Source organism: Globicephala melas, chromosome 19 (assembly GCF_963455315.2).
Source record: "Globicephala melas chromosome 19, mGloMel1.2, whole genome shotgun sequence".
NCBI lineage: Eukaryota > Metazoa > Chordata > Mammalia > Artiodactyla > Delphinidae > Globicephala > Globicephala melas.
The window spans coordinates 16,425,430-16,547,325 of record NC_083332.1 but is presented as its reverse complement, the minus strand read 5'-3'; the positions used below and the strand labels follow the sequence as shown (position 1 = coordinate 16,547,325).

At 44.8% G+C, this 121,896-nt stretch overlaps 4 protein-coding genes, 3 long non-coding RNA genes and 2 pseudogenes across 8 annotated transcripts in view; 6 read left to right on the top strand and 3 right to left on the bottom strand.

The window, feature by feature from the left end:
* Positions 1 to 248: 248 nt before the first annotated feature.
* Positions 249 to 591, bottom strand: LOC115862578 (large ribosomal subunit protein eL30 pseudogene; annotated as a pseudogene).
* A 2,204-nt stretch (positions 592 to 2,795) lies between these two features.
* On the top strand, positions 2,796 to 25,162 carry WTIP (WT1 interacting protein). Its single transcript, XM_030874414.3, has 8 exons — positions 2,796 to 3,471; positions 8,187 to 8,288; positions 19,785 to 19,852; positions 20,012 to 20,074; positions 20,241 to 20,371; positions 21,207 to 21,258; positions 21,960 to 22,028; positions 24,887 to 25,162. The coding sequence occupies exons 1-8, from the start codon at positions 2,796 to 2,798 to the stop codon at positions 25,025 to 25,027; spliced, it is 1,302 nt and encodes a 433-aa protein (XP_030730274.1). The 3' UTR covers positions 25,028 to 25,162.
* Positions 25,163 to 31,738: 6,576 nt separating this feature from the next.
* Positions 31,739 to 32,826, top strand: LOC115862499 (beclin-1 pseudogene; annotated as a pseudogene).
* Positions 32,827 to 40,441: 7,615 nt separating this feature from the next.
* Positions 40,442 to 53,015, top strand: LOC115862694 (androgen-binding protein homolog). Its single transcript, XM_030874841.2, is given in 3 exon segments — positions 40,442 to 49,385; positions 49,899 to 49,948; positions 49,950 to 53,015. Coding segments are annotated over 3 exon segments (273 nt in total). The 5' UTR covers positions 40,442 to 49,324; the 3' UTR covers positions 50,112 to 53,015.
* A 3,265-nt stretch (positions 53,016 to 56,280) lies between these two features.
* LOC115862497 (uncharacterized) lies at positions 56,281 to 93,490 on the top strand. The gene is made up of 3 exons (XR_009559873.1): positions 56,281 to 56,616; positions 58,257 to 58,296; positions 93,111 to 93,490. It is a non-coding gene; the product is annotated as an uncharacterized lncRNA (long non-coding RNA).
* LOC138842436 (zinc finger protein 773-like) lies at positions 62,538 to 64,590 on the top strand. Its single transcript, XM_070044330.1, is given in 3 exon segments — positions 62,538 to 62,708; positions 62,756 to 63,030; positions 63,032 to 64,590. Coding segments are annotated over 3 exon segments (684 nt in total). The 3' UTR covers positions 63,270 to 64,590.
* LOC115862498 (uncharacterized) lies at positions 74,926 to 96,342 on the bottom strand. Its single transcript, XR_009559872.1, has 4 exons — positions 96,231 to 96,342; positions 95,633 to 95,742; positions 94,012 to 94,107; positions 74,926 to 80,706 (listed from the first exon to the last, which is right to left on the bottom strand). It is a non-coding gene; the product is annotated as an uncharacterized lncRNA (long non-coding RNA).
* LOC138842457 (uncharacterized) lies at positions 83,442 to 94,004 on the bottom strand. Its single transcript, XR_011377015.1, has 3 exons — positions 91,962 to 94,004; positions 90,663 to 90,762; positions 83,442 to 89,826 (listed from the first exon to the last, which is right to left on the bottom strand). It is a non-coding gene; the product is annotated as an uncharacterized lncRNA (long non-coding RNA).
* A 17,408-nt stretch (positions 96,343 to 113,750) lies between the features above and the next one.
* ZNF181 (zinc finger protein 181) overlaps positions 113,751 to 121,896 on the top strand; it is an 11,313-nt gene continuing 3,167 nt past the window's right edge. The window contains exons 1-5 of one of the 2 annotated variants that reach the window (XM_030874412.3): positions 113,751 to 114,010; positions 114,622 to 114,697; positions 118,930 to 119,050; positions 119,294 to 119,392; positions 120,680 to 121,896. The exon at positions 120,680 to 121,896 is cut by the window's right edge and continues 3,167 nt beyond it. In XM_030874412.3, the coding sequence (XP_030730272.1) occupies positions 114,689 to 114,697; positions 118,930 to 119,050; positions 119,294 to 119,392; positions 120,680 to 121,896 (1,446 nt within the window). In that variant the 5' untranslated portion in view covers positions 113,751 to 114,010; positions 114,622 to 114,688. The remainder of the gene's footprint in view (positions 114,011 to 114,621; positions 114,698 to 118,929; positions 119,051 to 119,293; positions 119,393 to 120,679) is intronic. The other variant, XM_060288277.2, reaches the window with a different exon arrangement.

Genomic DNA, 121,896 nt, shown 5'->3' with positions numbered 1-121,896 from the left:
GTGTGGGCTTCTCATTGCGGTGGCTTCTCTTGTGGAGCACAGGCTCTAGGCACGCGGACTTCAGTAGTTGTGGCTCGTGGGCTTTAGAGCACAGGCTCAGTAGTTGTGGTGCATGGGCTTAGTTGCTCCGCGGCATGTGGGATCTTCCCGGACCAGGGCTCGAACCTGTGTCCCCTGCATTGGCAGGCGGATTCTTAACCACTGCACCACCAGGGAAGTCCCGAACAGCGAATATTTTATTTATTTGTTTATTTAAACGAGTTCTGGCCAATTTTATTAAAGAATAATTTTGCATGCTTTTCACCAGTCTGTTTTGGCATGCTTCTAACTATATCAGAATCACCTAGATCAATGATAGCCAGTGTGCGAACTCTCTAGTATTTTCTATCCGTTTTGCCCAATTCAATATTATTGCCACTGTGGTGATGGACACCAGTTTTCCATTTCAGTGGAGGATGACTGGTTTTGCCCTGCCTTGTCTGATCATTTTCGGAGTTGGCTTGTACCTCAGCCGTACTTTCCACTTTTCATGGTGATTAGGAGCCTAGAGTTGATGGACTCTGGCAACTTTTTCATCTTTGCTGCCACCATCTTCCTGTCTTAGGTGTGGGACGACCCCCAGCTGCCAAGATTGCCAGAGAGAAAGCAAACATATTTTAGGCTGTTTCTCTTCCTGTTTGTGGGTGGTTGTTATCCTATCTATCTATCTATCTATCTATCTGTCTGTCTATCTATCTACTGTTAGAGTAAGTAATGTCCTTTAGCTGACCCTGGACTCCAGTATATTATTTAAGTCTTGAAAGCTCAAGTGGTCAGGAAAGGATGGAACAGTTATTTAAGAAGTACCTTTGAGGGCAGAGAGCTCCCTCTGAGCTCCTTGTCAGAAGGCTGGAGATCCTAGGTAGGACTGTTTAGATTACATAAGTAAGGTGATAAACACTTTTGTGGGTACACTGTTGTCTGCCTTGGGATTACTTGCCTAGAATAGATACTTGGAACATGACTGCTTTCAAGAGTGTTTTTGTTTGTTTGTGAGGATGTTAATAACACCAAACTGCGCTTTCTGACAGGATGTACCATCTTACACTCATAACCAGTAAAATATACACAAAGATACACCACAGTCTTGCCAATATCTCCATTTACAAATGGTAGATAATGTGATCAGAGAAACACAATACCTTGCTGTTGATTTCATGTATTTTCCTTTCTCAGAGTGGAAGATCATTTTTCACCAGATGGCTCCTCCGGATATTTGCGCCCTCCAAACCACTTGCCCCTACCTGTGCCTCCCCACCCCCCAGCCTGGGTTGTAGGGGTTGGAATTCTTCCAGCTCTGAGAGGTGGAAGCGGGGAGGAGTAGTTGGGTCGGACACTACTCCCCTGACAGCTGAGAATGTGCCACAGTGAGCTCCTCAGCAATGTTGAGGCCAGAGCCCTGGTCAGTCTTCACCGGGACCATTCCCCATCCAGGCTTCCTGTTCCCTGAGACACTGTGGGTGCCTTCCTGCCATTCTCTGAGGAGGGAGGTGCCTGGAAATGAGAACTCTTCCACTCAAGGTTGTTTTCCTGGATCCACAGGCCCTGACAGATAATGGTTTGCTTTTCTTTCCTACAAGCTGTTTGAAATGTATGACAAGGGCTTTGTAGCTTGTATTTTGGGGACAAAGCCCTACTCACCTCTCGTTCCCCTCCCCCACCATGTGGCCACAAGGCCCTATTCCGTCCCAGGACTGGCGCCTCACCCAAGCCCCTGTGGGCAGGTGCTGGAAAAAGGAGGAGTCCTCACATCTCTTGGTGACTGCCCGTGGGTCACAACTGAGGCTTCCCCGCCCCCTGGCTTAGCCCGAGGCCTATTTCCGGCCTCGCCTGGCCTTGGGCGCTTGTGAACGGCGACCAGCCTTGGGGACCAGTCTCCGTCCAGCCCCAGCTCCTAGTACAAGGCGCCTTCCCCACCAGGCAGGTGGGGGCACCCGAAACCAGTGCGCAGCCACATGGCCCTGGGACACGCTAGGATGTCGGGGTCACGCTAGATCCTGGGGTCGCATCTGCTGGAGACGCGCAGTGGTCTCCAGAGTCCTGGGGCGGATGGGTGCAGCGCTTCTGCCCAAGGCCGAACTTGTCCGGCCCAGCGCCTGAAACCGTGGCGACGCTGGGAAGTAAGATGGGGGAGGATGTGGGAAACGTTTGTCAACTGCTCATATTTCTCTGGCCGGGACTGGGGAGCCGCCTCCAGCTCAGCCCGCGGGGATACGGGATCCTTCCAGAGGCCCGACGGTCGGGGCGCACAACGAAGCCCGGGCCCACGGGCCCCCCCACCCCGCCCCGCGGCGCCACAGCTGGCCGCTCCGCCACTCGAGCGCCAGCTCCAAGCCGCACGCCCCGGCGGCCCAGCGCAGGCTCCGCGCCCCTCCGAGCTCGCGGCGAAGCGCGGACACCGCGGCTCCGCCGCCGCCACTCCCCCCACATTCCAGAGGCCGCAGCGCCGTCTCCTTCCTCGCATTCCTGCCCCCACAAAGGAGTCCCTCCACCCCCCGCACAGCCGCAGGGAGGAGGGGACGCGGCCCGGCGCCTCCGAGCGCACATTCCTCCGCCGCGCGCGCCACCGAGCGGGGCGCCGCGGCCCCCGGACCGCGCGTGGCCCGCAGAGCGACCCCGGCCCGGCGCCGGCCCCGCCCCGCGCCCAGGGGTCCCGGGGCGGGCTCCGGGCTTCGGGCGGACGATGCGGCGGCGCGGCCGGAGCGGCGGCGGGAAGCGGAGGCGGAGGTGACGCGCCGGGGCCGGCGGGCCGGGCCATGCAGCGCTCCCGGGCGGCCGCGGACGAGGCGGCTCTGCTCCTGGCCGGGCTGGCCCTGCGGGAGCTGGAGCCGGGCGGCGACTCTCCGGGCCGGGGCCGGCGGGCGCCGCGGCCCGGGCCGGGAGACGAGGCGGCGCAGGCGTTGGGCCGCAGAGGGCAGGGCAGCGGCGGCGGCGGCCCCGAGGCCGGGGTGGACGGACTGAGCCACGGGGAGCGAGGCCCGCGGCGCGCGGCGGCCCCCGAGCTCAGCGCGCAGCCGGCGGGCAGCCCGCGGGCTAGCCTGGCGGGCTCCGACGGAGGCGGCGGCGGCAGCGGCAGCGCCCGCTCCAGCGGAATCAGCCTGGGCTACGACCAGCGCCACGGCAGCCCGCGCTCGGGCCGCTCGGACCCGCGCCCGGGCCCCGGGCCGCCGTCGGTGGGCAGCGCGCGCTCCAGCGTGTCCAGCCTCGGCTCCCGCGGCTCGGCCAGCGCCTACCCCGACCTGCTCCTGCCCGGCGCCTGCTCCGCGCCGGCTCGCTCCCCGGAGCCCGCCGGGCCTGCCCCTTTCGCTCTGCCTTCGCTCCAGCTGCCCCCGGGCCGGGAGGGCGCCCCGAGCTCGGCGGAGCGGCGGCTGGAGGCGCTGACCCGAGAGCTGGAGCGGGCGCTGGAGGCGCGCACTGCGCGGGACTACTTCGGTGAGCGAGCTCGGCCGCGCGGCCCGCGCGCCTCGGCCCCGGGCCTCCGCTGTCCTCGTCGGGGGTCGGGGACGACCTCCGGCTAGGCGGCCGGCTCGGCCGAGGAGAGCGCTGGTTGGGCCCAGGGCTGGGCTTCGGACGAGGGACCGGGCTGCAAAAAGCGTGTGTCCCTCCCGTGGGGCTGGGGAGCTGGCGACGTTTGTTCCCGCAGACGGAGTGTGTGTGTGAACCTCCAGGTCTGGGGCTTGTTTCGACAGTGGCTTAGCCTCTGGGTCTCTGGGCCGGGAGTTCTGGCAAAGTCAGTGGATGCGTTGCCCCTAATTTAGAGGAAAAGTCACGTTAATAGGCAGAAAAAGCTATTTTTGAATAATTTCTTCTTAACCCTTGGCACTTGCCTCAGCTCATCGTACTCCATGCTTTGTGATCAGCCGGTCAGCCGAAGCTGTGTGTTTCCCTTCTCCCAGCAGTAAGGGCTGTGAACAGGGGCAGGGAGGTGGCGTGGCCTGGATACCACCGGAGCCCGCCTGACCTGAGGCTTTGATAATGGTAGTGGCTGGAAGTAGAGTCTTTGAGGGAGGAGAAGCCCACGCTGGGGGTGGGGGGAGACTAAGCTGGTCATACTGGGCTGTCCTCGTTCTCGGTTGTGCTGTGTATATGGGATGTTTCCGAAGGGAATCCTGCTTCACATCATTTGCAAAGACCACCAGTCTCTGACAGCCTCCCTTTCTCAGTCTGACCTTGGCCCTTTGATCCCAAGTCCTTTGGACAACTTGAGGCTTGAGGTTCTGAGAGGCCTGGGGAGGGGCTTCGCTCCCTCCTTTACTGATAAGCAGGCACCTGGCTTTGGAGGGGGTGGTGGTTATCATGTCTGAGGCTGAGGCTGTCCTGGAGTTTGTATTTCATGGTTCATTCCAGCTAGCAGCTCAGGACTGCCCTGAACTGGATCTTGAGAGGGAAGGAGGTTGTATGGGACGGGCAATGGGGGCACTGCAGGCCGAGGGAAGAATGTGGGCAAAAGGAGACAAGTAAGGATATGTACGCTTCCGTTATACTCCCTGGGGTTGCAGCCCAGGAGGGGTCAGGTGGTCAAGGGAGTGTGTAGGCCAAAGGGTTGTCCTGCCTTTGGGAGGGGACCTGCTCATCTAGGAGCATCACGGTGAGAATTTGTGGTCTGGTAGGTCCTGTGGCTGCTGTCAGACCGCCTGGGAGCAGGGAGGGAGTAGGAAGCCATTGCCTCTCATGCCGGGCAGGTACCAGGAGCCAAAGCTGGGCTACCTTCTGAAGAGAAAGAGATTCCAGCGCTCTCTCCCGGGGAGACCGTCCCTTTTCCTGTCCCCACTCGCTGCAGGGCCTGGGCAGGGGTGTGTTCTCTGGGCCTCCGTAGCTACTCCTGAATCTTTGTGTGCAGACCGGGGCTGGTAGTGGGAGAAGTGAAGGGGCTGGTGGGTCATCCTTTCTAATGGGACCTGCTGCTCCCATTGAAGCCACGTGGGAGTGGGAGGTGAGTGATGATAGATCTTTGGGGTTTTTTTTTTAAGAGAAGCCCGATCTAGGTAACATTTTCCTGATTTTTTGAAAACATGAGCAGCTGTTTGCTTGAACTGCTGTTATCTTCCTGCCGATGTTCCACATTTTGGAGCTGTGAAAGTGGCAGTTTCATAGAGATCAACCTGGATAATACAACATTTTACAAAAGGAAGTCTGCAGGGAGCATGAGCTCGAGCGATCTCTGGTAAACCTCACCCTTGGAGTGTTTTTTCCTCTCTGTCCATCCCTTCTTGGCTCTGGCACCCGCTCACCTCCTGGCTGCGCTCTGTCTCTCATGGGCATCTCTCCTGACCAAGTTCTGCTGCCAGGAGCCAGCCAACAGCCTCAGGCCTCCAGAACCTCATTGACTTTGGTGACCTCTCTGCCTTCTCTTCAGCCGCCCACCCCCAAGGCCACACCCTGGACTTGCCTCGTGTCAGCTGTCTTCAGTCCTGGTTGCAGCTTGCGTCTCACCGCTACCTCTGATTGCTCTCATTGCTGTTTGCCCTGCAGAACCCTGGCTCCAAGTCAGTGCTGCGGCCCCCTTTTCTGTTGCTATATCAGGCCGCAGAGTGATGGTCTTTAACCTTGGTGCTCTTCTGGGCACCACCCATCACTCTTAGCCTTGGTCAGTTCCCTCTTTCAGTCCCTCAACAGCCTGCCTCTCTCTTTGGCCCTGCCCGTGCTTTCTACTTTGCTGAGAATAATAGGGTCAGCAGTTGCAGTCTTGGCTTCCTGTCCCTTCCCTGAAGGCTCTTAAGTCCATGTCCAGGTCTGAGGATGAAGGTCCTTCCATCTCCAACCTCTACCTCCTCCATCTTCAGCTTTCCTCTTTCCACTGGCCCTTTTCTTTTGTTTATAAATATGTATAAGGGTCTTTCATTAAGCAACAACAACAAAAATAAGAAAAAACAACAAACCCAAACCTATATGGCCCCAAGGTCTTATCTGCCCTTTCATCCCTCATCCTAGTGTCTGGGTGACATCGTCTTTGCTTATCCGCTTTCGATCTCCCCTCAGCCGTCTCTGTCTCCTCCCACTGGACTGACCCAGCCCTCGCTCAGCACCCTGGCGATGCCCCAGCCTCAGCCCCAAACACCAGAGGGCATTTGCCAGGTCTTGTTGGTCTGGATCTTACTGCATTCCAAAGGTGGAGTCAACTCTCCTCTGAAGCAGTCTACTCCTTGGATTTTGGAGGTACCTCATGGTCCTGGTTGTCTTTTTTTTTTTTTTGCGGTACACGGGCCTCTCACTGTTGTGGCCTCTCCCGTTGCGGAGCACAGGCTCCGGACGCGCAGGCTCAGCGGCCATGGCTCACGGGCCCAGCCGCTCCGCAGCATGTGGGATCTTCCCGGACCGGGGCACGAACCCGTGTCCCCTGCTTCGGCAGGCGGACTCTCAACCACTGCGCCACCAGGGAAGCCCCTGGTTGTCCTTCTTCAGCGTATTTTCATGAAAGTGGTGCAAGCTCAAACAACCGAAAAACAAATAATACAAGGTCATAACTTCCCCTCTGGCCCGTCCTTCTGTTCTGCTTCCAATAGGCAGCCGACTTTTGCTCCTTGCATCGTGTTTTCTGGTAACGTAGTCAAATGACAAGGTCAGGTGTTCAGAGTTGATGGACAAGAGTGAAGGTGTGAGGGTGGGTCATTCTCACTTCAGGAAGATAAGTCTGGCTGCAGTTTGGGGGATGGATTATCGGGGGCCAGGGTAGGATGCTGTGAGGAAGCTGTTGAAACAGCAAGTGGGATGAGAATTGATGACGTTGAATCGGGCCAGTGGGCGTGAGGGGAGGGAATGAAGTCCAGAGTAGGGAACAGAGGAACCTGATTGAGAGCTGGAGGTGAGAGAGATAGGGTAGACCTGGATGCTTCCTGGAACCTGGCTGTGCGAAAGTGCCGTTTTTTTGAGCAGGAGCCCAGAGCTCTCTTCTGGACCTGAGGTGGTCTGGGGCCACCTGGCAGGTGGATTAGTGGCTCAGGAGAGGGATCCAGGCTGGGCAGGGTGCCAGGAGCCTCGGCAGGGGTGAGCATGGGAGCCGATGGCGCTGGGGTAAAGCCACGTGTGGAGACCTGTAAACGCTCGGCCATGGTAAATGTTAAGGAGAAAGATCTGGTGGAAGGCAGGAAGGAGAGGGTTGAGGGCAGCGTGTCCTGAAGCGGCCAGAAGACTTAGGGTCCAGGGGGCAGGTAGGGCCCGTCTCCATGCCCTTTGTGCCATGGGAGACCTTTGGTGAGTCTGTGAGAGGACCTCTGATGTCTGGGCTGGACACCTGCAGTCTCCACGGTCTCCAGGAGGGCTGGCTAGAGAGTTCCCTAAGGCTAGTGCTGGCCTTTGCCCTGGTATTGCTGGTTACCCCTCTCCTTACCACCCCTCCCCTACCTGCCAAGCACCCCACCCTGGGGTGGTCCCCAAGTCCACTCAGTTATTCCCTGCAGAGCAACTTCGCCGTCTTATTTCCTTTAGACCTTTGCTCAGATATTACCTTGTCACTGGGGCCTTCTCTGACCATCTTCTTTAAAAATCACACACTCAGACGTATTCTTAATCAGCCTTCTTTTCCTCCATAGCACTTGTTTCTACCTGAGATGTGATTTACCTGTTGTCCACCTCTCTCCACTGGAATACATGCTCCTTGAGGGCGGGGGGGGGGTTTGTTTGGTGCGTTGCAGAATCTCTGGCACCTAAACTATGCGGGGTGTCAGTGTCCACGTGTTGACTAAACAAGAGAATAACTTGACCTTATTGTACAGGTGAAGGAGGTGTGGCTGGGAGGGTCAGGGACTCTGCCCTGGTTGTGTCTATGTGGTCTTCATTCTTTTTGGTTCATAGACAGCAGAAAGGATTTTCCCTCTGTCCACGAGCAGATCAAGGTGAAGGGGCTTAGACCAACTTTCCAGGTATAAACATGTCATTGTAATTTTGATGGTGTGGACAGTGTCCGTTAGCTCTGACTTGCCACGTGCTCTGCTAAACTCTTTGAGTCCTCAGACAACAGCAGCAAACCCTAAGTAGTGGTACCCTTCCTGTCCCCATGTCAGCCATTAGTAATGGAGCGAAGGAGGCCTATGGAATTTCCTTGCGCAAGATCACGTGGCTGGGCGGTGTTAGGACTAGGAGTCAGATGCGTGTCCATTCAAGTCCACAGACCTGGTGCTAATCGCTGCTCTTTCCTGCCTCTTCCATAGGGATTTGCATCAAGTGTGGGCTTGGCATCTATGGAGCGAGGCAGGCGTGCCAGGCCATGGGGAGCCTGTATCACACCGATTGCTTCACCTGCAACTCCTGTGGTAGGTAACCTCTCCCCTGTCCCTCTTGCACTGTGGATCCCCTTGCATCTAAGTCCCAGGCGGATGGACCACCCAGCTCTGGCCCAGGCTGGAGTGTGGAGGAGGCTGAGTTGTGGCTCCTTGTCATCTGGCCTAGTCTGCTTGAGAGGCCCAGGCTCCTGGGGAGATCTGCTGAGCCCTGGGGAGGGAGGCGTGAGACCAGGGAGGAGGCTTTTGCTGGCCACAGGGAAAGGCTGCCCTTCTAGCCCTTGGCTTTGGAACCTCTGTCCTGGGCAGGGTACTGATGTCTCTCGGTTGTCTGGGTGGGGCTTGTGGAGCCAGAGATGTGCCTTCTGCCTGCCTGGATATGAGGCTAATATTTTTTTCCCTGCAATATATTTTTTGTCCTAATTTTACACACTGTGTAAAATATAAATGTTATAATTTAACCTAGACAAAGTTATAAAAAGAAAAAAGTAACTATAATCCAACCAACCTAATAAGTCTGCGCTCTTTTTTTTTTTTAAGTCTGCACTCTTGATCTTCTTACTGTTCTTTCATGCTTTGCCCTGAGAAGACATCTTTTATTTATATACACAAAACATTTTAATATAAAACACTTTATTTTATAAAAGTGTAATATGACTTTGTTATAAAGCAGAAACTAACACACCAGTGTAAAGTAATTATACTCCAATAAAGATGTTAAAAGAAAAAAACGTCTAATACGTACACAGTGTTAAGTCAGAGAGTCCTGAGAAGCTATTTTTGCAATCGCAAAAAACCGCTTATCTTTCTACCCCGGTCTTCTTGCCCAGGGGCAGCCACGTAGCAACTTCATCTAGTAGGCACCTCCATGTTCTAACAGCATACACTGCTGTTTCTTGATTATCAGTTTTGGAAATGATTTACTTTTGTTTGCCGTGGTAGGTGAGGAATAGGTTCTTACGCTGACTGTTCTGCCCTCTCCCCTTCCGTCTTCTCAGTGTAGTCATCATAAGTTGTGATTAAGTCAATAAACCAGGTTTATATTACTATAATATGACTATGTAAATATTATTCACTGCAAAACCAAGAATTATACTGGGGTTATGTCTCCTTTTTTCTATAGTCATTTACTTTCCCTGGAGTTTTCTTTTTTAACCTTTTTTTCTCCTTGCATTGTCTTGACTTATCATATCCTTCAGTTTCCTCTCCCCACTCCAGTTGCCCCATTTTAGTAGGCATTCTTTGAGTTCCCCCTTGGAGCCCCTGGCCTCTCCTTAGTCTGAGCCAGTTGCTCTCTGGACCCCTGTGGAGTGTTCATTCTGTGCCTACCCATGTATATTGGTTGGATTGAATCCACTGTCTCCTAGAAGCTTTCAGCTGCAGATGACAGAAAAGCTGCTGAGGAGGCTTAAACTCTAAGATCTTAATTTCTTGACTCGTTGAACTGGGAGCCCAGAGATAGGGCTGGCTTCAGGCTGGGATTGATCTAGTGGCTTAGGCCCTATGAATATCTTGGCTGTGTTTCCCTTGGGTTTGGTTTTATCCTTAGGGTGACTTCTCTTATGGTAGTGAAATGTCTGAGGCAGCTTGAGACTTCCATTGGGACACCACTGGTCTGGAGGAAGAGGGGCCATTTCCTCTGGTCATGTTTTTGGGGTGGGGAGACTTCTTTTCCAGAAAACATCTAGCAAACATCTTCCTATATATCATTGGCCAGATCATCTCACACATCCATTCCTGAACCAAGCCCCGTGTGGCTGGGGGGAGTGCTGTGATTTGATTGGCTTACTTGCCTGAGTCTCTGAACCATTATAAGGGAAGAAGAATTAGCTTTATACTAATCAAGCCCATCCACGGATAGGGGAGTGGATTCAGGTTTCCCTTAAACACACCAGGCTGTCAGAGGTAAGGTTGGTTACTGAACACAACTTGGAGAAGTAGGGAGGAATCGAAGCTGTGAAACAACCTAAACTGTCCAGCGTTTTGCTGTAGTTGTCTAAGCAGGGCAATGTGGGAGGTAAGTTTTCTGAATTCTGTTGTGTCTAAAATACCTTTATTCAACTCTCACAATTTGTAGTTTGACTGGGAATAGATTTTCAAATTGGAACTAATTTTCACTAAGCATTTTGAAGTCATAGATTTATCTTCCAGAAGCCATGGTTACTGCTCAATTCTGATGCCATTCTGATTCTCATTTTTGTGTGTGTGATCTGTTTTTTTCCTTTTGGGAGATCTCAGGAAGAGGGCTATCATTGAGCAAATCCTGTAATAGCCTCTGGAAAGGGCTGTGAACTGCACAGTTGCAGGGGTTGCCACTTACGTAGATGCAAGAGGAATGGTGCTCCTGAAATTGTGCATTGCAGCTACTTGGCTTCGCATACTTTATGTTTGGTGTAGGCTTTGTGCGTACACACAGAGCCCCATTAGACTGGAGACTTGCCCTTCGGTTCTGGGAATTTTTCTTGTATTCTTATTTATTCCCTTTTTCTTTCCACTGGTACTGAGTTCAGCAGTGTATGAATCAGGATAATATATTATGACCAAGTTGAGCTTACCTGAAGAGTACCAGTGGAGTCACGATAGAAAATTCGTTACTGTAACTCACCTCATTAACAAACTAAAGAAGAAAAACTATATAATCATCTCAATAGGAGTAGAACAAGCAGTCAGTAAAATCTGACATTCAGATTTTAGCAAACTGGAAATAAAAAGGAACTTTCTCAACCTGATAAAAGTTGGTTACTAAAAATCTATGCAAACATCATACTCAGTGGTGAAATATAAGAAAAATGGACCTTTAAAAGAGGAAAGGACAATGACGCCTGCAATCATGTGTTCTATTCAGCATTGTACTGGAGGTCCTAGTCATTGCAGTAAGACAAGAAAAATAAATATAGCATAATCATGTAAATATTCATATACTGTTGAACATGGGTATATAAAATAGTGTTGAGAGGTCAGTATTTTCCAAATTGATCTATAATGCATTGTAATTCCAGTTAAGCAGGTTTTTGTGAATTTGACAAGCTAATTCTAAAATTTAAATGGAAGAGCAAAAGGCTAAGAATAATCAAGATGATCTTGAAGAAGAGTAGGTCGGGCAAACTTCCACTACCAGGTGTCAATATATATTGTACATTTACATTAATTAATTTCATGTGTGGTACTGGGGCAAGGATAGACAAATAGACCAATGGACCAGAGTGGAGTTTAGAAACAGACCCATTGTCTGTGTGAAAACTTGATGGGTGATAGAGACAGCGTTGCAGATGGTTCTGGGAAAAGTGGTTATCCATATAAAATAATGAAATTAAATCCAGGTGTATCAAAGACCTAAATGGGTAAAGAAAAACTTGACAATTTTAGAAATAAGTATAGAAACATATCTTTACCAATCTTCTGGTTAAGAAAAAAATTTTTTTCACACAAAAACTGCCAAACTTAAAAGAGGGGATTGACAAATTTGGCTACATTTGAATTAAAAACCTCTATTTGTTAAAAGACACTGTGAAGCATATGGGAAAACAAACCTTATACTGTCACAAACATAACTGCCAACGATCATTTTTGTTTGTTTACAGCATTCCTTTTTTTTATTTTATTTTTTTAATTTTTATTTTTATTGGGCTATAGGGGATGGGTTGGGAAATATCTCTGCAAGTTATGCCCTACTAGGGAAATGTCCATTCTCATTTTCCTGGGATAGCTTTCGGAGCTTTTTCTTTTCTTTCTTTCTTTTTTTTTTTTTTTTTGCAGTACGCGGGCCTCTCACTGTTGTGGAGCACAGGCTCCGGATGCGCAGGCTCAGCGGCCATGGCTCATGGGCCCAGCCGCTCCGCGGCATGTGGGATCTTCCCGGACCGGGGCACGAACCCTGTCCCCTGCATTGGCAGGCGGACTCTCAACCACTGTGCCACCAGGGAAGCCCACCCTAGGGGATGTTTGAAAAGTTTATTTTATTTATTTATTTGGCCGCTCTGTGTGGCATGTGGGATCTTAGTTACCCAGCCATGGATCGCACCTGTGCCCCCTGCAGTGGAAGTACGGAGTCTTAACCACTGGATCACCAGGGAAGTCCCTGAAAATTAAGGAAAAAGTCGAACAGGGGCAAATACATTTTTTCTTTTATGAGTATTCTTATTACTTATGGACTTGTATTCATGTAATGTATTGCAATACCATCATTATTCTTTTTGATGCTCAGATTGCCGGAGGAAGTCCCTTCCAGTTGACTCCTGTGACCTTTTGACATGTCCCCATTGTTCTTTGAGTACTTCTTTACTCTGGCACAAGATATATTCGGTTTACCTTTGTTTTTGTTTTTAATTTAGTACAATTTACATATAGTGCAGCAAACAGATCTTAAGTATATAGTTCAAAGATTTTGGATAAATGTGTTCATTTATATTACTCGCACCCCTAACAAGGTTATAGAAAATTTTAAACACCCGAGAAACTTCCATCTTCCCTTTTTTTCAGTTAATCCCCATATGTTCTCCCATCACATCCACTCGACCAGTGTTCTGATTTCTACCATCATAGATTAGTTTTGTCTGTTCTAGAACTTAATATAAATGCAGCCATAATAGTATGTACTATTTTCTTTCTCTTTTTAAAAAATAAATCAATTATTTATTTATTTATTTATTTTGGCTGTATTGGGTTTTCGTTGCTGCGCGTGGGCTTTCTCTAGTTGCAGCAAACGGGCTACTCTTCGCTGCGATGCGAGCTTCTCATTGCGGTGGCTTCTCTTGGTGCGGAGCAGGGGCTCTAGGCACGCAGGCTTCAGTAGTTGTGGCGCACGGGCTTAGTTGCTCTGCGGCATGTGGGATCTTCCCGGACCAGCGCTCGAACCCGTGTCCCGTGCATTTGCGGCGGATTCTCAACCACTGCGCCACAGGGGAAGCCCCGCCTTTTTTTTTTTTTTTTGATCTATGTTGTTACATGTATCAGTAGCTCACTCCTTTTTATTGCTGAATAGCATTTTTATTGTATGAATATACCACAATTTGTTTATCCATTTATCTGTTGATAGATACTAGGTTGTGCTATGAACATTCTTGTACAGGTCATTTGTGGACAAATGTTTTCATTTCTCTTGGGTAAATTCCAAGGAATGGAATTTCTGGGTCATAGGCTAAGTGTACGTTTAACTTCATAAGAGACTGCCAAACTATTTTCCAAAGGGGCTGTATCATTTTATACTCCTGCTAGAAATGTAAGAGAGTTGGTTTATTCTATATATTTGCCAACAGCTGGTGTTTTAGTCTTTTTAATTTTAGCCATTCTAATGGGTTTGAAGTAGTATCTCACTGTGGTTTTAATTTGCATTTCCCTGACAACTAATGAGGTTTGAGCGTCTTTTCTTCTCTTTCTTGGCCATTTATATCTTCTTTTGTGAAGTCTGTTCAAGTCTTCTGCCCATTTTTTTAAAAATAATTTTTACTTTAATTCTTACTCCCTTTTTTAAAAATTTTTATTTAAAAAAGTTTTTGGCCTTGCCATGCAGCACGTGGGATCTTAGTTCCCCGACCAGGGATTGAACCTGCAGACCCTGCGCTGGAAGTGCGGAGTCTCAACCGCTGGACTGCCTGGGAAGTCCCTCTTTTGCCCAGTTTTTAAATTGGGAGTTGTCTTTTATTATTTAGTTATAGGAATATATATGGTAAAAGTTCTTTTCAGATGTTTTGTGAATATTTTCTTCCGTTTTTTTTTGTTTTGTTTTACGGTTATTATTTTTGTGACTTAAAATGTTTTGTCCCCTGTTAGGTCGTGAAGATAGTCTCCTTTGTTTTTTTCTAGAAGCTTTAGGTTTCTCATGTTTAGGTTGATAACCATCTCATGTTAATTTTTATGTATGGTAAGAGGTAAGGAATTGAGTCTTATTCTTTTTTCCATATGAATATTTAGTTGTTCCAGCACCATGTGCTGAGAAGACTTTGCTTTCCCACTTGTACGTTTGTTGAAATATTTATGGGTCTATTTTTGCCCTCCATTCTGTTCCACTGATCTTTTTTTTTTTTTTTTTTTAAATAAATTTATTTATTTATTTATTTTTGGCTGTGTTGGGTCTTCGTTTCTGTGCGAGGGCTTTCTCTAGTTGCGGCAAGCGGGGGCCAGTCTTCATCGCGGTGCGCGGGCCTCTGACTATCGCGGCCTCTGTTGTTGAGGAGCACAGGCTCCAGACGCGCAGGCTCAGCAGTTGTGGCTCACGGGCCTAGTTGCTCCGTGGCATGTGGGATCTTCCCAGACCAAGGCTCGAACCCATGTCCCCAGCATTAGCAGGCAGATTCTCAACCACTGCGCCACCAGGGAAGCCCCTCCACTGATCTTTTTGTCTCTCCTGCCCACAATATTACATTGTCTTGATTTCTGTAAGTCTTAAAATAGGGAGTGTAAGTTTTCTAGTTTTGTTGATCTTTTCCAAGATTATTTTGGCTATTCTAGGTTCTTTGTATTTCTATATAAATTTAAAAATTGGCACATCAGTTTCCACACACAAAAAAATAGAGTGCTGAGAACTCGATTGGGCGGCATTGAATGTGTAGATCAATCTGGGGACAATTGATACAAGAACATCTGAAGCCATGAAGATGGTTGTCGGAACTGTGCAGGGTCCAAGATTTTTCCCTGCATGCAAGCTGACTAGTTAGCCTGCCTGTGTTTCACGGGTGCTGGCTGAAGACATGACCTTCCTGGGACAGATACAGCACTGCAGGCAGCGTGAGCTTCATGTTCACATCGGTTCTGTGTGCCCTCCTTGGTCCCACAGTGGTGACGTGGATACCAGCTGTGTGCTGCACACGCGGTGGGTCTCTATGTCATGGCTGAGGAACCCTGAGCTTAGGGAACCCCAGGATTTTATAATGGGCTGCCAGCAAAGCTGTGTGACTCTTATCCCAGAGAAGCACATTTATCTCTGTTTATACTGAACAGCAAACCAACCTGCTTTCTGCTTCAGAGGGAGATGCTATCTCTGTCTTCTGAGCAGTTTGCTCCACAGACGTCCTTGGAAAGATAATTAAGAATGAAAGCTGCAAGCCATTTGAAAGATGTGCAGAGATGGAAGGGATCCAATGGAGAACTGTCTTCCAGCAGTGGTATATCTCTCTATTTATGTAGCTCTTTTAAAATTTCTCTCAGCAAAGTTTGGTTTTGCTGAGTAAAGTCAGACACATCTTTCATTAAATTTATCCCTTAGTATTTTATGGGTTTTTGGGGATGCTGTTATAAATGCATTTTAAAAATTGTAAGTTTAGGAGACTTCCCTGGTGGCGCGGTGGTTAAGACTCCGCGCTCCCAATGCAGGGTGCCCGGTTTGATCCCTGCCCAGGGAACTAGATCCCACGTGTATGCTGCAACTAAGAGTTCACATGCCACAACTAAGGAGCCCGCATGCTGCAAGTAAGGAGCTGGTGAGCCACAACTAAGCAGCCTGCGAGCTGCAACTAAAGGAGCCCGCCTCCTGCAACTAAGACCTGGCACAACCAAATAAATAAATAGATATTAAAAAAAAAAAAAAAAGGAATACTGAAGGTGCTAGTAAAATGTATTCAAAATAATAAAAATAAAAATTGTAAGTTTATTTTCCAGTCGCTTGTTGCTAGAATATAAAAATATTTTTGGTTTTCATATATTGACCACCTACTCTACAGCTTTGCTAAACCTACTTATTAGTTCTAGCAGGTTTTTCATAGATTTCTTGTGATTTTCTGTATAACACAATCACGTCATTTGTGTTTATCGGTTTTCCTTTCTCACCTGTCTTCTTGCACTGCGTAGCACATCTAGTATACAGTTGAATCCTAAGGGGAAAAGCATCTACTATTTCACTGTTATGTCTGATGTGAGCTGTGGGGCTTTCATAGGTGCCCTTCATCAGGTGCGGGAGGTTCCCTCTTGCCCCTGGTTAGGTGTTGTCATCTCCTGACTCTAATGGGAATGCCTCTCATAGGTCTGCTGGGGCTGTGGTTTTGACAAGGATGCCTTTTTCTTTGAAAGTTTTTGTTCAATTTGTTTAAACTAAAAAAACCCCACATCACTCATTTCTCCCATCCCCAACCCCCTGTGTCTTGCAACCACCAAATTCTTCTATCTATGAGCTTTTTTTTTTTTTTAAAGATTCCACATATAAGAGAGATCATACGGCATTTGTGTTTCTTTGTCTGACTTATTTCACTTAGCATAATGCCTTCAAGGTCCATTAATGTTGTTGCAAATGCCAAGATTTAATTTTCATTCTTTTTGTGGCTGAATCATATTCATGTGTGTGTGTGTGTGTAATTTTTTATCCATTCATCCATCAATGGACGCTTAGATTGTTTCCATCTCTTCGTTATTGTAAATAATGATGCAATGAACATGGAGGTGCAGATATCTTTGTGAATTAGTATTTTTGTTTTCTTTAGATAAATACCCAGAAAGGGAATTGCTGGGTCATATGTTAGTTCTCTTTTTAATTTTTTGAGGAACCTCCATACTGTTTTCCACAGAGGTTGCACCAATTTACATTCCCACCAACAGTGAACGAGGGTTCCCTTTTCTCTAAATCCTAACCAACACTTGTTATGTCTTGTCTTACTGATCATAGCCATTCTAACAGATGTGAGGTCCTTTGTTGTTAATTAATCGACCATCTATGTGTGGGTTTATTTCTGGGCTTGCTGTTCTGATCCATTGATGAATGTGTCTATTTTTATGCCAACAGCATACTTTTTAATTACTGTAGCTTTGTAATACAGTTTGAAATCATGAAGCATGATGCCTCCAGTTCTGTTCTTCTTTCTCAAGATTGCTTTGGCTTTTTAGGGTCTTTTGTGGTTCCATGTAAGTTTTAGGATTATTTGTTCTAAAAATACCATTGGAATTTTTTTTAACATCTTTATTGGAGTATAATTGCTTTACAATGTTGTGTTAGTTACTGCTGTATAACAAAATGAATCAACTATATGCATATGTATATCCCCATATCCCCTCCCTCTTGTGTCTCCCTCCCACCCTCCTTATCCCACCCCTCTAGGTGGTCACAAAGCACTGAGCTGATCTCCCTGTGCTATGAGGCTGCTTCCCACTAGCTGTTTTACATTGGGTAGTGTATATATGACAGTGCTCCTCTCTCACTTCATCCCAGCTTACTCTTCCTCCTCCCTGTGTCCTCAAGTCCATTCTCTACGTCTGTGTCTTTATTCCTGTCCTGCCCCTAGGTTCATGAGAACTTTTTTTTTTTTTTTAGATTCCATATATAGTTGTTAGCATATGGTATTTGTTTTTCTCTTTCTGACTTACTTCACTCTGTATGACAGACTCTAGGTCCATCCACCTCACTGCAAATAACTCAATTTCGTTTCTTTTTGTGGCTGAGTAATATTCCATTGTATATATGTGCCACATCTTCTTTAGCCATTCATCCGATGGTGGACACTTAGCTTGCTTCAATGTCCTGGCTATTGTAAATAGTGCTGCAATGAACCTTGTGGTACATGACTTATTTTGAGTTACGGTTTTCTCAGGGTATATGCCCGGTAGTGGGATTGATGGGTCATATGGTAGTTCTGTTTTTAGTTTAGTTTTCCTTTTTTAAAAAAAATACATTTATTTATTTTTGGCCACGTCGGGTCTTGTTGCTGCCTGCAGGCTCTCTCTAGTTGCAGTGGGTGGGGACTACTCTTCGTTGTGGTGTGAGGACTTCTCATTGCTGTGGCTTTTCTTGTTGTGGAGCACGGGCTTTAGGCGCCCGGGGTTCAGTAGTTGTGGCTCACAGGCTCTAGGTGCATGGGCTTCAGTAGTTGTGGCACATGGACTTAGGTGCTCTGCGGCATGTGGGATCTTCCCAGACCAGGGCTCGAACCCATGTCCCCTGCACTGGCAGGCGGATTCTTAACCACTGCGCCACCAGGGAAGTCCCCTGTTTTTAGTTTGTTAAGGAACCTCCATACTGTTCTCCATAGTGGCTGTATCAATTTACATTCCCACCAACAGTAAAACGATTGGAATTTTGATAGGGACTGTGTTGAATCTGTAGATTGCTTTGGGTAGTGTGGACATTCTAACAATACTGATTCTTGCAGTCCGTAAGCATAGAATATCTTTGCACTTATTTGTGTCTTCAGTTTCTTTCGTTAATGTTTTGTAGTTTTCAATATACAAGTCTTTCACCTCCTTGGTTAAATTTATTCCTAGGTATTTTATTCTTTTTGATGCAATTGTAAATAGACTTTTCTTATTTTCTCTTTCTGATAGTTCATTTTTAGTTAAAGAAACAGCAGATTTTTGTGTATTGATTTTGTATTCTGCAACTTTACTGAATTCATTTGTTCTAACAGTTTTTGATAGTCTTTAGGGTTTTCTCTCTCTCTCTCTATATATATATATATTTTTTTCTTCTCTATATATTATGTCGTCTGCAAATAGTGACAGTTTTACTTCTTCCTTTCTAATTTGGATGCCTTTTATTTCCTTTTCTTGCCTAATTGCTCTGGCTAGGACTTCCAATACTATGTTGAATGAAAGTGGTGAGAGTGGACATCCTTGTCTTTTTCCTGATCCAAGAGGAAAAGCTTTTAGCTTTTCCATTGTTTATGATATCAGCTGTGGGCTTGTCATATATGGTCTTTATTATGTTGAGGTACGTTCTCTCTATACCCGCTTTGTTGAGAGTTTTTATTATGAAAGTATGTTGAATTTCATTAAATGCTTTTTCTTTCTGTGTCTATTGAGATGATCATAGGATTTGTATCCTTCATTTTGTTAATGTGTTGTATCACACTGACTGATTTGCCAACGTTGAACTATCCTGGCATCCTTGGAATAAAGGATACCTTTTTTTATATTGGGCTCCTTCACCTGGTGAGAGTTGTACTTTAACGTTTCTAGATTAAGAAATTCATTCTTGGGCTTCCCTGGTGGCGCCGTGGTTAAGAACCTGCCTGCTAATGCAGGGGACACGGGTTCGAGCCCTGGTCTGGGAAGATCCCACATGCCACGGAGCAGCTAAGCCCGTGAGCCATGACTACTGAGGCCCATGCTCCTAGAGCCTGTGCTCCGCAACAAGAGAAGCCACTGCAATGAGAGAGGCCCGTGCACCACAACGAAGAGTAGCGCCCGCTCTCCACCACTAGAGAAAGCCTGTGCGCAGCAACGAAGACCCAACGCAGCCAAAAATAAAATAAAGAAAAAGTAAAAAAAAAAAAGAAAAAGAAATTCATTCTGTGGAGTCTGCTCTGAATTCCACTGAACTTAAAGCAAATGTTTTTTTTTAATTATCAGAACTTCAGTTTACATTTGAGAAACCGGTCTTCATATGTTTGCTCTGACAACCTCTTACCACAGTTTTGTCAGCAACATATTCTATTTAATTTTTTAAAAATATTAATTAGCGTAATGATAATAACATTGCATTAGAGGGAAATTTAAAATTTGTCTGTGATCCGCTTCTCATCTGTTGGAGGAGGGTGCTGAGAAATGGCAGCAGGAGCGTCGTCCCTGGTTCCAGCAGTCCAGGGACCCCCTTCTCAACCCTCATCCTTGCAGGGAGACGACTTCGCGGGAAGGCGTTCTACAATGTGGGTGAGAAAGTGTACTGCCAGGAGGACTTCCTGGTGAGTCAAAGCTGTGCCCTGGCTGGTGCCATGGGTGGGTGCAGGGGCGGGGACCCTCCTTCTGATTCATGTGGTGACCTGAGGCCAGGAAGCAGATGCTGGCTGGGCAGCGAGTACCCCTGTGTCACATAACATCCTGGATCCTGTGTCCCCTCCCAGTACTCCGGGTTCCAGCAAACGGCTGACAAGTGTAGCGTGTGTGGACACCTCATCATGGAGATGGTGAGAACCTCCCCCAGGCTCCTGGAGCCCCTCTGACATGCGCAGAGTCAAGGACCCCACCCTTTCACCTGTTGGAGACCTGCCAGGGGCTCAGAGCCAGAGTGTCTTCTGGGGGCTGTGCTGAGCCTTCCACCTACACTGACCCTTCAGTGCCTCCCGCCCCCAGATCCTGCAGGCCCTTGGGAAGTCCTACCACCCGGGCTGCTTCCGGTGCTCGGTGTGCAACGAGTGCCTGGACGGGGTGCCCTTCACTGTGGACGTGGAGAACAACATCTACTGTGTCCGAGATTATCACACGTGAGTAGCCGGCGCTATGCAACAGTGTGACTCCCATGGTTCCCCTGCCTCTCCCCAGGAGTATTTTTCTGGCCTGCCTGTCTGTGCCCTCCATTCTTGGCCTGCTCACTTCTGGCCTCCGCTGTGTGCTCAGTGGTTGGGGCGAGGCGCAGATCTCTGCTGGAGCCTTCTGTCTCAGTCCTCTCCTCCCCCTGCCTTTGCCTGCACCCCCTCGTCCTAGTGGTGGGGACTCTGGGCTGCCCCATCTAGCTTCTGTCCCGCTGCTCTAGTGGCCAGGCAAAGACTCTGCGGAGACCCCAAGCCCCCATTCCAGGCAGAAGAGTCTTCTGCCTGGAATGGGGGCTTGGGGTCTCCGCAGAGTCTCTTTCTGCCTGGCCGTACCCATGTGACCAGGTGATCCGTTCTCCCTTGCTGTGGCTCCAGGCTCAGCCCTCGGACCTCTGGTCCTGTGCTGCTGCCTTGCATGGGGTCGGTGCTGGGCGTTGGTTCCTGGTACTCAGTGGGGAGCCAGGCTTTGCAGGGGTCTCAGCTAGAGGACGCCCAAGCCTGGACACGAGGGGGCAATGACGGGCAGGGAGCATGAGGGAGAGGCCAGGGCAGAACCTGAAGAAGCCATCCTGGAGGAGGTGATGGGGTGGAGGTGAACTGGGGCACCACACGAAAGGCCAGTGCCAAGAAGGCATGGCATAGGATGCTCCTACCCCGACATATCCGCACAAGGAGAGGGGGCCTGATGCTCGGGCCGCGTCATGGGGCTACTACGGGTGGACCTGTCCTCGTGCCCTTGGCCTCTGGTCACTCAGCTGGTCACTTCTGGTTTCCTTTATTCCTCCAGGGTTTTTGCACCAAAATGTGCCTCCTGTGCCCGTCCTATCCTCCCTGCACAGGTAGGAACCACTCACCTGGAGATGGTCAGGCGCCTGGCCCCGCCCGGCCCTGCTGGTCCTGCCTGGGTTGGCCCCAGGTCTCGGGCCCCAGTGGGAGGGATGAGCAGGCGCTCCTGCCCCCTGTCCCTCTGGGCTGAGGGACGTGTGTTGTGCCCAGTGCACGTACGGTGCAGGTGTCCCCGCATGAGTTAGAGGGAATTGGTGGCCCCTGCCGCTTGGCTGCCCCACTGGCCCCTCAGCTCCGTTGCCCGTCGATGTCAGGACTGGCCCCGGGCTCTGTGAGCTCGCAGCTGAGACGGTGGGGGAGCAGACGAGAGAAGGATGCGGTTTGTGCAGGAGACATCGTCGGGTGGTGCCCCTCTCTCCGGCACTGGGTCTTCCACACATGCTGGCCCTGGGGAAGCAGGCCTGGCAGTGGTCTTTCCTGACTGCAGAGAACTGAAAAGAACACGTACGCACACACTGACACCCACGTGATGGCTCTCATGAGCAAGTGTGCGTGCTCTCGGCTCCAGCGTGGGAGGAGGCCTACGGCACACGCACATCCATTTGTGTGCACCCACTGATGCCTGTTCTGGCCCCGTGGGAGCACCCACGTCAGAGCTCACACGGGTGTGAATGCACAGCCCCCATGACAGGAGCGCGTTGTGTAGTTATGTGCCCACCACACAGTTTGCCTCAAGCCCTGTCTCTTCCTCCAGGGCTGTGAGACAACCATCCGTGTGGTGTCTATGGACAGAGACTACCACGTGGAATGCTATCACTGTGAGGTGAGCCTGGGTCCTCCCAGAAGGCTGGCGGCCAGGGTAGTCCCCCTCTCACACAGGCCTCCTTCTCCCTAGGTGCTCTGTGGGCTCACCTCCTCTTTTATGGTTCTATCCCATTCTGCCTGTCCTCCCCCAGTGAGCTCTCTCCCTCCCCTCCAGGATGTTTCTCTCAGCCCGTTTCTCATTCAGTCAAATATTTGCCGAGGATGTACAGTGTTGGGGTGTTGTTGATGTACAGAGAATAAACACAGTCTCTATCCTCCAGAGAGACAAGTACTCAGGCAGTATTTATACAGGGTCATCATTGCTATCAAGGGGAGTTTTCAGAGCACATAGCAGGCCTTGGAAAATCAAGGAAGGCTTTCTGGGGGAGGTGACACCCAAGCTAAGATTTGAAAGATGAATAAGAGTTAGCTAAGGAGCAGGGAAAAGGGCATTTTCAGGCAATGGAAGCAGAATGTGCTAAGATGTGAAGGTGAGTGTGTTGTTTCGTTTCACTGGAGAAGTTGGCAGGAGCTGCGGACGAAAGGCCACTTGAGCTGAGGAGCGTGGACTTATCCTGAGGGCAATGGAGAAGGATCGAAAAAGGATGACGCGATGTCACTGAGATTTTAGAAAGGGCATTCATGCAGAGAATGAATGGAGGGAGAGGGAGTAGGGGCTGAGGTTCCCAGAGGAGGCGGGTACAGTCAAGGTTGTGGCCCTGGGTTTCAGCAAGTAGACTGAGTTCAGTGTTGGTTAGATGGTACAAGGGACTGGATTTGGTCAGTGATTGGACATGGGAGTTGAGGGGTTGGAAGGTGTCCATTACGACCCCAGGAGAGAGTGAGGGTGAGAGGAAGAAGGCATTAGATGATCTCACTTTTGGTAGCTGGAGACACCTGAACGGAACTATCTAGGCAGCAGCCGGATGTGCTGGAGTATAAAGACTCTGGCACAGGTGTAGGAGTTTGGGAGTCATTGGCATACATAGCTCTTTCCTCTCTGATACTCTGCCCTGTGGTTTCTAGTTGCCTTTGCCTCCCCAAATTCTCAATTCAGGGAGACCAATGGGCAGCCTGGAAAAATCTCTCCAGGTAGTAACCTGGGCAATTGTAGGGCTCTCCTTATTAGTTTCCCTTCTCTCAGAGGTCACTGGCCTGCCTTGCCTGTTGTTCAGAGTCTGAGAATCATCGTTTCATATATTTTGCCCAGTTTGCCATCGTTAAAGGTAGAGCGGGAAATCCAGTCCTTGTTACTGTCATGGCCGGAAGCGGGAGTCCCATCATGGGCATGTACATGGCCACTGAAGCCAGGGGAGTAAATGAGGTCTTCCAGGAAGAGCTGTAGAGGAAGGAGCGGGGGCTCAGGATAGCCCAGGGGCTCCAACATTCCGGGGATGCGTTCAGGCAGAGCCGCCACACAGGAGGCCTAGAATGAATGACCGACCTACCCCCGAGAAGCAGGAGAAAAACCAAGTGTTGGGTTTCAGAGCCCCCAGGGAAGAGCAGGCATGTCGGTGAGAAACCTTCGGTAGGAATCTAGGGTCCATCTGGAACCAGGTTGCCTTGATGGGGGCAAGTGGCCCAAAGGGAACAGGAATCCTGCTGGAGGACCAGGGAAGGGGGGGTCAGGAGCAGGCATGGCCACAGTTCCTCCAGCAACCGTAGGAGGGCATCCTGCTCTGCAGTCCTGGGGACTGCAGTGTCCCCTTGGGGTCGCTAAGCTCAGTCCTTAAGGAAAGGCTGATGCCGAGTCCAGGAGCAGGGCAAGCTGTAAGCAGAGTACAGCCAGCGCCTCGGGGCTCTGAGCCATGGTGCTGCTGCCCCCAGGGGAGACCCTTGGATGGGAACAGGGGGCTGTGGCCAGACAGGACACGGAGGACACCTGGGACCTGAGTTGCGTGGGACATGAAGCTCCATCACAACAGCCCAGCTCCATCAGCTGTGTGGGGCGGGGGTAGATGTTGGTCTCGGGGCCTTTGGGTAACAAGTGTCACAGCTTCCAGGTTGGAGTTCAGCCCTGGGTGCAGTGAGAGTGTGACCAAAGGGGCCTCCTTGGGGTGGGGGTGGGGGCGAAAGGAAGGAAAAAGTTGTCCAGTAGGTCTTGCCTGGTGCCCCACTGTCGCTTGCAGCACACCATCCTCCATGGCTGCCCTTCACATTTCCTGCCTGTTAGAGGTCAAACACGAATCACATAACTTGTTAAACAGAAAATTAGCCTATAAAATATCGTGCAGTGGTAAACATGGTAGGATAAGGGACATAAAGCAAAACTCCTTGTTGAATTGACGGCTTCAGGTCTTCTGTTCCACTATCTCTTAAGGCCACTGAGGTCAGCCAGTGACCCCCATGTGGGGATCCAGGAGATGATTCTCAGTTGTCACTGTCCTAAGCTCGCTGCAACTTCCCTAGACTCTCCCTCCTAGATGCCCTCTTCACTGTGCCCTTAGGGCAGGCAGTTTTTGGTTTTCCTCTTTCATCTTCCCCTAAAATCTTGGCTCTGCTCTTCTTTCCTCTCTTCAAGTTGGAGCTTCCACAGCTCAGCTGTTTTTTTTCTCTTCTCTTTCCTAGTTATCTGCACTCCCTGGGAGAAACTCCTGTTGTTTTGTTAAAAACTATCACATTTTTATGCTGATGCCCCCCATTTATTGCCCAGCCCTCTCTCCAAGACTCCAGCCTAGTGTCCGCCTAGCTCTCTCCTGGTTGGCTCCTTTGGATGTGTAAGATGCTCTCCAATTCGGGGTGTCCAGCACTGGGTTCCTGACCCCCTTCCCCCAAAGAGTAAAGGCCAAAGTCCTCCGGAAGGTGGGCAGGGTCCTACAGATCTCTGATGCACCCCTCCCTTGCTTACTCTGGCGCCGGGGCTGTGTTCTTCCCTAGGACTGCGGGCTGCAGCTGAGCGGGGAGGATGGACGCCGCTGCTACCCCCTGGAGGGCCACCTGCTGTGCCGCCGCTGCCACCTGCGGCGCCTCCGGCCAGGCCCACTTCCCCCACCTGCTGTGCACGTCACCGAGCTCTGAGCTGGGGGCGGGTAGCCCGACCCTGGGGGCGCCTCACCTGCTGTGCACGTCACCGAGCTCTGAGCTGGGGGCGGGTAGCCCGACCCTGGGGGCGTGTGTTTGTGTCTGCGTGCACGCGCGCGCGCGTTTTTTTCGCTCAGGAGCGCGTTTTCCTGCGCACGCACGTGTTTTTGCGCGAGTATATTTTTGCGCGCGCGCCGGCGATGGGTGACCCAGGTCAGTGTCGGGGCTCTGTGTCAGGGTGGGCGCGGCCGCCGGCTCCCACCCCACCCCTACTCCCACCGGCCACCGAGCTGCTGTCCGAGGGGCCGGCCCCGCGGCGAAGCTACTAATATTTATTCACCGTCTGTGCCTCCTCAAACGGCTTCCTTTCTTTCGGGCCCTGGCCGCCTCCCGCCCCCACCCCATCACCCGCCTTCTGTTTCGGGACCCCCTGTGCCCCGTGGCCTCGGGGGCAGGCTCCCAGACCGGCTCTGGGTCACGGGGCTGAAGGTGGCCGTTACCACGTGCAGGGGCGCGGGGTACGCGGCCGCCGTCCTCCGCCTGGCCTCGGGGCGGGAGCCAGTTACCCTGTGTAGAAGGGGTCTGGGACCCCCTTCAAGAAAGCTGCGGGAAGGCGGGGGTTGCCGGAGGGCACGCGTGTTTGTCTCGTAAGCGCCTGGCCCGCTGGTGGGTGGGAAGGGTTCGTTGTTTGGGAGGGGTCGTAGAAGGGGGTGAGGAATGACACCCTTAGGGAGTGGGGCCTACGAAGGAGCCCTCCCTTCGGCCATTGTGGTCACGGCGGGTTTTGGCCACCGGGACTCCGATGGGCGTTTTCAGCCTTCATCCCGCCCCGGTCTTCCCATCCCTGGCTCCTCGTTCCCAACCCCTCTCGGCCTCGGCCTCGGGAAAAGAACACCTCGTGCAGAATTCCAGCCACAGGTCTCGGTCGAGAGAGGCCGCGAGGGGGCGCCCTGCCCATCTGTTACAGGAAAGCACTGTGTATCAGGCTCCACAACAAAAGCATATGATTTGACTTAAATTAAGTTTTTCCTTTGAGAATATTTTCATTTTCTTTAAAAGAATATAGTTTTCTTCTAAAAACTTGGCCCACGGTTGTTATTTCTTAGGGAAGTTACAAGAAACTCACAAATGTGCAATTTGTATATCGTATATAGCTAGCGTTCAAGTGGTAAAACCTTGTAGTTTAACTACTTTTGTATAAATTCCTCTAAAATCCTAAAATATGTGTTTGCCTTAAAGACTGTAGGCTAGCGTGGGGTTTTGTTTATGTCAGTGTCTTGAGAGCGGTTACCTAATGTGGTATGTGGAAATGGAGATTTTTTTCTCTTCCTCTGAAAGACACATCAGCATTGCGAAGCTTCTCACTGATTTGCACTTGTGGGTGGCCCCTGCGGCGAGAGACCTCCTAATCACGGTCACCATCACGGTGGTTTTTACGGAATATTTTAAGACCATTTGTTCCTATGAGAACTGAACCACCTCGGCTACTGCTCTTGCTCTCCGTTCTCCCCACTGTTAAACGTAAGATCCTTCATCTGGGGGAGCCAGGCCGTAGGAACCAGAACGATGTCAGGACTGCTTATTGGGAAGCGTAGGAGGGGAAGTGGCAGCCGGCGGGTTCCAGCTGGGCTAAGGCCTGGAGCCCGGGCGCCCTCTAGTGGGCTGAGGAAGGAAGTACATGGTGAGTTTGGCGATCGTTGACCAAATATTTTAACGCAGAGGTTGCCCTGAGATACGGGAAGCGTGTGTCTCCTGAGGAAGGGACTGAACAGGATCAAGGTGGCTTCTTGGAGGAGGTGATCCCAGTGGGGCAGGAGACAGTATATTCCAGGAATGGGAGGTTCTTTCTGGCTTTCTCTTCCTCTTGAGCTGGGCTGCTTTGCTTTCTAGCCAATTATTGCAAAGCTTTCTTCTGATTGCTTCCAAGGTCGAAGCCTGCTTTGGCCTCCGTTTCTCCTTGTTGCAAATTCAGCTCTACTCTTTTCTCTTTCTTTGTGTCTGCTGTGGAGGTGGTCCCTGATCTTCCTGCCATGGGGACCACCATCTCTCTCCACACCTGCTCCATCCTGGTTACCATGCTCCCCCATCCAGCTGGACTGAGTCATCACAGCATGGAGCCTCCTTTGAACTCATGTGCCAAACTTTATCAAAAGTCAGAGCCAAGGGAATGCATGACCCTGGGGGGCAGTGGCTTTATCTCTGGCCACACTTTGCCCTTTCTCTTTGGGCTCCATGACCCTCTTTTGCCTTCTCCCAGGGCTGGTGACTGCCACCATCCCTGTAACCCCAGAGCCTTTGCACATGCAGTTCGCTCTGCCTGGACCCACCCCCTGCCCGATGCTTTAATTCCTGGTCAGATCCTTCCGATCTCAGCGACACGAATAAGCCAGGCTTCTCGTTATTACACGTCACCGAACACCCAGAATTGGGGGCCCCGATCTGTAAGCTCTTTTCCGAAAGCAGCATCTTCCAGTCCATTGTCAGGAATTATGCTGACATGATGGTTGTTGAGACTGAGGAAGCAGTGTGAGAGCCAGACCTCAAGCCAGGTAGATTACCCATGAGCCTCCACTGCTGGGTGCCAAACCCACCTGCCCCTAGGATGTCTCCCCTGATGTTGACACCTGCTGACACCTCTAACTGGGCTTTTGTTAACTGCTGTACTTCCATGTACTGAGAGAAGAAGAGTTCTCTTCATGTCCATCTCCTCACTAGAGGGTGGGCACTCCAGGCCAGGGTCTGTCTGGGTTGTTCACTCTTGTCTCCACAGTGCCTGGCCTATGGTTGGTACTGTAACCTGAGGCAGACCCTGCCCTGGCCTTTAGAGTCTCAACTTAGGACCCCTCTCCTTCACTGGTTTGCAAGTCCAAGTACAGCCTCAGTTGCCCAATGAAGGAGCCACAGGTGGGATAGAGGCCCAAGAATGGGTTTACACAAAAACTATACGTGCTGCACATCAAGTGTGTGCCCCAGGTAGTACACACACAGGTGTGCCTTTGTGGATACCCTTGAGTATTGGGTTCCCTGCCGCGCGTGCTCGTGTGTATGAGAGAGAGAGGGAGAGATAGGGACGTTGTTTGAGATGGGTGAGAAAGAGGGAGAAAGGGAGGGAGGGGAGAGATGGAGATTGGGAGGGAGATGAGAAGGGGCATGAGATTGTGAGACATTGAGAGAGCTAGATATTGTGAGGGGTAACGAGAAATTTTGAGAAAGACATTGCGTGTGAAAGAATGAACGTTTGACAGAGATGGTGGTGGATTGATCAGGAGAGACTGGGAGAGGGAGAGATGGTGAGAGAGACATTGTAAGAGAGAGATTGAGAGAGAGGCTGAGAGACTGAGAGAATGGTGGAGAGAAAGATTGAGAAAGAAATTGAGAGGTGGAATGAACAAGAGGGAGAGAGAGAAAGATAACTGAGTGAGGCCAACAGAACCTAGGATCCTTTTCCCGCAAGGCAGGGGGCCCCCAGGGCCAGGTGATTTGGAAATATTTGGATGGCCTGGCCCACAAACAGGAAAGGTTCGCCTCTTGTAAGTGACAAAGGCTGCGGTGTGTGTGCACGTGTGTGACGTTAGGCTGGGACAGTGGGCTCTTGGAGATGGGTCTTGAACATGGGGTGCCTGCATGGTCACAGGGTAGGAGGAGATGCTACTGACCCCTCCTGGTCCGTGCTTCCTACCCCTCTTTGGCCAGGACACACAGATGGGAGCTTGCTGAACTGAAGATACCCTTGAGTGCCTCTGTGAGCTTGCTGTGGAGGGGCTAGAAGGGGATGGGCAGTTGGGGCCGTGATTTATGGGAGGTGCTGGGCATAGGAGTCCACACCACAGATGCCTGGAGAGCAAGGCGGGCCAATCCTGGGAGCCGTCAGCGGTTGAGTGCGGCGATGTGTGGGGCTGTGCTCTCCACCATCTCCTCCCAGCTTCACTCCCATCCCTGAGGCTGGTCTTCTAGTTAGCAGATGCCCCCTGGGAGGAGGGTGAAGGGCTAAGCGTAGGCTCAGCCTGCGGGGGCTCCAGGAGGGCCTTGGGTTGGGGTCTGAGGACAGGTCTGGGGATGGGGGCGGCGCCCAGGTCGCTGGTGACCTTCCACCCAGCAGTTCTGGAGGCCCTGCCCCCGCATGGTGTGTGGGCATATGGGATCTGCATGTACCCGGAGTGGGTGTGGGGGGTACCTGGCTGGGAGAGGGGTGTGTGTGCACGTGCTCTGGGGACTCAGTGACTGCTGGGGGCAGGCCTGGCTTGGGGGGTCTTCCCAACCCAGACCTGTCTCCCAGGAGACAGGGAGGCTCTTCTTCAGCCATCCCAGGAGGAATTCTGTGTGGCACTGCCTCCTGGGGTAGCAGACTAGTCTCACCAGGCCCCTGGTTCCTGGAGACAGAGCCCAGGAAGTGTCTAGGAGCCTGGAGAACCGGGGCAACACAGCTGGAGTGGAGGGTGCCTCCCCGCTCCTATCTTCCTGCTCTGGCCCTGAGGACACTGCTGGGCTGCCCTCCCTAAGTCCGGGCGTTTGTGTCACAGGTGGGCCCTTTCCTGTCCTGCAGGGAGGCTCACCCTGGAGGGCAGAGGGGGCCTGGGAGGCTCTCCAAGGACATCAGGGCCCTCAGGTCTCCCTGGGCTGGGGGGACTATGGCCCTGAAACATCTGGCACTTGGGTGGGAAGCACTCAGCAGTGGTGTTTGTGTGCCTGTCACATATTCACTTGTCTGTCCCTAGCTGCTCACCTGTCACTCCCATCATCCCATACCAGTGCACACTCTCTACCTGTGCTGTGCAGGTGTGCCTGCCTGTGTCACATACACCTGCCACTGGTTACATGACTGTCCCACAGAATCCACCTTACCTTCCTGAAGTTACCTGCCACACACCAGTCACAGGCACCTGTGTGACCCAGCTGGCTTACTCCCTTCTCTGTGACGGTGCCTTGGCCATCAGCACCCTGTCCACGGTGGAGTTGCAGACACTGAGGGTAGAGCTCAAGCTCAGGGAGAGGCATTTCACCGGCCCGACGTCTACCCAGCCTCCTTCAACCCCAGATTGCTTTGGGAACTCCCTCTTCCACCTGAGCAGCAGTGCTAGTGAGGATTTCCAGGCGTCTTCAGCTGGGCCCTCTGCCTGGCCCGTGGCCTGGTGTGGCCACATTCCTGAGCTGTGTGGGTCTCAGCCAGGAGCTGCTGTCCTCCCAGCCAGATGGGGCCTTTGGAGTCTCAGCCTGTCCCGAACCAGCCCTTCCCGTTGTCCTGCTCAGCCTGGTTCAGCTCTCTCCTTTCACACAGCCCGCTCCGGTCTCCCACGACACCTGGGTCAACTGTGACCCCGGGGATGGGGGGATCACTGACTCTGGGGAGGGGGCCTCCCATCAGGGTGGGAACAAGTTCTCACGGGGGTGGAGAGAGTCCCACTGCCAGAGAGGTGTGTCTTCAGAGAGGCAGAGGGCTGTGTCCATGATGGAGGAGGTCAAACAGCAGCCCCGTACCTGCAGCCCGGGAGGCAGAGAGGCTGCTCCCCGTGTGTTGTGTGGGAGCCACGCGTGTGGGTGAGGGGCCGCAGAGTCTAAGGGAAGGTCACAGGAGCCCAGCCTGGGGGTGTCTCACGGCGAGGGGTCGGGGGGAAGACTGCATTTAGCTCTGATATGGACTGACTCTCCCTCCCACCCTCTCTTCTTTAAAAACTATGTGTCTATATTTAAAGACTTCGTTATACTTGGTCTGATTGGAAGACAAGAATACCTCATTGGCTTTGGGCCTGAGCACCTGGGTGGATGCCTTCCATTGTCCTGGAGGGCAGGGCAGGTTCACGTGGGTGCATAAGTAGAAAATTCTGTTTTGCCCTTTGGAGATGCCTGCCGTGTGGAGCATGTGAGTTTGGAGCTCAGGGGAGACGTCAGGGCAGGAGATACACGTTTTGGAGCCATGTGTGTATAGAGGTATTTGAAGCCATGGATGAGGTCATGTGGAAGGAGGATGAGATCAGGAAAGAGAAGAGGCCCAGGCCTGAGCCCTGGGGTGTTCCCGCCTGTATCCCTCAGCAAGGGGGATGGAACAGGGGCACCGGTGAGGCAGGCGGGCAGGGGGAGGGGTTAAGGTGGCATCAGAGCAGCCAGCTCTTTCAAGCATATCGGGCAGAGGTGCAGCAGCTGCAGGGGCTGGGGTCAGGGTGAGTTCTCTTAGGACGCCGAGGCCTGTCTGAGGCTCCCTGCCCATGTCTGTAAGAGCGTGTACACTCCATGTGGGCATTCCCAGGGTTGTCTTCCCCACCGGACCCTGGTCCGCATGGGGACGGGGGTGTCTGTGACTGCAGTGGTCACAGCTGTGTCCACTTGGAGCCCAGCGTCCCCAGCCTCCGGTGCTGGGGGATGTTGGTTAAGTGGTTGAGTGAAGGGGTCAATATTGTAAAGCACTTAGAACACTAACAGGTGCATAATAAATGCTCAGTAAAAATGAGTCGCTGTTAGCTGCAGACTAGGAAGTAGCTGAAGACGGGGTGACGGCAGTTCAGGAGGCCTTGCTCCGGGGCCCACGGGAAGCCACAGTGCCCGGCTGTAGACTGGACCAGGGTGGCGGCTCCAGGTGCCGAGGGAGGGAGGGGTTGGAGATGCCCAGCGGCACCATGCAGGTCAGCTTCGTGTTGCCAACACTGCAGCTAGCCCCCGAAACTGGACCGTGTCACCATCCAGGAGCCCACAGCTCCATTACTACCCTGAGCCCAGGTGAAACCAGGAGCGATGCAGGAGGAAGGGGCTAACTTAGGAAAGGAGCCTTATCCAACGCCATCAAGACGGTGTCTCTCACACACTCATCCCCCCAGCCTGGATGACGTCTGCAGAAAGCGCTGACAGCTTCACTCTGATGACGCAGCCCCGGGGAGAACGTTAGCTGAAGCGTGAAAGTCACTGGAGGCCTTTCTGACATCCTGTCGGGCCAGACAGGCGTGGCTCACCGCTGGGTGAGGGAGGCATAGACTCTTTTAGGCCAGCTGGACCCTCAGCTCAGCGTCACTGAAGATGAGTGTCAGAGCTGCAAACGATGTTTGGAGATCTCAGAGCCAATGAAGGAGGGTGACACTGAACAGCTACAGAGGGACTAAAGGAGCTGGCACTGGGGGAGGAGAGGCTGACCACGAGCTGGAAGAAAAGAACCGTGAGACGGTGACAGAAAATCTTAAGGATGTCCAGGTTGAGGCTGAGACTGGATCCAGAGGCAGCTCAGTATCAGAGGGAATACGGTGAATTTAAACGACAACAGCTGGAAGGATGTAGAAAACCAGGTGCGTTCTATTCCTGGGGAGTGGAGCAAGGTGAATGCTGCTGGGGGCCGGATGGAGTTGCTACCCGTGCCCTGGCCGGTAGACGGGTTTGAAGCTTTAGAGGTTTCTGCGTATTTCCAGTGGAGTCTGGAGTCTCAGACATGTCTGAGGAGCCGCTGTTGTACTGGTCTGGGGGCTCCTTTTTTCTTTGACTATGCAGTGGGGCTTTCCTGGGCTGTGCGCAGCCGTTCAGAGAAGGGGCTGAAAAAGATGAGACATCCATTTATGTCTTCCTTACAGGGTGGATGTGGAGAAAGGCAAGAAGGAAGACGCAGGAGGCAGCGGTGGCTCCTGTTCTACTGAAACCCAGTTCAGCTCTGCGGAACAGCGGACAAAAGGTCTCAAGTTCATGCTGTTGAATCTTAAGTGGGGCCGTGCTTGGGTATCCTCACAGTCTTATAATAAATGAACTCCTTTTTTTCCTTAGGAAGATACTTGCCTAAAAGACTTACATTTTTTGTTTTGTTTGCAAAAAAAAAAAAAAGTTTTAAATGAGATTCAGGTGATATCAAACAGCACGTGTTTACAATCCCAAAAAAGACAAAATTCAGAGAAGCCACTTTATTTTAAAATATCATTTGATAGGTAGTTTCCAGAGCTACAGCAGCCCCTGTATAGGGACCAGCCCTTTTCATAGTTTTGACTCTGAACCCCATGACTTCCTTTTCCTCCTTCCCTTCAAAATGACTAACTTAAGTTTGCTTTTTTTTTTAAACCTCAGTTGAATTGAAACCAATGTGTTTTCACTGGATTTTATCTCTCTCAACTTCCTGCACTCAAAATATGGAATGGAAATTTTTGTCTCCATCGAGATGATGAAATGTATGAGCCACATGTTGGATGACGTGAGAAAATGACATATAAGCTTTGCCTGGCTACCATATGATGTGGTCAGAAGCTCGAAATTTAACACGCCTCTCTCGGTTCTAGTACTGAATGCCCGCTCTGCCCTGTGTTAGAGATATGAAATGGTGTTGGGTACTGTTTGGGTACATACTATTATGTGTAATAAAAGATTTGCTGTAGTCTGAAAAACAAAAGTGAGTTACTGTTATCACTAAGATGAGTCAGTATAGAGTAAGGCATTTCTACAGTTTGTACCTGAGTCCCTGTGTGGGACAGTGTCTGTGTCACTTCAGCAATGGTGTGTATGACTCTGCACGTACATCCTATGTCCGTGAGACCTGCCACTGTAAGGCTAGGGGGACATGTGACTCAGAGACCAGGCATGGTGTGTGAGGACCGCCAGGCTTCTGCTTTTGTGGCCCCAGCTAGTCTGGTTTTGAGGTCACAGCAGCATCCCTGACTCAGGTCAGCTCTCTCCTGAGAAGGGGCCACTGAGCCAACTGTAGACCCTCTGCACATTGCCCCAGGACCAGGGCCCTCTGACCAGCCCTCTCTGCAAGTCCCACCCTGGGTCACATGGCCGTTCTGCGTCTCTTCCCCTCCTTTGTCTGCTTCGGGAGCCCCATCTCACCCCTTGGTGCTGCTCTGAACCTTCTTTGCCTGGTCCCGCTTGTCTCCCTTCCAGCTCTGCTCAGGGCTGGGCCACGACCCTTCCTCACCCTCCATCAAGAGGAAGTGTGGGCTCAGTTCCTCTTTCTCCTTCTCCAACAGAAACTCATTGGCCTGCAGCAGCCCTGGCCTCCTCCTTGCCATGATCACAGGGAGAGTGACCCGAAAGCATTTTCAAGCTGTCCCCACCCTAAAGATGCTCCCTAGACCCGGAGCCCTTTCCTCTTCCTCTCTTGCCCTCCTTTTTAAAATTTTATATTGAGAAATATATTATGGCCACTGAGGCTAGAAAACACAGGTTCAGTTTGAAGGAAAGAAGAACACATGCCAGTGGATCTATTGATAACTTCCTAGCTGGAGAAGTAGAACGTAACCAGCACCCTCCATGTGCCCTGCTCTGAACACCTCTCCCTTGGTTACCCTCTCAGGTGGAGCTCTCATGCCGAATCATGTGTCAATCACTCCTTCACTTCTCTATATTGTCTTACCACCTATTCATGTATGCTTAAACAATTTGTTGTTTACTATGGAGTGCTTTGGGGTTTTATATTGATTGAATCATCCTAAATGTTTTCTTCTGTGTTTACGTCCTCTGCTCACCCTTACATTTTAGCGATTCATCCATGTTTATGTGTTGGTTTAGTCATTCATTTTGATTACTGGGTAATAGTCCATTGATGAAGACACCATAAACGATTTCGCCATCGTACCGTGATAGCTGTTTGGAGTTGTTTCTATTTTATAGCTTTTAGAGAACATATCTATGCATGTTCTTGTACGTTCTTGTCTTGGCTCACATATTCAAGAGTTTCTCTAGGATATATACCAATGAATCATAGGGTATATATGATATTTCACTTTTCTAGATATTGTAAAATCATTTTTCAAAGTGGTTGTAATAACTTACATCCAATTCAAATTCAAGATTACAGAATTTTTACTTATTTTCTTCTACTTTACCTCTACTATATTACATCTAATCCATATTATATATGCATTCACCTATATCACATTTTTTTCTTTTTTCCCCCATATCACGTATTTTTAAGGAGTTTATACTGATCCTTCAAATTCAGGACTACAGCATTTTTACTTAACCTCTTTGCTCTTCTTTGCTACAAATCAAGTGTTCTGTAATATCTATGTTTTCTTCTAGAAGTTTTACGATTTCAGGTCTTACATTTAAGTCTTTAACCCATTTTGAGTTAATTTTTGTGAGCAGTGTAAGATAGGCATCTAGTTTCATTCTTTTGCACATAAATATGCAGTTTTTCTAAGACCATCTATTTTTTTTGTTTTTGTTTTTGTTTTGCAGTATGCGGGCCTCTCACTGCTGCGGCCTCCCCCATTGCGGAGCACAGGCTCCAGACGCGCAGGCTCAGCGGCCATGGCTCACGGGCCCAGCCGCTCCACGGCACGCGGGATCTTCCCGGACCGGGGCACGAACCCGTGTCCCCTGTATCGGCAGGCGGACTCTCAACCACTGCGCCACCAGGGAAGCCCTAAGACCATCTATTATTGAAGTAACTATCCTTTCCCCATTGAGTATTCTTGACTTCTTTGCCAAATATTAGTTGCTCTCATGTACATAAGTTTATTTCTGGGCTGTTGATTCTGTCCCATTGGTCTGTGTGTCTGCTTCTATGCCAGTACCATAATTTTTTTTTTTTAAGATTTTTTTTTTTTGATGTGGACCATTTTTAAATTCAATAAGAATTTGTTACAATATTGCTTCTGCTTTATGTTTTGGTTTTTTGGCCCCAAGGTATGTGGGATCTTAGCTCCCTGACCAGGGATTGAACCTGCACCCTCTGCATTGGAAGGCAAAGCCTTAACCACTGGACCGCCAGGGAAGTCCCAATGCCAGTACCATAGTTTTTTGACGGCCACAGCTTTGTAGTATAGTTTGAAATCAGGAACTGCGATGCCTCCAACTTTGTTCTTCTTTCTCAAGATTGCTTTGGCTCTTCAGGGTCTTTTGTGGCTCCATATGAATTTTAGAATTGTTTTTTCTATTTTTGTGAAAAATGCCATTGGAATATTGACAGGGATTGGGATTGAATTTATAGGTAGCTTTGGGTATTATGGACATTTTCACCATATTAATTCTTCTGATCCATGAACACAGATATTTGTATCCACTTATTTGTATCTTCTTCAGTTTATTTCATCGATGTCATAGTTTTCAGTGTGCAGGTATTTCACCTCACTGGTTAGATTTTATTCCTAATTATTTTGTTTTTGTTACTATTATAAATGGGATTGTGTGCTATCCTTTTCAGGTAGTTCATTGTTAGTATTTAGAAATGCAACTGATTTTTGTATGTTGATTTTGTACACTGCAACTTTACTGAATGGACTAGTGTTTTGGTGGAGTCTTTAGGATTTTCTGTATGTAAGATTATATCATCAATTTTACTTCTTCCTTTTTAACTTCCAGTACTGTGTTGAATAGAAGTGGTAAGAGTGAGCACCTTGTCTTGTTCCTGATCTTAGTGGAAAAGCTTTCATTTTTTTCACCATTGAGTCGATGTTAGCTGTGGGCTTGTCACATATGGCTTTCATTTTGGTGAGGTACCTTTTCTCTGTACTTAATTTGTTGAGAGTTTTTATCATGAAAGGATGTTGAATTTCATCAAATGCTTTTTCTGCATCTGTTGAGATGATCATATGATTTTTACTCTTTCATTTTATTAATATGGGGAATCACATTTATTTATTTGCATATATTGAACCATTTTCATCCCAGGGATAAATACCACTTGATCATGGCATATGATTCACTTAATGTGCTGTTGAATTTCATTTGTGTATATTTTATTGAGAATTTTGCATCTATATTTATCAGGGATTTGGCCTGTAGTTTTCTTGTAGTGTCCTGATCTGGCTTAGGTAATGCTGGCCTTGTAAAATGATTTTGGAAGTGTTCCCTCCTCTATAGTTCTTGGGAAGAATTTGAGAAGGATTAGTGTTAACTCTTTTTTTTTTTAATTTTTATACTTTTATTTTTAATTTTTATAAATTTATTTATTTATGGCTGCATTGAGTCTTTGTTGCTGCACGCGGGCTTTCTCTAGTTGTGGAGAGCGGGGGCTACCCTTCCTTCCTTCCCTTGGTGGTTAAGTCAACGTGTCCCACTCACCTCTAATATCTCTACAACCCAGGTGACAACTTTGATCCATCCAATTAATGGGGTTGATGCTGAGGCATGACAGCGTTTATCGTGTTATAGTATTTTAAAATTTCATATTTTCCTGATGCCTCAACATCGTCACAAACAAGCTAACGTATGATAAGGCTGGTCCACTCCACAAGTTCCCCTTCTTGCCGTTCCATGACCGTAACCTAGTGACATTCAAATGCACCAGTGAAATCTGCTCAAACCTTTTGCTTGTGTACTCTTCCCTGACCCCCTGTTATGGCCCTTGCCCATGGGTCCTCAGCCGTGTTGGTGGAGCCTGTTCCCTTGGTGCTCCTCCCACATGGTCCCCTGTGAGGTGTGCCGTGTCTCTTTCTCTGGGACCTAAGAGTATAATGAACCCTTTAATTTCGTATGCCTCTTTGAGCGTCATTTTCGCAGCCATGTTGGAATGACCCTTAAAGACCCCACAAGGGGGACTTACTTCCCATTTACAGCACCCCAGCCCCCTTGGCCATCTGTGGGGGCACACCCAGCCATGGCCCTGTCCTTACCCACCTTTGGAGCACTTTATCTTTTCTGAGTCCTGCTAAGCTCTCCCACTGTGCTTTGCCGTTTTGTTGAAATCTCAAATCCTGTAACGAACCCCTTCCCACTGTCTTTGATATTGTGACGTGATCAATTTTCACATCTCTCTTTTTTTTAATTAATTAATTTATTTTTGACTGTGTTGGGTCTTCGTTGCTGCACGTGGGCTTTCTCTAGTTGCGGCAAGCAGGGGCTACTCTTCGTTGGGGTTCACGGGCTTCTCATTGCAGTGGCTTCTCTTGTTGCAAAGCACGGGCTCTAGGCACGTGGGCTCAGTAGTTGTGGCTCGCGGGCTCTAGAGCTCAGGCTCAGTAGTTATGGCTCGCGGGCTTAGTTGCTCCGTGGCATGTGGGAATCTTCCCAGACCAGGGCTCGAACCCGTGTCTCCTGCACTGGCAGGGAATTCTTAACCACTGCGCCATCAGGGAAGTCCCAATTTTCACATTTCTTTATCCTCCGGTTTGGTCACTGGTGGGAGAGAACACGAGTGAAGGGGTTCAGCCCATCATCTGTAACTGGAAGTCTATATGATTTTACTTTTAGTGGTGTGTTGACATGCTGCCGTGGGTTTCCTTGCGTGAACATGTTCCATTTTGGGCTGCCTTCCTGTTGGCTTGGTGTGGCCAGGACCCCGCAGATGCATCCAGGATGGCTGACTCTGAGAAGTTGTTGCCTGGCACAGTGGAGACAAGAAACTCAGCCTGGGAAGCAGTAAGTGATGTCTGCCTCCACCCCATGCCTCCCAGGACTAGCAGTTCCTGGGGGTCCTGGAGGTCTGGATGGAATAGGGGGTATTTACTGCCTCAGGACGTACCCTTGTACTCCAAGTCTACAGTGGGGTATTATCTAGAGAGACGCTTCTACAAAATCAACACTCTGGCCGTGGTTCCCCAACGTTTTCCAAGTCAGGACTTTGGCATTCTTTTTAAAACAATTAAATAGAAGTCTCACTTTAAAATTGTCTTTCTACAAAGCAATGTGTCTATACGCTAGCCCATTAGGACAATGTAAATAGTTTACTTCTTGTAAAACGTTGTCTGCTTTCCTACTGGATATTTAAGACATTGTTTTGTAAATCAGTAGTGATAAATAATATAGTAGCCAAGTTTTATCTCTGGTCTTAATTGCATACCTAGGATAAAGTCCTAAAGGTGGAAATGGTAGTGTGAATGGTTTTCAGATCTGTAATGATTCGGATACACACTGCCACCTTACCCACCAGATCCTTTGTGCCTACTGTCATTCCCTTCAACAATAGGAAAATACCTTTTTTTTTCTTATGTCCTCACTTATCCCTGGGTACTGCCAGTTAAAAAAAAAGTCTGTTCTTTTTTTTTTTTTTTTGCGTTACGCGGGCCTCTCACTGTCGTGGCCTCTCCCGTTGCGGAGCACAGGCTCCGGACGCGCAGGCTCAGCGGCCATGGCTGCGCTCCGCGGCATGTGGGATCTCCCCAGACCGCGGCACGAACCCGTGTCCCCTGCATCGGCAGGCGGACTCTCAACCACTGCGCCACCAGGGAAGCCCCGTCTGTTCTCTTTTGGGGAAAATGTTTTATCGTGTGTGCATTTTTTGATTATTTGTGAGAATGAACATCTTTTCTACGTGATGGTCATATGCCTTTATTTTTTGTGATTTTCCTATTAACGACCCTTTTCAAGTTTTCTAGTTTCAAGTTTGAATGTTCTTAAACCTTTACTCTTGAAGAACTTTCAGAATCAGTTCATCACATTACAGAAGAGAAAAAATATGTGTTAGAATATTGATTTGAAACGCTTTCCAATTTTAGGTTACTTTGGGCATAGTTGATACCCTTTTAATACTGAGTAATCCCTTCTAGAATGCAGTTCATGTTTTCCGTGTATGAAAGCTATTTGATATCAGTAATGCTTTGTGGATTAGGGTCCTACTGTGCTTCATTTCTTTCTTTCTTTTATTTATTTTTTTCGGCCGTACTGCGTGGCATGCAGGATCTTAGTTCCCTCACCAGGGGTCGAACCCGTGCCCCCTGCAGTGGAAGCGTGGAACCCTAACCACTGGACCGCCAGGGAGGTCCCTGTGCCTCACTTCTTTCTCTGGCACTGCTTCATTGGTCAGAATCCCAGACTGACGCTAAACAATTGTGGGGTGATGGTGTGTTTTCTTTTCTCCTGGCTTTCGTGGGAAGGCCATGGAGACAGGTCAAGTTCCGTCTTCACTGTCAGTCTGGTTTGGGCTGTCGGTTTCATGATGAACCCAGGAATTGCACTTTGATAAGGCAAATAAGATAAGAAATCTACTCCAACTTCAAGAATGTTTTACGCACTGTGTTTGGCATTTACCTGTATTTGAAAAGAACTGCATAAATGTGTGAAGGTAGAGTCCTGGCATGCATATGATTTCGGGACAACTTACAAAAATTATGGGAAAACATTACAGTTAATTTAAATATGCTTTTTCTGAAATGTTGATTGTTGCAAAAATTGTATAGCGACTTACAGAGAGGCAAGGGCATCCTTGGTCTTGGGTGGCTCGGGGACCTGGGTCATGACCCTTGCTCTTATAGGGACAGGACTCAAGGGTTAGTGCCTTGCTGGTTCTCCCTAACTTCCTGTAGTTGCACTGCTGTGGATTTTTTTTTTTTTTTTTTTTTTTTTGCGGTACGCGGGCCTCTCACTGTTGTGGCCTCTCCTGTTGCGGAGCACAGGCTCCGGACGCACAGGCTCAGCGGCCATGGCTCACGGGCCCAGCCGCTCCGCGGCATGTGGGATCTTCCCGGACTGGGGCACGAACCCGTGTCCCCTGCATCGGCAGACGGACTCTCAACCACCGCACCACCAGGGAAGCCCTGTGGCTTTTTTTTTTTTTTGGCCATGCCATGCGGCATGTGGGCTCTTAGTTCCCCGACGAGGAATCGAACCCTTGCCCCCTGCGGTGGAAGCGTGGAGTCTTAACCGCTGGACCATCAGGGAAGTCCTGCTGTGGACTTCTGTCCGTTCCAGATGTCGGGGCAATGTAGAAGATGGGTAGAGAAGGTCGAGGCAGGGAAGGAGGGTGGTGGGGTCAGGGGCAGCAGATTAGGCTGACTTGACAGTAGGCTGGCTCCTCCCAACTTCTCTTCTGAGGTCAGTACCCACCACTTCCCCCTTTAGCTAAAAACACAAGCCACAGCTTGGTGAATGGCATGTAATGTCAGACAGCCTTGCCCCGCAGAGGTACAGGTCTTGGGGTGGGGGCAGTGATTCACTGGGTCTGGCTCTGAGTCGGCACAGCCAATAGGATGGAGGGGGCAGCAGAGCAGCTGCCGGAGAAGGACTGGGGCTGCCCAAGGGTCCACGCAGGCAGTTGCCAATCTGGATAGGCAGGCTGGGCAGCGACCGTGGCTCTAGTCAGAGCTCTGTGTCACAGAGCCCATGTCATTGATGTGTTCCTGTGGGGAGGAAGCTGAAAGGAGGGGTCTTCCGGGAAAGAAAGCAAGGAATATGGGAGTTCCAGAGAGGGAAGGCTAAGCATCATCAGAGGGCTGAGGCCCAGCACCCCAAGGTCACCATCCTGGGCAGCTGCCCATCTGCCCTGAGATTTCTTGATGAGAGATGGGTGGTTGTTTGTGTTAAACAGAGGTTATCAGGGAAAATGGTTTGTGCTTTTGAAGGAGGTCAAGGGCAATGAACAAGAGAGTGTGTGCGTGGCCCCAGACCCTGCTGTCCTCAGCCCTGGCTGCACCGTGGCCTGTGCCTCGTGGGTCTTTGTGGTGCTGGCCACACAGTCCTGGAGTTGTGAGGCTGTGCGGACTTCCAGCTCCGTGGGCTGTGTTCACCAGCAGGCTACGTGTAGGTGTCCTTGCCCTTGGTGAGAAACTTGTTCCTGTCATCCAGGAGTTGGTGAGAGTTTTAGATGGACCCTGAGGGGAGGGAGGGGCATGGCAGCCGGGTGCGCCCCCTCCCCACAGGGCTGCAGGCGGCATGGTCCAGCTGAAGACCTGCGGACAACTCTTGCCTGTGGGAGGTGTGTTCCTTAAACTCCCGGTCTTTGGGGCCTGGCTGGGAACACGACTTGAGCTACCCGCCGGGAGCACTGGGCCTGACATGTGGGTTCAGGGGCTCCTGATGGCCGCCCTCAGGGATTCCTCTCCCCACGCCTCCGACCTCTCCTGTGGGGCAGGAATTCAGGCCACTAAGAATGGGAGGAGGGAGGGCATTGCAGACGGACGCCCTGAGCATCTGGGGGAGAACTAGTGAATGAAGCGACATTAGGTTGGAGTGTGTGTCTCTGCACGTGTTAGCGTGTGTGTGTGTGTGTGTGTGTTCTGTCTGCAGTAGGGCTTCTGGCTAGGAGAGTGCGTGGGTCTCGTTTTGTATGATGGGCATAAAGCTTGGTGTGTGTGGTATGTGAAAATTTAATTGTGTGTGTGTGAGTTGAATGCTGTTGGGAGTGTGTGAGTGTGTGTTTGGGGGGGCACGTGAGACTTGCAGTGTGTGAGACCGTGTGATTGCAACAGCCCATCTGTCTCAGAATATGTGTTTGTGTGTGTCTAGAAGTGCATGCGAGACCGTATGTGTACAATGGGGTGCATGTGATTATATGAATATGATTGTGGCCAACAGTCCCCGGCTGAAAACTCACACAGCTCCGTAAATGGAGGGCATTCAGTCCCACGACCCCATTCATGCAGAAACCAGTCTGGCCGGGCAGGCAGGAAGCCTGGCCGAGGGTGCCCAGAAATAGCCATCAGCACTGTTGGCTCAGCTGGAAGACCATCCAGTTCCCAAAATGACCTGGGCTCAGAGGCAGGGAAGTCAATGCCAGACCTCACCCTGGACTCCAGCGCCAGCTCCCGCTCTCAGCCCCCGCTCTCAGCCCCCGCTCTCAGCCCCGAGGAGGTCGGGACTCTGCAGTCATCACGAGGAAGTGGGTGACTCAAGGCCATGGACCTGGGGGCATGGCTGAGGGGCCCAACACCAGTCAGTCTGCCCCATGATTTCCTCTGACTCCTGCAGCCCTTCTTCTCTGCTACAGTTGAGTGGAACTACGTGCTGCTCTGATGTGTTTCATTGTGTCAGGTCCTGTTGTGTTATATTGTGTTGTGAAAACTCCCTATCCAGGTCCCTCTGGGGCCTCACCTATGAGAAGCCCCCAGCCCCTTCTCGGCCCTCAGGAAAGGCCTGTTTCCCCTATGCCTCTGTTCCCCGGCTCACCCTGCTTGGTCCTCGCACTGACCCCTCGGCCCCTCACCTACCATCGATCACCCCCATTCTGAAACTAGCCCACAGTTGGCCCCTGTGGCCAGACTGGGCTGTGGAGAAGAGCCCCGGCCCCAAACAATGCATTCTTCACACAGCTTACTTCCTTTGCCTTTCTGTGGCCCGGCGGGTGGGGAGGTGGGGAGTCTATGGACATCCAGGGGCTGACCTAAGGATTCTGGGGCAGGAGTCGGATAGGGACTGTCAGGCAGAGACCTCAGTCTGAGATTGGAGCCTGCTGACCGGGGAGTGAGCACAATAGCACAGGGGCCCCCCGGAGGGGGCGGGATGGGTGGGCACCCTGGTGAGACCCCGAGGAGGCTGCCACTGGGAGCAGTTCGTTTGGAAGTTTGGGCCTCAGCAGACTTGACAATCTGACTGCACCTGCAGCATTTGCAAGAAGCAGCGGAATAGGCACTTTGCTGTTCCAGCTTCTTGCTTTAAGCTCCTGAAGGGAGCCGAGAGGGTAGTGGCATACACATACACGTTCAGCACGCACAAAGCACGCCTTCTGTAAGAGATGTGGTGTCCAGAGCTTTTGCGCGCCCGGCTCTAACCCTGCCTGGATGAGGGCACGAGGCTGAGTGTGGGCACAGGAATTCAGTGACAGCGATTGAGAGAAGGCCATGAAGGAGCGTGAGACCACCAGGAACCTGTTAGAGAGTGAGCTTCTGCTTCTCCCTTCCAGAAAAGGAGCGCTGACCGGGGCCAGCACCTCTGTTGTCCCTGCTGCACCCCGCTGGTGCTCATAAAGGTGGCTGACCCAGGCTGCTGGTCCACTGGCCAGGTGCCATCTTGACCTCTGCCGTTTGCTCCAGCTGCCAGTTTCTGTAAGCAGCTCTTTGACCCGCCTCAGTCTAGATTTTGTAGTAGCCCAGTTGACTTCCTTCCTTCCCTTCCTGCTCCGCGTCATGCGGGATCCTCCCGGACCGGGACACGAACCCGTGTCCCCTGCATCGGCAGGCGGACTCTCAACCACTGCACCACCAGGGAAGCCCAAAGCTTTAGTTCTTGACTCTGGTAGAGAGAGTTCTTCCGTTTTGGCCTTGTTCCAGAGTGTCTGCTGTTTTGGGCCCTCTGCATTTTCATGTAAATTTAGAACCAGCTTGTTGAGTTTGACCTAACCACGCATTAAATCTGTAGATCGATTTGGAGATAATTTTAAAAAATTTAAGATATTTAGTATTCCTCTCTATGAAGATGATACATGTCTCCATTTGTTTGTCTTCATTATTTTCTCTCAGTAAAGTTTTATATATCTATTTCTCTCTATATCTATCTCTCTATATCTATATCTGTATCTCTTATTCATTTATCAGTTCATTTATCCTAGGCATCTGTTATTTTTAATGCTGTTGTGAATGTTATCTCCTTTGAAAATGCAATTTTCTAGATGTTTGTGCTGCCATATAGAACATTTTAATTATTCTATACTGACTTACATGCAGCACTTAAAAGACTCTCTAATATTTTATCTGTAGGTGCTTTTGGACTTATATAACTGTATCTAATACCTGTTCATTTCTTCCTTTTCCATCTACATAGACTATTCTTCTCTTGCTTTACTGCATTTGTAGGCTCTCTAGTACAATGTTGAATAGCAGTGGTAAAAGTAGGCATCCTTATCCTCTATCTAGACCCAAGGGAAGGTTTTTGCTTTGTTTTATTTTGTTTTTGACAGCTTTTTATCTTATATTATTATTGTTTGTTTTGGCATAATTTCAGGCTTACAAGAAAGTTACAAAAATATTATGAAGTATTTCTGGCTACCCTTTATCCAGATTCAAAAGGATAGCGTTTGGTATTTCACCATTAAATAGGAAGTTTACTGTGGGAATTTTTTTTGGTAGACACTTGTTATTAGATTAAGGATATATTCTTTTGTTTCTACTTTCTAAGGGTTTTTAATTTTTAATTATTTTATTTATTTATATTTTTGGCGGTACCGTTCCCCGACCAGGGATCGAACCCGCGCCCCCTGCATTGGAAGCATGGAGTATAACCACTGGACCGTCAGGGAAGTCTCTCTAAGAGTTTTTTTAATTCAAGAAAAGATGATGAATTTTATAACACATTTTCTGCATTTATTGAAATAAACATATACTTTCCCCCTTAGTTCTGTTGATGTGATAAGTTACATCAAATGTTTTTCTAATATTAAACTTACCTTGCATTTCTTGTATAAATCCTTGTTAATCAACATATAGTATCCTTTTTTTAGTCTTAATGTTTTTTAAAAAATATTTATTTATTTATTTGGTTGCACCAAGTCTTAGTTGCGGCAGGCAGTCTTCTTAGTTGTGGCATGTGAACTCTTAGTTGCGGCATGCATGTGGGATCTAGTTCCCTGACCAGGGATCGAACCCCGGCCCCCTGCATTGGGAGCGTGAAGTCTTATCCACTGTGCCACCAGGGAAGTCCCAACATATAGTATCTTTTTGATATGTAATTTCACATACTTGTTAATATTTGGCTTAGATTTTTTTGTCTATGACCTTGAGTAGTTGGATTTTGATGTCATGACATTAGCCTCATTACATTAATTGGGGTATTTAGTGATGTTTTCCATTTGTTCCAAGAGATCTAGTTTCCCCCTTTCCCCAACCTGCTCTGTACCCCAGGATATGGCCTTTTTCGGATTGTGTCACTGGGTTACTTTGTCTTTTGGTTTTTGGTAGAGGCTTAGAGTTTAAAGTATAACTAAGTTCTAAGGCCATGGGGGTGGTTGCAACAGCACCTCAATCTACACAGGAATATTTTCCCCAACGTGCTTCTTCTCTTGAGTGTCTCTGTGCTGTTCCCCCATCACCTCTCCAGAGCTCCGACTTCAGGAAAAGCCAAGCCCCTTCTAGGCCCACCGTCCTGGGCCATTCGCACAACCAGTCCCGCACCCCTGCTGCCTCTGTGAGCTTATCCCTGCCTTTCTTTCCTCCCTCAGTGACCTCCTTTCTGCTTCTTGACCAGACCGAGTATGCTTCTGTAGCAGGGCTTTTGCATGTGCTGCACTCCCTACCCGAAATGCTCTTCCTCCAAGTGGCTGCCTGCTTCGTTGCCTCATTTCTCAGGTCTGTTCAAATATCACACGTCAGAGAAATTTCTCCATACTGGTTTTTTTTCTTTTAATACGTTTATTTATTTATTTTTGGTTGCATTGGGTCTTTGTTGCAGTGCGCGGGCTTTCTGTAGTTGAGGTGAGCAGGGGCTACTCTTCGTTGCGGTGTGCAGTCTTCTCATTGCGGTGGCTTCTCTTGTTGCGGAGCACGGGCTCTAGGCACGCAGGCTCAGTAGTTGTGGCACACAGGCTCGGTAGTTGTGGTGCACAGGCTTAGTTGCTCCTTGGCATGTAAGATCTTCCCAGACCAGGGCTCAAACCCACGTCCCCTGCATCGGCAGGTGGATTCTTAACCACTGCACCACCAGGGAAGTCCTCCCCATACTCTTGACCCCTTACATCAAAGGCGCTGGCTCCCTCCTGCCCCCCATGGCACTCTCTTCTTTCCCCCTGCTTCATCTTCCTCCATAGCACTTCTTGCCATTGGTTGATTGTCTTTCACTCCCTCTTCGATGTATAAAGAGCTGCAGGAGAGCGAGAGCTTTGCGTGTGCTGCTGCATCCCCAGGACTAGGACAGGGCCCAACCCCCAGTGGGTGTTTCACGGTGTTTGTTAGAATAATGGAAGGAATATTCCATTTCTCTGGAGTTGATAAACAAGAATACTTTTACTTCTATTTGCTGTAGATGTGCTTGTGAATATTGCCTGGGATTAATTAAGTAAGGTGAAGGTTTATAATATTTTGATAAGTCAGAATTAAGTAACTTTTTGTTGGAGGCCCCTGGCTGGCCTTTTCTCTGAGTCACCTTTGGCAGAATAAGGTTTGCTGAAGCCCAGAGTTGAAGTTGGGACACAAGTTGTGTGACCACAATCAGAACCTTATGCCAGATAGGATTCACATCTGGTAATTGCTCTTGGCAAGGAGATACAAAGTATTGAGCTCCAGCTGTCAGCTGGTCTCCGTGGAGCCCTCCCTTGCCATGGCTACTGATGCCTGGGGGCCCTACCTCTGAAGGTCACCCCATGAGGGGCTCAGGTGGCTGCAGATGTGCCTCAGAGTTCCTGGGCAGGAACGTGAACACCATATGGGCCAGGCTGCACATGCTTGCCCTATGTGTATGTGGGACGGGACTTCAGTGTGGTGGGACACCTGGGCACGGGTCACACGCCTCCTGTCCTTCAGAAGACACTGCCTTCCATCCCCTCCCCAGCTCTGTGAGATGAGGAAGCCAGTAGCTTGGAGTGCTGAAGTAACACAGGTCGCTGCTATGGGTCCAGCCCAGTGCCCTTCCGAGGATGCCACAAGACCATCTGAGACGTCCCCGGATGGTGGGGACATTCGGTGAGGTCAGAGCAAAGTGCTGAACAGGGTCAAGAGAGGAGTGGCAGCAGATGTTGTCCTTTCCTAATGCAAGTTTTTTTCAAATAAAATTTTAATTTGGGATAATTTTAGATTTATAGAAGAGTTGCAAAGATTTGTTAAAACTGAGAAACAACATTGGAACATTACTGGTAACTAAACCCTACTCTTTATTTGGATGTCACCGGGTTGTCCACTAATGTCCTCTTCGGGTTCCAGGATCCAATATACAACCTATGCACACTGCATTCATTGTCTTGCCTCCCCAGTCTTCTCTGCTCTGTGGAGTGACTCATTCTTTCCTTGTCTGTCATGGCCTTGGCAGTCTTGAGGAGGACTGGCCAGGTATTGTAGAATGATCCCCAAGCTGAGTTTGTCTGCTGTTTTTCTCATAATGTAGATGGGGGTACAGACTTCGGGTTTTGAGGAGAACACCACAGAGGTGAGGTGCCTTCCCATCACCTTACAGCAGGGTATATATGGCAGCAGTATGTCTTACCACTGGGTATACCAGCCTTGATTACTTGACTAATGTTGTGTTCGCCATGTTTCTGCACTGTTTTCCCCTTCCCCTACTGTTTCCTTTGGAAATGAGTTACTGAGTCTAGCCCACTCTCAGGGAGGTCAGGGCAGTAAGTTCCCCCTCCTGGAGGGGATAATCTACATATATGATTCGGAATGTTTCTGTAGGGAATGTTTGTCTCTTCTCCCCCATTTATTTATTTAATCATTTATTTATAACAGTACGGACTCACACATATTACTTTATACATTGGGTTATCATCTAATATTCTGTTACTTATTTTGTTGGCCAAACTGTTTCCAATTTGGACATTGGAAGCTTTCTCAGGCTTCCTTCTGCTAGAGTTTTCAAGGACCACCTCATCTTGTTTGCACCAACAAACTGCTTTCCTAGAGTGGAAGGTTGAACTTGACTCTTGAGAGAGTTTTCAGCGCATGGAACGGCGCCTCTGGTGGACCCAGCACTCTGGGCCTTAGGACTCCCATCCACAGTGGCCTGTAAGGCTGTGGGTCTCAGAGACTCTGATGCAGGAGTCAAACCCCACAAACCCACAGCTGTTTACTGATGCTTCTGGATAGGCTATGCAGTCCAAGCACCTCTTGGGACCAGATGCACTGACGGAGGAGGGCAAGACAGCCAGGAGAGGGGGCAAGCCTGGAGCCACTGGGAGTCAAGAACGTGCCCAGGAACTTGCTCCCTTAAGGATCTGAGCAAAGCTGGCGGCACGATAAAAAATTACAGAACTACCGGCCCCTGGGAAAACCCACATGGCTGCAAGTCCTGTGAATTCCCTGGTAGGGAGTGATTCAGAGCCCAAGGCTGGTGTCCACCAGTCCTCGGGGCCCAGTCCAGAGACTGCAGCAGTTAAGATATTTAGGGGGCTTCGGTAAGGTCCAGCTCCTCATTCTTTTTTTTTTTGCGGTACGCGGGCCTCTCACTGTTGTGGCCTCTCCCGTTGCGGAGCACAGGCTCCGGACGCGCAGGCTCAGCGGCCATGGCCCACGGGCCCAGCCGCTCCGCGGCATGTGGGATCTTCCCGGACCGGGGCACGAACCCGTGTCCCCTGCATCGGCAGGCGGACTCTCAACCACTGCGCCACCAGGGAAGCCCCCAGCTCCTCATTCTTATCTCCAGGACTTAACCTTGGGGAAAAGGTAAGGATTCTGGATAACCTTTTGTCTCCCTGTAGTGGTGTAGACCTGCCCTTGACTCTCCTGTGCTTTCCTCTCCACAGTTCGGGAGAGTACTGCCTTTGGAGCCCGGATAGGCTGGGGGGAAGGATGACCAGGAAAACAAGATGGCTGGGGCTGGGTCAACAGAGCATTTCGCTCAGAATGGAGCCCCTTAGAAATGTCAGCTCCAGCTGTTCTTTGGCAAAGATACCACCACGTCTCCTCCAGGAGCTCTGCTCTCGGAGTAGGAAGGGATTCCCACACTAAACACCCGCAAGGGCTGAGGAAGCCACCTGCACCAAGTGCCTGCCCACAGGCCTGTGGAGCTCCCGGGAGGGGTGTGGGCTGGGCTAGGCTCAGGGAGCTAGTGGTTTATAAAGCAGCAGAAACCCTGCCCTGAGCAGAGCATCCCAGCGCTGACACAATGAAGGGAACACTGCTTGTGCTGGCCTTGCTGGTGACCAGAGAGCTGACCTTTGAGACGGGTGAGGGTAGGAAGGAGGGTACAGATGGTCTTCCTGACCCTTGCCCCATGCCGTCTCACTGCATCCTTCCGTAGTCATCTCCAGGCAGCTTCTAGGGACAGATTTAGAGAGCAGCTGGCAGATCAGTGCCCAGGAGTCCTGCAGATACCCCCTGAGGCTTTCAGGCTTTGAATGCAGGGGGAGGTCATTAGCTGTGCACACTGTGAGGGATAGTTAGTTGGGGGTAGCGGTGCTTATTGGAAGGGAAGAAGCGGGTAGGCTGGTGTGCCTGGGGGCAGTGGTCAAGGGCAGAGGGGTCTCCAGTCCTAGCCCCTCTAGCTGCTCCCTTCTGCTGGGAGTGCCTCATAGAGAATGTTTTCTGTCTGGGATATAACAGTCCTGGGAGAGGGTGGATCTCAGTGGGAGGTGAGTCTGGAAGCATTGGATATGTGAGTTACTACCAAGTGGTGGGGAAACGCGAACCTCCTACCCCGGTGCTTCCTTTGATGAAGTGTTTTCTGTCTGTGCTTACAGCGGAAGCTTGCCCTATATTTTACAGAGTGGTTAGCACTGTGGTCCTCGGAAAGCAGGACACTGTTGGACCTAGCCCTTGAAACAGTTGGCACTACTGAACGGGAAAAAGCAGACATAGAAAAACTCCAGGATTGCTACAATGAGTTGGGATTTCTGGACAAGCTCAAGCCTCTGAAACTCATGGTAATTTACTCTCCCCATCCGCCACCATGACGACACACATGCAGCATATTGCAATGTGCCACACGGTAATAGACCGTGCAGTCATGGGATATGTGAGAGACAAGAGCTATAAACAATGAAACACGTAAACCTTTGCTCCACCCTACGGCACGTATGTTATGCAACCACAGTCCACCTGCACAGCCAGCCTCTTCTGCTACCGAATATGTCTACAGCGTGCCAGTTAGCTCCCACACAACAGCGGACTCTTATCAATGCAACACACCAAGTGTGTTGACTCGTGATTTTTTCTTGGTGAGGGGAGTTAGCACTGGAGGAGTAGAATTTTAATCTTTGTCAGGAAAGGAAGAATTCAGCTCATACGCACTAGGAGTCCTGTCAGAGCTATTTTAGGAATATTGAAAATGAGCCCCTGCCTTTAGACTCTTCTCCCAGGAAGGGACTCCCTTGGCTTTGTAAGGTTTCTGGCTTGTGGCCACTTCCTTCCTCGTGTGCCCACGTTGATGGCTATTCCTCTGGCTAAGAGCCCCACTTCCACTGACATTGTCTCAGTGCCTACAGGCCAGAAGTCCACTCAGGTGTTTGGGGGCCTGAGGCAGCTTCTAGCTACATGCAGCTGCTCAGCTGTGCTAGTAATGTTATCTTCTGAGGAAATATCTTTCTTTCGTTGTTGTTCTTGTCATACCTCATGCTACCAGATAGGTAGTCTGTCTTTTACCCTATTTTCCTCAAAGTGTTGATACTGCATAGCGAGACGTTTTCCCATAAAGCAGAGTTTCTTGCACTAATATAAGCACACAGGGCACATGGGGCTGTTTACATGCACATTCCGTACACCCAATACACCTGACAGAAGGGGCTCAGGTGCAGGAGACGTGACACAAACCCCGCCTCTGCTACCTTGCTCCTCCCTCAGGACCAGCCCCTGCTACGCCCTGCAGAACCCTTGTCCTCTCCTCCCCTCCCTGGCACGGCTTGTTGCTCTGTCTCCATCCTGACACCTGTGCACAGGTGATTAGGGAGCCGTCCTCCTCCTGGCCGGCCTGATGGCAGCCCCCTCTCCACTGGTGGGTCTGTGGGCCAGAGGTTCTTGCTGGGGATGCAGCTGAATCACTGAGGGTGAGGTGTGAGGTGTGAGGTGATCCTGGGGAGACAGGGTCGCCCTGCTGTGGGCTCAGGTCCTGTCCCTCCTCATCCTACTCTCTCCCAGGGTTCCATCCTCCTCAGTGATGAATGTGTTAACTATACAGTGTCCACGGCGATGGATAATATTCTAGGAGACATTTGCAAACTGCTCCCCTTGAGGAGATAATCTTTGCGAGTGATGCCTGGTCTACGCTTGGTCTTCCTGCCCTGTTCTCCTTATCAGCTGAAGCTAGAATCCAAACACCTGTCCCCACCTGACTCTAATAAAATGGCTGCCGCTTCGCTCAGCGTGCCCACTGTCTGTGTGCTGTGCGGGGAGGATGTGAGGCCCCGCAGGAGATCTTGGGAGATGGTGAGAAGTGACACATGTGGTCATTGAGAGCATGGGGACTGGAGTCAGAACCAGGGTAAGCCTAGGCTCTGTCCTTGGCAAGCTGTGGCACCATGGGCAAGTTTGCTGTAACTTTCTCAGGCCATTCTCTCATCTGCAAAATGGGGATTGTGTGTGAAGATTAAGCAAAATAACACATATCTAAACCCCGACTTCACCAGCCTGGAAAGATAAAAGTGTTGTCCGGGGCCACTGATAGCATAGTATATCTCCCACTCTGGCCTTTATCACAGTTGCAGAGCCTCTAGTCCTTTAAATGTCCCTCCAGTTATTGGAGGGTGACTCCGGAGATGACCTGAGTAAGCTCATCGCAAGTCCCCTCTTTTTCCCACTGGCATTCACCATTTTCTACTTCTTAGGTGGATGTCTTCTGAGGAGCCTGACCTTTCTTCAAGGACACTTAGTACCACTGCTGTCCTTGGGTTCTGCCACTGGGACCAGGACCCCCATGAAGTCTTGGGCCAGGAGGGAGGGAGTGGATGGAAGAAGCTAACCCAGAGGCAGTGTTGTTGTCATGGAAAGAGCTCAGGCTCTGGAGTCTTAATTGCAGGATGTGCCACATGGGGCACGTGTCCCGAACCCTCCGAGCCTACGTCTAAAAGCACGAAATGGGTAATTGCGTTACCAGTAGGAGACTTGTGAAGCTACAAGGAAGGGACTAGGCTTTACCTCTGTCTCCTAGGGTCTAGGGCAATGTCAGCTACAGGGAGCATGGCCCGCAAAAAGAGTGGCATAACTGGTAAAACCTCTCTACTGTCTGGCCAGGTGGGCAAAATAAGGTCACATACCAGGAGCTGAACTTGGGACCTGGGGCTAAGAGGCCAGGGCCTTGAGCCTGGCTCTTCTTTGACCTGATGGCTGAACTCAAGTATTTCAATTCACCCGTTTGTTCATTCTACACCTTGATTTTTACATCTGCCAAGTGCTGGATGCTCTGCTAGGCTTAGTATTAAGTGTTCAGGTCATCCTAAAAAGATGTAAACTTTTGTTGAAAAGTGCAAAATAAAATTTGAACAGATAAAGAGCTAAATCATATCCTTGTATGAGATGAATTGACATTGTAGAAATGTCATCTGTTCCCAAACCCATCTAAATTCATCTTTGTTGGAATGAAGATTGACTTAATATTTGCCGCCCCAAATAAAGCCTTGAAGTCAACCAAGGAAATTTTGAAAAACAGGAACCGTAAAGAGGATTGTTCTCACCGAGTATTGCAGCTGAAGTACGTCTCCAACTAATAAACAGTCTAGCTTCAGTGGAGGAATGTTTAGGTGGTCGTTGTGACAGAAGAGAAAACACATGGATAGAGTCAAAGATAGTGTAAGATATAATAATAACAATTTATTGAATCATGAAGAAAGAATGGATTTTTTAAAAATGGCATTGAGGGCTTCCCTGGTGGCGCAGTGCTTGAGAGTCCGCCTGCCGATACAGGGGACACGGGTTCGTGCCCCAGTCCGGGAAGATCCCACATGCCGCAGAGCGGCTGGGCCTGTGAGCCGTGGCCGCTGAGCCTGCACGTCTGGAGCCTGTGCTCCGCAACGGGAGAGGCCACAACAGTGACAGGCCCGCATACCGCAAAAAAAAAAAAAAAAAAAAAAAGGCATTGAGAAAAATGGCCAAAGATTAAAACAATCTAGATGGATCTACCAAGCCTTTTCCTGTGGATTTATGTGGATTAACGTTTTGATTAACATTGCTCCAATGGTTAATTATTCATCAGTCACAACTGGTTTCTCTGTCTCTCTGTTTCTCTCTCTTTCAGCATGACATTCATGGTATCATAAATACTTTGTCTCCTAGGGCAGAATATACAATGGAGAAAAGTGGTGTTGGGAATGCTGCACAGCCACATGTAAATCAGGGAATTCAGAACACATGCTCACATCATACCCAAAAAGAAACTTAAAATGGCTTAAAAACTTAAACATAAGACATGACACCATAAAACTCCTAGAAGAGAACATAGGCAAAACATCCTCTGACATAAATCGTACCAATGTTTCCTTAGGTCAGTCTCACTAGGCAATAGAAGTCAAAGCAAAAATAAACAAATGGGACCTAATAAACTTATAAGCTTTTCCACAGCAAAAGGAAACCATAAACAAAGTGTAAAGACAACCTACAGCATTGACATATATACACGACCAAATGTAAAATAGATAGCTAGTAGGAAGCAGCCGCATAGCACAGGGAGATCAGCTTGGTGCTTTGTGACCACCTAGAGGGGTGGGATAGGGAGGGTGGGAGGGAGACACAAGAGGGAGGAGATATGGGGATGTATGTGTATGTATAGCTGATTCACTTTGTTATAAAGCAGAAACTAATGTACCATTGTAAAGCAATTATACTCCAATAAAGATGTTAAAAAAATAAAGACAATCCATAGGCTGGGAGAAAATACTCGCAAACAATGCGACCAACAATGGCTTAATTTCCAAAATATACAAACAGCTCTTACAACGCAATAACAAAAAACCAAACAACCCAATCAAAAAATGGACAGAAGACTTAAATAGACATCTCTCCAAAGAAGACATACAGATGGCCAATAGGCACATGAAAAGATGCTCAACATTGCTAATTCTTAAAGAAATGCAAGTCAAAAGCACAATGAGGTACCACCTTACACTGGTCAAAATGGCTATCATTAAAAAGTCTACAAATGACAAATGCTGGAAAGGGTGTGGAGAAAAGGGAACCCTCCTACACTGTTGGTGGAAATGTAAATTGGTGCAGCCACTATGGAAAACAGTATGGAGGTTCCTCAAAAAACTAAAAATAGAATTACCATATGATCCAGCAATTCCACTCCTGGGCATATATCTGGACAAAACTATAATTCGAAAGTGTTCATAGCAGCACCATTTACAATAGCCAAGACATGGAAGCAACCTAAGTGTCCATCGACAGATGAATGGATAAAGTAGAAGTAGTATATATACACACACACACACACACACACACACACACACACACACAACGGAATACCACTCAGCCATTAAAAATAATGAAATAATGCCATTTGCAGCAACATGGATTGAACTAGAGATTTTCATACTAAGTGAAGTAAGTCAGAAAGACAAAGACCATATGATACCATTTATTTTATTTATTAATTTTAAAAATTTATTTATTTATTTTTGGCTGCATTGGGTCTCTGTTGCTGCCCGTGGACTTTCTCTAGTTGCAGTGAGTGGGGGCTACTCTTCGTTGTGGTGCTCAGGCTTCTTATTGCAGTGGCTTCTCCTGTTGTGGAGCATGGTCTCTAAGTGCGTGGGCTTCAGTAGTTGTGGCACATGGGCTCAGTAGTTGTGGCTCATGGGCTCTCTAGAGTGCAGGTTCAGTAGTTGTGGCGCATGGGCTTAGTTGCTCCACGGCATGTGGGATCTTCCTGGACCAGGGATTGAATCCGTGTCCCCTGCATTGGCAGGCGGATTCTTAACCACTGTGCCACCAGTGAAGTCCTATTTATATATGGAATCTAAAATATGACACAAATGAACTTATTCACGAAACAGAAATAGACTCACAAACATAGAGAACAGACCTGTGGTTGCCAACGGGCAGGGGTGAGGGAGGAATCGATTCAGAGTTTGGGATTAGCAGATGCAAACTATTATGTATAGACTGGATAACAAACAAGGTCCTACTGTATAGCACAGGGAACTATATTCAATATCCTGTAATAGCCATAATGGAAAAGAATATGAAAAAGAATATATATATATATATAATATACACACACACACATATATATATATATATATATATGAACTGAATCACTTTGCTGTACACCAGAAACTAACACAACATTGTAAATCAACTATACTTAAATAAAAAATTATAAACAAACCAAAAAACAAAACCTTTGTCTCCTAATCAGATGCTTGGAGATGGTCTTAGGACATTAGTGCAATTTTCCCAGGTTGCCGCCTCCTGAATAAAGCAATTTTTCCTTTTCCAGCGACCCTTGTCTCTCCAGTATCCACCTTTCCAACAGTGAGCAGCTGAATTTGGGTAGGATACCAGCCTCCTCCAGTTACGCTCCTGGGTTGAACACAGTCACTGAGTACATAGACAGGGATGTTTACTGTGGGAACGGCAGCAGAGTTCCATACTTGACCACCTGCTCAGTCACCCAACACCCCTCCCCCATTTTCCCCAGTATGACCTTGTCTAGACTTTTTCTCTCTTGTCACTGCCCAAATATACTGTAGCCCATAAAATCGACTTCAGCCCACATGTATTTGAAGAGAAATAATATTTATTAGCTTCCAGATAATAAGTGGATTCACTGCGTATGGAAATGACAAGCTTTCGTGTGTCTTTTGATTTTGTAGCTTTGTGAAGCATAATACAATGTCTATTTCTTTTTTTTCTTTCTTTTTTCTTTTTTATTATTATTTTTTACATCTTTATTGGAGTATAATTGCTTTACAATGGTGTGTTAGTTTCTGCTTTATAACAAAGTGAATCAGTTATACATATACATATGTTCCCATATCTCTTCCCTCTTGCGTCTCCCTCCCTCCCACGCTCCGTATCCCACTCCTCCAGGCGGTCACAAAGCACCGAGCTGATCTCCCTGTGCTATGCGGCTTACAATGTCTCTATTTCTGTGATCGGTTGCAGAGTACACACCACGGAAATCTTCGTGCGCCCCTTTGAAAGGAGCGAGAGCGAGACCCCATCTCTTTATGGAAACTTCGGGTCACCACTTCCGAGAACCTCTTGCTGGGCATCTTGGCCTTTGCCGAGAGGTCTGGAAAGGGCGCCCCTAGCCGGCGTCCGCGTCTGGGTGAAAACTACATTACCCAGATGTCTCTGCGCTGCGCGTCTGCGGCGCTGGGCCAATGAAGGCCGAGGAGAAGGACGCTCTCATACTTTGCGAAACCTGTCGAGGAGGGACTTCCGGCGTTCTCCCGGCGGCGGTCATTTTGGTGACCATGGGTCGGTCGGCTTGATTCCGTTGTGCAGCTCTTGGTCCGGCCCGAGGTAAAGTGAGCGGGAAGGGGCGAGAGAAGACGGTGTCTGCAGCTCATAGAGGCGAGTCTGTGGCTCGGAGAGGGCGCCGCCTGGTGTGACTCCGCCCGGGGGCTGGGGTAGGGGTTTGGCTGAGCCCGCGGCGCCCGGGCTTGGTCGCCCGACTTCCCCGGCTTCGCTCCGCTACAGGCTCTCTGGCGGCTGTGCTGAGGGACCCAGCAGAGGTTGATGCTCTGTGCCGCAGGCCTTCACCTGCCCAGACCCCCACCTCCGAACCCTAAAGCTTCGAATGAGGGGCGCTTGCCCAGGTCACTTTAGGTTGTCCCCTTTAAGACAGTGGAGCGTTCCTGGGTGGAGTCCCCATTTCTGACACCCAGTGTAATGAGTAGAGGACTGTTACATGCAGAGGGATCAACATGTGCAGAGCCATGGAGGTGCGATAGAGGAGCATTCGGGAAACCTGGGGCGAGTCTCCTTATGGAAACATTGTGAGCGGATGAGCGCTATGTGGAATGGTAGTTGCCCGAGCAGCTGGGCCTGCATTCTGAATACACTGGTAGCCACGGAGAGTTGTGAGCAGATAGACTAGATTTGAGCTAGAATTCTAGAAGTTTCCTAAAGGATGCTGAGAGATCAAACTGCGTGCGGGGTAGAGGGTAGGGGTGGGCAGTTAAGGATAGTGGATATGGGGTGACCTTGTGGAGACTACTGCAAACAGACCAGAATTACCATGGAGGCTGGACCGGAGAGGTGGCTGTAGAGTGGGGGGAAGTGATCCAATTATGAGACTTTTTTTTTTTTTAATAATTTATTTTGGCTGCTCTGGGTCTTAGTTACGGCACGTGGGATCTTTGTTGTAGCATGTGGGCTCTTAGTTGTGGCGTGAGAACTCTTAGTTGCGGCATGTTTGCAGTATCTATTTCCCCGACCAGGCATTGAACCCAGGCCCCCTGCATTGGGAGTGCGGAGTCTTAACCACTGGGCCACCAGGGAAGTCCCTATGAGAAGATTTTAAAGGATAGAAAAATTAGCATCCGCTCAACCCTCTTTCCCCATTTTTAACTAGGAGTTTATGACACAACCACTCATTTCAACACCGAGAGATCAGTATTCTGAATGTGTAGGTGTAGGTAGGCGTTTCAGTCCAACACTGAAATGTGTGAATTTAACAAGTTTATGCGAACACTTAATATTTGGTTCACACCTGAATATACCATAAATCAGTATATTAAGACACTAAAAAGTCTTAAATATTACGTTTTCTCAAGTACTCAAAAGGTAAATATAACACACATCTAAAATTTCAAAATCCATTAAGTCATTTGCACTGAAAACATTGACAAAAGCCTCAATTCTGTGGATGGTAGTTATAGCTCATATTTAACACCTGACGTACCCTAAGGCATATGATACCAACATTAGCCCTATGAGGTTGGTACCATTTTTATGCCCATTTTAGAGATAAAAACACTGAGGCACAGGAAGATTGAGTCCTAGTTTAAGGTTACACAGCTAGTAAGAGACAGCACCAAGGACTGAAGCCCAGAAGTTAAAGTCTGGTCATCTTGCTTCAGGGTAGGCATAGGACATTGGATCAGCCCTTGAGACCCCACCATGGATGCCCTTCACTCATAGTCTCACTCTTCCTGCAGGTTTCCATGGCTTCAGAAGCATTTCATGAGCAATGTATAGGTGAGTAAAGATTGGCTCAGGACCTCACTCTCCCCATCTCCCACTCATGGTCTCCAGGATGTGTCCTGGGACCCCCTGCCTGCCACTCTACTGTTGACATTGGTTCTGAGGCCTCTCCTCAGACTCAAGACCCTGAATCCAGGCCAGGGGTTGTATGGAGGGGTCCCTGGTTTCTGGCCACTAATAGTCGTCCTGTAGAAGGTATTAAATGTACGGGAATCACCATGTGCAAATGCTTAGAGGTGAGACTGAGTGGCAACTGCAGTTCTCCATTACGTCTTATGGGATCAGAGAGCCGGGGTGCAGGAGTCAGGCCTGAAATGGCAGGCTGAGGAACTGTGCCTCTATTCTGGGGACACTGGGAGCCATGGAAGTTTTGGAGTAGAAGAGGGTCTGAATCAGGTCTAAACAGACTTTCTCTGGTTGCAGAGTGGAGAGCAGACAGTAGGAGTGAGGGAGGCTTTTGCAGTACTCAAGATGAGTGTGGTGACAGCGGGACCAGGTTGGTGGCTGGATCAGGGTAGTGGCTGTGGATGGGGATTTGTGGATTTGTTTTTAAAGTAGGTCCAACAAAACTTTCTGACTAGAGAGGGGAGTTGTCTAAGTGTTGGCCTTTGCAGCTGGAAGGAAGGAGATGCCATTAACTGGAATGGGGAAATCACTCGTAGGCATGTAATTTTCAAGAGGGAATATTAGGAGTTAGATTTTGGCCATGTTGAGTCTGAGAAGCAGAGAGCCCCCCAAGTGGAGGCATTGAGTGGAAAGCTGGACACAGGTCTGGTTTTCAGGGGAAGAAATCAGGTTGGAGACACCACAAGCTGGTGGCCTGTGTGTGGACTGGGGTGGAGCTGTGAGTCATTTAGTAGGGGGAGTCTTCAGATCATGGTGACGGTGTTGTTAGGGGACAAGGAAGAGGAGGGCCAGATTGGAGGACTGGGCCTCTCTCTTGAGCACCTGAATGGGGCTGGTGCACATCACAAAGGCAGATGAGGGAGAGTAGCGGCCGTGCGGGAGGAGGTAGGTGTGGAGGAGAGGTGGGTCTGGTAGGGGACCAAGGCTTCCAAGGGGGAGTGCACATGAGGTGGATGTGGGAGCATAGCAGTAATGGAGGTGAGATGGCAGTGAGGCCGAGGCCTACTCCCCCTCTAAAAGCACGCTAGAGTTTTGTGACCTTTGGTGAGGCCTGCAGGGTTTCACTTAGGCTGGCAGATAAGCTCAGGGGCAAATGGGTCAGCTGGGAGAGTAGCTGGGCCTGGGCTGGGGGATGGGAGGTTCTGGGTTTTGAATGAGGCTTGACTGGAAAGAGGAAGGCTGAGACTGGTGAAGGGACAGCATGTGTAACACAGCAGTAAAGAGAATTTAAAGTATGTGGCACCTGCATGTGGTTCTAGGTGGCTGAAGCTGAAGCAAGGAAAGGGCGTGGTGGAGAGGCCTTTAAAGCAGGGCTGGGGCTTCCCCTGCCAGCGTGGGCCATCAGGGCTCTGGGCAGGTGGATCGTAACTGCATTTGGCAAGCACTTTCCAGATGCCTTGTGCAGAGTGGCATGTGGGGAGGCCAGGGAGATGCCTTTGGTGTGGGCTGAGGTGGAGGAGGTAGCAGTGTTGGTGGGGGGTTGGAAATGTGGGGGAGGTGTTGTCAATGGAGTGGTGCGCTCAGTGGGGAGAGTGAGAACTGAAGGTCCCAGGGACTTACTCCCAGCAGCTTAAAGGAAGAAAACTGAGCCCATGTTTGGTGTGTCTGGGAGGCATGATCTGGGAACCCTTGTGGAACTTGCTGGCAAGAGTGGAGGTGGAGACTTTCATGCCATACCCAGTGCTTGGATGGCATTTATTTGCCCACATGCCTATCGTGGATGTGGGATGGCACATTGATCAATAGGAAGGAGAATGCTGGCACCAGTGGCATCTGGGCCTTGTATATCCTGAGTTTTGGAGCTGGAGAGGAGTGGGGGCAGGGAGTGGATGTCTGGGGGACTAACTGAGGGTCCTGGGGAGAGAGGCTGCTCAGGGACGTTGCCTTCCCCATCATGGTAGGGCACTGTAACCTTTGAGGATGTGGCTGTGGACTTGTCTCAGGAGGAGTGGGAGCTTCTTGAGGGACTCAGAGGCTCCTGTACCATGATGTGATGTTGGAGAATTTTGCACTTGTAGCCTCACTGGGTGAGTCCTTCACACTCAGCCGAGTGTCTTTGACTGGTTTCTTTCCTTCCTTGTCTCTCCAGGGGCCACTCTTTCCTTCACAGCCAGACTGTGGACATTGCTCCCTTCCTGTGTCTTCTTTCATAGGTGCCGTGGGTGCCAGGCTTGGCTGAGTGTACTTTCCCATCCTCTCCCAAGCAACCCTTCAGCATCCCTGAAGCCTTTCAGGGAAGGATATGGGAGTAGCAAGTCTGCAATGAAACCAGTGGATCCCAAAGACTTGGTCACCCTAGCAGAGTGACTGTCCAGATATATTGCAACTCTCTGCCCCAGGTCTGCCCCCTTCCCTCCAGCTGGCATTTCCTCATGCCTGACTGTGCCAGGAATTGCAGGCACCAATATGGTCACTACTTGTGGGGACCACTGGGCTGTTCCTATGAGATACTCCTCCAGGTTTCTTTTTGTAACATTAGTTTTTTTCCCTGTGTTCATGGGGTGGGTTGCTCTGCACCAGTGTTGTCTACTCACCTGCCTTGTCTTTCACTTAGGACTTGTGTCTTCCAGGTTCCATGTAGTTGCCCAACTGGAGTTGCAGGGAGAGATGTGGGTGCCTGACAGGGCAGGCCTGACTCCAGCCATAGCAAGAGGGCCCTGGAGGGGGACTGGCCTTGGGAGGTGGGACCTGAGGGATGGCTTCATGTCAGGGCTGGGTTCACATCACACCAGGAACCTCTCTGGTGCCCATTGTTGTTTTCATGCCAAGGTCAGGGGCCATAATTTACTTCTATCTTTTAATCTCCATTCTTGACAATTTGCCCCTTTATCATTTCTAATCTGACTTCTGGCCAGGGCTAATCCATGCCTGTCTGGCCTTCAGGTCTCCCCTGTTCCTCTCCACGGCTCCCTCAGAAGGGCTCTCCAACATTGAGCTACACATAATGTATTGGTGAGATGTAGACATATTCTAAGCAGTACATGAACACCAGCTACTTGGTTGCAGTTGATTTCCCCTTTTGTTCAGTGCTCATGTCACTAGCAGACAAGCCCCTGCTGAAAGCCATTTGCAGAGAAGTGAGTTGGGAGACCCAGCCTCTTCTTCCTGTACTGCATCCCACCTGTTTCCTTGCCCATAGTAGACCTCCCCATTGTGTGATCTTGCCAGGCTCAGAACTGCACAGCAGACCCTTTCTTACCTCACTTCAGCCCCTTTGTCCTTCCAACAGTCCTATGTACTAATTCCTGGGTTTGTAAGAAGTACATTTGTGATAGGGCTGCCCCCTCCCACCAGAGGCTGCATGCTTTCAGATTGTTGGTTTTGAATGAAGGATGAGGAGGCACTTTCTCAAGGCGTGTTACAACTCAGGACTCCCAAGGCAGGTCCAACCACCCAAAAGGCCTACCCTTGTGGGATGTGTGGCCCAGTCTTGAAAGACATTTTGTACCTGTCTCAGCAGCAGGGAATATACCCCAGGCAGAAACTGCACGTGTGCAGCATGTGTGAAACAACTCTGGTTCAGTGTAAGCATTCACCAGCAACAGAAGCAGCACAGTGGAGAGAAACACCTCAGAAGGGTTGAGGACTGGCTTTTGTTTGTTAAGAATTGCAGAGTCCACATGTCAGAGAATCCCTTTATGTGTGGGGATTGTAGGAAGGACCTCCTGCCCAGCTTCGGCCTTCTCCAGCGCCAGAACACTCACAGCAAGGGGAATTCACCTAGAAGCACTGAATGCAGGGAGACTTTTCGCAGTGGAGAAGGGCATGATAGGTGAATGTGGGAAAGCCTTTAGCCACAAAAATAAGTTCGTTGAACACCAAAGAGTTAACACTGGAGAAAGACCTTATCAGTGCGTTGAATGTGGAAAATTCTTTAGGCACAACTCTAGACTTATGGTACAGCAGAGAGTTCACATGGGTGTAAGGCCTTATGGGCGCAGTGAATGTGGGAAAGCCTACAGCAGAAGTTCCCACCTTGTTTGGCATAAGAAAGTTCACACTGGAAAAAGGCCTTATGAATACAGTAAATGTGGGAAAGCCTATAGCAGCAAACACTTGTTCAACACCAGAGAGTCTACACTGGAGAAAGGCCTATGAGTGCAGCAAATATGGGAAACTGTTTAGCCATAACTCCAGCCTTATTGTACACCAGAGAGTTCACAGTGGAGCAAGGCCTTATGAATGCAGCAAATGTGGGAAAGCCTTCAGCTATAGACACAGACTTGTTCAACATCAGAAAATTCACACTGGAGAAAGATCTTATGAGTGTAGTGAATGTGGTAAAGCCTTTAGCCAGACTTGTCCAGCACCAGAAAATCCACACTAGAGAAAGACTTATGCATGTAGTGAATGTGGGAAATGCTTTAGGCGAAGCTCTGGCCTTATTGAACATCAGAGAATTCACACTGGGGCAAGACTTTATAAGTGTAGTGAATGTGGAAAATTCTTTAGCCACAAAATCACACTTGTTTGGCACCAAAGAACCCACACTGGAGAAAGGCCTTGTAAGTGCACTGAATGTAGGAAATCCTTTAGCCAAAGTTCTGGCCTTATTGTACACCAGAGAGTTCACACTGGTGAAAAGCCATACGAGTGCATAAAATGGGAATTTTTTTAGCCAAAGATCCAGCCTCATTTTACACCAGAGAGTTCACACTGGCAAAAAGCCTTCTGAGTGCAACGAATGTGGGCAACCCTTCTGCCTTAAACCCACACTTGTTCAACACCAGAGACTACACACTGGAGAATGGCCTTATGAATGCAGTGAATGTGGGACATTCTTTAGCCACAAGTCCAGCCTCATTAAACATCAGAGAAGTCACATTGTAAAAAAGCCTTAAGCTAGTGGCCTTTCCTCATTTGTTACCAGAAAGTTCAAACTGGAGAAAGGCCTCTGCAGTGCAGGGTGTTTGCTTGGTCAACGGGAATGACACCAGGGAGAAGTTCTGACAGTAGTCTTTATAAAGTAGCCATCAACCAAAAGTTGTATCTCACACATCTGAACGTCCACAGTGGGGAGATTTCCTATGAGTGCCAGTTATGTGGGAAGCTCTCAGGACCTGTAATGCAGTTTGACCTGCTCAAGGCCCTTGCCTGAGTTAAATCACTGCCAGTACCTGTGGCAGAAGCCATCTCGCCTCTGCCTTCTGGCTAATGTGCATCAGGTTACCCAGTGTGCCCAGGGAAGGCAGACCTCTGTACTCTCCCCTTCTCTGGAGGAAATCATGAGTGGTCTAAGGTCATTGGAGGCATAATTACATTCACACACTGGGTGTGATTAGAGTTGGGGGGAGCGAGCTAAAGAGGATGTACCCCATCTGAAGTGCTTCCAGAAATATTCTGCTCACTAAAGCTATGAGGGATGAGCATGTACAGATATTCTCAGTACTTCTAGATTTACATTTCTTCTATGGACAAGGGTCACCGGCAGAGCAAATAATCTTAAAGCTTTCTGGATTCCTGGGGCTACTTGGGCTGTTTACCTCAAAGCCACTGTTAGACAGGCAAGAAAATGGAGACTGAGAGAAGAGAGATATTGTAGTCCAAGAATGTGACTTTTGTGACTCACAGTCTTTATTCCTTGTTATTCTTTCCTTCCATTGAAGTAGGGGTGTCCCACCAGAGGGCTGAGAATAGTTATGGTCAAGTCAGTATGTTTGTCAAATATTCCAGTTCTTCAAGAGAAGCAGGAGATCCAGATTTTTTGAAAGCTGGATTGAGATATAATTGATGGGCAGTAAACTGTGTATATTTAAAGTGTAAAATGTGATGTTTTGTCATGTATGGGCATTATACATATATGGTTTAATGATATTTAACAAATTCCTCACCCTCCAAGTTACCTTATCCTCCTTTATAATCCCTCCTGTCCTCCCGCCCTAGCTCCCCATTCTCATGTCTTTCACTAAAAACTTCCAATTCTAGAATTTTGTATAAATGGAATAACAAGATGTTTACTCTTTTTTGCCTTTTTTTCCTCCACATATCATAATTATTTTCAGATTTCTCCATGTTGCATGTATGGGTACTTTATTTGCCTCATTAGAGAGTAGTATTTACTTGATGGATATATCACAATTTGTTTTTCTATTAATCTTTTAATGGACATTTGGATTGATACTAGTTTGGAGTTACTGCAAATAAAGCTGCTATGGACATTCATGTACTAGGCTTTCTCTTGGGTTTGTCAACTTAAAGAAAAACACAACGTAAGAGTTGTGAGTTTAAGTTTTATTCAGGGTCTTACTGAGGACTGTAGCCCAGGAGACAGCTCTGAGGAACTGCTCCAAAAACGTAGGGGAGGAGCCAGTATATATATGAATTTTTTGGCTAGGAAATACATGTAGTCAAGCATACATCTTGGTAAAAGATTACTGCTAATCACAAAGAACAGATATCTCAAGTTAATGATTTTAGTGCTTTTCTATGTATGAGAAGATGCAAGAATCTGGGGTCACTAAAGTTCTTCCTGAGATATGCATCTAATTATCTAGGGGACCATTTATCCAAAGCACAGAGTGACTCATCCTGTTTTTTCATCCTGAATTCCCCTCAAGGTACACTGCTGGTGGTGACTGCAGTGGGTTGTGGCTTAACCCCTGTGTACCTGGATGATGAGTGATGCTCTTTGTTCTTTTTTTTGTTCATGTTCCAATACTTAGGAGTAAAAGGCTTGAATGTCTCATTTGTGACCACAGCATTTTAACTTATGCAGTGACTGAGTGCTAACACAGAGATGTTAATACCATTGAAAGATTTTATTACATTTCCCAAGGGAAAGGACACATAGGGCTACATGGAGATCACCACTGTTGGTCAGGAGGCAGAAAAGAGTGAGGGGAAGGCAGAGGCCACAGCCTTTATTGGGGTTTTTGTGGGAGGAGCAAGGCAGAGTAAACAGCTTAGGATTGGCTAGTTTGAATAATGACAGCAGGTTTTGGACTAGAGAACTGGTCTCAGATTGTCTGGTACCTGGCCTTGTGTTGATTTAGGGCAGGGGAAATATTGGCTTTGTGTGTGACTTGGTGGTTGGGGCTATAGATTTGGATCAGTTGGTTTGTACATTAGAGACATACTTCTGGCTAAACCCTTTGCTGTCTCAAGAATGGGATAGTCCTGGGAGGGGTGGTCTCTCCAGCAAGCTTTTTAAGATGTCAAAACATCAAAAAATACAGAAAATAAAGAACATGATAAATACACTGAGTCAAAGAGTAAGTGGATGTATATCTTTTTATAAACTGACAAACTGTTCCAAGGTGGTTATACCATTTTACATTCCCACCCGCAGTGTATGAGAGTTTTATTTGCTCTATATTCTTACCAGCACTTGGTGTGGTCAGTGTTTTTGATTGTAGCCATTTTCCTTAGGTGTGTAGTGGTATTTCTCTGTGACTTTATTTTGTATTTCCCTAATGGCCAGTGTTTAGAATTTTTACATGTGCTTACTACCATCCCTCTGTTTTCTTTGGTTAAGTGTTTGTTCAGATCTTTTGCCTATTAAAATCTTTTTCTGATGTATTACTGATTTTTCAGATTTCTTAAATTCTAGATTCAAGTCCTTAATTAAGTATGAGATTTGCCAGTACAGTTTTCTAGCCTGTGGCTTGGTTTTTCATTCTCTTAACAGTTTTCCTATGGCAGAAAATTGTAATGTTGATAAAATAAAGTCCAATATATTGTTTTTTTCATTTTATTGAACATGTGTTTGGATTGTATGTAAAAAGTCTTTGTCTAACCCATAGTAAGAAGATTCTCTCTTATGCTCCCTAATGGAGGTTTTCAGTTTTAGGTTTATAATCCATTTTGAGTCAATTATAATGCACTGTGTAAGGTTTGGAGTCAGAGTTCTTTAAAAAAAAATGATATTCAGTTGCTTCACAACATTTGTTGAAAGAACTATCTTTTCTCCACTAAATTGCCTTTACACATTTCTCAAAAATCAGTTGCTCTTATATGTGCTACTCTTTTTCTGTACTTTTTTCATCTATATTTTTGCAAATATCTTAGTCTTAATATAATTTTATAATATGTCTTGAAATCATGTAATGCAGTCCTTCAACTTTGTACTTCTTTTTCAAATTTCTTCTTGCTATTCTGAATCCTTTGCATTTCCATATGAGTTTTATTTATTTTTATTATTTTTTTTTTGCGGTACACGGGCCTGTCACTGTTGTGGCCTCTCCCGTTGTGGAGCACAGGCTCTGGACGCACAGGCTCAGCGGCCATGGCTCATGGGCCTAGCCACTCTGCGGCATGTGGGATCTTCCCGGACTGGGGCACGAACCCATGTCCCCTGCATCGGCAGGCGGACTCTCAACCACTGTGCCACCAGGGAAGCCCTCCTCAATCATTTTTAATTAATTTGAGTCCTCTTCCTTTTTTCCTTGTTAAGTCTGCGTAAAAGTTTGTCAGTTTTATCTTTCAAAAAAATTGACTCTTGGTTTCATTGATTCTCCATTGTTTCTGTATTTTACATATTCACTCTGTTCTTTATCTCCTTCCTTTTGCTAACTTTGGGTTTAGTTTGTTCTTTTTCTAGTTCTTAGAGTTGAAAAGTTAGATTGTTTATTTGAGATCTTTTTTCTAATGCAGGCATTACTCACTATAAAGTTCCCTCTTAGCACTGCTTTTGCTGCATCCCTTAGTTTTGGTATGTTGTGTTTTTATTTTCCTCTGTTTCAAGGTATTTTTTCAAACTTCCCTTTTGTTTTCGTCTTTGGTTATTTTAGATTATATGTTTAACTTCCACATGTTTTTGAACTTTTCAGTTTTCTGTTATTGATTTCTAGTCAATACCTTTGTGTTTAGAAAAGGTACTTGGTGTGATTTCAATCTTTTTGAATTTGTTGAAACTTGTTTTATGACCTAACATATTATCTATCCTGGAGAACATTCCATGTACACTTGTGTATACACATTCCATGTGTATAGTTCAAGTCCAATGTTTTGTTACTGATTTTCTCTCTGGATTTTCTATTCACTGTTGAAAGTAGGGTTGAAGTCCCCTTCTATTATTGTATTGTTGTCTATTACTCTCTTCAGTCTGTTACTATTTGCCTAATACATTTAGGTTCTCCAATGTTGGGTGCATATATATTTACAGTTATTATATCCGCTTAATGAATGAACTGTTTACTATTACATAATTAACTTCTTTGCTGTTAAACTTTTTGAATTAAGGTCTGTTTTGTCTGATACAAGCATAGTTACCTGTGCTGTCTTTTAGTTTTCATTTGCATGGAATATCCTTTTCCATGTCTTCACTTTGAGCCTATGTGTGTCCCTGAAGATGAAGTGAATCTCCTCTCTGCAGCACCTAGTTGGATCTTGATTTTTCTTTTTATCCACTCAGCCATTCTGTGTCTCTTGATTACAGAATTTAATACATTTATATTTAAGTAATTATTGATAGGGACTTGCAATTGCCATCTTGCTTGCAATTGTTTTCTGGCTGTATTGTAGTCCCTTTGTTTCTTTTTTCCTCTCTGTTGCCATCCTTTGTGAATTTATGATTTTCTGTAGTGGTATACTTTGAGTCCCTTTATCTTGTGTTTATCTACTATAAGTCTTTATTTTGTTACCTTGAGTGTTATGTGAAATATCTTATTGCTGTAACAGTCTGTTTTAAGCCAATGACAACTTAACTTTGATCGCATAAAAAAACTCTACCCTTTTACTCCACCCAACCATCATTATGCTTTTGATGTCACAATTTGTATCTTTTAATATTGTGTATCCATTACCAAATTTTTGTAGCTATAGCTATTTTTAATGCTTCTGTCATGTAACCTTTATACTACAGTTAAGTGTTTAACACACCACCATGATACAATATTAGAGTATTGTGACTTTTAACTATATATTTACCTTTACCAGTGTGTAATACTATTTTCATATGTTTTTCTGTTTCTACTTAGCAACTTTTTGTTTCAGCTTGAAGAATTCATTTCAGCAGTTCTTGTAAGGCAGTTCTAGTGGTCATGAACTCCCTCAGCTTTTCTTTTTTTGGGAAAGTCTATCTTACCTTTATTTCTGCAGGACAGTTTTGCTGGGTAAAGTATTCTTGGTTGACAGTTTTTTTCTTTCAGCACTTTGAATATATCATCTCATTATCTCCTGGGCTGAAAAATTCTGCTTAGATATCACTGATAGACTTATGGGGGTTCCTTTTTTTAAGTGTTATATCCTTTTAAAAATATCTATCTATCTATCTATATTTGGCTGCACCAGGTCCTAGCCGAGGCACACGGAATCCTTGCTGTGTGCGGGGTCTTCTTTGCAGCATGTGGGATCCTAAGTTGTGGCGTGTGGGATCTTTTACTGGTGGCATGTGGGATCTTCAGTTGTGGTATGAGAACTCTTAGTTGCGGCATGTGGGATCTAGTTCCCCGACCAGGGGTAGAATCCAGGCCCCCTGCATTGGGAGTGTGGAGTCCCAGCCACTGGACCACCAGGGAAGTCCCTGGGGGTTCCTTAATATGAGAGAAAATTTTTTTCTCTTCATGCTTTGAAAATTCTCACTTAGTCTTTGATGTTACACAATTTTATGGTATTTTGGAGATGACTGTTTTAGAGTGAAATGTTTTGGTTTACCTATTAGCTTCATGAACTTGGATGTCAGTATCTCTCCCCAGGTTTGGGAAGCTCTCAAGACATTTCTTTTTTTTTTTTTTTTTTCTTTGTGGTACGCGGGCCTCTCACTGTTGTGGCCTCTCCCATTGCGGAGCACAGGCTCCGGATGCACAGGCTCAGCGGCCATGGCTCATGGGCCCAGCTGCTCCGCGGCATGTGGGATCTTCCTGGACCGGGGCATGAACCCGTGTCCCCTGCATCGGCAGGCAGACTCTCAACCACTGTGCCACCAGGGAAGCCCCTAGACATTATTTCTTTTAAAGAGTCTTTCTTTCTCTCTCTCTTCTTCTGGTATTCCAATGATGCATAGATTGTTTCTCTTAGTGGTGTCCCATACGTTCTGTAGTTCTCAATCTTCTTCTTCATCCTTTTTTATTCTTTTTTCCTCTTTCTCTTTCTGATAGGATAATTTAAAATAATCTGCCTTTGAGCTCACCAGTTCTTTCTTCTCCTTATGCTATTTTGATGTTAAAGCTCTCTATTGAATTCTTCAGTTCAATCGTTGTATTATTCAGCTCCAAAACTGTTTGGTCTTTTTATTTAAAGCTCTCTATCTTTGTTGAACTTCTCATTTTGTTCTTGTATTGTTTTCCTGATTTTGTTAAACTGTTTAGCTGTTCTCTTGTAGCTCTCTGAGCATCTTTACATCAACTATTTTGAATTGTCAGGTAATTCATGTAGTGCCTTTTTTGTGTGAGTCAGTTATAGGATGTTTACTGTGTTCCTTCGGTGGTATCATGTTTCCCTGATTTTTCATGATCTCTGTAGCTTTGCATGGGTGTCTGTCCATTTGAAGAAGTAGTCACTTCTTCCAGACTTTATGGACTGACTTTGGGAAGGAAGGAACTTCACCTGCAGGTGGAGGCATGCTGGAACATGTTGAGACCCTGGTTCTAGTGCTGCAAGGCATGAAGTGTGAATATGTGTGTTGTCTCTGGGTCTGGGTGGGAGTGGTGACTCTGGCTTAGGCTGCTGGGGTACAAGGCATCAGCAACTTCATGGTCATTGGTGAGTGATGTAGGGGGTCCACAGAGGCTGCAAGGATTTTTGGGGTCCTCAGCAGCACCGCCAGGTCCAGTGGCTAGGGAACAAGGCATGGAGCAGTGGTAGCCAGAGCTGGTGGTGTGTATATGCTCACCTGTGGCGGCCAGCTGTAGGTGCATGTAAACTGTCAGGGGCCAGTTCCAGACACATGCGTAGCAGTGGGGGCCAGGGTCAACTGTAAAGGCCAGGGTCAACTGTGAGTGCACTGGCAGTGTGCACAACCAGGGCTGTTGTGTCTTGCCATGGGTGCATGTAGTAGAGGCCTGGGGTTAAGAGTTAGGCTGGGGGTATGCAGGCACACAGCTAGAGGGGTTAGCTGAAGGTGAATCCAGGAGTGCAGGTCAGTGACATGAGATAGGGTCAAATCTGAGGCCACAAGGAGCTGTGGAGGCCCTGGCTGTTGACATGCACTACTGTGGCTGCAGGATCTCCCCAGCCATGTGCCACAGCACTGTAGGCCAGCAATGGGGGTTTGGGCCAGACAGTGCACTTCAGGAGGCTAGTTGTAAGTAAGCCCGGTGGTGTGGCCTGGAACAGGAGATAGGGCCTAATTCAGGCCTACAAGCAACTGTGGGGGCCCTGGCTGTTGGCATGCCCTTCGGTAGCTGCAGGATCTTGCTACATGTGTGCACAAAGCAATGGAGGCTATTGACAGGTTTCAGGCAGGCAGTGTGTAAGTGCACAGAAGGAAAGGCTAGCCCTGCACATGTGCATGGCAGTAAAATTCATTTTTACTTACCTGATTGGACCCCTTCATTAGCCTATAATTTTTCTTAAGACAAACTTCAGAATTCTTGGTCTGTCCCAAGTGCCTATCCAGAACCATCTGTCGATTTTTTTTCCAGTTTCGTATCGTGCTGTCCTACCCATGTCTCTATTCTCAAAACATCAGATTTCTACCATTACCCTGAGGCTGCACAAGACTTCCATGAGATTCCTCCAGTTGGTTGTCCTAATGTCAGAAGCACCTGAACTATGCTTAGAAAATCCATCAAACTTTCATAGTGAGAGGCTTCTTTCAGATCTCCAAACAAAAAATTTTCCTCTACCACACTATTTCAGAATTTCATGGATTTCTTCATTGAAGAACCTAGTATAGTTAATTTGAGTAATCTTTATATAATTAATTATATGCATAATGTTAGCATGTACATCTGTTATAGGATTTATGAGTTCTGGGACATTATTTCTCCATCCACTGTTCATTGAATCACAGATTCCTAGGGAGAATCTGAAACTCCTAAATATTAACAGATGATGGAAAGAATGATTGAATGCCCTTTAGAGAACAGAGTCATACAGTTACAGTTGCACTGTCCAGGAAGCAAAGCAAAACTGAGAGACATGGGTATCACTGACAATGACTATAAAAGGGCCAAATGTGGGCTTCCCTGGTGGTGCAGTGGTTGGGAGTCTGCCTGCCGATGCAGGGGACACGGGTTCGTGCCCCAGTCCGGGAAGATCCCACATGCCGCGGAGCAGCTGGGCCCGTGAGCCATGGCCGCTGAGCCTGCGCGTCCGGAGCCTGTGCTCCGCAACAGGAGAGGCCACCACAGTGAGAGGCCTGTGTACCGCAAAAAAAAAAAAAAAAAAGGGCCAAATGTTGAGAAATATGAAGCAACAAACAAGATATGTTCACCACTCACTGGCCTAAAATAACAATAGAGTCCTCTGAACAGTCAAAATGAAAGAGGGTGAGGAAAAGGAAGCAACACCTCACTAGGTATAACATGATGTGTGTGGCTCTGGTTTCATGGTTAGGACTGGGGGAAGGGCTGTTTTTTTGTGACTGGATTGGACTCATGGCTTCAACCTATGTAGGACGAAGACCATGGTGACACTACCCCAGACGATGGGGCCCAAACACATAGTCAATTGTAGAAACTATAACTGTAAGTAGAGGGCTTAGAAATCTGTCTGGAAAGAGTAAGGAACATACCCATAATTTATTATTACACTTAAGCTTTGGCTGTTCAATGTACTACTTTCATAGGAACAAAGGTATTAGCAAGAGATTAAAGATCCAGCAAATAGAGGAAGCCAGTGCACTTCTGGGAGCCAGTCTGAGCTCCATCCTCCCTGACTTACTGGGGAGAAGCTTAATACCCTGGGAGCCACTCATGAGGCTGGTCGTGCTGAGGGGCACCCCTGTGCCCACTCTGAAAATACAAGTCGTCATCCTGTGTCATCCCGGAAATATTTTGATCCAAATGCTGCCACTCTCTGAGGCTACCTTGCCTTGTGTTCATGTCACATATATTCTTTCCACATTCCTTTTTCTGCCTCTTAAGGTATTGACTTAGGTCTTTTTTTTTTTTTTTTTTTTTAATACTTGGGCCTCTCCCCGTTGTGGCCTCTCCCGTTGCGGAGCACAGGCTCCGGACAGGCAGGCTCAGCGGCCATGGCTCACGGGCCCAGCTGCTCCGTGGCATGTGGGATCCTCCCAGACCGGGGCACGAACCCGTGTCCCCTGCATCGGCAGGCGGGCTCCCAACCACTGCGCCACCAGGGAAGCCCCTCACTTAGGTCTTCTTTAATATTGCATTTTTATCAAAAAATTTTTGATACACTGTTTTTTAAAAATGAAGTGGTTCTCAACAGGTGACTGTGTTGCCCCAAGGAGACATTATCAATGTCTGTTGAAATATTTATTTACTTACTTAAAATTTAAAAGCATATTGTGGTAAGACTATTTAACATGAGATACACCTTAACAAATTTTTAACTCTTAACAAATTTTAAACTGCATAATACAGTATTGTTGGCTCTAGGTACAATGATATATATAGTAGATCTCAAGAATTCATTCATCTTGATGAACTGAAACTTTATGCTCATTGATTAGTAACTCTTCATTTCCCCCTCCCCCCAGCCTTTGGCAACCATGGTTACACTCTATGATTGTATGAATTTGACTCTTTTAGATACCTCATACAATAGTGGAGTCATGTAGCTTGTTTTTCTGTGATTGGCTTATTTCACTTAGCATAATATTCTCAAGGTTCATCCATGTTGGCACATACTGCAGAATTTGCTTATTTTCTGAGGCTGAATATTCTGTATTTTATATATAAAAGAAATATTTACATACTTATATATACATTTATATATTTAATATAGTATTATCCAGCCTAAAAAATGTGATAGGCTAAATATCTAATATATGTTATATATAATATAGTAATATATATTATAAAATTATATTGCATATATGTATATTTTCTTTATCCATTCATCTGTCAATAGGTTGTTTTCACATCTTGAATATTGTGAATAATGCTATAATGAACATGAGAGTGAAGATATCTCAATACCCTGATTTTGACCCTTTGGGATAAATACCCAGAAGCAGGATTGCTGTATTGTATGGTAGTTCTATTTTTACTTTTTTGAGGAACCTCCACATTGTTTTCCATAGCTGCTCCAACACTTTGAATTCCCGCCAACAGTGTACAAGGGTTTCAATTTCTCCACATCCTCACCAGCTCACCAGCACTTCTTGTCTTGTGGTTTTTTGATAATAGTCATCCTGTCATTTGTGAGGTGATATCTCCTTGTAGTTTTTATTTGTATTTCCCTGACAATTAGTTATGTTGAGTACCTTTTCATATATACCTGTTGGCCATTTGTATGTCTTCTTTGGAGAAATATCTATTCAAGTCTTTAGCTAATTTTTAAATCAAGTTACTAATTTTTAAAAACTGTTGCTCTGTATATATTTTGGATATTAACCTCTTATCAGATATATGATTTGCAAATATTTTCTCCTATTCTGGAGGTTGCCTTTTCATTCTATTGATTGTTTCCTTTGCTGTATAGAACTTTAGTTTGAAGTAGTCCCACTTGACTATTTTTGCTTTTGTCACCCATGCTTTTGGTGTCATATCAGTGAAATCATTGTCTAGACTAATGTTGTGAATCTATCCCCCTTTTTCTTTAGGAGTTTTACAGTTTCAGGTCTTATGTTTAGGGGTTTGTGTTTGTTTCTACAGTAGATCTCCAGAACTTACTTATCTTGTATATCTGAAACTCTGTACCCTTTGACCAACATCACCCCATTTCTAAGCCCCTGGAATCCACCATTCTGTTCTCTGCATTGGGCTATTTTATCTTTTTTCCCCAGGTTTATTGAGGTATAATTGATAAAAATTTTGTATATTTAAGGTGTACAATGTGATGTTTTGATATATGTATACATGTGAAATGTTTACAAAATCAAGCTAATATTTCCCTCATCTCACATAGTTACCATTTAAGTGTGTGGTGAGAACACTTAAGCTTTACTCTTAGCAACTTTCAAGTACACAATATTATTAACTATAGTCACCATGGTGTACATTAGATCTCTAGTAGTTATTCATACTGCATAACTGAAACTGTACCTTTGACCATTATGTCTTCATTACCGCCAAACTCCAGCACCTGGCAACCACAATTCTACCCCCTTCTTTTATAAGTTTTGATTTTTTTAGATTCAACATATACAGTATTTATCTTTCTCATTCTGGCTTATTTCACTTAACTAAATGTCCTCCTGTTTCATCCATGTTGTAGCAAATGGAAGGATTTCCTTAGTCCTTAAGGCTGAATAATATTCCATTATATACAGGTTATATACTGGAACTGATTTTTTATATTGTGTGAAACTTCCTCTTTCTGCACGTTTTCCCAAAACCATTTATTGAAGAGTCTGTCCTTTTGCCATTTTGTGTTCTTGGCACCACTGGCAAAGATCAGTTGCCTGTAAATGCATACCTTTATTTCTGGGCTCTCTATTCTGTTCCTTTAATCTATGTGTCTGTTTTAATTCCAGAACTATACTGTTTTTTTTTTTTTGTTTGTTTTTTGCGGTACACGGGCCTCTCACTGTTGTGGCCTCTCCCGTTGCGGAGCACAGGCTCTGGCTCACGGGCCCAGCTGCTCCGCGGCATGTGGGATCTTCCCGGACCAGGGCATGAACCCGTGTCCCCTGCATCGGCAGACAGACTTTCAACCATTGCGCCACCAGGGAAGCCCTATACTGTTTTTATTAGTATAGCTTTGTAGTGTATTTTGAAATCAAGAAGTATGATGCCATCAGCTTTGTTCTTGTACAAGATTGTTTTGGCTATTCAGGGTCTTTATGATTCTATATTAATTTTAAAATTGTTTCTTCTATTTCTATAAAAAATGCTATTGGAATTTTGATAGGGATTGCATTAAATCTAGGCATTTTAATAATATTAATTCTTCCAATCCATGAACACAGGATAAATTTCCATTTGTTTGTGTCTTCAATCTTTCACTTAGTTTTTACTTTCACTCTATAGTTTTCAGTGCACAGATCTTTCACCTCCTTGGTTAAATTTATTCTAGGTATTTTTTGGTTTTGATGCTATTGTAAATAGGATTTTCTTTTTCAGAATGTTCATTGGTGTACAGAAATTGAACTAATTTTTGTATATTAATTTTGTATCCTGCAACTTTACTGAATTTGTTTATTAGTTCTAACAGTTTTTTGGTGGAGTCTTTAGGATTTCTATATATCATGTCAACTGCAGAGACAGTTTTTCTTCTTTTCCAATTTGAATGCCTTTTATTTCTTTTCATTGCCTAATTGCTCTGGCAAGGACTTCCACTACTTTGTTGACTAGAAGTGGTGATAGTTGACTAGAAGTGGTGATAGTGAGCACCCTTGTCTTGTTCCTAATCTTAGAGGAAAAACTTTCAGCTTTTCTAACTATGTTGTTAATGGTGGATTTGTCATATAGGGCCTTTACTATGTTGAAGTAAGTTCCTTCTATACCTAATTTGTTTAATCTTTATCACGAAAGAATGTTAAATTTCATCAAATGCTTTTTCTGCATCTATTCAGATCATATGCTTTTTATCACTCATTTTAATGTGGTATATCACATTTATTAATTTGCATAGGTTGAACATCATTGCATCCTAGAGACTGCCAGGGAAATCCTGTAGTTTTCTTGTAGTAGCCTTGTTTGGCTTTGGTATCAGTTTAAAACACTGGCCTCATACAATGCATTTGGAAGTGTTTCTCCTCTTTTAATTTTTTGGGAGAGGTTGAGAAGGATTGGCATTAATTCTTTAAATGTTTGGTAGAATTCACTAGTGAAGCCATCTGGTCCTGGGATTTTGATTACTGATTCAATCTCCTTACTCATTGGTCTGTTGAGATTTACTGTGTCTCCATGATTTAGTCATGGTACACTGTATGTTTCCCGAAATTTGTCCATTTCTTGTAGCTTATCCATAATAGTTGGCATACAGTTGTTCATAGTAGTCTCCTTTGATCCTTTTCATTTCGTTGGCATCAGTTGTAACGTCTCCTCTTTTATGTACAATTTTCTTTCCTTGAGTCTTCTCTCCTATGTTCATGGTTAGTCTAGCTTAAGATTTGTCAATTTTGTTTATCCTTTCAAAAAGTCAACTCTTAGTTTTGTTGATGTTTTGTTTTTCTAGTTTCTATTTAATATATTTCTTCTCTAATAATTATTTCCTTCCTTCTGCTAACTTTGGCCTGTGTTCGTTTTTTTTTTTTTAGTTCCTTGAGGTATGAAGTTAGACTTTTGAGATCTTTTTTCTTAATGCAGGCATTTATTGGTATAAACATCCCTCTTAGAACTGCTTTTGCTGCATCTCATAAGACTTGGTATGTTACATTTCCATTTTCATTTGTTTCAAGGTATTTTAAATTTGCCTTTTTGATTTCTTCTTTGACTTGAGTGATTTTTCTCAAGAGTATATTGTTTAAATTCTCCATTTTTCATTTTCTTTCTGTTACTAATTTCTAGTTTCATACAATTGTGGTCAGAAAAGATACTTGATATGATTTTAATCTTATTAAATTTCTTAAGACTTGTATTTTGGCCTAACATATGATCTGTCCTGGAGAATGTTCTGTATGTATTTAAGAAGACTGTGTATTCTACTGGTTGGATGGAATGTTCTGTATATGTCTCTTAGGTTCAGCTGGACTGATAGTTCAAATCTGCTGTTTCCTAATTGATTTTCTCTCTGAATGATCTGTCCATAATTGTGAGGTATTGAAGTCCCCCAACTATTATTGTATGGCTGTCTATTTCTCCCTTCAGACCTGTGAAAGACTGCATATATTTTTAGGAACTCTGATGTTGGCTATATATAAATTTTAAATTTTTATATTTTTCTTGATAGACTGACCCCTTCATCATTATGCAGTGACAATCTTTGTCTCTCTGACAGTTTCTGACTTAAAGCCTATTTTGTCTTATATAAGTGTAGCTACCTTCTTACCATTTTTGGTTACCATTTGCATGGAATATCTTTTTCCAGTCATTCATTTTCAGCCTATGTCTGAGAGTAATTATTGATAGTAAGGAGTTACCATTGTGATTTTGTTGTTTTCTGACTTTTTAAAAGTCCTTTTTTACTTCCTCTCTTCCTGTGTTCCTTTGTGGCTTTTTTTTTTCTTGATTGTGGTATGCTGTGATTCCTTTCCCTTTATGTTTTGAATTGACTAGAGGTTTTTTCTTTGTGGTTACTATGAGGCATACATAAAACATAGATATAACATCTGTTTTAAGCTAATGATGACAACTTCAGTTGCATGCAAAAATTTGTAACATTTCACTTCTCCAACCCACATATTATGTTATTGATGTCACAATTTAGTCACAGTTATTTTAACAGTTTTGTCTTTTACCTTTTATACTAGACTTAAAAGTGATTTATGCATACCACTACTATATTGGCATATTCTTTTTTCCAGTTTTATTGAGATATAATCGACATACAGCACTGTATGAGTTTAAGGTGTACAGCATAATAACTTGGCTTTCATATATTGTGAAATGATTACCACATAAGCTTAGTTAATACCCATCATCTTACACAGAAACAAAAAAGTTTTTTCCCTTGTGATGAGGACTCTCAGGATTTACTCTAACTTTCAAATATACCATACAGCAGTGTTAACTACAGTCATCATGTTGTACATTACATTTCCAGCACTTATCTCATAACTGGAAATTTGTAGCTTTCTATATTAGAGTATTCTGAGTTTGACTATATATGTGCCTTTACAGTACGAATTATACTCCCACATTTTAATATTATTTTTTAGAAATTTAACATTTATTTTTGGCTGTGTCGAGTCTTAGTTGCAACACGTGGGATATTCATCGTGGCACGTGGGATCTTTCATTGTGGCGTGCAGGCGTCTCTGTAGTTGAGGTGCACGAGCTCAGTAGTTGTGGCGTGCAGGCTTAGTTGCATGTGGGATGTTAGTTCCCTGACCAGGGATCGAACCCGCGTCCCCTGCATTGGAAGGTGGATTCTTTACCACTGGACCACGAGGGAAATCCCTAAAATTTTTATTGAAGAATTCCATTAGGACTTCCTGTGAAGCAGTTCTAGAGGTGATAAACTACTCAGGGTTTTTTGTTTTGTTTTGTTTTTTCCTCCTGGAAAAAATCTGATCTTGCCTTCATTAAAAATTTTCTGACATACAACTGACAAAAAATAAATTTATATATATTATGTACTTTAAATATAAATATATTTAAAATATACAAATTGATTATTTGATATAAGTACACACTGTGAAAATATAACTACAATCAAGTTAATTAACACATCCATCACTTTTTTTGGTAAGAATGCTTAAAATCTCTCCTAGCAAATTTCATGTATGTGATACAATACTATTAACTATAGTCACTGTTCTGTACATTAGATCCTCAGAGTTTATAATGGAAAGGGTACAAACGTTTCTGAGAAGAAACCCACGACATTCCTCCAGAATCTCTTGTGTATAACAAACTGCTTTTTCTTTGCTGCTTTCAAAAATCTCTGTCTTCGATTTTGACAGTTTGATTATAAAGTGTCCTGTTGAAGTTTTCTCTCTGTTGAAACTGACTGGGGAACTCTGAGATTCATTTATCTGGATGGTCCATATCTCTCTACATATTTGGGATGTTTTCACCCATTATTTCTTTAAGTAAGTTTATTGCCACTTCTCTTCTCCTTCTACAAGGACTCCCATAATGCATATATTGGTTCTTTTTTTTTTTTGGATTAAACAAGAATTTATTTCTCACAGTTCTGGAACTGGAAGTCTGAGGTTAGGGTGCTAGGAGGGTGGGTGTCTGGTGAGAACTCTGTCTTTGGATTGCAGCTGGCTACCTTCTTGCTGTGTCTTCACATTTCACATGGAGGAGAGAGAGAGCTCTTCTTATAAGGACACTAATTCCATCATGAGGGGTCTTACACCCCACCCCACCCTCCCTGCCGCAATGCATATATTGGTTCTTAAAAGTCTCATAGGCTTTCTTCACTCTTTATCATTCTTTCTTCCCCTCCCCCAACTGTATAATTTCAAATGATCTGTCTTTGAATTCATTGGTTCTCCTGCATGATCAAATCTTCTGTTAAAGCTTTCTATGGAATTTTTGATTCATCATTATATTCTCAGCTCCAGAATATATGTTTGGTTGTATGTTAAAGTTTCTGTCTGTTCATTTAACTTATTTTGATCACGTATTGTTTTTCTGATTTTGTTGTCTGTTTTAGCTCATAGTTTTTTTGAGATGATTATTTTTCAATTCTTTGTGCATCTATTCATAGATCTCAATTTCTTTTCGACTGGTAACTGGCAAATTATTGTCTTCCTTTGGGGTATCATTTTCCTATTTTACTATCTCTGCCTATGCTCTGCATCCCACCCTTTTCCAGCCATTCATTCATCTATCTTCACATTTGTCAGATAGAAGCAATCCCTAGCTGCATTATCTTCCTGGCTCTCTACTGTAAAACCTCAAGATGACACTTGGCTTTGTCTGGCCCACATCTGGGCTGCTGAGAATAGTTGGAGTCATCAAGTGTCTAGATTGGCACTACTGCAGAGTAATGTTCTTGCCCCTCTTCTGCTTCCTTGCACAGCTCAGTCAGTTGATGTGTCTCTAACCCCCTCCTCAGCCCGACAGCCTCTTCCAACTACTTACTTTTGCATTATATCCCACATGTTCCATCGAATTCTTCATGCATAAGAAGGAAATAATGATCTTGCCCACTCCTCCATCCTCCACAGTTTCAGTAGATGGCCCTGTTTTTCAGAGAGTTGAGAAGGTGGGACCTTGTGCAAACTCGTAACACTGTGCCTCCTCTAACCCAACATTCAGCCACCATCATCATGCTTATTTTGTTTTCCATATTGCATGAATCCATCATCTTTACCACCTCCATGGGTTCCACCACGAACATCCTGCTCTAAGCTCTCATCATCTTTTGCCAAGATGCCGCCAAAACACTTCTAACTGGTTGGCTCACATCTGCTCTGTGTTTCTTCTGATCAGCTCTCTCTCCTGCACCAGCTCTGCCACCCATGCAAGCATTGATCCATCCATTCACCACTCACTCCCTGAGCCACTGATGTCTCAGCATACAACCTACTTCATGGCCTTCTTTCTTGCTGCTCAACCTTACAGAGCATCTGTTATCTGTCTCATACCTGTAGCTTCACTTCCCAACTTTGGAAGAGGTCTCGCCCCCTGCCGTAGCTACTTCCTGCACCAGAGACTAAATCACATCTTCTCCTGCAACTTCGGAGGCTTCTCATGCTTCCTCCTAGAAAGGTAACCGGTATTTAGACTCTGTCACCATAGATTAGCTTTGACTGTCTTGACTTGATGTAAATGGAGTCCCACAGTTTATTCTGTCATGTCTGTCTTCTTTTGATCTTCATTATGCCTGTGAGAGTCATTCTTGTGGTTCTATGTAGTTCAACTCTGTTCTTTCTCAGTGCTCAGCAGTATCTCATTGTAAGGATGTCCATTCTCTTGTGATTGCCGTTTTTTTCCCTATTTCTTGTATTATGAACATTCTTGTTCATCTTATTTTTGGAGAGATATACTATGTATACATAATAAAGTACGCATTTTTGCGGGGAATATACAGAGAGAGGAATGACTGGGTCTTAGGCTATGTATATGTTTAGCTTGAACAGAAACTGCCAGACAGTTCTACAGAGTGGCTGCACCCTTTCACGCTCCCACGAGCCATGTGTGAGAGTGCCCATTGCTACATTCCCATCAGCACTTGGTGTCTTCCCCTTTCCTTTCTGAGGCCCAGTGGTGAGGTGGCTCAGAACCACAGCACTGAAACCATTCTTGATGAGGTCATAGCTTTTATTCTAATTGTCAAATGCAACAACAGCACTAACGATAGTGAATAATGGCCCACGATATACTGAACATTCAACCTGTGCCAGGCACTATGCTAAGTACTTTACAGGTGTGGTCTTGTTAACCCTCATGGCAGCTGGTGAATTAGGAACTGGGCATCTCCCAGTGTTTCAGGTTAGGAAATGGTGATTTACAGGTGGTTAATAACTGTCAAGATGACTGCTTGGTAGAGGCAGGGTTTGAACTGAAGTGACATTCTTCACCACCACGGTGTACTGGTTTTCGATGCAGCAGAAACCTGTTCCACTTTTCTGCACCTCAGCTTTGGTAGCACTTGGTTCCAGTGGTCCCTCTTTTCCAATTCTGACTGTACTGTTCCCTGCTTCTTAGTCTGATTGCTTCCTCAATATTGGCTTTGCCTGGCAAATTCCCTGGCAGTCCACTGGTTAGGGCTGTGTGCTTCCATTGCAGGGGGCATGGGTTTAATCCCTAGTCGGGGAACTGGGATCCTGTATGCTGTGCAGCACAGCCAAACCAAAAAAAAAAAAAAAAAAAAAAAGGCTTTGCCTGGCATCTCATGGCCTTCTTTTAACTGTAATTAGTTTCCCTGAATGATCCAACTCTACTTCGTTCTTCAGCTTCAACTCATGCATGTTGTGTTCCATGTCCATGCTGTGATATAGACAGGATAGTTAACAAGTATTCATTGCTTTTTGGTCCTTGCACTGTAGGTGCAGTGTTTCAATTCATCCTCACAGTGATTTTTGAGAGACTCTATTTGTACTGATATGTAGGTGAGGGGGCAGAAGCTTGTGGAAGTTGAATGGCTGCTGAAGGGCAGAAAACTAGCAAGGGGGTGTTGCTGGATTTGTTTCTGGGCTGATTCTCCCCAGGTACCATGATATCAAACACAATACATTCTGTTGGCTTCTAAAATTTATAACTGACTACAGGTGTATAGGTTTATATTAATCATAAACCTTAGTTTAATGACACACTTTTATTTGTCAGTGCACTGTCGTATTTTTAAACTTTTTCCAATCATTTATTTTCTCTATAAAGATTATAGTGAACACCATCAGCCAATGCAAGAACAGGAGTATTACCAACCAATATCCTACCTCTATCTATACATTTCTTCTTTTTCCAGTCCTCTCTTTTCCTGAATCACTGTCTTGAACTTGCTTTCATAATTTCATTACTTTATATTGGGAGTGTTTTGTATTATAAATTGAATTTCTTTTGTAGATGTGGTGCATTTCAGATTCTGTTTCTTGTGTTGGATGTGTTATTTTGCATCTTGCAAGCAACTTGTCTATTTCATCTAGTTGTCAGTTCATCACTTTATTACATCATACTTGCAAGTATATTTAAAGAAAATATAGTTTTCTGTTTTTTAATTTCTGATAAGTAGTATCATTGTTGATTGCTATGGCTTGAATGTGTCCCCTACATGTTGAAATCCTCTCATCCAAAGATGATGGTATTAAGAGGTGGGACTGTGTTAAGTCATGAGGGTGGAACCCTCCTGAATGGGATCAGTGTTTTATCAAACAGGCTCCAGAGAGATCCTTCGCTCCTTCCACCATGATAGCGAGAAGGCACCAGCTATGAACCAGGAATAAGGCCCTCACCAGAATGTGACCATGCTGGCACCTTGATCCTGGGCTTCCCAGCTTCCAAAACTCTGAGAAACAAATTTCTGTTTGTAAGCTACCCAGGCTGTGGTACGTTGTCACAGCAGCCTGAATGACTAAGACATTGCTATAGTCTTCTGATATATGCTTTTAAAAAAGTCAGTGTTAAATAACTAAGAATCACAATGTGTGCACTATAGCTTTCTTTCTTCTTGAAATATTGTTACACCAGTATATCACAGTATATTTATCAATTTTTGTGGACATTCACCTGTTTCCATAATTACACCCATAAATTCTGACTATACTGTTCAGTTAAAGATACTCACTTGTTTCCTTTTTATTTATTTATTTATTTATTTTTAGTTATTTTTTGTGGTTACCCACCTTGCTGTTATATGCAGATTCTTTTTTAAAAAATTTAATTTTTTATACAGCAAGTTCTTATTAGTTATCTATTTTATACACATTACTGTGTATATGTCAGTCCTAATCTCCCAATTCATCCCACCACTGCCCCCCCCAACCCCTGCTTTCCCCCCTTGGTGTCCATATGTTTGTTCTCTACATCTGTGTCTCTATTTCTGCCTTGCAAACCAGTTCATCTGTACCATTTCTCTAGATCCCACATATATGTGTTAGTATATGATATTCGTTTTTCTCTTTCTGACTGACTTCACTCTGTATACAGAGTCTCTAGGTCCATCCACATCTCTACAAATGACCAAATTTTGTTCCTTGTTATGGCTGAGTAATATTCCATTGTATATATGTACCACATCTTCTTTATCCATTTGTCTGTCAATGGGCATTTAGGTTGCTTCCATGACCTGGCTATTGTAAACAGTGCTGCAGTGAACATTGGGGTGCATGTGTCTTTTTGAATTATGGTTTTCTCTGGGTATATGCCTAGTAGTGGGATTGCTGGGTCATATGGTAATTCTATTTTTTAGTTTTTTAAGGAACCTCCATACTGTTCTCCATAGTATCGATTTACATTCCCACCAACAATGCAAGAAGGTTCCCTTTTCTCCACACCCTCTCCAGCATTTGTTGTTTCTAGATTTTCTGATGATGCCTGTTCTACCGGTGTGAGGTAACACCTCACTGTAGCTTTGATTTCCATTTCTCTAATAATTAATGATGTTGAGCAGCTTTTCATATGCCTCTTGGCCATCTGTATGTCTTCTTGGAAATGTCTATTTAGCTCTTCTGCCCATTTTTGGATTGGGTTGTTTGTTTTTTGATATTGAGCTGCATGAGCTGCTTGTATATTTTGGAGATTTGCAAATATTTTCTCCCATTCTGAGGGTTGTCTTTTCGTCCTGTTTATGGTTTCCTTTGCTGTGCAAAAGCTCTTAAGTTTCATTAGATCCCATTTATTATTTTTTTAATTTCCATTTCTCTAGGAGGTGGGTCAAAAGGGATCTTGCTGTGATTTATGTCATAGAGTGTTCTTCCTTTGTTTTCCTCTAAGAGTTTTATAGTGTCCAGTCTTACATTTAGGTCTTTAATCCATTTTGAGTTTATTTTTGTGTATGGTGTTAGGGAGTGTTCTAATTTCATTCTTTTACATGTAGCTGTCCAGTTTTCCCAGCACCACTTATTGAAGAGACTGTCTTTTCTCCATTGTATATCCTTGTCTCCTTTGTCATAGGTTAGTTGACAATAGGTGCATGGGTTTATCTCTGGGCTTTCTATCTTGTTCCATTGGTCAATATTTCTGTTTTTGTGAAACTACCATACTGTCTTGATTACTGTAGTTTTGTAGTATAGTCTGAAGTTAGGGAGTTTGATTTCTCCAGCTCCGTTTTTTTCCCCTCAAGATTGCTTTGGCTATTTGGGGTGTTTTGCGTCTCCATACAAATTTAAAGATTTTTTCTTCTGGTTTTGTAAAAAAATGCCATTGGTAATTTGATAGGGATTGCATTGAATCTGTAGATTGCTTTGGGTAGTATAGTCATTTTCACAATATTGATTCTTCCAATCCAAGAACATGGTATATCTCTCCATCTGTTTGTGTCATCTTTGTTTTCTTTCATCAGTGTCTTATAGTCTTCTGAGTACAGGTCTTTTACCTCCTTAGGTAGGTTTATTCCTAGGTATTTTATTCTTTTTGTTGCAGTGGTGACTGGGAGTGTTTCCTTAACTTCTCTTTCTGATCTTTCATTGCTAGTGTATAGGAATGCAAGAGATTTCGGTGCATTAATTTTGTATCCTGCTACTTTACCAAATTCATTGATTAGCTCTATTAGTTTTCTGGTAGCATCTTTAGGATTCTCTATGTATAGTATCATGTCATCTGCAAACAGTGACAGCTTTACTTCTTCCTTTCCAATTTGGATTCCTTTTCTTTCTTTTTCTTCTCTGATTGCCATGGCTAGGACTTCCAAAACTATGTTGAGTAATAGTGGCAACAGTGGACATCCTTGTCTTGTTCCTGATTTTAGAGGAAATGCTTTCAGTTTTTCACCACTGAGAATGATGTTTGCTGTGGGTTTGTTGTTTATGGCATATGGCCTTAATATGTTGAAGTAGGTTCCCTCTATGCCCACTTTCTGGAGTGTTTTTATCATAAATGGGTGTTGAATTTTCTCAAAAGTTTTTTTTGCATCTATTGAGAAGAGCATGGTTTTTATTCTTCAATTTGTTAATATGGTGTATCACACTGATTGATTTACGTATATTGAAGAATACTTGCATCCCTGGGATAAATCCCACTTGATCATGGTGTATGATCCTTTTAATGTGCTGTTGGATTCTGTTTGCTAGTATTTTGTTGAGGATTTTTGCATCTAGGTTCATCAGTGATATCAGTCTGTAATTTTCTTTTTCTGTAGTATCTTTGTCTGGTTTTGGTATCAGGGAGATGGTGGCCTTGTAGAATGAGTTTGGGAGTGTTCCATCCTCTGCAATTTTTTGGAAGAGTTTGAGAAGGATGGGTGTTAGGTCTTCTCTCTCTAAATGTTTGATTGAATTCACCTATGAAGCCATCTGGTCCTGGACTTTCATTTGTTGGAATGTTTTTTTTCTTTTTTGTATAAATTATTTTTTCTTTTTATTCTGAAGAAGTTACATATTTAACATATTGTGTGTCCTCACTTATGAACACGATGACTTCTCTCTCCATTTGAGGACATAGCGAGAAGGTGGCTCTCTGCAAGCCAGGAAACTGAACCCCATAGGAATCTTGATCTTGGACTTTCCTAACTCCAGAACTGAATATAGAAAAAAGACACAATATGTGGCAAAAACAGGAAAGTAAACAACTAGTGACAGTGAGAGGAAACAAGATGGTGGAGAAGGACTTTGTGTTCAACTCTTCTCATGAGCACACCAAAATCACAACTAACTGCTGAACAACCATCAATAAAGATGACTGGAACCTACCAAAAAAAAATTCTACAGCCAAAGACATAAAGAGGAAACCAGAGCGAGATGGTAGGAGGGGCACACTCACAATATAATCAAATCCCATACCTCCCAGGTGGGTGACACACAAACTGGAGAATACTGGAGGATAATTATATCACAGAAGTTCTGCCACAGGAGAGTTCTTAGCCCCATGTCAGGCTCCCCAGCGTGAGGGTCCAGCATCAGGAGGAGGAGCCCCAGAGCATTTGACTTTTGAAGGCCAGCAGGGCTTGAATACAGGAGCTCCACAGGACTGGGGAAAACAGAAACGCCACTCTTGGAGTGCACACACAGTCTCATGTACACTGGGACCTAGGGCAAAAGCAGTGACTTCATAGGAGTGTAGACCAGACCTACGTGCTGGTCTTGGAGGGTGTCTCCTGGGGAGGCAGGGGGCAGCTGTATCTCACCCTGGGGACGTACACACTGGAGGCGGAGGTATTGGTGAGTATTCATCTACATTAACTTGTCACTGAAGGCAGAAGTCTTTCTGGGGTCATTAGCACCAAGACCTAACCCTGCCCAAAAGCCTGTAGGCTCCCATGCTGCGATGCTTTAGACCAAACAGCCCCACCCATCGGCAGATAGGCTGCCTAAAGACTTCCTCAGTCCACAGCCACCTCTAGAGACATCCCTTGACATGGCCCTGTTCACCAGAAAGCCAAAACCCAGCTCTACCCTCCAGTGGGTAGGCATCAGCCCCTCCCACCAGGAAGCCTGCACAAGCCTCTTGACCAGCCTCACTCACCAGGGGGCAGTCCATAAGCAAGAGAACTATGATCCCTAAGCTTGTGTAACTAAGTCCTCAAACACAGGTCAGAAACTACTGTAGGACCAGCTGTCCTCTGCCCCTTGGGTGATGAGAGGGGAGTGTACTGCTGGGACAAACAGTCCATCCCCTACAGAGGGCCACTTCTCCAAGGTTGAAAAACATAATGAACCTAACACACATAAAAATGCAAATAGAAATTCAGACAAAATGAGACAGCAAAGGAATATGTTCCAGATGAAGCAACAAGAAATAAACCCACAAGAACAACTAAATGAAGTGGAGATGGGCAATCTACCCAAGAAGAGTTAAGAGTAATGATCGTAAAGATGACCCAAGAATATGGGAAAAGAAAGGATGCAGAGAAGTTTAAGTTACAAGAAGTTTTTGGCAAAGAGTTAGAAAATATAAAGAACAACCGAACAGAGTTGAAGAATACAATAACTGAAATGAAAAATACACTATAAAGGGATCAACAGCAGAATAAATGAGGCAGAAGAATGGGTCAGTGAACTGGAAGAGAGTGGTGGAAATCGCTGCCACAGAACAAAGAAGAAAGAAAAGAAATGAGGACAGTTTAGAGATATCTGCGACAACATCAAACACACTAACATTCACATTATAGGGTCCCAGAAGGAGAAGAGAGAAAGGGCCAAGAAAATACTTGACGAGATAATAGCTGAAAACTTCCTTAACACGGGAAAGGTAACAGTCACTCCAAGTTCACAGGAAGTGCAGAGTCCCATATGGGATTAATCCAAGGAGGAACATGCCAAGACACATGGTAAGAAAGAAAATATTAAAAGCAACAAATAACATACAAGGGAATTCCCATAATGCTATCAGCTGACTTTCAGTAGAAACTCTGCAGGCCAGAAGGGAATGGCATGATATATTTAAAGTGATGAAAGGGGGAAACCTACAACCAAGAATACTCTACCCAGCGAGACTCTAGTTCAGATTTTATGGAGAAATCAAAAGCTTTATAGACAAGCAAAAGCTAAAAGAATTCAGCACCACCGAACCAGCTTTACAACAAATGCTAAAGGATCTTCTGTAGGCAGAAAAGAAAAGGCCACAACTAGAAACAAGAAAATTATGAAATGGGAAAGCTCACCAGTAAAGGCGAACATAAGTATAGGTAGGAAATCATCTACACACAAACTATGGAGGTTAAAGACAAAACACAAAAGTAGTGGGACTTCCCTGGTGGTACAGAGGTTAATCTGCTTGCCAGTGCAGGGGATATGGGTTCAGGCCCTGGTCTGGGAAGATCCCACATGCTGTGAAGCAACTGAGCCTGTGTGCCACAAATACTGAGCCTGCACTCTAGAGCCCTCAAGCCACAAATACTGAGCCTGCGTGCCAAAACTACTGAAGCCCACACACCTAGAGCCTGTGCTCCACAACAAGAGAAGCCACTGCAATGAGAAGCCTGCGCACCACAATGAAGAGTAGCCCCCACTCACTGCAACTAGATGAAAGCCCACGTGCAGCAGCGAAGACCCAATGCCCCCAAAAATAAATAAAATAAAATATAAAAACATTAAAAAAAATCCTTTTAAAAAAATAAATAAAGTTCTTGGTGAAAATGAAAAATGTGTCTTTTATTTTTACTTAAAAACCAAAGGCACTTGTTGGCCAACCCAATATATATAAAACAGGAACAAGACTCATAGAGAACAAACTAGTGGTTACCAGTAGGGAGAAGTAAAGGAGGAGGGGCAAGATAGCTGTATGGGATTAAGAGGTATAAACTACTATGTATGAAATAGATAAGCAACAAGGATATACTGTACAGCACAGGGAAATACAGCCATTGTTTTGTAAGTACTTTAAATGAAGTATAATTTATAAAAATATGGAATCACTATGTTGTACACATGAAACTAATATAATATTGTAAATCATCTATACTTCAATTAAAAAGTGGCTACTTCTGGGCTCTCTGTTCTATTCCACAAGAACATACACACTGGCCAAAAAACTTTTAATGAGGAGTTCAACCTCAGTGGTAATGAGGTAAATGCCAGTGAAGACCAGAGTAAGAAACCAGTTAGCAACCTATTCAACTGGAAGAAATTATAGAGCCCAAAAATATCATATGTGGGACAGGATGTGGTGTATGAAATCTCACATTCATTGCTGGTGAAGTTAACAAATTGATAACGTCACTTTAGAAAACACTGGGCAACATCTTGTAAAGTTGTTTTCCATCAGTCATTCCACTCATAAGAAGAATTACAACTAAAACTCCTGCACGTGTGTGCAGCAAGGTGGATAACCACCAAATAAAAAAAGAAAGAAAAAGGAAACAAGTATCTTTCATTGAACAAGGTAGTATAGTGAGAATTTTTGGATATAATTATGGAAATAGGTGAATGTCCACAAAAATCGATAAATACATTGTGATATATTGACGTAACAATATTTTGAGAAGAAGGAAAAAAAAACACTACAGCTCACACACAGTGATTCTTAGTAATTTAACACTGAATTCTTTAAAAGCATGTATCAGAAAACTACATCAATGTCTTGGTCCATTTGGGCTGCTGTAACATACCAAAGCCTGGGTAGCTTACAAACAACAGAAATTTGTTTCTCACAGTTCTGGAGGCTGGGGAGTCCAGGATCAAGGCGCCAGCATGGTCACATTTTGGTGAGGGCATTCTTTCTGGTTCATAGCCAGTGCCTTCTTGCTGTGTCCCCACATGGTGGAAGGGATGAGGGATCTCTCTGGAGCCTGTTGGATAAGACACTGAACGCTCATGACTTCTGCACCTCCCAACGGCCCCAACTCCTAATACCATCATCTTTGGAGATGAAGATTTCAACAAATGAATGTGAGGGGTACACATTCAAGCCATAGCAATCAAGTATGATAACCATTTATCAGAAATTAAAAAACAGAAAACCATATAATATGCTGTTTAAGTACGCTTACAAACAGGTATGATACGATTTTAATTAAACCAATGAATTGACAACTAGATGAAATAGACAAACTGCTTGAAAGATGCAAAATAACAAATCCAGCACAAGAAACAGAAAATCTGAAAGCCACCACATCTACAGAAGAAATTCTATTTATAATATAAAACACTCCCACATATAAAGTAGTGAACTTATGAAGGCAAGTTCAAGACAGTGATTATCTTTGTCAGGAAGGGAGACGATGGGAAAGGGAGAAATATATAGATCAAGGTAGGATATTGGTTGGTAATACTCCTGTTCTTGCATTGGTTGATGGCGTTCACTATAATTTTTTTTTTTTTAATCTTTTGGCCGTGCTGCGTGGCATGTGGATCTTAGTTCCCTGACCAGGGATTGAACCCACATCACTTGCATTGGAAGCATGGAGTCTTAACCACTGGACCACCAGGGAAGTTCCCACTATAATCTTTTTAGGAGAAATAAATAAATGACTGGGAAAAGTTTAAAAATAAATTAAACATGGTAGTACATTGCCAGATAATGAGTGTGTCATAAACCAAAGTTTATGATTAATATAAACGTATACAACTGTAGTCAAATATAAATGTTAGAAGCCAACAGAGTATTGTGTTTGACATCATGTACCTGGGGAGAATCAGCCCAGGCTCAAATCCCAGCAACACCCCCTTGCTAGTTTTCTGACCTTCAGCAAGCGTTCAACTTCCACAAGCTTCTGCTTCCTCACCTACAAATCAGAGTACAAGTAGAGTCTCAAAAAAATCACTGTGAGGATGAATTGAAACAGTGTATATACAGTGTTTACAAGCACCAAAAAGCAATGAATACCTGTTAACTATCCTGCCTATATTGCGGCATGGATATGGGACACAACATGCATGAGCTGAAGAACTAAGAGTAGAGGCGGATCATTCTGGGAGACTAATTACAATAAAAAGAAAGGGCCATGAGATGTCAGGCAAAGCCAATATTGAGGAGGCGATTAGAGTAAGAGGCAGAGAACAATCCAGTCAGAATTGGAAAAGAGGGACCACTGGAACCAAGTGCTACCAAAGCTGAGGTGCAGAAAAGTGGAACAGGTTTCTGCTGCATCGAAAACCAGTACAGCGTGGTGGTGAAGAATGTCACTTCAGTTCAAACCCTGCCTCTACCAAGCAGTCATCTTGACAGTTATTAACCACCTGTAAATCACCATTTCCTAACCTGAAACACTGGGAGATGCCCAGTTCCTAATTCACCAGCTGCCATGAGGGTTAACAAGACCACACCTGTAAAGTACTTAGCATAGTGCCTGGCACAGGTTGAATGTTCAGTATATCGTGGGCCATTATTCACTATCGTTAGTGCTGTTGTTGCATTTGACAATTAGAATAAAAGCTATGACCTCATCAAGAATGGTTTCAGTGCTGTGGTTCTGAGCCACCTCACCACTGGGCCTCAGAAAGGAAAGGGGAAGACACCAAGTGCTGATGGGAATGTAGCAATGGGCACTCTCACACATGGCTCGTGGGAGCGTGAAAGGGTGCAGCCACTCTGTAGAACTGTCTGGCAGTTTCTGTTCAAGCTAAACATATACATAGCCTAAGACCCAGTCATTCCTCTCTCTGTATATTCCCCGCAAAAATGCGTACTTTATTATGTATACATAGTATATCTCTCCAAAAATAACATGAACAAGAATGTTCATAATACAAGAAATAGGAAAAAATTAAAATGGTAATCACAGGAGAATGGACATACAATGAGATACTGCTGAGCACTGAGAAAGAACAGAGTTGAACTACATAGAACCACAAGAATGACTCTCACAGGCATAATGAAGATCAAAAGAAGACAGACATGACAGAATAAACTGTGGGACTCCATTTACATCAAGTCAAGACAGTCAAAGCTAATCTATGGTGACAGAGTCTAAATACCGGTTACCTTTCTAGGAGGAAGCATGAGAAGCCTCCGAAGTTGCAGGAGAAGGTGTGATTTAGTCTCTGGTGCAGGAAGTAGCTACGGCAGGGGGCGAGACCTCTTCCAAAGTTGGGAAGTGAAGCTACAGGTATGAGACAGATAAGAGATGCTCTGTAAGGTTGAGCAGCAAGAAAGAAGGCCATGAAGTAGGTTGTATGCTGAGACATCAGTGGCTCAGGGAGTGAGTGGTGAATGTTTGGATCAACGCTTGCATGGGTGGCAGAGCTGGTGCAGGAGAGAGCTGATCAGAAGAAACACAGAGCAAATGTGAGCCAACCAGTTAGGAGTGTCTTGGCATCGTCTTGGCAAAAGATGATGAGAGCTTAGAGCAGGATGTTCGTGGTGCAGCTCACAGAGGTGGTGGAGGTGATGGAGTTACCCAATATGAAAAACATAAAATAAGCAGGATGATAATGGCTGAATGTTGGGTTAGATGGAGGCAGAGTGTCATGAGTTTGTACAAGGTCGTTTCCCACCTTCTCAACTGTCTGAATGACAAGGCCATCCACTGATACTGTGGAGGATGGAGGAGTGGGCAAGATCATGATTTCCTTCTAAGGTATGAAGAATTTGATGCAACATGTGGAATGTAATTGAAAGGTGAGTATTTGGAAGAGACTCCATCGGGCTGTGAAGGGGGCTAGAGACACACATGAACTGGCTGGGGAGTGCAAGGAAGCAGGAGAGGGGCAAGACCGTGACTGCAGTGGCACCAATCAACACACTTTGTGACTCCAACTGTTCTCAGCAGCCCAGATGTGGGCCAAACAAAGCCAAATACCATCTTGAGGCTCTACGGTAAAGGAGGGCCAGGAAGACAGTGCAGCTAGGGATTGCTTCTGTCTGACAAATGGAAGGATAGATGAACAGGTGGAAAAGGGTGGGATGCAGCCTACAGGCAGAGATGGTAACATAAACTCTCTTATTCTGAGTCTAGGAGGACATGTGAGGGATTATGCATTGTGATTGTTATTATTACATGAAAGATCCTAACAGCTTTTTTTGAGCTTGTAACTATAACTCAGCCATGGTGCTAACTAATTTCATGCATCAAATGATTACATCTTCAAACAGCCCAATGAGTTAGAAATTATTATCACTTTCATTTTTCAGGAGTAGGCTGAGTGCAGCAGACTGGTTTGATGTAAACAAAACCCAGAAACCCATCTGCTCTTCTCCTTGGACACAGAGCTAAACCTCAGTTCCCAGCTGCATCGAAAGAGGGATACAGACTCACAGACATAGAGAACAAGCTTGTGGCTGCCAAGGGGGAGGGCAGGGTGGGGGAGGGATGGATTGGGAATTAGGGATTAGTAGACGTAATCTATTATATATATGTATGACTGAATTGCTTTTCTGTACACCAGAAACTAACACAACATTGTAAATCAACTATACTTCAATAAAATAAATTGAAAAAGAAAAAAGGGATGGCCAACTGCCGAGTTCTTGTCAAGAGTGTGAGGGGAAATAACGTAGGTGTGACTTCCATACTTCCTCTCATTTCCCCTCTGCCAGTAGAATGATGCCAAGGTAACCATAAAGCCAGACTGGCGACACCTGGGTCTCTGAATAACCGTGTGATACAATCTCACACGCTGACCCACACGAGCCCTGCCATGAGTGAGAAAAATCCTTCGTGTGTTGAGCCACTCAGCTTTTGGAGATTATCTGTTACTGCAGTGAACATTAACAGCCTAAATTAACTAAAGGAGGCCCGACAAAATCATGCAACTTCCCTATTGCCACTGGGCTGGTGACCGGCAAAGGCAGGTTTTAATACCAGCAGTTGGAGCCCAGAGCCTTGCCCTTATACATAAAACAGGTTCTTTACCCTGTGGCAGAAAAGAATCTGTTGAGGTGGGAGGACAAAGGGACTTCAAGACGGAGAGCTCTACCCTGACCCAGGCACCCAAGGAGGCCACAAGAAGAAGCTTCCCACGGAATTCCAGAGGCAGTGGTCCCCTCAGTTGAGGTTGCCATGACCCCTCCTGCCCAACACTTGGTCACCCACCTGGACAGGCACTTTGGGAGAGGCTTCTCTTCACCACCCACAGCTCCTGCCTGTGCTTCAGTGGGTGGATTAGATCTGGTTTGGGAACCGGATATCCTGTTTGTGGAGAAAGAAATAAGATATTCGTATTTTAGCAAAGACAAAAAGAAATGTTTCAGTCCTGTCTGGGACTTTGAGATGGAGAGGAGACCTCGGAATGAGGCTGCTCTTGTCCATACTGATCTGTGACCTGGGAACCAAAGCCAAGAACGTTATCATTAGGCCCTAAAGGCTGAGTAGGGTAGTGCTAGCTGTCTAGGGTGATCCATCTCCCTAGTCCTGGAGGACCCCCCAAAACTGTCCAGATGCAGTCATGGGACCCAGATGCACTAGTGTTCATGGAACATTAATTATGACCATTGCTAACAACTGCCTTCCTTGACACTGACCCACTTTTTATTTAACTTTAATACATGTTTTCATATAGGGAATCTTGTGTCCATATAAGAAATGGAAAAACCAGTTTCATTTGCCACAAATGCAAAGTTACTGCAAGAAAATCAAAACAGAACTATCAAGTCTCAATGAACTCATGCTGCCTGCTCAGGGCTCTGAGTCTGAGGCTGTCCCTTCTGTTGAAGAGAGAAATTGCCAGCAGTCAAAGGGGCATTAAAAGACAGCATGAAACAGCAACAGGAAAAACAAGAGAAAAAGGAATGGCCTTCTCTGATTGTCCATCATTGCCACTTGCCATGTTTGTGCACCCTCTAAAATGATCTCCCATACCAAGAGACGATCATGGCCCAGACTTAAGTACACGAGGGATGAGCATGTAGGCATCAGGGGCAAAAAAAGCCTTTTAAAGGAGATTCTGTTTTTCAGAATGACTGCCAGTAGGACTCACACAGATGCCTCCTGATGTCCTGTCTGCTTCACTCACTTGCTGAACAACATGCCATTACCCAGGGGTTCTGCTGACTGGGCTATAAACCAATCAAGCTTGGCCACTCAGTCTCCATCCTGTAGGAATCTGGAGAAGGAACAAATTAGGGCCAGCCTGTGCTGAGCACTGGAGTAAGAGGTAAAAAGAAGTGTGGGCTCGGGTGGCTGTTTCCTGCCACTAGAACACCCATGCAGAGACAGCCAGACGTAGAGAAAGACAAATATATGAGGGAAAAAAAAAGTACAGCAAGAAGTAGAGACAAGGAATTGAGGGGTTTCTTAGATCAAGGGTAGGGGTGACCATTTCTGGCTATCAGCTCCCTGCAGCAGAAAAAGCCAATCTGCTGAGAATGGCACAAGGAGACCCACAAATAGATCAGAAGACACCAAGGCCAGTATCTAATCAGTATTTCTTCCATTTCCTGACTTTAGTCTCTCATGGTGCCTGACTGGACCTCCTACCCCTCAATATTATAAGACACCCATATTTCCTCCAACAAATCCTTCTCCTCTGCCATCTGAGCTGTTGAGGGGAACTAGGTTTCTTGCTCCAAATTCCTTGTGGCAGACACAGGAGCCTGAAGATAAACCAATACATGTCAGGGCCGTGGGGAGGAGGGAGAGTGTCCTCAGAAGCCTCCTGAAAAGGGCAGCATGAAAGAGGTTGTAGGTCCCCACAGAAAGAGCAGTGAGGCCTTACCCACAGGTCTCCAGCATCACCTCCCAGTACAGGCTCCTCTGGGCAGCATCCAGCTGCCCCCACTCGTCCTAGGTAAAGGTCACTGCCACGTCCTTGAAGGTCACGGATGCCTGGAAAGTCAAACAGAGGTAGCTTTGTTGGCCCTGGGACAGACAGATGTGATTAGAGCTCAACGTTCAGTCGTTGGTAAAGGACCAGAGGGCCCCAAAGTCAATAACACTCAGCACTTCCTGGGAGCCCAGCTCTGTGTCAGGCTCCAAGGCGAGGCAGACACTGCCTTTGGGCAGAATGTGACTGTATTACAGCCAAAGGTCTTCTACGCTGAAATCATTCACAAAAGACATAAAACGATGCCAAGGCCGTGTGGCCTAAGAGACATGCAAGCATTCTGGCAATGAAGGGGAAGGAACAGATGACAGTGATCATACTAATCAGCAGTTGAGCATAATACTAATCAGCTGGTCCTCACCGTGTGCCTACACCATGGCCTCTAATTCCCTGTGTGAGCGGGACCAAGAGGGGCGGCAACCAAAACGAGTCCTGTGGGCTCCCTCTAACCCCCCCACAAGGTCTTACAAGGCGCAGAGGTGGTTCCTACCTCTTTATGGTGATTCTCTCGGAAGTTCTGAAAGGTCGCGGGCAAGGGAAGCCTGTGAACAGAAAAGAAACACGTTTCAAAAGAACTAACGCCCCCAGGACGCCGGAAGTCCAAGCCAACAACACAGGAAACGCCCGTTTTACCGTCCCTATTGGCCCAATTCTTACTGCTTCCTCCCAGCACAGACTTCTGGGTAGTGTAGTTTCTCTCCTGCAGGCAGCCTGGCCAAGAACCGGAAAGCCTTCAGGGAACCCTAGGCGGGGTGCTAGGAAATGATGGCCTGAGGCTCTTAGGAAGGGGCCGGGCCTCGCACCTTCTTAAAGGGGAAGTACACAGATTTATCCGCCACCTGTCACAGATAACTTTAAAGATTTCAGATGCTCCAAAGGTTACAAACCTAATTGGATACACCACACCAAACTATGACTCAGAAAGTGTGTGTCTGTATCTAAGAGGAAACATATGATATCTAGCTACTCTTCGAATACATGGAGATTGAAGCCTTAGAGTTGGTCCTGTGGACCAAAAAAAATGCACAACAGTGAGTTGTGAGTTAAGTTTTATTCGGGGCAAAATGAGGACTTTAGCCTGGGACACAGCGGCTCAGATAGCTCTGAGGAACTGCTCCAAAGAGGTGTGTGCGTGCGTGCGTGTGTGCGTGCGTGTGTGTGTGTGTGTGTGTCAGTATATATGTGGTTTTGGTGAAGAGAGATACATGCAACCAAGCATACATTTTTGCAGAATGTTGCCACTAGTCCTGAGGAGCAGATGTCTCCATTAATGATTTTAGTGCTTTTCTAGATATAAGAAGATGTAAGAAATTGGGCTGATAAAACCTTCTCCTGAAAATATCTAACTATCTAAAGGCCTGTTCTGCCAGTTTTTCCTAGAGCACAGAGTGCCTTATTCCTGATCTCTGCTCTGAACTCCTCTCAAGGTGTGTTGAAAGTCAGCAACTGCAGTGGCTAGTAATCTAATCCTTGTAGAGGCAGATGGCTAGTGACAATTTTTATTTGGCAGTTTTGTAAATTTCAGTATGTTTTGTTAGGGATAAGTGAGAAAAGTCTCCAGCAGGGATGCAAAGATGGAGGGGAGGGGAGGACTTTCAGAGGCTCTGAAGCTGGTGAACATGGGTGGCACTCTGCCTCTGGTTGCCTCAGAAAACGTCTGTCCTGTTGGTATAATCAGTGATGTGTCCAACCCAGCAAGCAACATTATTTTATCCAGATACTGTTTCCTAATCCACATCCTAAAACACATTCAATTTCTTTTAGGAATCTGGAAAGGAAAGCCACTTACACAATGTCATTTCCTGCCAGGAAAGAAGCTGTCACAACCCCTGCAAGTGTGCCAAAGGGGCCTCTGAAACCTGAGACAAATATTTGTGACTTCAGGGTCTCAATTCCTTACTAAGAAGTGATTATCGCTTCACCTGTAATTTCACAAACAGTAGTAACTGCATGCAGAGAGTATCACTGAAACACACTTGTAAATTATTTAAATTCCTGAAAGCCATTAATAATAATTAAGAATTCATTCAAAGATAGTGGCAGAAATACCCCTGGGAAAGCACACTGTGAGAAGTGGAAAAAGTTAGTATCTTAAGGAACTTTGAGCATAAGAAACTGAAGTCTGAGGAGTAATAGTATGAGAAGTAATAGCCTGTGCTATCCTACAAGTTTTACCACACTTGAGGATTTCTCTTTTAAACGTGTGCCTTTTTTATTCTTAACACACTGAGGCAAAACCCACTAGAAGAAAGTGGTAAAGAGGACATTTGGAAGGATTTTCCAGAACGGTGAAAATGAACAGGAAGGGGGGTTGTTGTCATGTTTATTCACTGCTCTAACCTATGTTCAGTGAGCAAATAATGGATTTTTGGGCACTATCATCAGTGTATGGGAGACAAAGGAAAGAAGAGACACAAAGAAACCTGCACTCATGATACGTACATTCCATTTGAGAACGACAGGCAGGAAAAATGAAAAAAAATACTAAATTAAATAGTATGTAAAACATGGTAGACAAAATGGGGAAAAGGAGAGAAGGTGAGGGTGCCAAGAAGGTGGTGGAACAAATGTTGAGTCAGGGAGTAAAGGAAAATAATTTTTCAAGTAGAAAATATGAATTAATGATGCCGTTTTTAAAAAGAGCTTATGTAGGTGTAGATAGAGTAGGAAGCACCAGGATTTTCTCTCCTCACATAGACAACAATTTCAGCAGAATCTATCTAGTGTAAGTATTTTGGAACTCTGTAGTCTACTGCAGTCAAATTCCGTAAGAAGACTTGGGCAGTAAATTGTGGTTAATGTTAGTCAATTTCAGCCCTTAGCACAGTAGCAGCTACCAGTCCTCCACCTCTAGCCCTGTGACAGACCACTGTGCATGTGTTCCTGGAGCAAGCTATGTATAGCTTGTGCCAACCAGGGCAAAAAGAACCCTGTCCTCGAAACAACAGAGATCTGTTCTTTGATTTCTGTTCTTGATTAGAGAGGAGCAGACAACTGAGGGCTGTGAGGTGCATTGTTCTTGCACCTCCCCTCATTGTTGAGCCCCTCCCACTCTGGCTGATGTGACTTCTGGGAGGATTTAAAGGGCTAGAACCCTTTTTTTCCTCCCTTCAGTTTTCTCATTTTCCCACTTTGGGAGCTAGAAATCAAGGACTAGGACAGTGAAAAGCAACTTGCAAATATGAGAAAAATTAGAAAGTGATGAGGGAAAGGTGCAGGCCCAGAAAACACCTGAGAAGACTGAAAGTTTAAACCTCAGGAGATCCTTCCCACAGAGTTAGCCTACAAAATGAAAATAAAATAAGCAAAAATAGCAAGCCCTGGAAAAAGGGGAGAGTCTGATTTCCAGAATTACCACATTATTAGATTTAAATGTCCAGTGTTCAACAACAAACAAAATAAAACAAAAAAGAGAAAGAAAGAAAAAACAGAGCCAAAGAGAACTGCTAGATACCATGTAGAAGACTAACACACATTACGGGACTCCCAGAAAAGGAGAGAGAGAAAGGGGAAGCGAGAATATTTGAAGAAACGTGGCTGAAATCTTTCCTAATTTGATGAAAGGCATAATTATAAATATCTCAGAAGTTCAACAAACTCCAAGTAAGATGACTGCAAGGAGACCCACTACAAGACACAATATAATCAAATTTTGAAAGACAAAGACAAAAGAGAGAGTTTTGAAAGTAGCAAGAGAGTAGCAACTTATCACATGCAAGGGATCAACATTAATATCATCAGTCTATTTCTCATTAGAAACTTTGAGGGCCAGGAGGCAGTGGGCCAATACATTAAAATGCTAAAACAAACCACCACCAACAACAAAACAAACACCCACACCATCAACCAAGAATCCTCTATTTGGCAAAACTTGGAGCCAAGAAATTAAGACATTCCTACATAAATAAAAGCTGTGGCAGTTTGTTACCACTAGAGTTGTCCTGTGTGAAATGCTCAAGGGAGTCCTGCAGTCCTGAAATAAAGGGAAACTACACAGTAACTTGAAGACACATGAAGGAGTAAAGATCTCAATAAAGGTAAATACATGGGAAATTATAAAATCTAGTATTATTGTAACACCAGTTTCTAACTCCACTTTTTGATTTCTCCATTACTTTTTAAAATTATTAGTCTAAAACTAGTACGATTGTAACTTTGGTTTGTAACTCTGCATTTTGTATCCTACATATCTTAAGATACTAATGCACTTTAAAGAATTATTAGTTTATATTTTTAGTCACACAATGTAAAAGATATAATTTTATGATATCAAACACCAGGGTTGGGGACGGAGTTGTAAAACAGCAGAGTTTTTGTATGTTATTGGTTAAGCTGGATAAATTCAAATTAGAATGTAATGACTTTAGTATGTTAAATGTAATCCCATGGTAACCACAAAGAAACAGCTATAAAATATATACAACAGAAAATGAGAAAAGAATTTAGATGTTTCACTACAAAAAATAGATCAAACACAAAAGAATACAGTAATGCAGGAAGTTAGGAATAAAAGAGCTACATCTTTGTTTTCTTTAAGTTATGTAGAAAACAAAAAGCAAAATGATAGAAGGAACAAGATAAAACCCTAGAAGAAGAAGTGGAGATATGCAATCTACCCCATAGAGAATTCAAGGTAATGATGGTAAATATGTTTAAAGAACTTGGGAAAAGATTGGATGAACAGAGTGAGAAGTTAGAAGGTTTTAATGAGTTAGAAAATATAAATAAGAACCAAGCAGAGATGAAGAATACAATAACTGATATGAAAAATACACTAGAAGGAAGAAACATTAGATTAAATGATACAGAGGAATGGATCAGTGAGCTGGAAGACAGAGTAGTGGAAATCACTGAAGCTGAACAGGAAAAGAAAAGAGAATAAGAAGAAATGAGGACAATTTAAGAGACCTCTTGAACAACATCAAGCATACTAACGTTCTCATTATAGGGGTCCCAGAAGGAGAAGAGAGAGAGAAAGGGGCATAGAACATATGTGAAGATATCATAGTCGAAAACTTCCCTAACCTGGAAAAGGAAACAGACATCCAGGTCCAGGTAGCACAGAGAGTCGCAAAAAGGATCAACCCAAAGAGGACCAAACCAAGACACACTGTAACTAAAATGGCAAAAATTAAAGATAAAGAGAGAATATTAAAAGCAGTAAGGGAAAAGCAACAAGTTACATACAGGGAACTCCCATAATGTTAACATCTGACTTTTCAGCAGAAATTCTGCAGACAAGAAGAGAATGGCATGATATAGTTAAAATGATGAAAGGGGAAAACCTACAACCAAGAATACTCTGCCCAGCAAGGACTTCATTCATATTTGATGGAAAGATCAAAAGTTTTACAGAGAAGCAAATGCTGAAAGTGTTCAGCATCACCAAACTAGCTTTACAAGAAATGTTAAAGGGACTTCTCTAAAGAAATGGCCACAACTAGAAACATGAAAATTATAAAAGGAAAAATCTCATTGTAAAGGCAAATATATAAAAATATATATATATATTTTTTCTATATATATATATATATATATAGAAAATATATAGAAAAGGTAGTAAAGGTAGTAAATCAACCACTTATAAAGCTAGTAGGAAGGTTAAAGACAAAAGTAGTAAAATAATCTATATCCACAATAAGTAGTTAAGGGATACAAAAAAACCCACAAAAAGATGTAAAATATGATGTCAAAACATTAAAAGTGGTGGGGAGGGCTTCCCTGGTGGCGCAATGGATGAGAATCTGCCTGCTAATGCAGGGGACATGGGTTCGAGCCCTGGTCTGGGAAGATCCCACATGCCGCGGAGCAACTAGGCCCATGAGCCACATCTACTGAGCCTGCACGTCTGGAGCCTGTGCTCCACAACAAGAGAGGCCGCGATAGTGAGAGGCCTGCACACCGCGATGAAGAGTGGCCCCCGCTTGCCACAACTAGAGAAAGCCCTCACACAGAAATGAAGACCCAACACAGCCAAAAATAAATAAATTAATTAATTAAAAGTGGTGGGGAGAGTAAAAATGCAGGTTTGTTAAAGTACATTTGAACTTAAGACATCAGCAACTTAAAATAATTACATATCTATATTGCTATCTAGTTATAGATAAAGATATGGATATAAATTGTTATATGTAAACATCACAGTAACCACAAGCCAAAAATCTATAACCGATAATACATACAGAAAAAAAGAAAGGAATTCAAACATAACACTAAAGATGGTCATTAAAGCACAAGGGAAGAGAACGAAGAAGAAAGGAACAAAAATAACTGCAAAAAGAACCCAAAAAACAATTAATAAAATGGTTATAAGTACATACCTATCAATAATTACTTTAAATGTAAATGGACTAAATGTCCCCATCAAAAGACATAGAGTGGCTGCATGACCCGTATATAAGCTGCCAAAAGAGACTCACTTCAGACCTAAGACACACACAGACTGAAGGGGCATAGAAAAAGGTATTCCATGCAAATGGAAATTAAAAGAAAGCCAGAGTAGCAATACTTATATCAGATAGTATTATATCAATACTTATATCAGAAAATAGACTTTAAAACAAAGACTGTACAAAGACAAAGAGGATATTCCATAATGATCAAGGGATCAATCCAAGAAGAAGCCATAACAATTGTAAATATATATTCACACAACATAGGAGCATCCAAATACATAAAGCAAATATTAACAGACATAAGGGGAGAAATCAACAGTAACACAATACTAGTAGGGGACTTTAACACCCCACTTATATCAATGGACAGACCACCCAGATAGAAAATCAGTAAGGAAACACTGGCCTTAAATGACATGTTAGATCAGGTGAATGTAATAACTATATGGAGAACATTCCATCAAAAATCAACAGAATATAAATTCTTTTCAAGTGCCCATGGAACATTCTCCAGGGTAGATCACATTCTAGGCCACAAAACAAGCATTGGTACATTTAAGAAAACTGAAATCATATCAAGCATCTTTTCTGACCACAATGCTATGAGACTAGAGATCAACCATAACTAAAAACCCCCTGCAAAAACCACAAACACATGGAGGCTAAAAAGTATGCTGCTAACCACCTATGGGTCACTGAAGAAATCAAAAAGGAACTAAAAAAATACCTGGACACAAAGAAAATGAAAACACAACACAAAATCTATGAGACACAGCAAAAGGAGTTCCAAGAGGGAAGTTTATAATGACACAAACTTACATCAGGATACAAGAAAAATCTCAAATAAACCACCTAACCTTACACCTAGTGGAATTAGAAAAAGAACAGACAAAACACAAAGTTAAAGAAGGAAAGAAATCATACCTCTCAGAGCAGAAATAAATGAAATAGGGACTAAAAAACCCACAATAGAATACATCATTGTAACTGAGAGCTGATTCTTTGAAAAGATAACAAAAATGGTAAACCCTTAGCCAGTATCATCAAGAAAAAATGAGAGAGGGCACAAATAAATGAAATCTGAAGTGAAAGAGGAGAAGTTACAAATGATACCACAGAAATATAAAGGATCATAAGAGATTACTACATTTATATATATTTATATATTTAGATACTAAAATTATATGCCAGTAAAATGGATAACCTAGAAGAAATGGACAAATTCCTACAAACCTACAATCTCCCAAGACTGGATCAGGAAGAAATAGAAAATATGAAAGAACCAATTACCAGTAATGAGATTGAATCAGTAATAAAACAACTCCCAACTAACAAAAGTTCAGGTCCAGATGGCTTCACAGTTGAATTCTACCAAAAATTTAGAAGACAGTTAACACCTATCCTTCTCAAACTATTCCAAAAAATTTCAGAGGGTGGAACACTCCCAAACTCCTTCTATGACACCAGCATCACCCTGATACCAAAACTAGACAAAGATATCACAAAAAAAGAAAATAACAGGCCAATATCATTGACAAACACATATGCAAAAATCCTCCACAAAATATTAGCAAATGGAATCCAACAGTATATTAAAGGATCGTACACCATGATCACTGGGATTTATCCCAGGGATGCAAGGATGGTTCAATATCCACATATCAATCAATGTGATAAAACACATTAGCAAACTGAAGAATAAAAACCATATGATCATCTCAGTAGATGCAGAAAAAGCTTTTGACAAAATTCAACATCAATTTATGATAAAAACTCTCAACGAAGTGGGCATAGAGGGAACATACCTTGACATTATAAAGGCCATATATGAAAAGTCCACAGCTAACATCATATTCAATGGTGAAAAGCTGAAAGCATTTCCTCTAAGACCTGGAACAAGACAAGTATGCCCACTCTCACCACTTTTATTCAACATAGTATTGAAATTTCTAGCCATAACAGTCAGACAAGAAAAATAAATAAAAAGCATCCAAATTGAAAACGAAGAAGTAAAATTGTCACTGTCTGCAGATGACACAATACTACATAATACATAGAAAATCCTAAATATGCCACCAAAAAGCTACTAGAACTTCTCAATTAATTTGGTAAAGTTGCAGGACACAAAATTAATATATAGAAATCTGTTGTGTTTCAATATACTGATAATGAACTATCAGAAAGAGAAATTTAAAAAAACAGTCCCATTCACAATCACATCAAAAAGAATAAAATACCTGGGAATAAATCTAGCTAAGGAGGTAAAATACATGTACTCAGAAAACAATAAGACACCAACGAAAGAAGTTTAGGTTGACAATGCATATGGAAAGATATATTGTGCTCATGGATTGGAAGAATTAATATTGTTAAAATTTCCATACTACACAAGGCAATGTAAGATATAATGCAATCCCTATCAAAATACCAATGGCATTTTTCACAGAACTAGAACTAAATAGTCTAAAATTTGTATGGGGACTTCGCTGGTGGCAGAGCGGTTAAGACTCTGCGCTCCCAATGCAGGGGGTCCAGGTTCAATCCCTGGTCAGGGAACTAGATCCCACGTGCATGCCGTTAACAACTAAGAGTTCGCATGCCACAACTAAGGAGCCTACGTGCCACAACTAAGGATCTGGTGAGCCTCAACTAAGGAGCCCTGGAGATGCAACTAAGACCCCATGCAACCAAATAAATAAATATTTAAAAAAATGAAATTTGTATGGAAACACAAAAGAACTCACAAAGCTAGAGGTATCAAGCTTTCTGATATCAAACTATACCACAGAACTACAGTAATCTAAACAGTATGATACTGGTACAAAAACAGACACAGAGATCAATGAAACAAGATAGAGAGCCTGGAAATGAACCCACACTTATAAGGGCAATTAATGAATGACAAAGGAGGCAGGAATATAAAATGGGGGAAAGATAGACTCTTCAATGAGCGGTGTTAGGAAAACTGGACAGCTACATGCAAAAGAATCAAACTGGACTACTTTCTCACACCATATAAAAAATAAATTCAACATGGATTAAAGACTCGAATGTAAGACCTGAAACCATAAAATTTCTAGAAGAAAACATAGGCAATATGCTTTTTTACATTTTTCTTAGCAATATTTTTTGTATATGTTTCCTCAGGCAAGGGAAGTAAAAGCAAAAAAAATAAACAGTTGAGACTACATCAAACTAAAAAGCTTTCTCACAGCAAAGAAGCCATCAATAAAACTAAAAGACAACCTACCAAATGGGAGAAGATACTTGCAAATGATATATCCAATAAGGGGTTAATATCCAAAATATATAAATAACTCATACAACTCAAAAACAACAAAAACAAACAACTCAAAAAATGGGCAGACGAGTTGATTTGACATTTTTCCAAAGAAGACATACAGATGGCCAACAGGCACATGAAAAGATGCTCAGCATCGCTAATCACCAGGGAAATGCGAATCAAAACCACAATGAGATGTCACCTCACATCTGTCAGGATGGCTATTACCAAAAAGACAAGAAATGACAAGTACTGGAGAGAATGTGGAGAAAAGGGAACACTTCTGCACTGTTTGTAGAAATGTAAATTGGTGCAGCCACTATAGAAAACAGTATGGAGATTCCTCAGAAAAAATTAAGAATACTACCATATGAACCATCTAAGTCACTTATGGGTATTTATCCAAAGAATGTGAGAACACTAATCAAAAAAGATATGCGAACCCCCATGTTCATTGCAGCATTATTTACAATAGCCAAGACATGGAAACAACCTAAGTGCCCATCAAAGGATGAATGGATAATGAAGATGTGAGATACACGCACACAATGGAATATTCATACTACTCAGCCATAAAAAGATGAGATCTTCTCATTTGGGACAACATGGATGGACCTTGAGGGTATTATGCTAAGTGAAATAAGTCAGACAGAGAAAGACAAATACTGTATGACTTCACTCCTATGTGGAATAAAAAAACTAATAAACAAAAACATAATAAATGAACAAACCAAATCAAACAAAAACAAATACATAGATACTTAGAGAACAGAATAGTGGTTACCAGAAGGCACAAGGGGGAGGAAGGGCAAAATTGGTAAAAGGGATCAACAGTATGGGGACAAAGGGAAAATAAATGATTGCATTTATATGGAATTCCCAAAATAGACAAATCTATAGAATCTTAAAGTAGATTAGGGTAGGGAGGATGGGAAGATTGGATAGACTGGAAAATGAAGAAGCATATAAGATGCCTTTCTTTCTTCCTTTCTTTCCTTCCTTCCTTCCTTCCTTCCTTCCTTCCTCCCTCCCTCCCTCCCTTCCTTTCTTACTTATAAAGTACCTTCAATACCCCAGTACTGATCTTCATGTTGGAGATGCATTGGTGAAAAGAGACCTGTATTCTTTCAGTAAGTTTCAATCAAGTGCTTGCTGACAAATAATAAACAAACCATAGTGAATTACCATAGGAATAACAAAAATTGATGAGTGTTGGGTGAATAATTAAAATAGGATGGTATACAGAGGGACTAGATGGCACCTGCAGAGAGAGTGGTGAGGAACGATCCATTTGAGGTGACAATAGAGCAAGGATCTAGAAGACAAGATAGAACAGCAGTGAGGTCATGAGGAGGAGCCTCCAGGCAAAAGGCTTGTTTAAAGGCTTAAAGATGCACAAATGTGGCTTATGAGAGGTAGAGAAGGCAGGTCACTGAATTAACATGTGTGTCCTTGTGAGCAAGGAGAAGCATGGAAGGAGGCAGAGCCAAGTCAGGTAGGCCTGTATAAGCCAACATAAAGAATTTGGATTATATTCTTTGAGAGATCAGAAGATATTAAAAGATGTTACAAAATGGAATTCTATTTATGTAGTTTAGAAATCATCTAATTTCTGTATAGAGAATGGACTATATGGATGCAAGCGTGAAAGCACAGGACTGGTTAAGCAGTCCTTGCAGTGCTTCAGGTGAGAACTGGATGCAAATAAATGAAGGCTGAGGCCCCATCACTTTGAGGCAGCATTGAAAACAACACTGTCTGCTGGAATGAATGTGCAGGGAGGGTAAGTGAGGACAAAAGAGGGATACAGGAAAATGTCTGGATGTTCAGCTTTGTCTGGTGGGTGGATGGCGATTCCATTTGCTAAGTGTGGGGGCTTGAAAGAGGAGGAGAATAAGGAGAAAATCAAGATGTCTGTGTGGGCCCCATGAAGCATGTGGAGTTTGAGTTGACAATGAACAACCAAAATGAGCTGGGAGGTAAAGAGCTAGATGTATGGATAGGGAGTTCCAGGGAGAGGCAAGGCTGGGTTATAGATAGACTTGGGAGGCTTTTTTTAAAGGATGAGTTATAAACACATGGAAATGCAAAAGAAAACATGTAGGAAATGTGGAAATGGAGGCCAAATATGGTCTTGGGTCCCTTTAACATTTAGAGATCAAAGGAGAGATGAAGAACAAGCAAAAGAAACTGAGAAGCAGCAGCCATTAAAATAAAAATTAAGAAAAATGTAGCGTCATAGAATCAAGAGAAGAGACTGAAGAATGAGGAAGTTGTCAATTGTGTCAAATGCTAACAGGTCAAGAAGCATAGTGACAGAAGAGGGGCTCAGATTTAGCAATGTGGAGATCACTTTGACCTAGAGAAAAGCAGTCTCAGGAAAATAATAGGAATGTTCTCTGATAGGACATAGTTGTGGAGTGAAAATTAAAGAAAATTAATATAGAAAAAATTTCCAAGAAGCTTTTCTACTGAGAATAGAAGTGGTGTACTTGCTGGAGGGGGTTTTGGGAAAAGAGAGGGTTTTTAAAAGGTGAACTATTCTAGGTGAACTATTCTAAGCATATTTTTAAAAGGTGAACTATTCTAAGCATATCTGAAAGATGATGGAAAAGATCTAGTAAAGGCAGAAAAAAATGTTGATTAAAGACAGAGAAGGGATAATGGCAGGAAGCACATGTGTTCCTACGGATATTATTGTCTCGGGGGTCAATAAAGGTTATTCTTAAGAAAGAATTTTCTAATAGTGATGACCCAGAGTCGTAAAGCTTGAATTATCAGTAGAGCACGGTGACACTCCATAGAATAAGCTCAGTGAGATGGCAGCTGTGTTTGTCAGGATTCTCCAGTGAAAACAGAACCAATAAGGGGTGTGCGTGTTTGTGTGTTTGTGTGTGTGTGTGTGTGTGTGTGTGTGTAGATCAGATAGGTAGCTACTTAGTTAGATAGACAGAGACAGAGATACTTATTTTAATGGACTGAGTTACACAACTGGGGGGGATGGCAAGCCTTAATTCTTGCCAGCAGGCTGGAGACCCAGGGAAGAGTTGAAGTTGCAGTTTGAGTCTGAAGGCAGAAATCCTTCTTCCTCAGGGTACCTCAGTCTTTTTCTCTTTGGATCTTTGACTGGTTGGATGAGGCCCACCCACATTATAGAGGGTAATCTGCTTTACTCGAAGTCTACAGATTTAACGTTATATGTTAATCTCATCTAAAAAATATCTTCACAGCAACATCTAGACTAGTGTTTGACCGAAAATCTGGGGACCATAGCCTAACCAAGTTGACACATAAAATTAACCATCAGAGCAGGGTACATATAACATTTACTGAGTACCAACTTTATGTCTGTCACAGAGAACATAAGACAGATAAAAGAATGTTACTGGGATTCCTCCTTCACTGAACGCTGACGAAGGTGCTGTGGCAGAGAGGGTTCTGGAAATAGGACTGAGTTTAAGTTGGGAGGATCCTCTGACAGTGGAACCAAACTGGGGGTCCTCTAAAACTTGGACCAGGGCAGCTTCTCAAGGGCACTGATGAAGAACATTATGCTCAACTTCTTTCTGACAATGTCCTTGTGTCCTTTTCCCCACTTAAGGAATGTGCTGAACCAAAAGATGCCTCAGTCCCCCCTAGTAGGTACAGATCACTACAGCCTCAAAAGATGCACCAGAGGAATCTTTCATGCCTTTAGTATTGCCTTCAGAAGCATTTCTTAAATGACAGGGACCCACTGGCAGCTCACAGGAAACACCCTTATTTCTGTTTGTGGCCCTAAATCCCCACTCAGTACAGGTAGCCCAAAGCCCCACATGCCCTTTCCCTCCTACAGTTTGGATGGAAGAGAATACACCGAAAAGGGGTTCCAGAAACAGGTAGGTCCCTTCACCAGTTACCTGAAATCTTGGAACTAGATTCTAAAAAGCTCCAGACTTCCTCCTAAGGCCAAAACATGGAATAGAATAGCCTTCATAGAGGCGCTCTGTTGGTGTGTATTAAAGAAGCCTAGAGACAGGTAAATTCTTTGACCAGTAGCATAGAATCTAGGGATTTACCACTTAAAAAAACCAAGTACATATGCAATGATGTATGTACAAGGATATTCTTCACAAACTTAAGTAAAAACTTGAGCACAAAGCAAATGTTCATCAAGGGGAGGGCACTTAAATCTATTACTGTTATGATTCCTGATATGGAACTGTGGACATTCTAATGATAATGTAGGTTGTATGTTGTTAGTATTGTAAGACATTCACAATGGATTGAGTGAAAAAGAATATGAGCGTACACGTAAAATAAATCTGTATTTTAAAATAAATGATACCTTTCTCTCAATAGATTAGCATGATAAGTCACTTTCTATGGGTAAATAGAATGAGTTAAAATTTTCTTTTTCTAAATTTTGCAGTAGTGTTTATTGAAGTTTTGTAAAAAGAACAGTGACACTTTACTTCCATCCACATACTTTCCCAGACTGACATACATATTGGACTTCACCTCCCGTAAGCCTTTTTTTTTTGAGAAATCATGCAAAATCAATAGGAAAAACTTGAGCTCTCTACCTAGTAAGCCCCCGAGGGTATTCTCAGCCTTAAAGTCTAAATGAAACCCCTTCTTATGGAGCTAAAGCAAGACTTATTCCAATTCCTCCATAATCTAAGAGGGAGGAAAGGAAGTGAGATGGGCACCCTCCTCCCCATCATACCCAGACAGTGCCCTTGATACCCGTCCTTAGTTTTCCTCAGGTAACCCAGCCAACCTATCAAGCAAAGTCTTTATACTATTGTCAAACATATGCACACCTGACACTTCATACTGAAGTGTCTGGTGTTACCTGATACTAGTCACATAAATAATCAGAGATGTGGGATATCAGAGGTCCTCTTGGACAGAAGGAGAGAACACAAACGTATTGTTGGAGGCTCTGCACAGGTGCTACATTGGGCATTCCAGGGTCAGGCTTAGGCCAGACTGGGAATGGATAGGTCTTCAAACCAGTGACAGGAGAACTAGGACTAGGCTCTTGGATTTAAAACTTTGGTCCATATTGGGATGTGTAGGCTTATTACAAAGTGATAGATGGAGAATGAGCCAGGAACAAGGACAAAGATTTCTAGCAGAGGTCTCAGCAGGAGTTTCTCCCTATGGCAAATACATATAATTTTTTTTGATGTCTCTGGAAGCTTACAGTTCCAAACTTCCTTATCACCCTGAGTCTTGGAACAGTTTCAGCATCAACATGAACTGGCTTTTCTTCTCCCAGTTCATATTCTTTTTTTAAAAAATAAATTTTATTTATTTATTGGCAGCATTGGGTCTTTGTTGCTGCGCGCGGGCTTTCTCTAGTTGCAGTGAGTGGGGGCTACTCTTCGCTGTGGTGTGCAGGCTTCTCATTGCTGTGGCTTCTCTTGTTGCGGAGCATGGGCTCTAGGCACAAGGGCTTCAGTAGTTGTGGCACGTGGGCTCAGTAGTTGTGGCTCATGGGCTATAGAGCGCAGGCTTAGTAGTTGTGGCGCATGGGCTTAGATGCTCCACAGCATGTGGGATCTTCCCGGACCAGGGATGGAACCCTTGTCCCCTGCATTGGCAGGCGGATTCTTAACCACTGTGCCACCAGGGAAGCCCCTCCCAGTTCATATTCTAAAATGCGCCCTTGAACAGATAAATTCCAATAGCAAAATCATTTATTGTAAATAATGCCTAATAGAAAAGGGAACGAAGGCAGCTCAGGGCTAGTGGAAGGCGGAGGGTTCAGTATGGCATGTAAAGTATTTTCCTGTCTCCTTATTGATCTCTCTTGGCCCTATTTTCTTTCTCAAGTGACTGGCGTATTTGTTTAAAACTGGTTTACTTATGCCCGAGTCCCCAGTCCATCTGCCCCTGGATTTCTTTTTCTTAGTCTTGCTATTCATCAGAGTGCCTCTATCCTTTCTGTTAAAAATGCAAATCATAAAGCACTCACATGTTAGGGGTTCAGCTTTGAAGTAATGTTCCTTAAGCACTGGTCATAAATAGCTACTGAAATAGAAGCTATTGAAATAGCTTCTCACCTCTGCCCCCAGTCACATCTAGTCCTTTAATGTTAACCCCCCTTCCCCATGAACTTAATTTATGTCCCAGACATCTGAGGACCCATAATGGGAAGGCTTCATAATTCTTCCAAGAAGCTCATGAGGAAAAGTAGCAACAATGAGGAATTCCTATATAAGATTTTCTGGAAGGACTGAGCAGGGACTTTATGTCTTGGATTTAGTTTAAAGTGGTTCCAGAGTGGTAGTAATCCCAGATCTTGTCTGAAAATAAAACTATATAATCTCTAGAAAAGAGAGGCACTTTCATCCAAGGATATTGGGGAGCCCAGTAAAATCTCTTTTCAAGGACTGAGTGGCACACAGATAACCAACCAAAAAAGGAAACAAAGCAAACTGAGTAAAGAAATTAAAAAATAAATTTACAAAGGTTCATAAGATCCTCAATTATTGGTATTATCAAATGCATATTATGAATCAACTGTGTCTACCATGTTACAAAAATCTTTGAAAAACTGAAAATTAAAAAAAAAATCCCCTGGAAAGGGAATTATGAATGTTAGATAAATAAGAATAAATCACCCAGATTGCAATACAGAGACTGAAAGATGGAAATTACAGAGGATAGAATGGAAAAACCTACCTAACAGCTAACTGGAGTTCACAAGAAGAGGAGGGGAGCAGAGGCAATGTATGGAGAAGAAAAATTTGCTGAGCACAAGAAGATGCCACTTCACAGATTCAAACTGCTCAACAATCCCAAGCAGGAGAAAAATCAAAGAATTTCACACTCAGAAACATTATGCAAAAACTGTAGAAAACATATTTGGTTACCGAATCCAGTTCAATGCCTAGGGTTCTCAGGGGAAAAATTTTAGTATCCTAGTCTCTGCATTCTCCCTTTAAAATCTTGCATTTTTCTGTGTAACTTGTATTTTAATATTAAAAAGGTCATTGTTCTAAAAGAACATTGACCAAGAGATGTGCAACTCTCAGAGAAGGAAATACTAAAGCCAACAGACAGGTGAAAAGATTCTCAATCTTATTAACAATAAAAGAAATGCAAATTTAAGCCACAATAAGTTATAATTTGACACCTAGCAGATTTGTAAAATTTGAAAGTTTCACAAAAATCAAGTGCTGGCACTAACAGTTGCCAACCAAAATAACTATAAACTACGGCAGGAGTACAAATTGGTACAACTTTGAAAAAAATGTCACTGTTTAATAAAGACATAAAAAACATAAATGGGAATATACTTTGCACTGGCAAACCTTTCCTTGTTACATACTCTAAGCCTTGAGAGGAATCCAGCTGATGCCACAATGTTTTTAAAAACCACTGCTGCTATAGGGACTGAATACCACACTCACAAGATATACCAAGGTGGAAGCATTACCTCGTGAATCTTATGCATATACGTACTTCATATATGCAAGAAAATTCATAGTGATACTATTTATAATTTTTAAAAAATAAGTAAAATTTAACTTACTTTAAAAAAAAGTAAAGGCAACAACACAAACTCACAACAGTAGAATGCTCTGGCCTAGATACATCTTTGTCCAGGGCCCGTGTGGGTGGGCTGGGCAGTCAGAGACTAAGAAGCGCTTCTGGGGCCGGAGGAGGGTCAGAGGAGTGTTTTTTCCCAGGATTGAGGGTCTTGGTCCTCAGTGCCCTCACTCGAGTCTGATAATCCTGAGTCCTTCGAGGACGTGTAATGCACATCACAGCGGCAGTCACTGTCGTAGCGAAGACGTGACCCCTCGAACTTCTGGGAAGTGTCATTGGTCCGCAGACAGCTAATGTAACAGCCCGGACACAGGGCATTTGGGAAAATACAGTCCTGGGCAAGTGGGCGCCAAATACTCAAGACCTATACAAGCTGGACAGCGTGACAGCAAAGTTTTGGATGACAGGAGACCTTTGGCTGGTAGAGGTCACTTCGTGTCCCGCATTAGCAAGGCTGCCCTTCTCCGGGCCGGACAACACCTGTGCGAGCAAAGGAATGACCCGAAAGACGTTTCGCGGCCGCATAATTTTCTGGGAAGTGTAGTTTCGCGGTTCGGGCGCCATTGTCTTCACAGTGCATCTAGACGGCTGCCGTTGGCTCCGGGAAGCAGAGTTCGCCAGAAACGACTGTTGTCCTCCCGATACTTAGCGTGTGTGTCCGGTGGAACAGCCCTGCTGTGTAATTTCTCACACAGCCCAGGCTGTGGTCTCGCGGTGCGCCGAGATCGCGCGGTCGCAGTGCCTCCTGGGAAGTGTGGTTTTTTGGGAGGCGACCGTGCGACGCACCGGCAACTTTTGTATCCGACGCGTAGGAGTCTGAGAAGTGCAGCCAGCCGTGGACTCCGCTTTTGGCCCGCCCCACGGTCGTCCCCGGCCCTGCAGCGGAATTCTCGGTCCTGGAATCGCGGAGGACTCTGGGCAGCGCAGTTCCCGCAAGGCGGGAGGCCATTGTCCGCTGCAGCGATCCGGCGCGTTAGGTACAAGGAGGTGCCCACTGTGGACGGCCGCGCCCGGCTTCGGTGCTGGCGGGCTCCGCTGAGGTTTAAGGCAAGTGTGGGTCCCGGGAGGGCCGCCGCAGGCCTCGGGCTGATGGCACCCGGGCGCTGGGCATGGCAGCCACAACGTCGCTGGTCCCAGGGTCTGCCCCGCGGTGTGAGCCCAATACGCCCCTAGCTTCTCTGGGCCTCTGTCATGCTTTGTAAAAGGGGAGTAAGGATGGCGCTTACCTCAGAGCTGTTGCGAAAAGGAAAAGGGAGAGCCAGGGTGCGTTGTACGCACTGAAAGAAAACGCCATCTACATTAAAAAAAAAATCCAGTGTGTAAACCTTGAACCAATTGCTTTAATATCGCCGAGTTTCAGTTTTCTCAGAGTTTAAAAAAAGAAATCTGGAATAATGTGAATGCCTACTATGCATAGTGGTGAAGACCGAAAAAGCTCTTATTTAACAGTGTTATTACTGTTGTTTTATGAGTTTGTCACTTATGTATATGATAGTTGATTTACACGCAAATGGCACCTGGTTACCTCTTGCCTAGGGAAAGGTTAGAGCCCTAGAAAGTGATTCCCAGTGTGATTCTCCATGCAGGTGTGTCCAGAGCTGCAAGATAAGCCTGATTTTTCATGACTGCTTTTTCCTGTCCTTGATCTGCCTTTTCAGGCACTGCCCTTCTATAAGAAGAGAGCCTGGAAAGAGGACTGTGTTGACTTTTGGAAATTGCAGAGTCATGTTTCAGGTAAGTTGGTATGTCCCCAAATCTTCCTGAAACACCTACTTATCAGGACTCTTGAGTGTTTGCTTTGCCTTTCCTACCAGTTCCCACCTCACAGAGTCCTTTTAGGGACTGGATCTATGATTCCTTTCATTATAGCACAGGATGTAGACTGCAGAACTCCAAAGTACTGTCTTCTCTCAGTGCTTCTGTTTTCTACCAGTTTCTTGCTAGAAGCCTCTGAAGAGTCTTGAGCAAAACTTTTTTTTAAAATTACAATTCAAAGTTCAAGTTTGGAATTATTTGCTTTGTAGTTGTCCAAACTGTATCATGTGGTCTCAGTTAATGGTGTATGTCAGTCCTTTCAGTTGTTCAAGTCGAGAGGTTTGGAGTCATCCTTGAGATCTCCCTTTCTCTTATAACTAACATTCAAACACTCTAGTTGGATCTAAAATATACACAGTGTATCTACACAATCTGACCATTAGTTACCCCATCACTGCCACTACCACTGCCACCCTGGTACAAGCCACTTATATTTTGCAGTAGTCACCTTGCTGGATTCTCTGCTTCTGCCCTTGACCCTCTTCAGTCTCTTCTCAATACAGCTGTCATAGAGATCCTCTTGTTATATAATATCCTGTCATTCCTCAGCTTAAAACTCTTTGGTGGCCCTAACTCATAATAGAAGTCAGAGTTGGGTCGTGACATAAAAAGCTTTGTACAGTTAGGCTCTCCTATTACCTCCCTGATCTCATCTTCCTTCTCTGTCTCTTTGTTCCCTGTGAGCTCCAGCCACACTGGCTACTGCCTCCAGGCCTTGGAATCTGCTGTACCATCTACTTGGAATATTCTTTCCCTGGATATACACAAGCTTGCATTCTTACCTCTGTATCTCTGCTCAGGGGTTACTTTCTCGGTAAAGCCTCCCTGAACACCTATTTAAAATTGCAGTCACCTTCTCTCGACTGTCACTTCCACTCCTCCATCACTGTGTTTTCATAGCACCTATCACTCACTAGCTGATACACTATGTGTTTAGTATATGCATACACTCATCGTTTGTCTCCTCCCACTGGAAGAGATTTTTTTTCTTTTTTGTTGACTGTTTTATCTTCAGTGTCCAGAGTGGTATCTGGCATAAAACAGATGCTTAGTAAATAGCTACTGAGTGAGGGAGTGATGAGAAAATGATGGGACAGAATCATGGCGTGGAAGTGAAGCCTGCACAGGAGAAGGTATGAGTGGCAGATGTGTGTGTTGGGCAGAGTCTGTTTCTTGGGTATATTAGATAATTAGAATTGAAAGAACTTTTTTTTTTTAAGTAAAAGCTAAAGTGAACTAATTGCCAAAATCACTCATGGATTCATTTTCTAAACACATAATGAAGTACCTGTTAGGAAGACTCTTACATAGGTTTGGGTGTACACTGACATGCAGGATTTCATGATCTCGTGCAATACTGTCCAAGAGAACTTTCTACAGTGGGGGTAGTGTTCTATTTGTGTACTGTCCAATGTGGTAGCCACCAGTGCCGTATGACTATTGAGTGCTACAGTGACTGAGGAACTGAATTTTTAATTTTATTTTAATTTTATTTTAATTAATTTAAATTTATATAGCCAAATATGGTGGCTACTGTACTGAGCAGTACAGGACTGGTAGAAAAGTAAGAAAGCATAAGAAATTAAGGTATTTATTTAATATCCTAAGTTCTGGGGACAAAGGTGAATTAACATCCCAGGCTGCTCAGGCAATTGAAGGGGAAGAAAGAGTTGAAGCATCCCTGGGGAAGCAAGGCTGGAGTTGTTTCAGTGTCTCATAGTACCAGGGCGGCAGAGGTAGAAGTGAAGTTATACCAAACTGAGAAAACACCTTGCATGTAGGTAGAGAGGCCCAAGAGTCTTTCAAAGAAGTGCAAAAATTTTGTACAGCAGTGGTTTTCAAAATAGGGTGACTTTATCCCCCTTAGTCCCACTCATAAGGGACATTTGATAATGTCTAGAGACATTTTCAGTTGTTATAACTGGGGGTGGGGGTGGTTAAGGGGAGTTGCTACTGGCATCTAAAGGGTGGAGGCTAGGGATCCTACTAAACATCCTAAAATGCACAGGACAGCTGGCACAATAAAGAATTGTCCAGCCTAAAATGTCAGTAGTGCCAAGATTGAGAAACTCTGATTTAAATAAAGATCAAAGAGTATCTATTAGATTATGTGAGGTTTCTTCTCTAGACTATTAATACAATGATATTCATTAATATCAAAACTTAAAATGTAAAATATCTTTGCATTGGTGGAGTAAAACATAGTGTTTTATTCACTTAATGTAGTGTTGATTTTTAAATTTGGCTTATCATTTGGGATTTTTAAAAGCTAATCATTTAAAGACCACTGTGGGGGGCTTCCCTGGTGGTCCAGTGGTTAACTTCACCTTCCAGTGCAGGGGGTATGGGTTCAATCCCTGGTCAGCGAGCTAAGATCCCACATGCCTTGTGGCCAAAAAACCAAAACATAAAACAGAAGCAATATTATAACAAATTCAATAAAGACTTTAAAAATGGTCCACATCAAAAAAAAAATCTTAAAAAAGAAAAAGACCACTGTGGAAAATAGGAAAAGATGGAAATTTCCTCAGTTCATATGATAAGGCTAGCGTAACCCTAATACCTGGCTAAGAGTAAATACAAGTGGAAAAAAGAATTTTCCCTGGTGCCAAAAGAGAGACCTTCTCCCCCTCCCTTTTCTTAGAGTGTTTCCTTGAGAAAAATCTGTAATTGTATATCCTTTCCCTCTCCCTTTGAGATGCTTGTTCATCTTTTTCAAAGCTAAATAAGCCTCTGCCAGTTTTGCAAAGCATTAAACTCTTTCTTAAGGGCCTTGGAGCCATCTCTTTAAAATGGAAACATGAAGGAAGATGCACCCCTACCTCCCTATCTGTATGGGAGTTTAGCCTAGACTCCTGGCTGCAGATTCTAACTACTTGCTTGTCATAAAGATATGAGTTTCAAAATTTTTCTTTGGGATAAAGGCAGTTAACACAGATGACTACCCCAATTACCAGGTGAATTTAGGATGAACTGTGTGTAGCAAATGATGCTGTCAAGTCCTCTTACTTAAGGACAAGTTATCATTTACTTTGAAAACATGTGTAATGGATTGTATCTGCCTGAGTTTGTAAAAGGGTGAAATTTCTTTCTGTCCTTGGAGTCTCATTAGTGGTTACCTGTGAAGTGCATTATAGTCTGGTTTAGTGCTTATTCAGTAATAAAACTGTTTTTTTTTTTTAACTGTAGAGAGGATTTTCTGCTTGGTAGATTTGATTTTTAATTATTTCCCTAACACCTGATGAAGGTAAATTCCCTCTTTAAAACCAAAGACCAGTGTCACTGGTGAACACGTGTATTAATAAAATATCCAAATAAAGTAACAGAATATTGAATCTACACTTGGAGTGAAAAATTTACAATAGCCAAACAATGCCTATTTCACCAGTGAAAGGTAATAATAATGACATTTTAAATGCATACTTTGTTTGCACATATTTTAATTTGACTAACCAGTAAGCTATTATTAAACATTAAAAATTTTTCTAAAATTTTGCTATTTTAAATAATACTGTGAATGAGTACTATTGGGAAGAAATCTATTTTCTTAGAATATTTTCCTTGAAATGTGTCTTTTTTTTTTTCTTTGCCCTTCCTTTAAGGTTCTATTCAAGGACTACCTATGGCATGAAACCATCCTTCAGTCTTCTTGCCCAGGGGTCTCAAATTATTTTAATTATAGATTATGAATATGAGGTTTAATTATGTACCATAAATATTTTTGCTTTTTGTTTATAAATTGGTTATGAATGTGTCTATCTTTAATATAAAGGTGTCTTTTTATTATGAACCTATTGGATTCTTTTTTTTTGAACCTTAATTCATGTTCTTTTACCTGGCACGTAAACTATAAAAAACAGAGCTAAGCACTTGACTATACGCCAAAAGTTGAATGCTGATTTTGAAAAATTTTATAATTCTATTCCCTACTCTCCTGAAGCAGAGCTCTTATATTTATCTCTTATCCTTATTGTATAACAATGCCAAGCACATAATTATCCAATTATTACTTAACTTAGATCAGATTCCTGATCATTGTCACAACTGCTGAATCTTGTTCCCTTTCTTCCACCCCAGGGTAATTTTACCTCTTAACCAGTGACAAAAGAGGCCAGGGCTATGGTTGAGCCTAAATGTGTTTGCTATTTCAGGTGACATTTAGTGATGTGGCCATAGACTTCTCTCATGAAGAGTGGGGATGGCTAGATCCTACTCAGAGGAATTTATACAAGGATGTGATGGTACAGAATTATGAGAACCTGGTATCTCTAGGTAAGCATATTTCTGCCTCCACCCCAATGAGGGAGATCTTTCTTCTGCCACTCCAAATTGCTAGAGATCCTCCTTAGTAAATGTTCTGAGGAAATGTATAGCTCTGTTGTGTCCTGCCTGAAGCTTATCTTCCTGTTTCAGTGAACATCCTTCAGACCTTTCTTTGGTCCCTTTTTTGATGATAGTCTCTCCTCCATGAAGGCCACAGCTTAAACAATGTTTGTTCTATATTTTTCCTGTAAGCAGGTCTTTCCATACCTAAGCCATACGTGATTGCTTTATTGGAGGATGGCAAAGAACCTTGGATGGTGGAGAAAAAGCTGTCAAAAAGTTTGTTTCCAGGTAAGTCATGGTGAATCAGGCAAAGGAGATCTTTGTTTAAAGATGCTTGTAGAAAGTATGGAGGCATTTTAGTATATTTTAGGGATACTGTCATCAGAGATTCCAAATGTAACAAAATTGAGGGATCCTTAGCTTAGATTTCAAAACAACCATTCCTCTATCCTAAATTATTATTTTTCTGTATTACTCATGTCATCTCATCAAAAGTGGAGGGTTTTGGCGTCATAATAATTCAAATTGTTATTTATTTGAAATGAAAATAAGGCAATTATTCTTTTTGAGTCCACTTAAGGAAAAATATACAAATGGTTTTAGGCTGAAAAAGCAGAACTTCAAAGAACAAATATGAATATAAGTGTTAGAGGAAGTAAGGGATATATAAGAAGGTTTCTGAGAACAGTATTTTCTTTATTTTTTCTTCTGGCTGCGTTGGGTCTTCATTGCTGCATGTGGGCTTTCTCTAGTTGCGGTGAGCGGGGGCTACTCTTTGTTGTGGTGCACGGGCTTCTCATTGCGGTGGCTCCCCTTGTTGGGGAGCACGGGCTCTAGGGCATGCGGGCTTCAGTAGTTGTAGTGCACAGGCTGTAGAGCGCAGGTTCAGTAGTTGTGGTGCAAGGGTTAGTTGTTCTGCGGCATGTGGGATCTTCCCAGACCAGGGCTCGAACCTGTGTCCCCTGCATTGGCAGGTGGATTCTTAACCACTGTGCCACCAGGGAGGTCCAGAACAGTATTTTTTAATGTCAATAAATATGATTTCACACAGATCCTACATAAACTCACAAAGCTTAAATCTTTCTGAGCCATAAAGAGTATTTAGATTATTTTGTTTTCATTGTAGCTGTTTAGCACAGTGCTATATATTCTCCATATTAAGCATACTAATCTGACAGCAAATTTAGATTAATCAAACGTTGGAGAACCAAGGCTGTGTGAGATAAAATGTAGTCTTTCACATAAGTATAGGCACAAAATGTTGGCTTGGGATCCAGAATGCCTTCTGCATTTTCTTTCTGATAGTTTCCTTTTTTCCCCCAAAACTGATTGCCTATGTTAACCCATTTCCCTTATTATACTCTGTTCCTGCCTCGGTGAGCTGTCTGTATTCTCTGTGCTGCATTTGAACTTTGTTCAGAAATCATTGAATATATGAGAGTTGTCAGAGCCATGTGTCTTGGGGGTTACAGGGGAATGACTTTATTTTTTATCCAGTTCTCCTATTTCTACCATAGAAGTTTCTTTTCAAGAAGTTCAGTAAAAGCAGTGTTTTGCTGTCTTGATATATTACAGATTGGAAATCAAGATGGGAAAGCAAAGAATTATCAACGAAGGAAGATATTTATGATGAAGATTTTCCCCAAATGGTAATAATGGAAAAAACTATAAAACAAAGTCATGAATTTTCAAATTTTAACAAGGACTTGGATTATATAGAGAAGTTGGAGGGGAAGTGTGAAAATCAGGTAGAACATTTCAGACCAGTGACCCTCACCTTTAGAGAAAGTCCCACCAGGGAAAGTGTTTACAAATGTAGTAAGTTTAGAAGCATCTTGCCTTTAAAGTTTATTCTTTCTGAACCACAGAGAATTTCTGCTGAAGGGAAGTCACATAAACGTGATATATTTAAGAAGAGCTTACCAGCAAATTCAGTTATAAAAAATGAGAATATCAATGATGGAAAGAAACTTTTGAATTCTGATGAAAGTGTGGCAGCCTTCAGCCAAAGCAAATCTCTTACCCTTCACCAGACTTTTAATAGAGAGAAAATCTATACATGTAGTGAATGTGGGAAAGCCTTTGGGAAACAATCAATCCTTAATCGCCATTGGAGAATTCACACAGGAGAGAAACCCTATGAATGTCATGAATGTGGGAAGACTTTTAGCCATGGCTCATCCCTTACTCGACATCAAATAAGCCACAGTGGAGAGAAACCTTACAAATGTATTGAATGTGGGAAGGCCTTTAGCCATGTCTCATCACTTACTAATCATCAAAGCACTCACACTGGAGAGAAACCATATGAATGTATGAACTGTGGAAAGGCTTTTAGTCGTGTTTCACATCTCATTGAACATCTGAGAATTCATACTCAAGAAAAACTCTATGAATGTCGAATATGTGGGAAGGCCTTTATTCACAGGTCATCTCTCATTCACCATCAGAAAATTCACACTGGAGAGAAACCTTATGAATGTAGCGAATGTGGAAAAGCCTTTTGCTGTAGCTCACACCTTACTCGACATCAAAGAATTCACAGTATAGAGAAACAATTTGAATGCAACAAATGTCTGAAAGTCTTTAGCAGCCTCTCATTTCTTATTCAGCATCAGAGTATTCATACTGAAGAAAAACCCTTCGAATGTCAAAAATGCAGGAAATCCTTCAGCCAGCCTGAATCACTGAATATGCATTTGAGAAACCACACTAGATTGAAACCTTATGAATGTAGTATATGTGGGAAAGCCTTCAGTCATAGGGCATCCCTGTTTCAACATCACAGAATT

Coding starts and splice junctions, on each gene's coding strand:
- WTIP (XM_030874414.3), top strand. CDS start 2,796: ATGCAGCGCTCCCGGGCGGCCGCGGACGAGGCGGCTCTGCTCCTGGCC. Junction 8,289..19,784: donor CTTCACCTGCAACTCCTGTG/GTAGGTAACCTC, acceptor TCATCCTTGCAG/GGAGACGACTTCGCGGGAAG. Junction 20,372..21,206: donor TGTGTCCGAGATTATCACAC/GTGAGTAGCCGG, acceptor TTATTCCTCCAG/GGTTTTTGCACCAAAATGTG.